Below are 109,073 nucleotides of genomic sequence, written 5' to 3'. Positions count from 1 at the left end.
TCTAATTGGCAACTGGGTGGCGCTATAACAACAGAAAAATGCTTAAAAATGGCTAAAATGCGACCGATCGCTGTGGCTCCCCCTGTGGCCCAATGTTTCTGGGTTTTTTCTAATTTTGTGTGTCATTCTGTCAGTCAGTCATTCTGTCTGTCCCACGTTTTTCTACTCACTGACATGATCAATCTATATGAAACTGCACAGGCATTGAGGACTGGCATAGGTAGAAGGTGACAAACCTATCAGTGGGTATGGACTAGTAATCTTATAATCTTAGAGTGAAGGTCGTGCTTGTTGGATCCAACAATCCAAAGATCTACATGTTAGCAAAAGCAAAACACAGTTTTTATCTTTAACATGTCTAATGTTTCAGTTGAAAATAATTGAATCACAACAGCATGGAGCGTCAGACTTTTTTTTTATTTTTCACACTGGAATGGATATTTGAAAAGCAAATCTTCAACTATTTACAAATTTGGATCAATTTCATTTAATCTGTTTAGCAGCTGGATTCTTGAGAAAACACACACACACTGACAGTACATTTGGCTACTCGAACTAATGCTACACATTGCTAAAACCCCTAAAAGCGCTATCAAGCCAAAACATTTTGTCACCATTAACGTTACTAAAACACAGCTCTCGTGCTCATATCCAGATAGGACCCCTGGGGGTGGGCGTGGCCATGCTGGTGTTGTCTATACAGATGCCTGAACGGGATGGAGAGAGACGAGTGAGGGTCCTGACACAGCCGGAGAGGGTAAGATGGAAAGGCAGGGTAGAGGGCCGGGGGAGGAGTGGAGGAGGGAAGACTGGAGGGGAGCGATGGATCCAGCTGAGGGAGAAGAGATGGGTGGTGCAGTACCATATCTGGGCGATAGGGGGCGGCGGGATTAAACTGTGGGATGCCTCCAATTTCAGGGTATGAGGAGGTGGAGGGATTGGGCAAGTTTTGAGGATGTGCTGCTGGTGGTGCAGAGGTGACAGACTGCTGGAAAGAGGAGGACACAGCCAAGCAAGAGGAGGGCTGGAAAGGAGGGTGAGGAAGGGAGGATGATGGATGAGTGAAGGAGGAAGGAGGGAAGCCAGCAGCAGCAGCAAGGGAGGGAGGTTGGGCTTGGTGGCTCAGATTTGGGAGGTGAAGGGCAGAGGTAGGAGCCATATTTGAAAATGACAGGTTTTGCATGTGAGGATGGACGGAGGGGAAGGCAAAGGATGTGGGGCCACCATGATTAGGGAGGGAGCACGGCAGACTGGGAGCTGGCGGGTAGTTGTGGTTGGGGAGAGGCTGCGCAGTAACTGGAACCGGATCAGGATTTGCAGGAGGGATATTTGGATAGATAAACGCTGCTGAACTGTGATCGCTGGGTGAATTATTTTCACTGGTGATAGCTTCACCCTGCAGCGGCTGACTCGGTTGGGTGAGCAGAGTATGAACTGACATTTGGTCCTGAAGACCCGACTCACACGCAGATGGGGCGGGAAAAGAGGCGTCTGTAGGTGTTTGGGGGCTTATTGTCTCTGGGATGGCGTGGTAGGTGTTGGCAGAGGGGGAGGAGGAGGACAGGAGTGACTGTGGTGAGGAGGAGTTAGAGGGAGGCGGAGTGGGGAAGGTGAAGGAGGTCTGCTGCAGAGAGGGAGTAGTGGTGGAAGAGGAGGGGTGCATGGGGGAGGAGGAGAGGATGGAGGGGTAGTCAATAGGCTGGGGATCAGATGTATCTGAAGAGTCGGGGATGGGGAGGGAGGAGAAGGGGGATGACTGAGGAAGAGGGGCTGAGGGGAAAGAGGATGAGTTGGTCTGAACATCAGGGAAGGTGGAGGTGTATGCTGGTTCACCCATAGTGTCTGATCTGTGGAGGAGAAACAGAAAAAAGTTACATACATTAGTGCTGAAAAGATACGTTGAATTTAGGAATTTAGGAATTCCTCTCTCTCTGCACACCTACCGTTCAATCATACGATTTGCCACCTCACTCCCTGGTGTGCCCTGCATCCCATCGGCCATGGAGATGTTGATATCAGACATCTGCGATGCCATGAATGCTTGGCCAAGATCTAGCGGCTGCTCCGGGACCAGTGTGTCCTGATAAGAGGCCTCCTCTGGTCTGAACGCACAGGAGGGGTCAGGCAGTGTGGGCAGAGGGGACAGAGTGAGGGCCTGCAGGTCTGCTGAGCTGGTGGTTACGGCCTGTGGCAGAAGCTCAGCAGAGTCGCACGGATCACAGTTCACTGAGAGAGACAAATAGACAAAGTGGTGTTTTAGGATAAGGCAAGTCAAGACAATGTAGGAAGCAAGAGTTTTAACCAAGCATCCAAGGCTCAGTCCAAGCCTAGAGGGGTCTCGGGGAATTTGTTCTCTCAGGGAACAAATTAGTTGCCGAGGAAAAAAATCATTGTATAGAGCCTCCAACCTATTTTGGACCTTATCTTTTCGCCTCGGCCCCCATCGTTCTCCTACATGTTTGGCACATGGGAAAAGTTTCAGCTGGTTGCAATCTGCAACTTCACCACTAGATGGCACTAAATATTACACTCTTGACTAGACCCTCAAGTTACATGACATGGGTAAGTCAAGTTTATTTATATAAATCTAGCACCTTATCTTACACAAAGGTATATCAAAGTGCTTTATAGGAAAAAGATAAGGAAAAAAAAATACGGTACCACACTTTTTCATTCAAGTAAATGGCAAAGTGTGTCCAAACTTTTGATTAGTTCTGTATATAATATATGATGTGGACATATATATATATATATGTCATCCAGCTCATCTCAAAGGCTGCGTCCTTGCCGCAGTGGCCGCAGCCTTGATTCCAACCCTCGACCCTTTGCCGCATGTCACACCCCTCATCTGTCCCCCTTATATGCTATATCTGTCCTATCAAATAAAGGCAAAAAGCCCCAAAAAACATATTAAAAAATGAGTACAGTTCGGGCATATCTTAGTTCTTTGGGGCAGGGATTCCAGCAGTGGGCAGCATAAAGACTAAAAGCAGTTTCACCACATTCGTATTAAACTCTGGGCACCACTAACTGACCAGTCCCTGCAGATGAGAGAGACCTACGTATCTTGTACTCAACAGACTTAACTGCCATATATTTTGGGCCCAGACCAGACCAATAAGTAGGGCCTTGATGTCGATCTATATTTGACTGGAAACCAATGCAAGGATCTAAGAATTGGCGAAATGTCTAAGAGAAGGGTAGGGATTTGGCTAAAACGGCATTACTATTTACTGCTCTGGAGTTCACAGATTTAATGTTGAGCTGACAAATCTGCCACATTTGAAAACATGCCATAATAATCTGGGCTGCTCTAATTACAAATCAAGGATCCCCAACAATGCCAAGTAAATACAGTCTCCAATATTCGGAATTAAATATTAGGCCAACAGAAGAACATTTACTTAGTTATGTGACAAAGCATTTGACACTGGAGCCCCCCAGCCACCCACTGCACCCCATCTGATAACTAAATAATGTCCAAATGAGTGATTTAAAGAGTCCTGAGTCTGGTTATCCCACTTACCAATATCCAAGGTTTCTGTCAAGTCAGATATTTTGCGCTTCTGTCTTGCATCTCTTTGTCTGCAGGGAGAAAAAAGGAGTTTAGATCCTCCACAATATGTATGCAACAGTGTGAAATGTGTCAGTGTTGGCATTTATTTTGAGTTACTTTTTGCTGTTCATGCCGTCCTCTCTGAAGCCTTTGGCGAAGGGGTTGGAGTTGATCTTCAGCTCTGTGGTCTGAAAACAACAAAAAACAGTGTTGCAGTTGGTGTACCTTTCATCTACTTGTGTTCCTGGCTCTCGTTTTTTTAAATTCTATTATTGCTCAGAGAAGTATGATCAGGGCACTGTGACTCTGCTGCTTCAGATATTGTATCATGGTACCTTGCTGTTCTGGTAGGCGGTGACTGTGATAAACTGTGTCTCAGGGAAAATGAAGGAGTGTTGCCCTCCGCCCCACCGCAGCACGTCTCTGGCTTCGATCACATGAACTCTGGGCTGGTAGCGATGCAGCGAGTGCAGGATGATCTGGAAGTAAAGGAAAAGAGACTGATCCAAAATGCACCATGAAGACAGAATCTACCAGTGAGGGTCTGTGTTCTGTGTTTGATCTGGGTCGGTCAGTCCGCAGTACTCACATGTCCCTGTGAGTCCAGTGTGTTGTTGGTGAGCTTGGCGTAGTGAAACGAGATGATGCGGCTCTGCCAGTGAGAACCTGTGGCAGGTGAGTCTGGGTGGATGAAAACCCGGTCCGGTAGCCTCGCCTCTGCACTTCCCACAGCCTGCCAGCCACCACCTTGGAAGCGATAGCGGGAGTTGTCCACGGGGATGATGTCCAGGAGGAGGATGTAACGGAGAGATGGGTTCAAGCCTGAGAGCTTTAGCTTCAGCCCGGGGAACATTCGTCTAAGAGAAGGAAAGACATTGGGACAAAAATCAGTAAAGATGTGAGAAACAGGATGTATTTGAGAAGCAGTGGAGATGAACTGAATGGTGCTTATAGGAGATAAGAGTGGGGTCAAAGGTCAGCGCTCTGTGTTCTCTCACCTGCCCTTCTTTGTGATGATCATCTCTGTGCCCACCGAGCTGAACTGTTTCCATAAAGACGCGTTCTCCAGCTCCATCTTCACCTCATCTTTTGAGGTTTTGGTGGCGGGGTCGTTGGGGACCGGCGGAGGGGCCAGCAGCCTCGGGGGCAGGGCTTTGGCCGCCACGTCACAGGTGGGAGGGAAGAGCGGCATGTGGGCTGGAGCCTGCCGGTCTGTGGGAGCACACATATACAAAATCTTTTATATGAATGGTTGAAATAAACGTACACAGGTGCAAATGTAGGTTGTGTACCTGTGAGTCTTATCAGTTGTGCAAACCCGTGGACCAATCAGTGCTCATATCACTTTTGAAAATATATTTGGCTGCTAATAAACTAACTAAATAAACATCCAAAACCAGTTTCTGTGGAAGCGCAATGTATTCACTTGTTTTTTTCATAGAAACAAAATTCTGCTCCTTTGACAAAGTCATTTTGTAAATTCTTGCTTTTCATTAATTTAGAAGAACAAAAGCAGAATTTATTTTTCCATTAAATCTTTCTTATAATCCCGAGATAATAATTTAAATTCAGAAAAACAAGCAGAATTTTGTCTCCATTTAAATTTTTTCTGTGATGTTCTGAGAAAATTCTGAGATGATAATTTTCTAATTTTTGAAAACAGCAGATTTTTTTCAATGAATTTTGTCCTCATAATTTTGAGGGGGAAAAAAGTCTATAATTTAGAAAAATAGAGAAAGTTTTTTTTCCATTAATTTTTATCCAATAAAATGTAATTTCCTTGATAATTTAGAGAAATGAGCAGAATGTTTTTTTATCCATGATATCTTGACATCCATTTTAATTTAGAAAAATTGGCAGAATTTTGTTTCCATTACACTTTTCTAATAATTCTGCAATATTAATCTCCTAAATTCTAAAAACAGCGGATTTTAGTTCATGAATTTTGTCCTCATAATTGCTCTATTTTTGATTCTGAAAACTAGAGCAGGATTTTTTTCCATAATTTTTTCGTTAATTTAAAGAAAAAAGAGCTGAATTTTGGATCCACGAAAAATAATAATAATTCTGAGATAATAATCTTGTTAATTTAGATAAGAAAGAGTAGAATTTCTTTTTCTCAAGTCAATGCAGTACATTTCTGTAAATTATTCTCATGGCAGGTTGCTTAAAAAAAGAGATATGCACCAAGTCTTTGGTTCCAGCCACACTCCTGCCTGTTCATTAAATGACACACACCTGAGTTAGCTCAATGCCTCTGTAACTGATGAAGAGCTAAGTTGGACTGATAAAGTGTTTCAAAAGTATGCTAATAAATCTTGGATTCTAAAAGCATACAGTTCTTTCATAGATGTCTTTCTCTCACACACACACTCCTCTCTCACCTCTGTAAAAGCAGTCTCCAATCCTTTGAGGTCCCAGAGTCAAACTGGGGTACATCTCTACGCTCAGCATCTTCTCTGTCTCTGTTTGTCCCTTCACTCGTCCTCTTCAGCTGCTGCAAAGAAACATCTCAGTCTTCAGTTCTTGTCGTCTCCTTCCCTGTCTCCTCGTACAGGTTCTCCAACTTCGTGATATCAGTCCTCTGTTGCTCTGGAAACCTCTTGTTGAAATCTTCTGTTCCTTCTTGCCTGTGTTTCTGTTCCTTTCTCTCTGCTGTCCTTTGGCTCAAATGCCCACAGCGGAGACTTGCTCTGTTAAATAGGTGTGTGGAGTTTCACACTTAAAGCCAAATGGCTCCTTTCTTACATTTGCCTCTGTCTCTCCACACTACGCCCTCATCTTCCCTTCTGTCCCTGCTCCACAAACATAAACAACACTGGTCATTTAGAGAGAGGTGATTGGGAACAGCTAGGGTTTACTCTAGTGTCTGGTAGGAAAATTAACATAGTTTATATTATTTAATGACAGTAGAGGTAGAACAAGCGCTTGTAATAAAGTCATGTTTTGAGTTATTTGTACTTCACTTCAGTATTTTCATATTGTGGTGCTTTATAATTCTTTTCAAAGCGGAAAGTATTGTGCTTTTTGCCTCACTACAAACATTTTACAGCTGCGTACTGATACTGTGTACAAGATGCTTTGCAGATAAAACATAAAATCAGCTTAGAAACTATGATGGATTGCACATCTATATTGAATGTATGGCATATTAAAAATAATAGACAACTGCAAACAAGATGATAGAGGTCAAGAAGGATCACTGATAATGATGTCACATTTTATTTTGATCCAGTCAGTGTATATTTTCTATAAATGTGCTATGGCCTTTACTTTTGATACTTGATACTAATATTTATGTACTTTTACAGGTCTTTGACTGTCTTTACAAGATGATGTCTAAATACCACTACATCCACCACTGTATGTCAGGAAAAAACTTAATTTAGTTCAGCTTATTTTATTTATGTGAACATAAATGTGTAAAGAAAAGACAGAAAAAAGGAAATCAAAAATGTAAATATTGTGCAAGAGAGGTTAGAGGCCAAAAATGGCTCATGAAGATACCTCCCCATTAAATACCAATACATAAAAAATGATTAGAACAACCTAAGAGTGCAAAATTGAACAAAATTATTAACAAGCAGAAATAAATCCATTGTAAATACTTGTATCTTTAATTCTAGCCAGTAGTTAAGTATTTAGTCATTGGTAGTTATGTGTGTAGTATTACTTACCAGATCTTCTGTTCTAATTTTAGGAAATGCTCCTCAGGTTTCAGATGCCTCTTACACAAACATATGAATGTAGTGGTTTAGTGGCAGGACCCCCTGTGGCTGTTTGATGACTTGACGACATGTTTCTTCCTCTCAGCAGGGAGTCGGGCCTTGAGTGAAGGTGGAAGAGGAACACAGTTTGGCCAGCGGCTGCAATTTGGCCACAACGCAAACACGACTGCCTAGAAGTTTCAATGACAAGTTTGAATTCAGGTATGAGCTCAGTTAACAGCTGATTCTGGGAAAGGATTCACTGTCATATTTAACATTAGAGCTGATGAATGAATGGATTTAAATGTAAATTCTGCTGTGATGAGGGAAGTTTGGTGAGCAGACTGGATCAGACATACCTCTGATGGAGGTACCAGGCTGTCACTTAGCGGGTTGTGAAGATATTCAGATCCTTGCAAGCCAAAAATGTTCAGCAAAAGTACAGAAGAATTACAAGCAAAATGTTCTTCAAGTAAAAATAAGTCATTGTGCAGCAGAGACTCCAGGGGTGGAGAGTAACTAAGTACATTTACTCTAGTACTGTGCTGAAGCACAAATCTGAGGTACTTGTACTTTTCTTGAGTATTTTAATCCCATGCCACTTTCTGCCCCTACTCCACCACTCTTCAGATGAAAATATAATGCTTTTTATTCAACTACAATTATCTGGTAACTTTTGTGACTTTACATATTAAAAACTTTGTACACAGACCATATGAAAATATACAAGTGCAGCTGAAATAAAACAGGCAATTGACATAAGATTCACTGGAATTATTTTGATAATTGTTTTAGTTATTTTTCGGACACATTTCATGGTTTTGATTATTCTGCATTCATTATTCTTACTTTTAATACTTTCCTAAAAAAAAATCCTGATTAAATTTAACTAACATTTTCAATGCAGGACTTTTACTAGTGAGAGTATTTTTACGGTGTGGTATTTGTACTTTTACTCAAGTAAATCATCTGAACACTTCTTCCACTACTGCTCCTCTTGGTTTTGTATTAATATTCATCATATTAGTGGATTATTATCACTCATGCAGTAACATTTCAAGAGAATTTCTATGCTGCAGGCGGTCCAGAGGGAGTTCATTTTAATGACTTTATACACTTTTTGGTAGTTTAACCTACAGCAATACACATAAAAGTGCTGGGTTTTTTTGTATATAAAGCATAAAAAAGTACATTATTTGCCCCTGAAATGTAGGGGAGCAGAATAATAAATTATCTTAAATGAAGTACCCGAATTGTACGTTTCACCAGTAGGTGTAAGTGTCTAATGAGAGCAAAATGTGAGGTGGAATACAAGATTATACAATTTGTGGAACATTCTGTCTCTGGATATTAGTGTGGCAAAATTTCTCAGTATTTTTATAAGGAAATCAAAGACTTATCTTTTTAGTCTTGCTTTTAATTTAAAGTAATGTTATAACCTCTGATTTTAAATTTTAGTCATTGACTTTTACGCAATTTGTATCACTGGTTTTTTTTTTCTTTTATTCTATTGACATTATTTTAATCATTTTGAATGTTTTTGTTGTAATATTTAGTCTGGCAAATTTGTATTTATTTTTATTTTTCCTTTATTCATTTATTTTTTGTCTGTGTTGTTTCAATTTTACCATGTGAAGCATTTTGGGCTGCATGTTTGTGTGAAGGGTGCTCTATAAATATATGTAAACCTGTTGCAGAAGGGTCTGAAATGTCCTCAGTTAAAAATAGTACTGTAATCTGCAAAAAACTTGAAGTCCTTGAAGTAACAATGATCCCAACAAATCTTCATAAGAGACTTTAACATGCAAGAACTGGCAACAGTAATCTGCTGTTTTTTTTGGGAAGACTCGACAACAGACCACAGAGGCCGTTCAGCAGAGGATTAGTGTTACATCATGAGTATAGCGTTTACAAGTAAAATGATCAAACAGGATAAACAGTGTGGCTGTGTGAGAGGTTTCATGTGCACACGATCGATACCTGGAAAATGCTTTAAGATGCTTTCAGAGGCCCAAATTTACCTGCCAACATAACACAAAGTGTGGCAGCTGGATTCACTTCACAGGAGTGATGGATAAATGTTGTTGTAGTTGTTGTTTTCCTTCTCCATTTGGGTCTGCATGTGTGTGTTGGAGAGGATAACAGCTAGTGAGGACTGAGGGGAAGTAGAGGTGTGAACGCCACACTGAGAGAAAGGTCATTGCCTTGACGAGGCAGCGAGGTGTGTGTGATGTCTTATAATGTTTTTACGAACTAACAGGTGTGTCAGCCACCAGACTCTGTAACAGCCCATGATGAGGATTGTTACTTGTCTTGTTTTTTTTTAACCACTCCCTGAGCGGGGGCAGCTTGTGTGTGCTGTTTACAGAGCATTATGTATTACCATAGGCCTGCTCCCTGACATGTATGTGCTAAGTGGTTTGATATGCACCTGTTTGCTCACTGAGGCTTAAAGGTCAAGATACAGAGTAAAAGATACCACAGGAGGTCTTTGAATTTTCATTGTCGGCTCAGATTGGTGCAGATGCTCCTGCTATTTGAACACTTCCTGCATGACAGGAGCTTGTCCGATTTCCTCGAGCATGTTTACGATGGAACAAGCTTTTTAATCTGATGAGGATTACCGTTTTGTTTTTGTTCCCGTGTGCACAATGTAAAATTTCCCCTTCCTCTCCACACCGGCAAAGGTCACACTTGATGTCACAGATTATTGGGATTGAAACACACGTTGCGTTTTCCGTAAATAAATCCTGTGCATGCAAAAGCATGCATTCAGATTACAGATTACATGCTTTATCTTCGGCTTTCACTGTGCATTTGTGGGCCGAGGATATTTAGTCTCATCCAACACGCCTACAGTCCATTTTTGTGATCAACCAAAACCCATTTTTATTACGACCCTGCCAGAAATACATGATAACTAGCACAACATGTACCAAGGAAGCACTTTTGATTATTGCATGTGGCACAGATACATTGAAATACTCTTTATAGGTCACAGTTTTACATAAAGAGCCTGCAATCATATCACACACATTCATCTGAATTGCACTGTTAGAAAAGCAGAAGGTGCTTTTGATTAATTGTATCCAAACATAACAGACTAATGAGTGCAGCTGTAGCTCCATGTCGGTCAGACCACCTCCAGAGGGTCTCTGTCAGCCTTCGACACCACCACTGTGACAGTGTCAGGGAGACGCACAGCCAGCCTCTCCCTGAACACAGCCAGAAAACCTCGCTCACTGTTGCTATGGTCACTGAGAATGACATTAGTTCCTCTCGCCACGGCGTCCAGCACTTCATGGTGGGACATCTCACCTAAACAGTGGTTATAATAATTATATCAGCAGGCATAATAATGTCAAGCAAATATACTGACAATCAAACTAATAATATTAGGTATATACAACTTATTTGAATGGAAACTAAATTAGTCAAAATGTCTACCTGTGACGTAGAGGTCTGCCTTGACTCCGTTCAGCACAGAGGCCCCAGACCCAGCACACACAGCCACAGTATGCACAGAGGACTCTAAAAGACAAGAATAACTTATTACACACTTAATGATATTTACATCTCAGGAACATTTTAACACAAATATCAAAGTTTGATATAAAAGAAGCTGTCCGGCTTCACTGAAGAGGCATCCAGAGCTGTTTAAATTAGATTTATTAGGTGTATTCATCACCTCTAAAGGCAGAGTCATGGGGAATTTATACTACATCGACGTAGGGACAGTAGCCTGACGTGCGTCTATTTTTGTAAGCTGAAACAAACGAAGGTTTTATTTGAGTTAATTTCACAGATAAGATAAGGATAAGCAATAAATTGTGAAGACGGTAAAGCCTCCACAAAATAGCATTTTAAGTCTTGTGTGTGATTTATCCTGGCTTCATATGAGCAGAGGAAATCTCCGCTTGTCGCTAAGCTAATTTATACAATGTAAAATGCCATAGGCTTGTGCTAATAATGTTAGCATGTTTCATTTGTTTGTAAACGTATTTAGTATGAGACAGTTGTTTTGTCGGTGAACCTTGTGAGTTGTAATGGAGCCAAATTTTGTAATGTTTCCTTTGTTAAATGTTGCTGTTGTCCTTGGCTTCATATGTGTAGAGTAAAAGTCCGCTAGCAGCTAGGCTAATTTATACAATGTAAAATGCCATAGGCTTGTGCTAATAACATTAGCATGTTGTATTTGTGGGGAAAATGTGTCCAGATAAAGACAAGTGTTTGTCTGTGAATGCTGCGAGTTATAGTGAAGCTGATTTGTGTACTTGTGTTTGAAATTGTCCCTATTAAGCCATGTTTAATGCATGTTTTGAATCAACTAAGCACTTCACAGAAACCCCAACGCTGACTAGTGTTTTGGAGGTGGTTCTCAATATGTGTGAGATATTATCCCCCAAAGAGGCTAAATCCAGGTTGACATCTCTGGCCATACTTGTTATTAATTTACCTTTTCAGGCTGAAGACTCTTCGAGGTTTTAGGTTTCTAGTCGTGGCCTTTATGGCGTTCTTGTTTGGGTAACATTTGCTTGAAATATGGTCTATATTTATGTCATTTGTAATACTTAAGCTGTGTATTTACTCTTTTGGTGAACAAATATTGTCACAGTATGTATTACAGCGCTTATGTTTGTATGAAGGCTCGCTAAACTAGTGTAACTTCAAAGGGAACACCACCTCAATTTAGAATTCCAATATATTATTCCCATGGTTGAGGAGAGTTCAATCAGTCTTTGTGAACATGAGCTACATGAGCTACTCTCTCTAAGAGCCAGAAACCAGAGAATTAAGTCTCAAACTTGTGATGTCATAGGGTGCAAAGTATGGATGAGGGAGTACACTATTATTTGTATCTGTGTCTATACTTGGAATGGGCAAAGTTTATGCCAGAAGTGGTCTGAGGAGTCTCACCCAATTCACTGTCTGTGGAGCAGCTCCAGACTTTATACTTCTCAACATCCCAAGTTTCAGTTGTGGCCCTCTAGCTTTTGGATTTGAGAGAGAGTTGTTCATGATTACTAATATTTTTGGACTGTCTTCAACCTTAGAAGTAACATATATGAATTTTGAAAATGAGTGTATTTCCCCTTTAATCCCCTTTTCTTCCTCAAGTGTCTCCTGTCATCTCTCACACACACCTAAGCGCTAAGAGTTCGTCATTCTTTGCATTGTTTACATGTTTATTTAACTTCTAACACCGGCACAATAACTTCCTGTTTGTGTCAGGGTTCATTACCAAGTGTCTGCCCCCATCCCAGAGCCAAACGGAGGTGACTCAAACCCAAGTGGGTCTTCATTTTCTGGATGGCTGTTGCCACGGTTACCGGCTCATCCAAAACACTAAGTCGCCCTTGGCCATGGCCCGGGAGAGGAGGCTGTAGGAAGTGCAAGATGGACAGTCAGTATTAAAAAAAAAAGGAACTGCAATACATACAACAGGATATCGGTAGGTTATATCGCATTATAACTATCCACAACTTGTTTGTGAAATGTAAGGAGTGTTTTTTAAAAAGTATAGAGCTTCCTTTTTATCCTAAATTCAATTTCTTGATGTTCTTTGGTTCTGTGAGTGTGTTCTGTACCTTTTCCAACTTCATGATGCTGAGGGACAGGCTGGGAGCATTGTGTCGTAACAAAGTCTGGACACTGGGGGTCAGCGCTGAGGCACTGCAGGTTACACTGACATGGATCCCACTGCTGTCTGATCTGTTGAGGTAAACAAAAATAAACTATTACTCACCAGTGTACAGGATCTTTTCCATGTTTAAATCTATTACCTACAAATTCTGTGTGTCTTACAACACTACCAACCATGATCCAGTTAACATAACTGATTAATTTCTGCTGTTTTCAATATTTTGTGAAAGTCGCCACTTGCCGAAAGTAGGTAATCAGTCAGAGTGCATGATATTTAGCCATTGTCAACATTACACAACCAGCTTGTGTTGATGAAATTGAGAGCAGGGTCTGTGTGTCAGGCTCTTGCTAAAAGCTTTGATATCCAGGGTGTGAAAGTCAACTCCAGAAATGCATTGTACTCACACGCTCAAAAATCAAACCTAGAATAAGGAACCAAGAATAGAGAGTAGCAGTGTTTCATTTAAAACTGACAGATATCTTGCACAGTTTTCACAACACAACAGTTTCATTGAGGGAAAAAAAATGTGGGATTGCATAAGTTTTAGTTGATCTCACACTGCACTGAAATTAAGGTACAGTGAAGGTTGCTTAAATGAAAGGAAACTGATGTGAAACTTATTGAATGTTTCGGAAATTGTCTGTAGTTACGTAAAATATACAGAACTTGTGATTTAGGGGGATTTAGTGGCATCTTGCAGTGAGGATCACAGACTGCAACCAGCTGAAACTTCTCCCAGTTTGAATTCCTAAATAAAACACTAAATAAAGCAGTTTAACGTTACTAATCAGTGTTTCTCCTATGCGGTTTGGTATGTCGCAGACAGGCCCCTGGCCCAGCACCTGCTAATGTGTGCCAACTACAGTGGGCACACAAAATTGCAAATGGCCTTATCTAGAGCCAGTGTTTGGTTTGTCTGCTCTGGGCTGCTGCAGGAACATGGCAGTGCAACATATCTGACTCCATGGTCGAGGACCTGCTCCCTATGTAGCTATAAATGGCTCATTCTAAGGTAATGAAAACAATTCTTATGTTAAGGTGATTATACACTAAAGAAAACACTTGTTTTATTATATTCCATTTCTACTAATGTATCCCCCTAAATCCTACACACTGGACCTTTTAAAGGTTAACACATGTTTAAGCAGCAAAACAGTCCTTAAATTGAAGTCAGATATAAAGTGCCAACTCATACAAACATTTTTGGTACATGCAAACATGTACAGGACCTGTTGACTGAATGCTGTGGTGTTGTTTCACTGTCACAAGCCATCAGTTCCTCCATCACTGTGTTCAGTTCCTCTGTGCTCTTCACTGTGAACTCCAGTTTGTGACTGTGGGAGGCGCCACCGAGGGCCTGACTCAGCACAGACACCTGGCCGCTACCTGAGAGTCAGACACAGACACCAGAGATGGAAAAAGAGACGCTCACAGGACAAGATGGAGGCCACTTGGTCAGAATAGTTGACCAAAGGGGTCAGGATATTGTGTCACAACATATCAGCCTATACCTTCATTAAATATGCAAGTACTGTAGGTGAAACGCATTTTCCATTCAGAATGACCTCTTACCAAGTCCCCCCACCAGCCAGTCGTTCACTCCTCCTTTAACACTATCCCATGACGTATGAGGGGAGAAGATGGCTATCCTGGCCTCCACAGCCCGCACGGCCAATCGCTGCTTCCAATCCTTCTGAGCGAGACGCTTGATAGGCCGGAACAGCGGAGGGTGATATGAGATAATGAGGTCACAGCTCATGGCCTCTGCTTCCTCCATGACAGCATCTGTAAGGTCGTTGGTCAGCAGGATGGATTTAACTGGCCCAGATTTGCTTGGCTCCACCAGCAGGCCGACATTGTCCCATGACTCAGCCAGAGACAGAGGAGCCAGCTGCTCCAGCACCTGCAGAACTTCTTTTAGCTCCATCAGGCCTGAACTGTGAGCAGAATGAGAGAGGCAGCGGGTGGAGGAGAAGTGAAGAGATGAGTGGAGGGGGACGGAGGTTTGTTGGCTTGTAAAAAAGCTGTGACTGTGGGTAGGTGAAGATGGAGGGATGAATGAAACTGTTGAGGCAGAGGGGTAGAGAGCAGCCTGTGAGCCTGTCAGTCGTCCCCTGGTACAAAGTCTTTTATGGGTGAGTGATAATAATGTCCAAGAAAGGTTTCTACATCCAGCCCACATCAGTAGATACCTGTGTGAACAGAATTCAATCATTAACAAAGTCCTAACACACTTAATAGAACTAAGAACTAGTAGTTAGCAACAGATGTAAACAACCTGAACTTTCTAATGCTAGCCCAATATCCCAACTAGTGCTATGTTATAAGAATACAGTTCAGTACCGCTACTCCAAACCTTATTTATAGACCTAACATGCTCTGCAGGTTGTGACAGCCTCTCAGTGCAGGGAGTCATGCGGCTAACAGCACAGTTAGCTAGTTAGCTAACATTAGCTGCTAATACAGACGACACCGCCATTTTAAAAACACACTATTAAAACATTATTATATGTATGAGTGAACTTATTATATGCTCACTTGCCTTTCACTGTAACGCCAGGCGACTACTACCGCTCCGTTGGTGGACACATTTCCCCCGAAGTGACAGAAGAACTTGCATAGTGTCCCTTTCCGGCTTCCGTACCTTAAAACAACGCTTTTGATTGGACAGTTAAAAATCAGTGAATATCATTATGAGAACTTTTGTGTATAAATTAGGTAAGTATGTGATTATACTGCATTATCTATGTCGGAAAAACTACTTAAATAGCTCTTAACTAGTCAAAAATTAGTAACATTTCCCTTAATGGCAGATAAAAATATGTTAAACCAAAAAAACAATGTAGAAATGTTACAGTTACTTAAATGCTACCAACCAACTGAAGGACAGTTCATATGCATAGGATTACAATGTTGGGGTGTAGTGAACTACATGTAAACTGATTTTACTTGCATTTTAAGACAGTGATTCAAGTAGCCTAGTTGAATTACTTGTTTGCAATTTCTATGTAGTTAACTAAGGAAACTACACACTTGGTCCATATTAAAGTAAAGTAGGGGAGAGCGGGGCACCACAACCTTACATATTTTAGTTTGGGTTGAGTGTAGTTAAAACTGTTTGAGATTAATTATTTTTTGTTTTATTCTTACAACATGCACATCTCTGCTACAAATCAAAAGTTCTTGTTTTTTTCTAGAACTTACATTTCTTCTCACTGAGAAGTGGCGGAAGTGATGTTACAGCGTACCCCATAGGTGGGGTTAATTGTGACAGTCAGAGGGTTAGTTGTAACACCTGCTTGAATCTGTTTAACACAATTAATTCAGTCTATCTGTATACTATAGGTCTCCATCTACACCAGGGGAAAGATATGTATCCATCCATCTGTTAGCCTATCATCCATATTCAGTGGTTGGACCGATAGATGTACATGGATTGGGTAACCTAGATCCACATGTCAAAATATGAGTATTGAATGTATGAATATTGACAAGACTGTGAAATTGTGTGTCAATAAGATACCTGACAAATTAAATATACAAAGTATATCTCATTTAAAGAAGGAAAGCGAGCATAAGTTTGAAGTGCAAAACTAGAGAAAATGTGCTGTAGGCGGCTTAGTTGGTCACATAGTTCAAAACAGTGCTATGTTTTAGGCAACAAGACAGTTATTTAGATGATATATGCTTGGATTCAGTGACTTACATAGACAGCTTAGTAATTGAAAAGTATGACAAAGAAATTTACTTAAATTGGCTGAAAACACTGTTACTGAACTCCGCTGAAACACGTCCAGTCTCTGTGGAATTTTGCAGGTCACTGTTCTGTGGTATTGTGATCAACTGGGTCGAAGCACGAAAGGATCGACCCTGTGTGACCATATAAAAAGTCCATGTTACAATTTACACCATGTTAGGTTGTGCCCCATTCTCCCCTAGTGATGCATGATATTGGATTTTTTGCTGATGTCCAATATGTGGATATGTAACAACTCATCAGACGCAACAACAGATATATCGGTATATCCACTCCTCTCCCCACTTAATTTTAGTGATCATTAAGTCTCTACTGTAGAAAACTAACATGGTATTATGCATGCATACTCTTTTCGTGATGGCCCACCCGCATCACTGAAGACAATTTTTATGATTTCATGTGACAGAAAAATTGAAATTGATTGGAATTGATTTGTCCAGAATAAGTCATAACAATTGATTACTACTATTGATAGCAAATGTTTGGAGAAGTTGTCACATGCTTTTTAAGATGGAACCTAACTAACTGAGTAATCCTGTGTGGTGCAGCACCTCCACCTGCACTCTAGTTTCTGAAGGCAGGTGTCTGACTGATGGACATACAAAACCAAAATTGAAATTCCTGCACTTCCTGATGAACAGTGGGGTATTGTAGGCTATTTATTTATTTTTTATGTGTGATCTGTTAACATGTTGGCACTTTTTTGCAATTAACTCAGCTGAGTGGCAATTTTTACTATATTACTTATGAAATGTCCAGATGTAAAGTAGTGACTCTGAGGGCAGATTGTGGTCAGGCTGTAACTGCAAACAATAATTCTTAGATCATGCTTTGCAGGAACACATTCATGGATTTGAGTTATTTTTATACTTTAGCTCTCAGATTGAAGAAATCAAAATTGATGCTCTAAAAAAGAGTGAACTAAAAATGATTGGAACAAAACTTTTATTATATTTGAAAACATGCATAACTGTATTTCTAAAATGTGCGGTAAACACTTAAATTTTGCAATTAGAACTTATGTTTGTCATTTTATTTCAAATGTTCTATATTTCTAGACTGTTGCAGTAGTTTGCCTTTATTTTTATTTTCTCTTAGTAGTCTATGTTACTGTGTGTTTATTTATAAACCAAAAAACAAGGCAAATTCCTTATAAGTAAAAAGCTACTTGGTAATAAATATTATTCTAATTGAGAGGGTGAATTTAATCAGATGAAGCCGAAGCAATTTACTGAACTCTTTACTGTAACTGGGTCAATAATGCACAACAAAATGTCCTTTTCCCCACAGTCCGTTCTATCTTTGACCCTTCTAATAAGTTAGTACTGATAAACATTTTGTTAAAAGCATTGTGATAAAACAAAACAAAATAAAAATAATAGAGTCACATGAAGAGAAAAATCACATCGGCCTATTTGTACACTTACATTCAGCTCAGTTAGTGACAAACATGTTAAACCAGAGCATTGAGTTTGTATATATCAGTATGATGTAATGCTGTCCGTATGTAATGTTATGAAACAAACTGACAGATTAATGTAAATGGGAAAAGACTTTGATAGGCTGTATTAACTCCCACAGGGCAGGTGGTCATACTGGGTGCATCCGCTGCTTCTCAGAAAGATTACCGGGACTTTTGGAAGTAACAAATCCACAGACACAAACAAAGACAGAGCAGAGGGGGTTATCAATGTTGGGAGATGATTGCAAACGGTTAAAACCACAGTTCTCATTAAGTGCACAACAGCAAGCCACCGTGCGGAGTGGCTACCTCGAACTGAGTCAGAGAGCGACCGAGAGGGAGATTATTGTGGATTAATGCAGTAAAGGTCGATGCTGGATGTTAGCGGGATCAGGGAAGGATCAGGGCAAAGGCCAGCAGCGAGTATTACATCATCCTCCTTTGGCCTCATCAGCTTCTCTATATGCTGCACCCCTCAGTTTAAATGGGACCCCCTTTTTAAACACCCACACATACACTGCATTTACATTATGAAAGCTTGAAACAACATGAATCCTCCCTAAACTGTCTCTTTAATTCACAAAAGAGCAGTTATTTACAAAGCTGAAAATTTGTCACTTATCCATCGAGCATATTGACACAGCTACACCCCCCTTTCATCCAATCTGTGGAGTGCCGCTGACAGATGTGAGTTTAGTTATTAGGTCTGTGTGTTCAAGAACAGCTTCACTTTTGTTAATTGGTACTATAAGCCCCTGTGCCCCATCTGTCCGTCAGTTTGAAGTTCTGCCAAGTTTGTCATGTAACAACATCTGTCTGGCTGATGTGCCCCCCCGAATGCGAGGGTGCAACATGTCCCCGTCCACAGCCCTAAAATCCCTCAACACAGGTGTTTAATCTCAGCTGTGTTGGCTTTGGGTCAGTTTGACACGAAGATAAACCACGTAACAGATTCTGCTCACAGGTGTTTGTATCAAGGTGAAATCTGTGGAAAATATGGTGCAAATTTTAGACGCTTTCGGTATTTTTACTGTGTTGAATAGCAGGGATTTGTCGTGATTCTGTCTGGGAACATTCAGTGTTTTCTCACACGGATATTTTCTTTTATAAATAGATAATACTCTTAAAACTCTTCCCCTCATTTTACCTCTGTTTCCAAAATTCCCTGAACATTAAAAACTTTTACTGAGAATGTCCAAATTGAAAGAATGGCTCAGGCAGCGCTCTCCAAAAAGCTCAATTCTGGGACATGCACATCTTTTTCCCCCTTTTTTTTGCACTTAATACCTAGAAATCTGTCGTGCATGATGTCATAAATTTTGAGATGATGTTTTATGAACGGCACTCTTATCAAATCAGTGGCCACGCAATCTCTTTATCCTGATGCCCCTCCAAAGCTCCTCAGCTACCCCGCAGTGCAGCAGCATCACTGATGTTTTGGGTTTCCAAATCCCTTCTTTGGTACATGAAATCCATATCATTGCGCTGACTTATTATGCAACCAAAGAGTTTTGTATTATTATACAAGTAGATTTATTATGGATGTCATGCAAAAAATTTGTTCCACATTTGAACAGAGGAAGACATTTTACTTTGCTTGTCAGCACTGAAGCTATTAGCTGGATTGATGAAATGACCTCTTGGGTCACAGACCAACCCAGCTGCCAGAAAAGAAATGTTGCCATTGTAGGTTTTTGCAAATCATCTGCCCATTATTATATAGTGGATACATTGTAACTTAAGGTTCCAACGACACAGCTTAAGATGTGGTTATGTTTAGGCACAAAAACCACTTGGTTATGGTTTGGAAATACCTGGTTTTAGGAGCACAATACCTGCTGGAAAAGCAGCAGTGTCTGTGTAAAAAAAGAACCACTTTTGTGGCACCATCCCTGCTGAAAAAACAGCAATGAGACACCAAAAAAAAACAGCCACATTTGGGGGCTAAAAAGCTGCTGGAAACACAGCAACAGGTTGCTAAAAAAATCAACATTGGGAGGCTAAAAAGAACCACTGGTTGCTAAAAAAAACACGCACGTTTGGAGGCTAAAAAGCTGCTGAAAAAGGACCATGTGTTGCAAAAAAAACACCCAGGTTTGGAGGCTAAAAAGCTGCTAGAAATACAGAAACAGGTCGCTAAAAAACACCCACATTTGGGAGCTAAAAAGCTGCTGGAAACACAGCAACAGATCGCTAAAAATCACCAACATTGGAAGGCTAAAAAGAACCACTGGTTGCTAAAAAAACACGCACGTTTGGAGGCTAAAAAGCTGCTAGAAATACAGGTTGCTAAAAAAACACGCACGTTTGGAGGCTAAAAAGCTGCTAGAAATACAGCAACAGGTCGCTAAAAATCACCAACATTGAGAGGCTAAAAAGAACCACTGGTTGCTAAAAAAAAACACACACGTTTGGAGGCTTAAAAGCTGCTGAAAAAGGACCATGCGTTGCTAAAAAAAACACCCAGGTTTGGAGGCTAAAAAGCTGCTAGAAATACAGAAACAGGTTGCTAAAAATCACCAACATTAAGAGGCTAAAAAGAACCATTGGTTGCTAAAAAAAACACACGGTTGGAGGCTAAAAAGCTGCTGAAAAAGACCATGTGTTGCTAAAAAAACACCCAGGTTTGGAGGCTAAAAAGCTGCTAGAAATACAGAAACAGGTCGCTAAAAAACACCCACATTTGAGAGCTAAAAAGCCGCTAGAAATACAGCAACAGGTCGCTAAAAATCACCAACATTGAGAGGCTAAAAAGAACCACTGGTTGCTAAAAAAACACCCAGGTTTGGAGGCTAAAAAGCTGCTGAAAAAGACCATGTGTTGCTAAAAAAACACCCAGGTTTGGAGGCTAAAAAGCTGCTAGAAATACAGAAACAGGTCGCTTAAAAAATTCCAACACTGGGAGGCTAAAAAGCTGCCCAAAAAATTCCCAGCAGGTTTTGTTGTTTGTTAGTCTTGAACAACGGTCTACAGCTTAGCAGGTGTAGGCATATTGCTTAGTTGAATTGCCATCCACCATCCCTTCCACCTCCCAATGACAAACTCAGCTCATATAGTACATCACTTAAGAAACATTGATGTGGTACGAAAAACGTGCAAATGTACCTTGGTTTGCAGAAATGTACAATGCCATGACCTGTGGATTTAATTACAAAATGCCATGACAAATTTTGTATCCTACATAAATTCTTAAGTATCTTTACTTTTTGTGGAATTTTCGAAATTATGAAACAGCTGTTGTCTTTTAACACAAATGTGACAAATCCAAATTTCAAATTCTTGCAGATTAATTACTTAAAAACACACATCACACAGAAATCTTGTTGCATTCATTCAAAACAAAACTCTTGAGCAAGGTTTACATATTCTTGCATTTTTTTATTGAGATGTCTGGAAACACTTGTGACCAGGATTCCATCCATACATGAATAATGCAGTCCAACCCATTACAACAAGCCCAGGCTTTAATAACTGCATATGTACATATGATAAACACTGTAGTGTCCTAACTGTTAGTTAATGCTCAATAACTTTACATCTAGTTTGCATTTCATTGTTTCAGTGATAAGAATAATGTCAGAATAAATATTACCCAATACATACACTTTAAAAAACTCAATCCAATTCAATAAAACAATCCATAATGACTTCCTGTATATAAAATAAATGTCATCAAACAAAACAATATAGTTCCTTTAATTTACACGCTCATTTCAATGATCATAAAAAATGTCTCAATACATGATTGTCAATCTTTGCATAGAAGTAAAATTCTCTCTGAGAACGACTTGACTTTTCTCCGCAGCTCTTTATTTAAATTTTATTATTAAGTGATATGTACAAGCTCATCTATCAAAGAGCTTTATAGAAAGACAGCATCTATATGGATGCATGTCTGTAAAGGTGCAAAGGTACTTCCTTGACTCCTCGGCTGTCATTGGTGGGACATCATTCTGACAAACTCTGCAGCAGAGAAGAAGAGTTTCATTAGTTTACAGTGGAGTCAGAAATTCATTTGTATGATTTCATCTGCTCTGTTGTTGATGTTTGTGTCACTGCAGCTGAAAGACACTTCGTACCTTCAAAGTCTACCGTGCCATCTCCGTTGTCGTCTGCTTCTTTCACTATGGCATCTATCTCCCTCCGGCTCATGTGCTCCCCCATCAGCTTGGTCATGGCCGACCGCAGCTCCTCTGTCGTGATCTCTCCGTCTCCGTCCATGTCGAACTAACCAGGGAAACAAGGGAAGAAGAAAAGGTCAGTGTTCGTCTTCAAATCTGGCTTTGAATTTGCTGCAGTTTGGAAAGTTTAAGGAAAATCTCTCACCTCTTTGAAGGCATCTTTGAGCTCCTTCACACCGATCATCCCTGCTGTTTCTGCCAGAAGCTTCGGGGCCATCAGCTCTACAAAGTCCTCAAAGTCCACTCTGCCACCAACTGAAGGTAAAACCAAAACACAAGATCCAGTGGGCTCTTCTGTTTCATTGAGTCTGTAGAATTTCAATTTCTACTGCCAAAGAACTATTTTTAAAATACATTGTTGCTGTGTAGGGACTCACGGTTCATGTTGATGTTCTGGCTCAGCTCGATCAGCTCCATCTCTGTGGGCATGTAGCCCATCGTCCTCATCAGATTCCCCAGGTCCTTGCAGCTGATCAGCCCATCCTTGTCTTTATCAAACTCATTGAATGCATCACGCAGCTCTGCAGAGGTGTAGAGTGAAACAGTCAGCTCAATAGCAAGTTGACAAGACAGTGTATAAAATGTAGAAGGTAGAAAAGGTTGTGTAGATTAATCTGCATTTACTGATGAAAACATAAGATTATGTGAGAATTTACCATCAATCTCATCATCAGCCAGTTCTCTAGACTGCACAGACAAGAGAAAAACAACCACAGAATTACCAAAATGGATGTTTCATTTATTTTCATACTTCAATAAAGAATATAGAACTAAACAGCACTGTGACAGAGATTAAACCGTGGATTAAAGTGTAGATTATGCCCGTATTGGCAGGTCTATCATCCCTGACACGCAACAGTAAAGAGCAGGCACAGATTCTCCCTCTCCCTCCCACTTATCGTTTTATCCTATCACCTTGGTTACAATCCAATCGACCTTTCACGGCAGTTTGCAAACATCAACACAAACCCATCAAAAAATCAGGAAAAACAGCTGCTGTACTTACGATATTTTTCCCTCCTCGCAGAAAAATGCACGCTGCCCCAAAACTCATTTCTGCAAGAGGAAAAAAACAGAATTAAATGTTATGAATTATTTCTGAGACCTGATGCAATGCTGGCTGGTGTTTGACAGAGTCAGAAAGTTAGGATTAAGACAGACTGAGTAGAGTGTGTTCCCTCTGAGGGGTTGAACATGATGTCTTGTGTCTGAAGTCTGAGTGTTTTGTGTCTCTTAATTTTCTGACACTGTGAAAATACTTCTCAAAATGGAAAAATGAACCTTTCTTACATTACAACAAAAAAACGACCTACCCAATTAGATAAAACAACTAAAACTTAAAAATAATATAATTCAATATTTCAAGTGTAAGTTAAATAATAAAATGAGTGTGGGTATATTTGTGCTCACCTTCGTCTGGTGATTTCTGATCATCGGCCAAACGCATCATACACGACCTCTGATGCTGAGACTCAAGAGCTGACCCACAGTGTTAGAAGTCCTCTGTCTATCTTCTGTTTCTTCTTCTCCTCAGTTATCAATGGTGTTCACCCTCAGACAGGACAGCTCTGCTCTCTCAGTGCGTCCGCCCGGTCTGCCTGGCCTGACGGGATGCTGGGGGGTTGTATGACAGGGGGGTGTGGCTGCATCCAGGGTTGTATGCTCGCGGGGGAGGAGTCAGCTGTGTGACAGCAGCAGCAGCAGCAGCAGAGATGCTGAATGTTGACATCATAGTGGAAATGATACTGCCATCTGAGCCCAGGGCTGACAGAGGAAACAGGATACTGTCAGTTCACACGATAGAGGGTAGAGTTTCTGTTTCTTTTGTTTACTGTGAATTAATTACAGCCCACTCCAGGTTTAACACTAGAAAGTCTAGCACTCTAAGTATTTTAATTATAACAGTCATTTTGATGGTCAATCACTCTCTCAGTTAACACTGCGATTAATTGTTTTGTCAGATATTTCAAAGACATTTAAGTTATTATTGTATAAAAATAGGTAAAAGCAGCAAACGTGTAAATTTAAGGAGCTGGAGCCAGGGAATGTTTGACATTTGCTTGATAAATGATGACTAAACAATTACTGACTGTTGAAAAATGATGATAATGATTCATGTTCTGTTGATCAACTAATTGTTTTTAATTGTTTTAACACAAACAGCACAACATTTTGGAGGGAAAAATGCTCACTTTCATGTCATAATCATGATTTTAAAGAGGAAACCAACAGCTTTTCAACTTTTTCCCCACTAACATTTCCAATTAGCATATTCAGGGTGCAAACTATAGAGGAGTCAGGAGGAACTTGGCTCCTCTTAATAAGACATGAGCTCCCCTGAAAACATAAATCATGATTTGTGGAATTTTGGGGATCCTTAAAATATCGACAATGTGCTATTTTTGGCGTAAAACCGACTGACTGTTAGTAACTATCTTGTTCCCACAAGATATTAACTTGTTCCCACAAGATAAGTTACTTGTTCCTACAAGATAATTACCTTGTCAGCACAGAATAATAACTTGTTCTCACAAGCCAAACTTGTGTGCACAAGGTACTACCTTGTTCCCTCAAGAAACTTAACTTGTGTGTAAAAGATAATTACGGTAACTTGTGACTTGCTTTCACAAAATAATTGACTTGTTCCCACAAGATAATTCACTTGTTCCCACAAGTTAAATTTGTTCCCATAAGATAATAACTTGCTCCCACATGATAATTAACTTGTGCGTAAAAGATAGTTAACTTGTTTCAACAAGATAATCCCATTGTGAGCACAGGATAACACATTCTCACAAGATAAACTTGTGTGCACAAGAAACTAACTTGTTCCCTCAAGATAATTGACATGTTCCCACGAGTTAAATGACTTGTTCCCACAAGATAATTGACTTGTTCCCACAAGATAACTCATTTGTTTCCAGAAGATGATAACTTGTTCCCACAACTGACTTGTTCCTACAGGATAATTGACTTGTTCCCACAAGATAACTCATTTGTTTCTCACAAGATTATAACTTGTTCCCACAAGTTAATTGACTTGTTCCCAAAAATCAATTAACTTGTTCGCACAAGGTAAACTTGATCCCACAAGACAACTGACTCATTCTGGCAAGATACAGTAATTGACTTGTTCCCAAAAGATAATTAACTTGTTCCCACGCAGTAAACTTGTTCCCACAAGACAATTGACTGGTTCTGGCAAGATAACTGACTTGTTCCCACGCAGTAGACTTGTTCCCACAAGATAATTGACTTCTTCCCACAAAACAAGTTGAGTTAAGTTGTGTCCACAAGATTTTTAAAAAAAAAAAATCTATTACTTTCAAGATGTTAGAGGCTCCAGAGTACAGTGTTAGATGTTCTGGATGGGGACACTCAAATCAATTCTTATTCCTATGTATTGACTAACTGAATTACTATCACTGGAAATAGCATTGTTTTTCAAAGACTGAATTTTTTTTATAACATAAAACCTATATTTATGAATATAATATACTTATATATTATGATATTATGTTAAATCTGGACTAATTGTAGGTTTTATACTGTCTAGTTTGAATTCTCCAAATCAACGTATTGTTTCTGTTGAACACACACAGCAGTGACACTTTGAAGAACAGAGGCTCATTTGATCCTCTGTCTGTTGTTTTGGCCCATATTATTGTCAAAGACATGTCAGTGTAACAGATTTTGGAAGTATTAAAGAGCCACATGCCAATAATAGCTAATATCCCAGTGTGTGATAATCTGTATTGTATTGGTTACATTTGCGTAGAAAAAGCGGATTATTTCTTCTCTGAAAAACCCTGATAACAATGTCAGGGATTAAAGCCTCGGGGTCAGCATCTTCACTTCCCACAGTCTGCATTAACTGGCTGAACTGAAACACTTCAGCACCAGTTGATCGTGTGTCCTTTTTGACCTTTTCCCCTCTGCCTGTTGCCCTGTTATGTAAATTCATCAAAAAATCTGTTCACATAAGAAGCATAATCCACTGGGCGGAAGCTAGTAATGATTTTATTATCTTTTTCCCCTCCCTCGTTGCAGCGGGACAGATGAGAGGTTATGCAAAGCCGCGCCCACGGCTGTGAAAAGATGTCTGTGGAGTGGAGGGCAGAAGGAATGTGGGTGAGGAAAAAGTATGAATGAAAACTGAGAAGACGAGAAGGGAGGGCTGAGTGGTAGAATGCTAGGGTGTTATGGTTTTATTTTTGGGAATAATATAAAATATAGAGGTTTAGGGGCTGGAGGATGAATGAAAAACATGTCACAGTTTTGGATTAGTAACAGGATTAAGATGCTATTACAGCACATGAAAGTACAGCTGCTAGTAGTCAAGAGTCAGCCTTACTGAATCACAAGTCACTCTTAATGAAGCTGTGTAGTGTATCAGCGGGTGCTTCCAACTGAGAACGATAATGTAGAAATGTACAGAGGAAAAACGTTTATTTTTTTATTGTGTGTTTTGTATGTGCTCAGCTAAAAGTGCACATCACAGAGATTACACTGAGTGGATTACGAGAGCAAAGGCAGGGCCCAACGAGCCATATGTTTGATTGGGATGATGTGAGTCAGTGTGTGCAAATATACAGTGGTTTGCATCAAATCGACTTAACTGGAAGAAAACTTCAAAATCTAAAAAATACACCATAAAGTTAGTTGACACTTTCTTCTACTTTACACTTCTTCTACTGCTCAGCTTCATTTCAGAGTGAAATGTACTTTTTTTACAACAATTTCAGTGAGCCTACTTGTTACTTTTCAGGTGTGCATTTTACATATGATCATCGTATCAAATTTATTATAGATGAAATTACAGAATGAAAATATATTAAAATGACCTTGACCAGCAACAACAAATCCAAGGTACTTGTACTTTACTTGAGTATTTCCATTTTTTTACTACCTTACAATTCTACTCCACTACAAGTCAGGGGAAAATATTGCACATTTTACTCCATTACATTTATCTAGCAGCTCTAGAGGTGTAAAAGGGAAAAACGCCAGCACTCTCAAATGTCCTTTTAGTAAGTTTAATCGACCAGCTTGGATGGCAGTACCAGTACCAGTACACTACAGACGTTTCGACAGAAAGTCTTCTTCAGCTCTAGAGGTGTGGACTCGAGTCACATGACTTAGACTCTAGTCAGACTCGAGTCATAAATTTGATGACTTAACACTCAACTTGGAAAATCATAGAAGACTCGCAACTTGACTTGGACTGTAACACCAGTGACTCCTGACATCACTTGGACTTAAGCCTTTGACTTTAAAATGCGTAACACCTTCCCTCCAATCCTGAAGATTACAAAGTTATTTAAGTGCCCCACTAATCAATTTATTTCCTCAACCACCATTGACGGTATTCATTCCCAGCAAGTCGACACTTAATTCCCCAGATGAACCACTTTGTTTGAACCAATTTGACAGCATCCAATCAAGTTGCAGGGGAAAACCATGAAGGACCAACATTACATTACTGAGGTCCAGTTGGAAAAAGTTATGACAAAGATAATTTCTTAATTTCTTAAAAATAATTTATTACCGGCTAATTTTACTCAAAGGTTAAAATGGCATTACCTTTAGTGAAGAGCACATAACATGTTTAGCACTCAAAACTAAATGTTTCCGGCATGGGAATTGACATGAGTGTAACGATTTGCAACTGACTTGTGACTTGCAAAATTATGATGTGGTCCATTAAAGGACTTATGTCTCAGCAAGATTTGGACAGTCCGACTAAGTGCATAGAACAAATCAACAATTGGATGAACCACAATTTTCTTCAATTAAACAAAGACAAGACAGAGGTAATAGTTGTTGGAGCCAAGGAGGAATGATCAAAAGTCATCACTCAACTTCAGTTAGCAATGTTAAAAACCACACACCGAGCTAGAAGTCTTGATGTAGTCATGGACTCAGACCTGAATGTAAATAGTCACATTAAGACAACTACAAAGTCAGCCTACTATCACCTTGAGAACATATCAAGGATAAGAGGACCTATGTCCCAGCAGGATTTGGAAAAACTTGTCCAGGCATTTATCTGCAGTAGACTTGACTGCTGTCATGGGGTCTTTACAGGTCTCCCTAAAAAGACAGGTCTATCAGACAGCTGCAGCTGATGCAGAACACTGCTGCTCGAGTCCTCACTAAGACCAATAAAGTGGATCACGTCACTCCAGTTCCGAGGTCTTTACACTGGCTTCCTTTCTGTCAGAGAACTGACTTCAAAATATAAAGCACTGCACGGTTCATGGCCCAAATACATCTCTGACCCTCTGCTACAGTATGAACCATTCAGACCTCTCAGGTTTTCCAGGATAGGTCTGCCTTGTGTCCCTAGAGTCAAGACTAAACATGGAGAAACAGGGTTTAGTTTTTATGCACCACATATCTGAAAAAAACTCTGCACCAACTCACACTTCTTTTAAATCAACGTTGAAGACTTTTCTGTTTGCCGCTGCCTCTTATTAAATCAAATGTTTTGTTCATTTCTTACACTGCACTGTAACTTTTATTCTTGTATCTTGTATTTTTTTTATATCATTCTAAGTGTATTTTAACTTTTTATTTTCTATCCTCTAGTTCTTTAATGAACTGCTTCTAAATGTCCTTTTGGAATGTGTTTCTTTTGCATCTTGTGTTGATGTTTTTGATGTTTTCTGTAGAGCACTTTGAATTGCTTTGTTGCTGATAAACTTGAAACTGAATAAACTTGCCTTGTCTAGAATGTAATATTTCTAGTTTTACTTAATAAAAAATACTTAAAAATTGTGGAACATATCATTCTCGTTCCCTGTGGTGATGGGAGGTAGTGAGGAAGCTCAACACTTCTGTATGGTCTTGGCCATGGTGGTCTCAAGCTTCAAAACAAAATCTTGACTCGGAGTGGCCCAGTCTGTGCAGAATGTGGTCAGCTGCCTGCTGCCGGACAAGTGATGGACTGTGGGACATAGAGATATTTGCCTAGGAGGTTTCCACTCGTCAAGTTTCTCAGGCAACAGTTTATCTGCTCACCTGTGAAGTTCATCTGCAGCAGGCATCATTTGGAGTACCTTGAGACTGATGTAAGATTATAAAGTAGCTAGTAGTAGTACATTTGGCCATTGAACGAAACACCTGCAGATCAAAATAGCAAAAGTTCTATTTTTATGAGCCTAAAATGTGTCATTTGCCTGTTTTAACCAATACAGTGGTTGTAGCATGACAATGGTATTTTCATTTGATTCTTGGTGTCCAAATTATATTGGTTCATTTGTCTTTGTATGTTGTCAGGTTCAGGAGTTATCACTTCAAGATTTGGCCGCCAAACGAACCACATGGGTCATGAGTTGACCTCGGCAACAATAAAAATTCTTAATAAACACCATCAGGGTCCCAAAAACAGGTTACAGAAAGTAACAAGGTCCTGAGTACTTCTACTTTGATTTTTACCCCATTTACTCGGCCACATGGGGGCATCGTTGCAGCCTCCTTGCCTGTTTCTGGAGCGTCGAAGAAGAGCACTTCCGTTTTCCTTTCGGCTCCCGCCCCGCTCCGCCATCATGAAGTCCTGAACAAAAACGGATGAGAGTCGAGCAAAATGGGGATAACACGAACTGGAGATGAAATCCGCCGACAACACTAACGTAATGACAGCACAAAGTGGAGCACGGAGCGGACCCGTGGAAATTAATGAATCAGTTTCCCATTGAAAACGTCCCAGGCCGCTCCTGGCGTTACGTTATTTAGTTAGCAGTGTTGCTAACAGCAGCTAGAGCTAGCCTCTGATTTTCTTTGGGAGACAGCTCAGCTACTATAGCTGCTAGTTTAGCTGGCAGGCGTCAGTCAGCTAGCTGTCACTTTAATTGACTGGCACCTCACTCATGTCAAGTGGTGCAGACGTGCTAGCTGTCCAATTGACTGGGAGCATCAGGATGGAGAGGGGTTTGAGTAAAAGCGTCGACAGGCAGAATGTGGTTTGTTCGTGTTGAATAGACACCAGTGCCGAGGAAAGGGGAGTGAGACCAATATTTTCCAGCCAGGCCGGTTAGCTAGCCCCCGAGCTAGCTACAGTGGATCCCAAAAGCCACGGTAAGACATGTTATAAATCATTCAGCATGCTAAAGCAGCAGAATGCGCCTCTCCACCTCTGTTTGCAGGGGAGAGGGCAGCTAGCATAATTAACCACCTCATTTTCAGCTCCTGGAGACGTTGACATTGACATGGAGGCTTGTTGTTGGCCTGCAGCCTGAACACCCAGCCAGCCTTGAGTTGTTGTTGTCTACTGTTGAATACATGTCATGTATTTCTTTGGTGAGCCAGAGCAAAGATAGCCTAATTGACCAGCCAAGTGCAAGAGCCATGTAGCTTGCTCAGCTGAGATGCACACCGTATATGACACTGATGGCAAGCTCCCATCGAGGTAATTACTCTTCTGTCTCACCAGCCAAGGACAATATGCATTTTGTTTTCCAGAATATGCCCAGGGCACTCCCAGGGTGTAAAATTGTATGTAGGTTAGAGAGGTGATCTTGAATGAAACCACACAATTCATGCTTTTGTTGCCTCTCCCTGTGTGTGTGTGTGTGTGTGTGTGTGTGTGTGTGTGTGTGTGTGTGTGTGTGTGAGGACTGTGGCATGGATGGGTTCTTAAAAAATAGATTGAGAGCTTGCTGTAGGGTTGGTTGCAAGACTGAAAGAACTTCTCATTTTCAAAGGGAACCACATGCTTCCTCTTTGACAGTGGCAAAATGGTCTTGAAAGAGACGTTTCATCTGATGCATGCTCATTTGAAGTGTGTGGAAATACTGAAACGAAGGCCCAGTTTTTCATTCACTGAACACTTAAAAAATATGGAGCATGTGTTACATCTCCACATTAACTCCTTGACAGGATCCTAATGTCCCATGATGGACCCCGTGCCAGGCTGTTAACTTGACAGACAGTGCTCACACAGTCCATGCTCTGCATGCACTACAGCAACACTTACACAATGAATCATAAATATATATGTATTTTAGGAATAGACTGAGTTATATATCTGTCTCCTCTATTACATAAACACTGAACCAGTGTGTTTATTTTCTCTTTTCTGTAGCTGCTCTCCAAAATAGTGTTTATTTGGGTTTCAGAAGGCTGTGGCTGTGAGTAAAATTATGTGGCTTCATGCAGACTTTCACAGTGCAGTAATTTGATAATGCCTAATTATTTTAATCCAGTTATACATATGCACTTACATATGAGTCCAATTATTAAATATGACTGCTGTGTTAGGGTGTTAAGTGTCATATTGCCTGATTTTATTGGGCATAAGACAAAACTGATCCTAACAGTGACCAGTTCAGTCTTTAGTAGCCCAATCTGATTTATGATAGCTACATGTTAATGACAGAAATTTGGCCCTTGGTGTTTCTATTTCTTTTTCTATCCTATTGTGAACGCCACTCCTTTGTCTTTACTTACATAATTGGTCACAAAACCTTTTCAGAGAGATATCAAACTCTAAGGTGGCACTTACACAGAGGTATAATTTGATAGGCAAATCATGGGCCTGCTGAACTGGTTGGCAGTTTACTTTTATCTTGTGAAGTTTGGTCTACTGCTCTCGGCTTCAGTTCAGAGAGATGTCTTTATGTACTAGAGTTGGACTGATGTGTCTGCCAGACTGACGCTGTAAAATGTCCTGCTCGGTATGAACGTTGGTCACAGTTGTTTTGGTGTTGTTTAAAAAAAAAAAGAAAATTGAGGGATCGTGATCAAGATTGTTGTTATGTGTAAAACAATCAGCAGATATATTTTCATCTGATTTTTAAAACTCCCCAACATCAGCATCAGCCACAGAAATCCAGCAGACTATACTGTACTGAATATTCATTTACTGCTGTGATCTTTTCACAACAATGATCTCAACTTTAGTTATATATATGTCTGATATTTGGGTGGAAAAATGTATTTTTAGCATCAACATTGCAGTTAAGCAATGTGCATTAGCTCAACATCTTATTGCTTGGTAGAAAATTAAAACAAGGTTTGCTTTTTCATCACTAATCTTAAAGGTATGCTATGCAGCATTTTTCAAAAGAAATAAAAACAATGTATAGACTCGAAATATTCCTTTCTCAATCATCACTTATGACCCACTAGAAGTGTGTGGCGGTGTATTTTTTCTGTAGAGACTCTGCCCTCTGCCTTTATTTTTATTATTGTCTGTGTTCTGGATGTTTATGGGTGTGTACCCCCACATCACTCAGGTGAGGTCGGAGCTTTATTAAAAGGTAGCGAGCAGGTGCCAGACCGTAAGCAGCAGGCATCCATGAAACAGAGCACCAAAAAAAACGCACATATAGCGAGGCAAAATGCCAAACAAAAATGAACCTGGGGTTGGCTTTTACTTTCACTGTTGCTAGTGAGCGTGTTTACAGTACCAATAATCCTCCACAGTACACCTGTAAAGACAAATCTGTCTAATCCACTTGGTTATTTAGCCTGATTGAAGGATTTAATTAACACACATGCATGCTGTCTAATCGTGGTGGCCAGGCCACTGAGTGTGGGTACTGGTGAAGGACCAGTGATGACTAGTCAAAATCATTGCCAGGGGATTGTTTGGTTTGACTAAATAAATGCTGCATCTGCCATTTTAAGATGTTTGATCTCCAAAAATTATGAAGGACCCAAAGAAGATTTTCTTTTCACCCTTGTGGATATACAAGCTAAAAGCTGCACTCTGTATCTGGGGAAATCATGGTTATTAAGTAATTTTGAATATTGCAGTGTTAATTTAAGAATAACCAATAACAATAAATACAGCAATGTTAAGTTTTGCCAGTATTGTTCAGCCTTGTTAGAGAGACAGATGGATGATGAATGAATGGGTGGGTGGATGGATGGTCATTTGAAGCTGATGGGCACTTTGATATTTTCCACCCATGTGAGCCGACACAGATTTGCATTTTTGTAGTCTAAAGCAGTTCAAATGCAGATGTAGAGCAGGATGCACTCTTTACTCACATGCATTGAAGTGCACTCAAAGTGATGATTAGCAAACCAATAGATTATCTATGGAGTACTTGGTTTTTAAAATAAAATCTTAACTTACATCACTGTAGATCATTTAAAAGAGATCAAACTCTGTCTATTATACGTCACAGAGTAGAGCATATTGCTATTTTTAACAAATCACAATTGAGTTTACCAAGCTGAAAGATTCACAAAAGCAAAGCACATGTACACAATGCATAAATACAAACATAGATTAATAATGCAAAGTGCATAGAGGAGTCAGGGTCCATGTTTCCCAGGCGGCTCATGTTTCCAACACCAGTGTTAATAATCCGTCCAAATAACAGACGCTCACCCAGTGTGTCTCCTCCACGCTCACCAGGCGCTGGCCATGCCGTCGAGTGTGCGGGCCGGGAGCCTGAAGGACCCGGAGGTGGCTGAGCTGTTCTTCAGGGAGGACCCTGAGAAGCTCTTCACAGATCTGAGGGAGATCGGCCATGGGAGCTTCGGAGCTGTCTACTTCGTAAGTTCCTTTCTCTGGTGTTAGGGAATGTACAAATAATGGGATATTGGTTCTGTAGTGGTTTTCTATATTTCATCTCTGTCAGCTGGCCTCATCATGATATGGATACACTAAACATAATTTGAGCTGCATGAATTTTGGGTGCTGAATTACATTTAACTAGAATATTTATCAGGAAAGGAGGTTTAGCAACCAAGAAATGGTATTTTTAATATATCAGTATGGTTTAGTTAGCAGCAGGGCTAGGATATATATATAGATGTTATATCGATATTGTGACATGAGACTAGATATCGTCTTAGATTTTAATGTCATAAGTGTTGCCTTTCCTGGTTTTAAAGGCTGTATTACAGTAAAGTGTTATAATTTTCTGAACTTACCAGACTGTTCTAGCCTTTTATGATTTGCCATTACCCTCTTAGTCATTATATCTACATTACTAATGATTATTTTTTATTTTATTATTTATTTTGACTTTGTGAAAATATTTTATTTGAACCAATAGTCAATACTACAATATCGCCACACTGTTGACAGTATTGATCGCCCAGCCCTATCACATACACTCACATACTATACTGGCAAGTTTTGAATATGTTCTGCTTTGAGATTGTAGAAAAAATTCCCATGACTGTTCGTCCTTTTCACTTCTGCAGTGTTGATTTCTGTCCATAGCTTGCACATCTCAGGCGCGTGGTGCTAGCTAGAGGGGTATTAAGATCAGTGGTTCGCAACTGGTCCATCCAGGGGGTTCAGATTTCTCCATAGTCATTAGTTCAAGGTCCACACAGTTAAATATATTCAACGTCATTCTTGCGTTTGGCCATGTTGTCGAAACTAGTTTGCTGTTTCTGTCAAGTCGCTTTCTGTTAGTCACTCAGTCTACAGCAGGAAAAGGCGCTTTGAAATAAAAGCTCTGTGGCAGAAATTCACTGTACTTAAAAACAGTCACCTGCGGCCCATTCTGAATGGACCCACGACCCACTTTTGGACGGTGACCCACCAGCTGGGACCCACTGATTTAGATTATTAATTTGTATTCAGCTATTCTTTAGATCAGGACATTAAGGGGGAAGTACACCCATTTTCAAAATGCATCCATGTTATTGCTGTGGTCTAATGGTAAACTGAAATTGTTACCTAAATTTGTCAGAGTAAAACACAATGTGAGTACTGTAATACAAATGAAAGTAATATTGGAAATCATTACCCTCTAAAATGTGTTGATTTACTTATTTTTTGTCTGTTGGTCAAGATGGAGTGTGTCACTATGCTGTATACACACACACACACACACACACACACACACAAATTATTTGATTAAAATGGTTGCAGCTCTAACAGTGATAGTTAGCTGTAAAAGCTTGAGCTTCATCAGATTTTTGCTGTGATAGTCCACCCCCCCGAAGCCTAAAAAATAACAGCACAGATAAAATGAAAAGGCTGCTTTCTCCCATCACTGAGATGTCAACACAGTGGCGAATGTAGCCTGGGTCACAGTGGTTGATGGCGTGAAACTGTAAGCAAAACAAAGGAGAATAGCTGTCAGACACATTGGTGAGAGTGATCCTGTGGGTCAGACATAATGTCTGTGAGACATGAGGAGCGGTAGTGATGAAGGTGCTGCCGATAAGAACACAAGGTGGACAAAGCTATCAGCTGAAGGTGAAAGGTGTCAGGAGAGGAGAAGAAGATAAAAGCATGGTGTGAGTCAAGGACAAAGGACAATTCATGAGTGGTGGATGAAAAGCTCTGCTTAATGAAGGGTGAAAAGGAGCTAGTCATGGATGAAGGGATCGACGGGAGAGGGCAGAAGAGAAGAGGGAAGGAGGCTCAGCAGAAATCCTTGTTTTATATAATAGTGATTTCTGTGTTGGGACTGATGTAAAAAGTGAAGCAGGGGCACCTCTACTGTTTTAGAAGACTTGAACGAAGTAATTAATGATGTGTTTTCACTAACCTTTCCACATCAGGCCCATGACATCCGCACCAATGAGGTGGTGGCCATCAAGAAGATGTCCTATAGTGGCAAACAGTCCAATGAGGTGAGACCTGGCAGCTCTCTAATTCGTCATCTATCACAGATATGAGATCAATATATCGGTCTTGTTTATATACCAATGATTGTGGCTCTGCTCATGTTCCAGAAATGGCAGGATATCATCAAGGAAGTGAAGTTCCTCCAGAAACTGCGCCACCCCAACACTGTTGAGTACCGTGGGTGCTACCTGAGAGAGCACACAGCATGGGTGAGTGATTTATTTATTTAGACATGATTCAAATGCTAACTGCATCTACATCACGTTCATGGGATGCATTATCCTATATGTACAGAAGGTGCCTCTCAGTGTGGTGATGCTGTTACTACAAATCAAAGATTGGTGTGTGAGTGAGTGGCGAGAAATAATTAAACAACCCCAGAAACCCATCCCACAAAACCTCTTCTCGCTACAAGCAGAAGGTAATTGTCTCTCCGGGACCTAGCTTAACTGCCCACTGACACGAGCTAAAAACTCAGTCACTGGGCCCTTCATTCATGGTCTGTTCAGTTGTTTTGAGTTGTACCGCTCAGAATAGCATGTCACCAAACAGCAGTCTGAGCTGCTGACTGTCGAAAGTAGCATTATTTTTTAGCAGCTAGCCAAACCGAGTGGCAACTCTCTGTGGTAGCAATCCCCCACTTAAGTAGAAGTACTTTGCCAAACTAACATTAGCTTCACCCATCTAACATATTTCAGGGCAGCAATACTCCCGAACATTAGCTTCACCTAGCTAACATATTTCAGGGTAGCAATACTCCCGAATGTTACCTTCACCCAGTTAATATATTTCAGGGTAGCAATACTCCCGAACATTAGCTTCACCCAGCTAACATGTTTAAGGATAGCATACTCCCGAACATTAGCTTCACCCATCTAACATATTTCAGGGCAGCAATACTCCCGAACATTAGCTTCACCCAGCTAACATATTTCAGGGCAGCAATACTCCAGAACGTTAGCTTCACCCAGCTAACATATTTCAGGGTAGCAATGCTCCCGAACATTAGCTTCACCTAGCTAACATATTTCAGGGCAGCAATGCACCCGAACATTAGCTTCACCTAGCTAACATATTTCAGGGTAGCAATACTCCCGAATGTTACCTTCACCCAGCTAACATATTTCAGGGCAGCAATACTCCCGAACGTTAGCTTCACCCAGCTAACATATTTCAGGGTAGCAATACTCCTGAACATTAGCTCACCCAGCTAACGCATAACAGAGTAGCAATACTCCCACTGTACAACCCGCCTGAAAGTCGCAACACTCCCAGTCTAGCCACGCCAGATTAGCAATAGCATATATCAGTACAGCATCTCGTTAGCTTCACGGTTAAATAAACCCTGCAAGTGAGTATGGCTGCTGCTAATGGTCCCATGAAAGCAGAGGTGAAAACACAGGCGCGAGCATGCCCCTGCAGTAATGAGATATCGAGCTTGGATACTCACCTAATGTGTGATGTGTCTTGGCTTGAAACACACCCAAGCCGCCTCTGAGTCTACGTCACATTCATGGAATGCATTATTCTATATGTTTACAAGGTGCTTTTCATTATGGTAAAGCTGTTACTACAAAACAAAGATGAAAGAACGGTGAGACATAATTCAGCAACCCCTTTCAAACAAGCAGGTTCCTTTTTAAATGCAGATTTTGTGGATGTTCAGCACAAATATTTTAACTGCTATCAGCCACATTCGATCAAAAAGTTCCACGAGATATATATAATCATCATGTTGTTCTTTGTATTTATTGTTGCGTGACTCTGTTGTTTGTTGGCTGTCGCGAATTGAAATAAAAGGAGAACGAAAACTCCCCAGTAACGTAAGTGTGGGCGATATATTGTCCAAGAAATATTTGTGATAAGCAATGTTATTATCATTTTGAGACCATTTTATGCCATCAATGTAATGATAGTATAAAAGCATAATAATGCAATACACCCTTTAATTGAGCAGTGAACAGCTAAAATGTTGGTGACATTCTTATGTACAAATAAACAGGCATGTAAACACAAGGACAGTATCATACAATGTGTGGACATGACCTTGATTGTTTTTGCAGACCTCTATAAGTTCATGACGTGATTATCATATCAGGCCACTGCTGAGTGTTTGATGGTTATTTATTTCTGCTTTACTGCATAACCATCATGAAGTCATCATCAAATCAAGTTTAATTTTTCTCCTTTGCTCGCTTTTTTTTTTTTTTTTTTTTTTTTTTTTTTTTGGTCCCCTCTCTCTCATTCATTCCCTTTCTCAGTCAGGAAGTCAACAACAAATCCTTACATTGTTTCTAGCAATAATAACAACAAATGGGGAAATCTCATCCTAATGTCGATGCTTACTGGTTCCTAGAACTTTCTTCTTTATCTATCCTTGTCTGTAAAGTGGTATGCAAGTTGTAGACTTGCTGAACCAACTTCCTGAACCAACATAACTTGAAACTGTCGTACCGGAACCAAATCCAGTTCCTGGTTCCTCCGGCTGAAACAGATTTAGTTTCAGACTTCCTTAAGAAAATTTTGGTCTCTTGGGAAACTTGCTGTCATGGAAACAGCCTCGCAATTATCTGCTGTATTGTTTTTGTAATGATGCATATATTATGATATTCTATATGTTAATCAACTTTTACTATGTAGACGCTTTTAAAGAAATATTTCACTGCTGGAAGGATGGTCTTCTCATAAATCTCTGCTGTCTATGCAGAGAGAGACACAAATGCTTTTGAAATTGGTGTTGTATCAGCAGAGAAAACAGACAAGAAGGACTGTTGCATTTGCTTTTGCACAAGAGGTAGAAAAGACTACCAGAATGCATTGCACTGCATGAGACCGATAAACGCTGCTGCTGGTTGATGATGTAATCCAAACACATTCATCTGACACAATGGCAGCTGGCTGGTAACAAACAGCTTTGTATTACAGTTAAACATTAAGCTAAAACGTGTTTCAGAAAGCATTTAAGGTTAGAAATAGGCAGTGCAGGAACAGAATCTTGGTTCATATTTGATCAGCACTGCCTAGCTTTACCGTTTGATCAGAGTTTGTTCCGAGTTTAAGAAAGAGAAGGGGGAGGATCACTCTATTGATGCACTTCTATACACTTCAGCCCCGTTTCCACCCAACACTTTCAGTATGGTACCTTTGGAACCAAAAGTAACCCTTCAGACGTGGTTCCTAAACTCCGGCGTTTCCACCGCAAACAGTACTTTTAAATGTGGGCGGGGTTGTTGTCACTCACTGCTCCGTCCAGCACTCACTGCCGCAACTCAGCCCTGAGCAGAGTGACCATTCTCTATTGACCAATCAACAGACTGCAGTGTTCACAGCTCCACCTTTTAGTACCAGATCTGTGTGCCAAAAATGGGGATGTAGGGAACAGTTCCATTGGTACCATCCACAACTTTTCACAGTGGAAACAGGAAAAAAGCGTACCGAACTGCACTGTACCATACTGCTAGGTGGAAACGGGGCTTTACACACACGTCCTACATTGTGATGATACAAAGCTGGTTGAAAATAGGGGAAGTATCCCTTTAACATCCGATGCGGACTCGAGGAGACGCTCAGACCTCCATTTTGAGGTTGACATGCATTATTCTGAGCTGTACCTCCACTCCACAACAGCTCTCACACTTCAATAACTGTACTGAACTCTCAGGGAAAACTGCCTGCGGTCCAAAAAAATCTCTTTTTCAATCGGGTCAAGTGTGAAAAAGTCCTTAACATGAAGTATTCTCCTGTGTTGGGCTCCCTAAAATAGCATGCAGTTTAAACCTCCCTCTGTGTCTCTCCTAGCTGGTGATGGAGTACTGCTTGGGCTCAGCTTCTGACCTCTTAGAAGGTAAGTAGGAAATCATAGAGACAAATGAATAATTAACACTCATTAATTATGATTTACTCTAATTCAAGAGTCAATTACATATTTCAGTTGCTCACATAAACAGTGCCTGATATCCCCTCATACCTCTCTCCTCCCAGTCCACAAGAAACCCCTCCAGGAAGTGGAAATAGCTGCCATAACCCATGGTGCATTGCAGGGATTGGTGTATCTTCACTCTCACAACATGATTCACAGGTAACCCCCATTCCTTTTCTCACTATCTGTATCTATTCTGCTCTCCTCCCCCACACTTCTTCTGACAAGAGACAAAACAAATACAGGGGAGAAAAGCACAAACTGTGCTGCCTAAGATGAGCTTATGCAACGCTGTTTGTGCTCACACACTGTGTGCAGCAACACATTTCACTGCATCTAACAATACATTTTCTCTCTCATATGTTGCTGTTTTGTCTTCCTCGTGATTTTTTTTCCTGACCAGTCATTTCCTCTTATCTGATGGTGTCTCTCACTCAGGGATGTGAAGGCAGGAAACATCTTGTTAACAGAGCCAGGTCAGGTCAAGCTGGGAGACTTTGGCTCGGCCTCCATTGTTGCCCCAGCCAACTCCTTCGTTGGAACACCTTACTGGTAAGACATCAAACTTATTACTCATAGCAGCATCATCCTCACTTTCATAAGAATTACACCAGATTGTGATCCAGCAAAGCTTGCACCTTCCTCGTGTTCATGTTCATCAGCTTTCCAAAAAACACGTAGACTAAAAAAAATGATCCCTGCTTATAAAAAAATGTCATCAACCCCCCTGATGTTCTTAAGCTTCACTAAGTATGTCCCTGTATCATAATAAGCTGTTTCTAAAGTTGTAATCCTTTCGAGTCGAGTCTTGGTTGATTTGGAGACAGTCCTGGTTACCACGGCAACAGCAAGTGCCGTTTAATACTACAGGTCCCAGAATTCTAGGGCAGCAAACACTTGTCAAGCAGCTACTGTGAAATGACCGCTGTCTTGTTTTACAGATGCATGTTTGACGAATGTTTCCACATAGCACTAACCACGGTGACAAATAGAGATATGGTCTGCTAGCCACAGCTGGAGGTCTAACATACATTGCATCGGTTGATTTTAATTTAAATGTGACAATGCTTACATGAGTCATTCTTGTCAGATAAATGAGTAAATAACACACTGCTTTCCTTTGACTGCTGCACAACAAAGGCAAACCGCATGTGTCGCCAGTTGAACTCTTTTAATGTGAAGCAGCCGCAGTTCGTTTTGTTCACAGTAGCAGTAATTTAATACATCTCTGATAGAGAGTAAAGAGATTGACAGTGAAGCTGTTAACATGAAGCTGAATTACAGGCATGCATCATTGTCTGTGAGTCCTTTGTGTGTATGTGAAGGAATTTAAATCCACCGCAGGAATAACAGACGTTTGATTAAATAGGAATCTTTAAGTCCTCCTCCACTTAAATATTAGCTTTTCTTCTGTTTATGTCCTCTAAAATGTCTGACCTCATCTATACTGACTTAAATCAGTGTAAAATTAATCATCATCCACCTGAATGTTACTACCTTACCTGTTGAAAGTAGCTAACTTAGTCATGAAATGATTCTGCGCACCCAATCCTCTGTCTTGTTGTGGCTGTGTCCCGCAGCCACATTTTCTTTATTTTCTTTCTTTGGTCAAACGTCTCTAAAGGCTTCAGACGGATGCGAAAAACACAGAAAATCGAACCTGTTCCGAAATTTTTAATGACAGACAAAAAAAAGTGTGCTAAAGCCTTAACTCGGGGGAACAGACTCTGACACAACATTGGCAAAGAAATCTGAAATTTCCAGCGCAGAGTGGACTTGACAGTACAGAGAGCAGAGTTAGCATCAGTTTAGTGAAATTTTTCACAGCAAACATGTCAGAGTGTGCAGTTTTTGGATGTTAACCTGACCCTGGTGCTTTCTTCCACTATCTACCAAAAACGCCATCATAGATATTATTGTTCATTTCACAAACAACATAGATAAAAGATGCTAACTAACGCTTACCATCTGATACGTCTCCAAGTCACCCCATTTGGTGCACAGCAGATTCCTCAACTTATGTCCGGGTCTGACCGAGGCTCAAACATGTATGGCTGAATCTTATGCTAGCCCTCTTGATGCACACTGCTCTTTCACCAGCCAACCCAGTGAGAGCATAGCTGAAGAAAGCATAAAGCAAAACCTGCAGCAAGCAGCGGTGTTTGGGCAGGGAGGACACATCCACAATTTCTTGATCAAGGACAAAGAGTAGATGTGCTTTAGGCCACTTCTCAGTTATTTTAAGTACTGTGTGAGAATACCATGTTAAACAAAGTACTAGTATTAGCATAAGTGTACATACTCAAAAAATTGTGTGGAGGGGATTACCACGCTACGCCAGAGTGAAATGAAAATGTGTTTGGTAATAGACTGTGAAAATATTAGACATAGTTGCCATGACGTCACCCATTAGGACGCCAGAAGGGACGATATTTGGGCGAGAGGCTGAAGCTGTAGCTGTGAAGGAGTGAGGGGTAGATTGGATTGAGAAGCCGAAGACACAATCAGCAGACCACCTGTCACTCAAGCAGCCCGTCCTTAATTATGCGTAATGCAGCCAGCCTGAAGTGGCCATTCAAGGAACTGCAGTTTATGGCACTTCTGTGTTAAATTCATTTTTCGGCGCTTCAGGTTGCAGCTCGGATAATGATATTAAAATCTCATTACTTTTACTTTAATTCTTTAGTGATTGCTTTTACCCCAGTCAGAAAAAGAAACACTTTTCTCCTCTCATCCCAGTGGTATCTAATCCAGCAGGTAGCTTCAGTTTTATTTGCAGTACTGCAAACTTCAAATAGCTGACTCGTCTCCTCTGGCTGGCTGTGCCTAATTTATTGTCACACTTGTGAAGCAAAAAAAGGTCCCGGCAAGGTGTGGCCGCCTGGAAGTGAGATTCAAATTCATTCAAAGCACGCAGCAGAGTGAAGGTCAAACTTTTATTGACATGCTGATGTTTATTAACATATTATTTATATATATTTACATATGTATTTGTCGTCAACTAATGCTTCCAGCACTACTTGCATATTCCTCTCAAGTACATCCACTTTTCATGGGCTACAGGTTGCTGTTATTATTGCCTAACCCTCGTTATGTTCATGTCTATTCATGTGGCGTAGACGTGGGGATGACGGTGAGCCCCGAGGCGGTGTTCTCTGTTGGTCCATGATCAAAGGCAAAGAGATGGAAATGGCTGAATAACTTTGTTGTATCCTCCATGCAGGATGGCCCCTGAGGTGATCCTGGCCATGGATGAGGGTCAGTACGATGGGAAGGTGGATGTGTGGTCACTTGGCATTACCTGCATAGAGCTGGGTAAGAGATGGCTATAAAATGGTACACAAGTGTGTTTTTTTTGTGTGTGTGTGTGTTCACAAAGCTGAAAGCATCCAACCCTTTTCTTTGCTTTCCCTTTTTTTGGTTCTTGCTCTTTATCTGCCACTCTCTGTCTCTGTCACGCTATGTCGTGCTCTGTCACTCTCTAGCGGAAAGGAAGCCTCCTCTGTTCAACATGAATGCTATGAGTGCCTTATACCACATCGCCCAGAACGAGAGCCCCGTGTTGCAGTCTAATCACTGGTGAGAGTTAGTGAAACTTCCTAAGTGTCCTTACAGGCAAATAAGACTTTTGTTGTTGATTTAATGTGCAAAAAAGGAGCATTTATTATGTTGCTTTTATAAAAATGCTCCCGATGTTATTGAAGCTCTTTCAACATGTTTTTCAAAGGATTAAGGATTTTACACACATTACCACAAAGTTTACAAGGGATAAAACCATGGCTGACAAAGTGATAGAAATGTAATTAGCACAATGATGGTTGGGATTTGCAGCTTCAGTCTGTTGCAGGTAGTTTACATTAGATGACAAAATGCTTTGTGACATCCTGTATTAAACAACCACACTGAAGGAAAAAAAGTTATTACGCTAAAAAATACCTATTACATCTTCACGTAGTGTTACAATGTCGGATGTTAATATTAATCATGGCCAAAGTTTCAAATAAGAAGGTAAACATATGTAAAAGTAATTTCTGTGAGCAAAAACTTCAGACTTGAAACTGTTTTGAATACTTCCAATGTTTTTTTCTACCCTGGCTACAGTATGACATCATGGTGTGCCAAATGTCTTGCTCCAGGTATACTACTTCGTTACTGTCATCCCTGGCTACATGTACACTGCTAATGTACATGTAGCTAACATCAGGGAAACGTGTAATCTTGGTTGCTGATGTTTTAAATTTCTCCCTGATTTTGGATCATATTCCTGCTGGAACATTTTCTGGTGATCAAGATTTTGGTCTAGAAGCTTTATCTGTTGATTTGTCACAGTAGCTGTGATGACAGGGCAGAGTTACCAAGATTCGGAGATACGGAAGATACATAAGACACGGAAACACTGACCAATCAGAGCAGACTTGGCTTTTTTGGGAAGGAGGCTTTAAGATACAGGAGTGTTTCAGACAGAGGGTGAATACAGGTGTTCTATCACAGACAGTATGAGGAAAATAAAGTGTTTTTTGAACATTAAAACATGTAAACATGTTCAAGCAGAAACCCAATATACAAATATGAACCTGAAAATGAGCATGATAGGTCCTCTTTGAAGTAATTTACTTTCATTACAAAGTTATCTTAATTAAAAGTACTGTGAAAAGCTTTAAAAAAAAATAGTAAAACATATTAGACCACAAGGATCTGTGTTACAGTTGGAGCAACATTTACAAGCTGCCTTAATTTCTCATAACACCATAATATGAATGGTGCTTTTATAAATTGTTTGGTTTTTTTTCTTTAATCGCTTTCAGGTCGGATTATTTCCGCAATTTTGTGGACTCCTGTTTGCAGAAGATCGCCCAGGACAGACCTACCTCTGATGTGCTGCTCAAGGTACAGAATGTTGTTTGATGTTGAACATGAAGGCAGGTGGAGACGTGTGATCATCTCTTTGTTAGACGTTGTCTCTATGATCACGCCGGAGGAAATCTGAATAAGAAGAGCTTTTAGCCAGATGACTAATTGTTTGAAATTAAAATGCATGAATGTATTAATTTGTATGTTCTAATAAAAGACTGTGTACATTAGGGGTAGGGCACAAACAGTGCTCTACACACAGTATCATGTCTGGGATAGTTAGTATTAATAACAATAATCAAATTCAACAGATGCAAACATTACATGTAATTCTGTTTCGTACATCAGGTGTTCAAATTGAAGCAGTTATATAAAAATGAAGTGCTCTCTTTTCTCTTGAGTCACAACCAAATGTTCAGTGGTAAATTATTATAGTGGTAACTGTTTATGTTTGCTGTTCTAGTTTGCTGAAACATGTGCTGGCATAACAGCAAGTCAGCTTGTTTCTGTTGATGAAACAAATAACTTGCTTTTCCCTAATTTTCCTTTAACTTCAAAGGAAGGTATCAAAGGAAAACACTGAGTTAAGGGTTCATATGTGAACAGCAATGTGTTGACTCTGGTTAATAAGCAGAACCTCCATTTAAATTAAAATCAGCATCTTATCAATAATGGACCCACCCCCAATCTAGCACCCCAACTTCCATGTACATTTCACACTGGTTAATCCTAATATACAGGGACCTTGATCTCAGCGCTTAAGAATCCTGTGACTGACCTTTCACCCTTATTTCCATCCAGCACCATTTCCTATGCAGAGAGCGTCCGATGACAGTTGTGATGGACCTGATCGCCCGCACCAAGGATGCTGTCCGCGAGCTGGACAACCTTCAGTACCGCAAGATGAAGAAAATCCTCTTCCATGAGGCGCACAACGGTCCCGCACCAGAAGGAGGCGATGAGGAGGAGGTGAGAATTATAATGATACATTGATCTGAATTGATATATGGATTCTAGGGATGTAACAATACCAGAAACTCACGATACAATATTATCATGATAAAGAGTCCACGATACGATATATATCACAATATTTATACAAGGGGAAAAAAAGAGAAAATTTATTGTTAAAAATAGCTATTTTATTCAAAAATAGTGCGTGTACACTGTACAGCATGTTATTTTTAACTTGGAAGCATATCATAAACAAATCAACACACAGTTGAACATGTGCTTTCATTTCCCCCCTATTACTGCTAGGCAGGCAGACATTAAAGTGCCATAACAAAGTCATGTCAATTAAAACTATAGTGACAGAATATGAAAATGGAAACATTCAGTATTTTTTAACCTACTCTGAACAAAAGTAGTGTAGTACTATTACTAGAAAGTCATCTGAATGACATCAAATTATGAGGATAGAGTAGTCTTAATATTCATCAAATATACAGAACTTAGAACAATCAGACCCTGCAACAACAACAAAATTAACAAATTAGAAATAATGTAAACTCAATAACGCACAATCCCTCACTCACAGATACACAGAGAGAGAGAGACAGAGACAGAGAGAGAGAGAGAGAGAGAGAGAGAGAGGTGGGTAGAGATGTGTGTAAAAGAAACCAAAATAAATAAAGCCCAGCCATTTCCCTGGAAGTCATAGAAAAACCCAAAAACACACATTCACTCAGTTTGTTCACGCCAGGTTGACAATCTTGACATCAAGGAGACCCTAACACTTTCTCAGAACAGGAGATGAGGAGAAGAAAGCTCTGGTCCTGCGCTTTCATGTGATATGCGTGGTATTTCTGTGCGACCCTGCATTCGCGAGTAATCCATCCAAAAGTAATGTGTGTGCAAAGCTGTATGAAAGCTTTGTTATACATTATTTTAGTGTAACTTTATCTTTTTTTTTTTGCTGTGAAAACATTGGACTACCGACAAGTAGCCTTGTTGGAAAGCCACAATTCCGCTGTTTCACGTGTTATGTGTGGCTTCTCGCTATGACGAACGGTTGCGGAGAAAATCCACAGAGAAGAACAGTCAATCTCCTTACTTTTATTAGCTGTTTTCTCCAGTCACGCACGGGTCAGAGTCGTAGGATGAGAGGCTGAGCTGCACGAGTCTGCTCTCACCTGCACGCGCAGTTGCATGCAAAGGATTATGGGGAATGTAGTCGCACAGTCTGCATGCAAAGGATTATGGGGAATGTAGTCGCACAGTCACATTACCGGCTCTGTAGGAGAACGCAGCTATATAACTATCGTGGCATTCCCACAACGGTATCGAGAATTTATTTTATCGCGACGCCGCGAAATTCGATATATCGTTACATGCCTAATGGATTCAGTGTTCAACGATCTGGCGTCATTGATGCAGAGTGAAAACACTGTCGAGACACAAGTCCTTGTATACTTGATGTGTTCTGAATGTGATAGTAGGCCGACTTAATGTGGCTATTGAAATTGAGGTCTGAGTCCATGACCACACCAAGACTTCTGACTTGGTCTGTGGTTTTTAACATTGCCCACTGAAGCTGAGTGACGACTTCTGATCATTCCGCATTGGCTCCAAAAACTATTACCTCAGTTTTTTCTTTGTTTAATCGCAGAAAATCGTGGCATTTGTTTGACGCACTCAGTAGGAGCTTTTATTAGACCATATTCCCCTGGTGACATGGTTATAAAAACTTGTGTGTCACCTTCATAACTGTGGTATCATATTGTGTTGTTTTCCATAATCTGAGCCAATGTAGATCAGGGGTGTCAAACATACAGCCTGGAATCCGGAACTGGCCCGCCAGAAGGTCCAATCACACATGACTTTACACACCTAATGTTGATGCACTTGTGAAGACTGAGAAGTTTCAGGAGAAAGTTCATGTAAAACACTGCCACAGAGGCTTTTCAAACTGACCAGAATACAGCTCTCTGAAATAACAATGAGTACTTCCTGTGGTCAGATTTAAAGATACTGAACATTGTGCAGAGTATTGTCAACCAGCAGTTTCAGTACAAAAGAATCTGTATCAGATTTCTATCTTAAAGCAATATGGGTGGAGCCCTGCTGCTAAGGCACTGACAAAACTTCAGACTGTAAATGGGTTGTAAGGCAGGGGATGACTTTACCTGCTTCTTCAATAGCTTCCTCTTTAGTGGAAAATTATGAAAAAAAGTCACATGTAATGAAAGTGAGTAGCAGATTGACTGAAAGTGGAAAAATTGAGACATACTATTGATTTTGTTCATAATTTTTCCTAGGATATTGCAGGCTGTTCATTTGTTTTGTAAATGGATGAATGCTTTTAGAATGAACTTCATTACACCAAAAAAGGGGAAAATTTGAAGGGGTCGTTATTTATAGGTTATTATACAGTGGTTTTACTGGTCCGGCCCACTTGAGATCAAACTGGGCCCCTGAACTAAAATGAGTTTGACACCCCTGATGTAGATGTTAAACAGAAGAGGCCCCAGTATGGAGCCTTGAGGAACTCTGCACGTCATATTTGTCTGCTCAGAAGTACAGTTACCTATAGACACACAGTACTCCCTAACCTTTGAGTATAAATCAAACAAGTTTAGTACAGGCCCAGAAAATCTTACCCAGCTTTCCTGTCGGTCTAGTTATATGTTGTGGTCGACAGTGTCAAATGCAGCACTGAGAGATCTAGTATGTTGTTTAAATGGTTGTCACTGAAGACCTTAACAAGAGCAGTCTGATTGCTGTGGTGTGGTGGAAAAGCTGTAAGAAAGATACCAAAACAGTTATGTAGTGCCAAGAAGTTGTTTAGAGGGTGAAAAACAGCTTTTCACTGACTTAATATAAAAACAGGAGGTCTGATATGGGCCTTTAATTGTTCAGTAGTGACTGCAGTTGTAAGGCCCAGTGGGAAAACACCTGAGAGAAAACACTCATTTACAATGTACGGAGATGTGAGGTGAAAAAAAAAGAGTCAGGAAGGTTGTAAGGTTAGAGATGCAGTGACTGGTGGATAAATACGGGCTACTATTGACTTTCAGCCCTTAATTTACTAACTAGATTTATCCCCATCCCAGTCCTTTAACATCCATATATGCAGATAATGAGTCCAATCCAATACTTTTACTTAGTGTTGATTGAAGGTGTGTCTGACACATTGAATAACAGCTATAGACTACTAAATTTGGCACACCTTGTTTTTTACAAGCTGCCTGGTCCTAGTACTGGTTTTTCCTCTTATACTTGAGCAAAATTTATGACCTGGCTGTCATAAATTAGAGCAATGCTGTATCACTATCAGGCGAGGTTGACAAAACACAGTAGAGTAATGAAAGGATCACATCACCTCAGATTTATATCAGCCAGTAACAATCCTAAAATACGCACAGAGCATCGACTCAGGACTTCGCTACTCTACTTTGAACGTCATAGTGGGTTGATTTAAATGGTCTGATTTTTAAAAGTTAAAATATGTGAAAGTTTGTGAATTTGAGGAACAGCTAAGGCCTTGAAAGTTTTTTTAAATGGACATAAATAGAAATGGGTGCTTGTAGTTTTTATATTTTGTGCAACAATTGAAATTGAAATTCTTTTGGTGTTTTCTGCCATCACACATTGAAGCTTCTTTACCTGCTTCTTTGAATGAACTGGGCCCGGAATTTCCTTGAAAAGTCCTTGAAATTGATGTTTAAAGAGGTGTGGGAACCCTGGAAGACAGTTTGTGTTGCTTCAGAGTTGTGTATTTCCTGCTAACCACAAGCATGAAACAAGAGCTCTTGAAAAACACACTTGAAAAGCTCACACGTGATAACTGAGTTCCTGCAGTAACTCCAAAGTTAGCAGGACTCAAACGAAACAAAGAAGTACCAGCTGTCTTGAAGATGAACCTTCAAAAAACCTTTGAAGAGGACGAAGCATGTAACAGGCTCTGTGAGGGAAAACAGCTGGTTTTATCATCCATCCTGCCTTTGTATTGTACTTCTCAATATATATTGTGAACATCGGGTCCCTTCCTCTCCATACAAAGGCCTTTGTTTCCACATTTGATGCCAGTTGGTTGTTCCCCCGAAAAGGAAATGGAGGAATTCAGAGAATGTGGGGCTGCACTTTTCCAGAGTGTGGGCCCGTGTCTCACTATGTTTCATATTTTACTGTATGTCTGCTCATAAAGGTTTTTGTAGGATAAGCACATTCATGCACACTATCAACCTGTCAACACCACTTCTACTATGACGTAAAGAAATCACCCTGAAAGTGTTGTCTTCCCCCAGAACCCTTTAACCACTTCAACCAAACTTGTTTCTTTATTCTTCTCCACCAGGATGTGGAGCAGTATATGCTGCGCACCGGCACAGTCAACAGCATGGAGAGCTCCCACTCTCTGCCATCCATGTCAATCAGCGCCAGCTCCCAGAGTAGCTCGGTCAACAGCCTGGCGGATGGCTCCGACGACAGCGGGGAGATGGCCATGATGCAGGAGGGAGAGCACACCGTCACCTCCAACAGCTCCGTCTTGCACAAGCCCCTGGTCAGTCCCCATGTTTTACTGTTCGTTGAGGAGTCCTGTCCATCCCAGACCTATCTTTGGCACATTTGGCACCAAGTGTAAAAGTTTCACGTAGAGCCTAGTACGTACCTTAAAAGAAAGACCATGTAACCACAAGCTTTATCTCAGACCTCGGGCATTCTGAGGAGAAATGGCTTTCATAGATATATTGAAAATAAGATGGTTTCTCAGCAGTTTCTAGAACAAAAAGGCTCGCCATCCACTAGCCAAAAAATGCAATTCTTACAGAAATCTCTGAATGTCTAAAAAAATTTTATACCAAATCCATAGCATGGATTTTTTTATGGTGTTCCTCAAGGTCTTGGTGTCTTTAAGTGGTCTTTTTGAGGGATTTTGAACCATTTTTATCAACTCTAGAGTTGCAAAAAATGCTTAAATTTAGCACCAAATAAACCCAAACATTGCATCTACAACTATTAGACATAACTGAGCATGGCAATGGCCACCATATGTTTCCATTATAATGTCCTAAGCCCTTATACACTCTAAACTTTAAAAGTTTGAAAAGGCACCTAACCAAAACACGATTTTTAATGTATTTTTATGACTGGAAAAACTCGCTTTGAGCTGCACCCCAAATTAGTATTTTTAGGTGATGTATACCAGTGTAATGCAACATATATTTTTAAACTGTTATCTCCCCCTAAATACCTCCTGTGTCCCCTAAAAAAATGACAAAAATGGGTCTATAGTAAGGAGGGGGGAGCGGAAGAGGTTAAATACTGGAGTTGGACAAACTGTCATTGTCAGACCACTTCTACACATGCACACTTGCACCACCTACGGGAAGTAGAAGGTAATAGCAGCACCAGTTTTGACATGAAAATTCAGTGTAGACGTGTCAGTGTTGCCACCTACAGAGGAGAAGCAGAAAATCACCAGGGCGATATCAAGTTCACCAGCTGCCAAAGCTTCCAGTTGTGCTGGGCTGAGTGAATCTTTTCTTAACTAAAGCCCTAAATGAAGTTAAATGTTCCCTGTATTTAATATTAAGTATTAAGATGACATCCATTTAAGACTAGTGAGTTTAAAGTTCCTGTCCTTAAACCACCACAAGATGTTCTAATAAGTCCTTTTGTCTCTCTTCTGCCGCAGAGCCATGACAATATCTACGATGATCCCTATCAGCCAGAGGTCGACTCACAAAGAGAAGCTTCGTCTGCCGGTGGCGGCGGGGGAGGCGGAGGAGGAGGAGGAAGGCGTCGTCGAGGCAGAGACCATTTTGCCACCATTAGGACGGCCTCGCTCGTCACCCGTCAGATCCAGGAACATGAGCAGGGCTCGGCCCTTAGAGAGCAGATGTCTGGGTAAGGTGACACAAACGAGCGGTAGATGCCATAAAAGAGCTTTACAGTCCCTACCTTATAAAACGGACACCCCTCATGTTTTATCTTTAATAGAGAATAAAAAAACCTCAAGTAAAAACCTTGTTAGAAATAAAAAGTCAACCAGCCAACTTGACGCTCCGTGTCTCCTCACAGGTACAAGCGAATGCGGCGGCAGCACCAGAAGCAGCTGATGGGGCTGGAGAACAAGCTGAAGGCGGAGATGGACGAGCACCAGCTGAGGTTGGACAAAGAGCTGGAGAATCAGAGGAACAGCTTCTCAATGGAGGGAGAGAAGCTCTCCAAGAAGCACCAGGCTATCCTGGAGAAGGAGGTGAGCAGGCGGAGGAGGAGGAGGAGTGAGTAATGGTGATCAGGACTGCCAGAGAAACTAAAGGGGGACGATGGGTGATGTTTGACAGATACCTGATTCACAGTGAACATTGATTTACCGTAATTACTCCAGTGTTTTTTAAATGTGCTGCTTTTTAATCTTGTGCTTTTCATAACTCTAATGAGATGACGTGTTGTTTGTTTCAGACAAAGGCAGTCCTGACTGAGGAGAAGAAGTTCCAGCAGCACATACTTGGCCAGCAGAAGAAGGAGTTGACCGGTCTGCTGGAGTCCCAGAAGCGACAGTATCGACAGCGCAAGGAGCAGCTTAAAGAGGTACTCCTGGGTTTTAGAGAAATCTGACAGTATCCAGTTTGATTCAATAAGAATCTAACTTTTTTTGTTAGCATTACTCTGCCGCATACTGACACTATACGAACAGCATTCTTCTTTCAACCTGTTGGGCTAACACTACCGTACCTCCTGTTCATCATCTTTATTTTATTTCCACTCCAGGAACTGAATGAGAACCAGTCAACACCAAAGCGGGAGAAACAGGAGTGGCTGGTGCATCAGAAGGAGTGTCTGCAGCAGCTGCAGGCGGAGGAGGAAGCAGGCCTGCTGCGGCGACAGAGGCAGTATTATGAGCTACAGTGTCGTCAGTACAAGAGGAAGATGCTGCTGGCACGCCACAACCTGGAGCAGGACCTGCTCCGAGAGGTACCGGTTTTACATCAGACTGGTGTGTCGATGTCGGATCAACAAGTCAGTATTCCCTAAAAATGTTTAAAGCAGCCAACTGGCCCAGTCACAATGAAGTACTTTTTTGCAATGTTTATTTACTGTCCTGCGCTTTAAGTCTTTGTGAGCTTTGAGCAACGCGGAGGTGGACATACAATATGTCACATGGTTGACATGACAACCCTGGTAAAGACAAACTCAGCCACAGTGTGAGAGAGAAACAGTGAATGACATTGTCAGGTAGCAAAACCCTTCTCAGACAGTATGTAAACAAAACGATATGCCTGCGAGAGCTCAACCAATTTATTGATGTGGCCCACTAATCGGCATCAATACGACACTTTACAGCCTGTCATTACCAACGGAACTTGGCTCTGATGGTGGGTGATGGCTGCGCGGCTTCCACTGCTCACATGGGGAAATGCATCCCAGACCAGAGCTGAAAAGGGGAGGTTTGGTTTCAGTCAGTGGATTTAGCTCCAGAGAAGTCAGGTCTCCTCTGTTATGCAACTGTGTCCAAGTGCACTGTTCTTTATTTTAACATGGATTTACATTTTTGGCTGGACTGTAAAAGCGGGCCCAGCTCAATAAACACAAAAGTCTGCCACTTCCTGTTTCAAATTAAAAGCATTTTAGCCTTTCATACACAGTCCAGCCATATAAATCCTGGAGGAAGTATTATGAAAATGCAAAATTACTCCACATCACAGTTAATGTTAGCCAGCATATGCTGTCTTTTGGCCGGTATCACAAGTAGTTGTCAGGCAGATGAAAATATCAAGGGCAAAAATGTTCAGTGGAAAACATTCCAAATAAATAATTAAATGCATTAATAGCATGTTAAGTAGTTAAATTTTGTATGACCTAAGACCAACTGAAATATAAACATATATTATGCAGGTCAGATTTTCGGATTTCGGAGTGTGTCCCTGCTTCTTTAGAGCATACACCACATCCACGGCAGTCATGGTCTTCCTCAGCGTGCTTGGTGTACTTAGATGACGGCAATCACATTCTCCAGGAAGACCTCCAACACACCGCAGGTCCTGGTGGAACAGACCAGACATAATACTTTACTCCACCATGGCGAGCCAGACAGTGGATAGCGGGCTTGGTGGTTCGCAGAAGCACCGCAAAGCATGGCGATTATTATCATATCTTTTTTTTTCTGTTTTTTTTTGCAAGTTGCGAGCAAATCTGGCGGGACAACAAAATGATTTTCTATTATGAACTATATGCAGACTATATTAGTTATGATATAAACAATCTAAATAATGATAAATGATAAAATGAGCACCCCATGCTTCCACGTATTTGGCAGTTGTGTCTAAACAGAGAGGGAGAAACAAGCGCGCGCACACGCACATACACACACGGCAATGGCTATCAGCTTTTTCCTGCTTCAGCCTTTAAATGTCTGTCTATTTCTAATGCCTGTTATTGGCTTTTGCTAACACAGTAAAGCCTGTATCGAGTGTTAAACATTACAAGTTCTTATTTGACTTTTGCATAAACGTGTGAAAGTGGAATTAGTTTTTAGTGTTTCTCACTTTTAAAAAATACATTGAAATTTTCAGTCAAGTTGAATCAACACCTCTCATTAACATTGTTCAAATTGGGTGAAATATACCTGGTATGATAATAAACTAATTATAAGAATTGTATTTAAATTGTATAGAAATTATATAAAAATTCTACTAGAAATCTAGAAGAATGTGTCCTGTATCATATAACACCTTCCTGCCTCTTAATCATCGTCTCCCTCCTCTAGGAACTGAACAAGAAGCAGACTCTGAAGGACTTGGAGTGCGCGATGCTCCTCCGTCACCACGAGTCCACCCAGGAGCTGGAGTTCCGCCAGCTGGGTTTGGTGCAGCGCACGCGGGCCGACCTGATCCGCACGCAGCACCAGACGGAGCTCACCAACCAGATGGAGTATAACAAGAGGCGTGAGCAGGAGCTGCGTCAGAAGCACGCCGTGGAGGTGCGCCAACAGCCCAAGAGCCTCAAAGTGAGTGAGAGCACCCAGAGCCTGGGGTCTCCTGAGGAGGGAGAGGGCCAGACACCAGAGGGGCCGAGCGGCAGCTGGGACAGCGAGGCAGGGGTGGCAGGCGTAGAGGTGGAGGACGAGAGGGATGGTGTGGTAGAAAAGACGAGGGAGGGGGTGGATAAGGGGCTGTATGATGTTGAGGATGAGCTTGATGGAGCGGTATTTGAAGATGACGTTTATAGGGAGGTAGAGAAGGAGGAGGGTGTGAGTGTCCCTGTGGTTGAAGGGAAAGATGAGTTAAATGGCGACGATAAGCCAAAGAGAGATGATGAGAAGGAGGAGTGGAAAATCAGTGGAGAGGGAGCAGAGGAGAGGGAAGTAGAGGGAGTGCAGTGGGAGTACGTGGAGGATCACAGTAAACCTGCACATGTAGACACTGATGAAGAAGAAGAGGGCAGGGGCGTGGCCGACGGTTGTCCCTCTGAGTTTATCTCATCCCTGACCCCAGAAAAAAGACGACTCCGTGAGCGAGAGCTCGATGAGCTGTCTGAGTTTTATTTCCCCGATGCTCCAGAGGAGCTGGAGCCCATTTCTCCTCCTCCTCCTGCTCCCCCCGCCCAGACTTCTTTACCTTCACTCTTCTCTCATGCCATCTGCCTCCTCCTCTCTCTTTCTGCTGCTGCCCAGCCCTCCAATCTCACTCTGCTGCTGCTCTCCATCTTCCTCCTCTCCCTCCGCCGCTCACCTCCTCTGCCCTCAGTGGCCTCTGTTCTCCTCTCTGCCGAGCTCGCCTTCCTGGCACTCTTCTTCTCATATCTCTTCCTGCGCTCATGCTGCTCTTTGTCTCTCTCCACCTACCTGTCGCTCAGCCTCTGGGTCAGCGGCCTCTTCAGTTTAGGCCTCTCCTTCAGTTTGGGGATTTATTACATTCCCATGATATTGATTTCAGCCTCCTTCCTCAGCTCTCCCTCCCTCTTCCTGTCTCTCTACTTGGTGGTGGTGCTGATTGTCAGGCCGGCCCGCGACTTCCTCCAGCACGCACCTCGCAAAGTCAACCGCCTCTGCATGCGCGTCCTTTTCCGCCTGCCTCGACCCCTGTTCGCCATGTGCCAGTCAGTCCTGGGCGGCATGGCTGAGCGAAACCTCTATGAGATGTTTCCCAAAGCGGGGCGCAACTGGGGCGGGCGCCAGTCCAAAATCCCAGTCCCCCTAAAGAGCTTACCTTTGGAGTATCAGGCTCGCTGCAGGAACACCTCCCCCCTGGCCAAGGGGCTCCTCTGGGTGAGGCGTTTCGGCAGACGACCTCTCGGAGTCCTGGCAGACCTGGCTAACTCCGTAGTGCTAAAACTCGCCGGACAGCTCATTAAAAAGCTGCCTCCCACTGTCCGGGTCAAACTCCAAACTCTGGGCCTCTTAAAGAAGACGAGCCCGAGCAGGCTGCCGCAACTGCTGCCCCGGGAGGTCAGAGAGAGGAGGGAGAGGGAGAGGAGGGGGAGAGAGAGGGAGAGGAAGAGGAGGCAAGAGAGGGTGTTCCGTGAGGAGGTGAGGTGGGAGTGTGGGTTGAGACGAACTGCATCTGGGAGGTTCGTCAGGGGGAAAATTCGGCCGTGGAGATAGAAAGAGAGTGAGACAAATCGAAGTAAAGAAACTTGTGCTGGTTTTATGTGAGTGAGTGTGTGAGCGTGATCGCGCTCATGTTCCATTGTTGAACCATTGTTTGTGTGTCTTTTTGATTTGGGCCCAATAACTCCCAAACTGGTTTTTGGTCACATTTCCTAAAGATGAGACATATTTTACCCTGCACACACACATCTGTGTGTGCTGGCTGAAAGTGATTTTGGCTGTTGAATTCAAACATGCACATGTTTATGTGCATACAAGCCATACTGTTGAACCAGCGGGACCTGTAGACGTAAACATGCAGCTGAACCCGCGGTTACTGCACCAAACCCAGTGAAGTTTTCATTATTGTGCTTTTTGTAAAAGTTCCTTAAAGTTTTTTATTTTATTTTATTTTATTTTATTTTTATTATTTTGCTCTTAATTTGTAAGACAAATATTTTTATGGTTATTTTTAAGACCGTTTTTTGTGCAATCTTTTCTTTATGGTGGTCTTATTTCAAGAGGTGCGCTGGTATCTCAGTGCTTAGAACAAATATTTACAGTGTTGCATAGCGTCTTGGCTATAATTTCACTCCCTAAAGATTAAAACTGTGAAAAAAAAACAAAAAAAACCGAATGATTTCACTAACATCACCCTGAACACTAGTTCTCAGTCGATATAAGAGTGCAATAAACAGCTGAACCGAAATATCTGGGACCACTTTAGGTCATTTGATATCATCATTAGTCCAAGAGGAAAACAGTTAACTAAAGGTCTTACAATATAGGATTTAAAATATAAAGTAAGGGGCCATTTAGCTGGAACAAGCCGGTCCAGCTCATCGTTTCATGTTGACACATGATTTACAGCTGGTGAAATCATTATCTGTCAGATTCTAGTTAGATATACTATTTTTATTGCGCTTTATGCAATGATCTTGTTATGATTTACCATGTAAACATATAGATACCCTCCCCTCCCCTACCCTTGTGTGTTGTCACAACTGCTTGCACAGATGCTGATAGTCTCTTGTGAAGTGACGTATCCTAAATTTATAGTAGAAACATAAGGAAGCAGGATATACTCTGGAGTTGTGGAAGTATAATATAATAAAAACCTATTTAATATTTCAGCGTAGTTTAATTTATATGAAGCCATACAGACAATCTTTTGAGACATGCAATCGTAGAAATTAAAGTCCAAAGATTGATGCAACTACTGAATGTGAAAGATTGAGCATCGCATGAAAAGAAGATAATCAGTAATTTTGCACTGTCCCAAAGACCATTTAAAAGATACCAAATGAGGGAGAACAGATCACTTCAGTGTAGGGCAGGTATTTTAATCATTAAGTAATCTGCCAGTTATTTTTTCAATTAAACATTTAGCCTATGAAACGTCAAAAAATATTGAAAAAATGCCCGTCGCAGCTTTCCAGACCTTGAAGCTGGGCTCAGACTGCAGGAGATGATTTATCCCCGATACTACACTCCCGACAATCCAAGGAGAAATCCTGCTCTGGGACCTTGGTCGCTACCGATGTTAGGTGCAGATTTTCTGGTGATGTGAGGGGTTACGGATCCAGTCAAAAGCCTTGTGAACTGCTCACAGATATTTTCAAACATGTTATGATTTAAAGTCTGGATGATTGGGGTTACAAATATGTCAGTACGGAGGAGGTGATGGTGTTGCAACAGGAAACATTCTAGCCCCTTTTGGCTAACTCTAGCTAGCATATTACTGTAAAACTACTTAAAATCCCACCTCCAGTTCAGTGTTCAGTGTTGACTGCGTCTCCCCATCATTTTCTCATCCAGACTCGTATAGTCATCTGCTTTGTTAACATTACACCTACCTGTCACTACACGTCACTCCCTGTTCAGTTTAAATCTGCTCCTCGGATCACGTGAGGTGATGTGTTCATGCTCCACGATAATCTTTATATCCTGTAGTGTGTGCACTGCCATTTGTAAAACCTAGTAGTGTGAACATGTTAGAGAGTAGATAGAAGAACATATGTTAAGTTTCTCCTTGCGTGCGTGATGCAACCTGATTTCAAAGCTCCTGTAGTCCGAGCCCAGCTTCAGGTGATGTCCTCCAGTGTCTTATTTTGTTTGACCAAAACTCCCAAACCCAAAGATATTAAGTTTACACTGATATGTGGCAGGGAAAATCAACAAATCATATGATGTGAGGAGCTGGAACCAAAAAATATTTGGCATTTTTTCACTATTTTTGCTTGAAAAATAGCTGAAACAATTAATCTGTCAATCGATTAATCGTGTCAGCGTTACTTCAGTCGGACCAAAACGTGACACTTAAAAGCGCCGTTTTTATGTCATGCTCTCGCAATTTTGACTCCAAAAAACTCTGATGTTTACATTTAATTGAATGAAGTCGGATAAACTCAAGTTTAGGAGAGAAATTGTGCATATTTGTGAGGGAAATCTGGTCGAGGTGAGTAAAATGCTTCTAAATGCTGATAATGTAGGAAACAGAAGGACGACATTTGAGCCATTTACATGGAGGAATATAACTGAATAGGAAAGCTCAGTCTTAGCTGTATTTGACCCAGAGGGGGGGAGAACAAAAATAAAGTCAGGCACTTGTGTCAGTGACCTGCGTTTGGGAAATCTCGCTTTAAAAAGTCATTTCACAACAACAATTGTTTTATTTGAATGTAACTTATTTGCCATTGATTTTCATTTGTGCTCCAGTATCAGTTATCTCCTGTTCCTCTGTGTATGTTTACATGTTTGTATTCTGTTTTTGTTGTGACACCGTTTCCACAGAGTTATGTCACCTTTTTTTATATTTTATTTATGCAGTATTTATCAGACTGCATCCTGTTTGGCAGCCATTTTGTTCTCCTTTTATTCTCATTTTAGCTGCATGAGTGTTGGCGTACTGTACGGCTGTGTGCTCGCAAGCATAGAAAAAATATTTTGTCATACTTCCAATATTTTTTTTTTCTTTACACAAAAAAATAAATTATTTTGTGTGGAAATCATTGTCTTGTTTGTTTTTATGATTTTGTTTCCATTATTACGTCCTCATTTGTTTACCTTTCCCCCTGATTTATCAGCTGATGGTTATTGTGTTGAAAGATCCCGTTATCATTTTGTCCATCATCACTCCTCCTGTGTGGTCACACGTTTGATCCCTGTGGTCGTCTGTGGTGCCCCTCCCTTTGTCCAACACCCACCAAACACACTGACAGCAGGTTCTGTGACTTTAGTGCTATTTCCAATCAACATATAAGGTAGGTATGTTATTTGCAGGGAGGCATAGATCCAACTGGTGATTTAATACCAGTGTGTAATTAATCAGCTGTAATCCTCACTGTGTGGCGGTGACTGCAATCATTCTTTTTGTGTAAGGCAACATCAGGCTTGTCCTCAGCATGGCTTTCCTAACTTTGTACAACGAAATGTAACCCATAGATACGTGTACTGAATTGTTATTTATTAAAATAATAAATCATGCATCAGCAGGAATTACAATTCAAGTGTAAACTGTAAAACAACAGCTTAAAATGAGACCAAAATGTTAAAATTAAGTCTCAATTCTAGTGCAAACAAACTTGGTAGCTACTTAAGATTCAAAATAAAGAGGAATCAAAATTATCTGTAAATGTTACGTGCAAATAGGAGCTCAAATTCCAATATAGAATAGTACAGCAGCTGAAACTTAACATGTTTAGTTTAATAAATCAGTCCAGTTATCACAGATACCAGATCGGCCCAATATCAGTTTGGATCAGTGTGTTCCTTATTATTTCAATCTACGTCTTATTTACCCAGTAAGTTTAATTTAACTTTAAATCATCCCTTTTTATTTTGGTATTTTGTGTGTGTGAAGCAGTCAAACGTTGAACCTGAAGCATCACAGATGTGTCCTGATATGTTAAAAAGAAATTGTAATGATTATAGCTGGTGAAAAAGGTTAAATAATATTTTGAACATCTTTTCTAGAGAAAATATCTTTTATTTTTTTCACTTTAGATGTCAGTACTGATTAATCACGTTTACATTTAAGGTCAGGTCTTTTAATATTTTCAGTTCTGAAGTTATTGATGAAACTAAAACTGTAGATTTGTTTAAGTCTGAAATGTTCCTAAACATTTGGTTTCAAAAGCCCCAGTTCATAATAATGATAAGAATTCACTTGACAAATGCACATATTTTTAATCTATAGGTCAATGTCTTCAATTAAATGAAAGAAAATATCTTCAAGAGTAAAAAAGCGTCCTCAATTGTTCTTACGTAATCAGGAAATGTATTTAAGGGATTGCATCCATTTATAATTAATCCATTGCAAAGTTCAAAACATTTTCTGTTGTGGTTTAAAGAAGTACCGGAATAAGAATTTGACTTTGGTAGACACTTTAGATCCATGGTATCAGTGAAATCATGATCTGCACTGTAGGAATGTAGATAATTAAGTTAACCGCCTGTCAGATTTTTAAGCAGATCGTGAGTGTTTACTGTGTAATTCTTTCCTTGTACTGTTTCATTACAGCATCAACACAATTCCACAACTGAAAATATTTATTTAAATAATAAAAATTAAGCACCAAGTGGAAGTTTAAAGGGACAGTTCACCACAAAATCAAAAATACATATTTTCCCTCCTACATGTAGTGCTAGTTATCAGTCTAAATGGTTTTGGTGTGAGTTGCAGAGTGTTGGAGATATCGGCCGTATAAATGTCTGTGTTCTCTCCAGTATAATGGAACTAGATGGCACTCAGCTTGTGGTGCTCAAAGTGCCGAAAAAATACATTTGAAAAACTCAACAGCAATGACACTTTCCAGAAATCATGACCTGGTTACTCAAGATAATCCACAGACCTTGTTGTGAGCAGTTTCATGTGGGAACTATTTTCTTTCTACACCCACCAAGTGTATCACCAGGCAGGAGGAAGTGTGCATCTACTCATGGATGAGAGGCTCGTGCTTGTGACAGCGCGAGATGTTAACAGTAAAGGTGTCCTCCCCGGCTGAGCTGTAGCATTAGCTAGCTCAGTGCTAGGTAAGGTAGCAGTAGATGCAGCCTCCTTCTGCACAGTGATATTAGAAGCTGTGATTTGTTAGTATTTTGCTACCATGACTGATAGAAAGTTGTTACACAATGTATTTAAAAAAAAGCACAATGTTTAGATCGTCATTTTCCCCTCCTGATTTTTCTGTGTTTAACCCCCATCTCCATTTCCATTTATGAAACCACAGGAGCACTTTAGCCCAGCTGCTTCCTTCTCTCTCTCCTCTCTCCTCCAGTCCAAAGAGCTTCAGATTAAGCGTCAGTTCCAGGACACCTGCAAGATCCAGACCCGTCAGTACAAGGCGCTGCGTAACCACCTCCTGGAGAACACGCCCAAGTCGGACCACAAGGCCGTGCTGAAGCGGCTGAAGGACGAGCAGACTCGTAAGCTGGCCATCCTGGCCGAGCAGTATGACCACTCCATCAATGATATGCTGTCCACACAGGCTGTGAGTAAGGCAAGGAGACGTCGTTCACTTCACACTCGCACCACACCACCACTGCTGTGCCTGGCCTGGGGGCCGTCCTGCCTGACCGCCTGTCTGCCTGTCAACAAGCCTCCTCCTGGTCACTCAATGTTCATCTCCCCGAAACCCACATTACCCAGTACTACACCAAGCTGTGTCCACCATCCTGTTTCCCCTACAGTTTAACTGTTCCCCTGCAAAACATCCTCTCCCACTGAATTTATACAAGAAACAAGCACATCTAGGCCTGCTTTGAGAGCGAAAATGTTAAGCAGTGATGACAGTGCACTCCTGCAACATCGTCAGACTCCACATGGACGGTTGAAAAGAAAAGGATCAAAAGTCTTATAATTTTCACACATTGAAGTGACATAACTTCATTTTATCAGACTTTTGACACTCAGCTCCCTCTGGATCCACAACTTTATCACCTGCACAGCAGTACTCCCCAACACAAACGGCACCTTGATGATCTTTCCAGTCATACATTTCACTTTAGTGAAAGTGGGTTTAGTATCAAAATTAAAAGTACTCAATACAGAAAAATGTCCCCTTTAACAGTACAAAAAAACCCGAAAAATAATTGAAGTAATTGGAAGGAAAAGCAGCAAATCATCACACTGGAGAAGGCGGAACCAAACAGCTGAAACAATAATTCTTAAAACACTCGCTTAAAGTACAAGAAATTTGTAGTACAGTGCTAAAAAATTTATTTATATAGCACCAAATCATAACAAAGGTTACCTCAGGCACTTTTCACTGTGAACAGATTTAGACTTTACTACTTGTTACTCTGATTTGGGCTTTCAGTGCCCTCTGAGTGTGGGACTCACACACACACACACACACACACACACTCACACACACACACACACAAATCCCAGGCTTTTAAATGAATGAACCATAGTAGGAGACGGATGATACGTAACGAAATGTCTCGTTCCCTTCAATGACATAACGCCCTGTGCTACTTTAATTACCTCTCAGGCAGCGTGCCATGTAAGCCCAGTAAGCTAAATCCCTCCTGCCCTTGTTTGTCCGCACATCTCCTCATGCTGTGGTTAAAATCTGTTTGGGAAGGTTTCCCGCTCACTGATTAAACTCAGTCCTGAGGTCAGTAAAACAATATATCTTTTCAATGAAAAATGTCGTCTGAGTTGGGTTTAATCCGTCTCCTGAAGCCAGATATCACATGCTCAGGTCACAGCAGTTCAGCTGTTGTGCAACGTTTTGTCACATTGTACTGATTTATTTAGGTAACAGGTTTTAATTTGACAGTTTCTTACCTTTGCACATATTTTTATGTTTCACTTCCTTCTATTGAATACAGCACACACAGACCCAGACTGATCAAACTCAGACAAAACACTGATTTAAACACACCTGCAGCTCACTCTCCTGATCCTCTCCTCTCTTCTGTGCATCTCCCTCTCTTTTCTATGTCAAACTCTCCCAGCTTTCCCTAAACACTAAAGCACAATTTGTTGCCCATGCAATCGTTCCAAATTTTTCACATCACTCCCTCTTTCTTTCCTCCTCTTAGTTGCGACTGGATGAGACCCAGGAAGCGGAGTACAAAGTGCTGCGGATGCAGCTGCAGCAGGAGCTGGAGCTGCTCAATGCCTACCAGAGCAAGATCAAGATCCACACCGACACGCAGCACGACAGGGAGGTCAAGGACCTGGAGCAAAGGGTGTCCATCCGTCGCGCCCTGCTGGAGCAGAGGGTTAGAGTCCTTTTGGCGATCACTTCTATGAAAGCAAAGCTCCTTAAAATGTAGAAAAAGCCTCGGGTGAGTTTTAGGAATCCAGTTGGGCTTGCAGAGAAGATTGTTAAGTGAAAGGTAACAGTGGACTGCTGATGTTAGCTGTAGCATTGTTAGCTTCTGTACAAATCAGATATGACTTTTTTTGTCCTAAGTTGAGCCTTATACACTTAACTTTTGAGGGATACCTCAAACACAAAATGACCATTTCTAAATCAAGTACTCACCCTGTGTCACCTTGAATTTGTGAAGAAAACTTTGTTTTTCTCGCATGCCTCCACAGTAAACGGAGAATCCAAAAAAGGTGAATATTCTCCATGAATGAATGCTTCCACAGTAAACAAAGAATCCAAAAACTAATAGAATTCTTGATGAATTAAAGTCATATGGGTCCACATTGAACAACAGCAAAACAATATAAAAACATCTGTTAACAGACTTTTGATATAGTTTTGCTGTTGTTAACCGTGGCACCCAATGACTTTAATTGAAGAGGAATGTTCATCTTTTTTGGATTCTCCGTTCATTGTGGTTGCATGCAAGAGAAACAAAGTTTGCTTCACGAGTTCATGGTAACACATGGTGAGTAACTGATTTATAAATGGTCAATTTAGAGGTGAAGTGTTCTTTTAATAATGCTTTTCACCACACTGTCCTCGCAGTAGCTGTCCTGGAGTTTTCAATCATATCAATAGACGGTGTAAAAAAAGTGGACGTAGCCTGTGGATCTGAAAAGAGAAGCCACTGGTAAAGTGCTTTGTGTGTTCTTTCTAATGGCCAGCAGGGGGCGACTTCACTGGTTTCAAAAAGAAGTCAGATTGTATAGAAGTCTACAAGAAAATGACCCAACTTGTCACTTTATTTATTACCTCAGTACACATTTTCCTAATGCGTTTGTGGTCACAATAACTTGTCAAGTCTTTTTCAATACAGCATGATGTACATTTGGTAAACTTAGGCCTCATGTAGGGTACAGCCCAAAGTGTGGCTCCACCCTCTCTTCACAATCACTTCTGGCTCCAAAAAACAAGGTGGTGACAGCCAAAATGCCAAATTCAGTGCTTTAAGACGGGAGTCAACAAACCAGTGGGTGATGTCATGGTGGCTACGTCCACTTCTTTTACATAGTCTGTTGTCACATCATACCAGCGGTGGGACCAAGTTGTTGTTTTGCAAGTCACAAGTAAGTCTCAAGTCTTTGCTCTCAAGTACCAAGTCAAGATAGGCATGTCCCCAATAATGTCCCAAGTCCTAAACTTGGTTATCCAAACTCCTTAACTTCGAATCCTAAACAAGTCATAATGCGCTCTTTAACAAAGGTAATCTAATTTTTTAACAATTTGTTAAAACAAGCATGGCTGAACTTAATCATAAAAAATGTAGTGCTGACATTGAACTTTAATAGCATATAGCAGTATTAACCAGTACCACAACAGAATGCATTTTGTATGTCTCTGCCCTGTCTTGCTCTATTGAACTAATCTCGTATCGGAAAAATGTCTTTAACCTTCTCTTCCCAAATTGGCTTGGATAGTGTTTTCAAGTCAAAAGGCTCCAGTCCAAGTGAAGTCACGAGTCCAAGTTAAATTCCAAGTCAAATTGCAAGTCTTTTTTGATTTTGTCGAGTCTTAAGTGATCAAATTTGTGACTCGAGTCCAAGTCATGTGACTCGAGTCCACACAATCACACAATCTTCGCTAGTGGAAGGATTATGCTTTACGGACTTGCCGTCCACCTTAGCTTAAAAGTTGAGATCGAAAGTTTATTCTTGCTTTTGGAAAAAGCAGCTGTCAAAAAACAATCCCACCACAGTATATGTCCTGTAGCTTTCATCATCACCTGCCTCAGAAAAAAAATCTCTATCTACTGAGAAAAGATTGTGCGAATTGATTAAGAGCTCCAAAATGGCTTCCCATTTGTGGTGAGACTGTTTTTGTCAAGAATAAACTTTCAGTATTATGTTGAATTCATAATGACAACTTAGTTTTTCTGCGTGCTTCCAAGGTGAACGAAGAATCCAAAAACAGAGAACATTTTTGATGAATTAAAGCCATAGGAGTCCAACGTTTCTCGACAGGAAAACTATATCAAAACATCCTTTTACAAATGCTCACACAACTCGTGCAGTATAATCCAAGTCTCATTTATCCAGTGGTAGTCTATGTTCAGGACTTCCCGAACAAACTGCCATTTCTGATGGGGAACTGAACTAACAATGAAACATATCTAGGCCCTCTTCAAGGCCAGACTCCATTGACAAAACCAGTAATTTTACCTCACTGAACACAGGAGCTTCTTGTCTACCACTGCCTTGATCGATAGTTCGTTTGTTATTGTGTGACTTTGGTGAATCTGAACTAAAACTTTAAAACACCAAAGTCACACAATAACACAGACTAATTAACTGACCGAGGCAGTGGTAGACCAGCAGCTCCTGTGTTCAGTGAGGTATAATTACTGTTGGTCTGGTTTTGGAGTAAAGCTCCCTGTCACAATGGGCTGTGTGTTTGAGAAGTACTGAGCATACAACTGAATAAATGAGACTTGGATTATACTGCACAAGTCTTTTGAGAGTTTGTAAGCAGTTGTTTTGATATAGTTTTGCCATTGTTAAATGCAGACCCCTATGGCTTCAATTCATCAAGAATTTTTTCCCGTTTTTGGATTCTTCGTTCACCAAAGGTATGCTAGCAAAAGAAAGCGTTCTTCACTGACTCAACATAACACTGGGGGGGTTTAAATATTTAAAAAAAAAAAAAAAAAAACATTTTCTCATGTGTATTCTGCTCTTTAAAAAAAAAAAACATTTTCTCATGTGTATTCTGCTCTTTTCCTAGATCGAAGAAGAGATGCTGTCCCTGCAGAACGAGCGCTCCGAACGAATCCGCACCCTCCTGGAGCGGCAGGCCAGCGAGATCGAGTCCTTCGACTCTGAGAGCTTGCGTCTTGGCTTCAGCAACATGGCGCTGACCGGCATCCCCAGTGAGGCCTACCCCATGCAGGGCTACGCCAATGTCCAGCCCCCCAGCTCCCGCTCTGCCGGCCACTGGAGCCACGGCATGCATCCGCAGAACGTGCCTCCGCAGCAGCACTCTCGCCGCAGCCACAACAGCAGCAGCAGCAGCGGCATTGGCAGCAGCGGAGCAGGGGACCGCAGAAGCGAGTCCTCCGCTTCCTCCCTGAGCATGGCCCTGGGCCTGAGCCGAGATGGGAGGGAGGTGCACCACTCATCCCGCTCCTCTGCCTCCTCTTCCTCCTCCTCCTCCTCCTCTTCCTCCCACCACCAACGCCACCACCTGCCCCAGCACTACCACCACCAGAGCACACCGCAGCTCTACCGCGAGCGAGAGCGGGATCGAGATCGAGAGAGGGAGCGGGAGAAGGAGAGGGAGCGGGAGTGGGCTGGAGTGCGAGGCTCCGGCGGCGACCTGGCCCACCCACACCCCCTGCCCTTCTCCCATCACCTGCCCTCACGCTCCTCCTCTCAGTCCCTGGCCATGTTACCTCCCCCACCGCCCGCCCCTCCCTCCATTTCCGGCCCGTCCTCTTCTTCCTCTTCCTCCTCCTCCTCTCAGGGAGGGATCTATGGTGGCGGTGGGCTGGGTGTGCGTGGTGCCCCCAGCTTGATGGCCCTGAGGAACAGCCCCCAGCCTCTGAGGAGGACGGCGTCCGGCGGGGGGCCTGGAGGAGCTGGTGGCAGCGACGGCGTCCTGAGCCGAAGCACCTCAGTCACTTCCCACATCTCTAACGGCTCCCACCTCTCCTACTCTTAGACGGCAGGGTGGCAGCGTGAAGGGTGGGAGCGATTTAGGAAGGTAGCTATCACAGGTTGCATCTCAATACTCTCAGCTTGCCACCTTGCCTTGTGTCCTTTCTTGGACTGCTCTCAGAGGATTTAGGGATATCACCCTTTCCTTTTTAACGCACAGTAAGGCAAAGAGATCAGAGGCAAAGAGAGGACAAACTGACACTATTGAGCTGCACCCTGCTCCTTTAGACTCAGGGTGGGTAGAGAAGTTTTCTCCCATTCTCACAGGTACAAAAGAGGGCGGGAGGAATGTAACCACCTGTAATACCACTGGATTAAGGTGATCTTAGATTTAAAAAAAGAGGAGGTTTGTGTTTAATGTTTTTATCTTTGTTACTGCCTGTATAAAAGTGAGACAGGAAGTGTGAAAGGAGGGATATTTTGCCCTTTTTTTTCTCCCAGAGCTGCAGAGAGCGGGGACGGCAGCCATGTCTTCTTCTATGATGTTCTATGCTGGAATGGAGAAAGAGAGAGGACAGGGAGGAAGCAAAAAAAAAAGGTGTTTTTTGCATTGTGTATGTACTTGTATGTAGTCTGTAGTGTCCAGATATATCTAGCAAGCACTTGTAACTGCGGCTCTAGAAAGGAAAAAAGGGGAGAATCACAAAAGATGGGTGGAAAACACTTTTTATTGATTTGTTGATGTTTTGTTAATTTTTTTTGTATTAAGTGTTAAAAAAAAGACAAAAAAACACACACAAAAAAATACAAGTTGCTTGGAACGTCACCAATGCCTTTAAGGGGTTCTTAAAGGGATGTTGTGCCATCAAAATTTTTATTTGATGACTGCAAGATGATCTAAAAACAGAATGTTTGTAAAGGCAAGAGACTTAAAAAAATGCAGGTGGGATGAGGAGAAACATTTGTGTGGACGTGTACAAATCCAAAAGAAAAAAGAAAAAGAAAAAAAAGCTTTCCGGCATCCATGACATATTGAGTATCTAAACAACATCGGTGTCTACGGGAGTCACTCCAATGCATGAGATAGATGTACAAAAAAACACAAAGGAAAAAAAAGAACATTTGTAAACATGACCAAACCACATTTGAAACGTACCGTACCTGTCCAAGTTTCACTGGCATCGAAGATCACGTGTCCCACATTTTTTTGATCTTTACTGTACATATTTATGGGAATATTAAAAACAAAAACAAGTCATTGGTTTTATAGAGTAACAAAGATAACGATAGTAATTTTGATATATTCAAATGAGTATTGAATTCAAGATTTAGAGCGACAACTCCAACTGCATTTTCTATAGGTGTCAATATTACCATAACTAATCCTGATGTAATTGTTGTTGTAATCATGTTCACATTTTTCTCGCGAAGAAGAAAAGGGCCCACTTTTGACTGTAACAAAAAAAAAATAGATAAAAAAACTGTTGTCAGGTATGGTGTGTGTTCAAGGTGTTAATGATTATTAATAAGAGATTATTGATAATCGTTAATGATTCATGTATGTGTGTCGAGCGGTAAAGTCTAGTTATATTGCCACTTTTTTTTTTAAAAGACAAAACAATTTTAAAAAGACACTCCTGCAGCAGCAACACCCCCACGATGAACTCTGACCTCCTCCTCTGGACTCATAGGAAAACAAAAGAAAAAAGAAAAAAAAAGATTTTACAATTGGGCACTGGAATGTAAATGCTGGTTTTTTATTTATTTGTTTTTAGAGTAGGAATAAGTTGCTCTCAAAAGGAAGCATGGACAAAAAGAGATGTGAAGAGAGACGTGCACAATCCTAGTTGATAAGCTTACTGCTGAGGGGCGCAGCATGCAACCGGTGTGTGTGGAGGAAGAGGAGAAGAAGAAGAAGTGAGAGGACGTGCGTCGACTGAGCTGCTGTGAACGTGCACCCTCTTGTGCCGGCACAGCAGCAGTGACCGCAGCAGCCCGTCCTCACAGATTAAAGACACCAATCAGTGTTTCCTGGTGCACATGATGCTTCTGACGGAAGATCAGATTTTTTTTGTTGTTTTTTTTATTTATTTTAATTGAGAAAAAAGAAGAAAAGATAATCACCCTGCTGTTTGTATGACTCAGAAACACCAGCTCAAGACAATTCCCTGTATAACCTACTACTTTATGCTCGGTTGGAATCTCAGTGCATGCATAAACTCCTTATATAAACTAAGACTGGTGGGTTTCTGGGACGGCCTTTGTGTTGGGGGGAACTCGGTGTGGTAGTGTTTTTAGACAGGTTGTTGTAAGTGTCAGAGGTTGTCGGCGAGAGCAGGGAGTCTCGGTTCCTGCGTCGTGCCTGGATGAAAGATGAAGACGAAGAAGCATCACAGGCTCATCTGTGTTTTGCAGAGTTTTCGGGGGGGGGAGGGGAGGGGAGGGGGGCTGAAATCCTTATTAAATATTCCAAATCAGGCTCTTCAAGGCTTGAGGAGGAGAGGGAAGAAGGGTCTTAACACATGTATTGGAAAAGAAATGGGGTGCTTTAAAAAGTAATTTAAAAAAAGATAATAAATTGATATTAACACATTAACTCGTCTTGATGTATTTTACTCAGATTATTACTGAAGTGTTTGTGACAGGGCAGCAACTCATCAGTTAATTGATTAGTTGATTGTCAGAAAATAAATCAGCAACTATCTGATAACTGATTAATCCTTTAAAGGTCCAGTGTATAGGATTTAGTGACATCTAGTGGAGAGTTTGCAGAACTGAAACTTTTGCTGTGTGCCAAGTGTGTAGGAGAACTGCGGTGGCTGAATGCTCAACACATCCTCACTCTGACCTTGTCACACATCAACGTTTGGTCATGGACCTTCCATGTCCAGGTACGACTTGAAAGGTACCCTGGGTGCGTTGGTTGTTGACATTCGGGGACGCCATGTTAAGTTCTGCCTGTTACGTGCATTGTCTTCTTTCAAGATACACTTCTGTTTTCACAAGAAATTCACCGTTTACATACAGTCTCTTTCAAAATACATGCACTACGTCAGTACAACACCACAAATTGATGTTTTTTTCCGTGGTTGGGTTAAAGAAAAAATATAAGGTTTTGGCTTTCTAATCTGATGTGAACATCACTCTTCCAGGTGAAAGCTGGTGTTTGTTGGACCCATCCACCACCCCTCCCGCATGCCCTGTTCAGTATTTCGCCACCTTAACTTTTGTTATTGTCCCGTCACGTTTCCCCCTGACGCCCCCAAGCACCATTAAACTATAACGGCAACTGGCCGCGTATCATGCTGATGTTATGGGACGTCTTTTTTCATCAGGGTCTGACGCCACAAGTCACTACCCAGGTGCCGGATTTCGACGACTTCAGAGTGAGACCAGGTTGTAATGGTCTTATATAGAGACAGTATTTTGGTTTGTCCAAACAACATGGCAAACTCCATGGGAGAGGACCCGCCAAACCCCCAGGTCCAAGGTCCAGCGCCCAGCTATGAAGCCAAATTGACATAGTGGCCAAATGTGGAATTACAACTTCTGAGTTCATCATGTGATGGCATAGGGCCCAAAAAGACCTTTTCCCATAGACTTACACTGTGACAGAGACGTCCGTAAATCATCAATCTGCTCCTAAATCCTACACAGTGGACCTTTAAGTCGTTTTTAAGAAATAAAAATGCAAATCTCTGCTCCAGTTTCTCACATGTAAATATTAGCTGGATTTAGTTGATTTTAAACTTGAAGATCTTCTGTTTTTTATGTTTGAATATGTCAACATGTGCTTTGGTACAACTTTTTAAATATTTTACTAAAATTTATGGACTTAATGATTGATAAATGAAAATAACTGACAGATTTATTGGTTAAAAAAATCATTCATTTCTATATTCATGTGACTCCTTATTAAAATCATGTTGAGCTATGTTGAAATGCTATAGTTATAAAACACAAACAAAATTAATATGTAATACAGTGAAGAACCAGAAAACATGATCATTTAATAAATATTTTGACCTTCCGCAAAGGTACATTTTTTTTTCCTTGAACCTCCCTGAGTGACTGGCGAAAATGCATGACCCTCCCTCCACCATAAATTAGTTATTAGATATTTACCCTTTGATGTTTTAAAGGTAAATGTTAAAAGTTGAAGACAAAATCCTGGAGATGAAAAAAGCCTAAATTTTTCACTGTTTTCATGCACACTGGTTAGTTCATGCAAACACTTTATTTTTGGCCAAATTTTAAATAACATCTAACGGGGCGCCCAGTAGCTCAGTGGTTAGTTGGGGCGTCCCATGTTAAGAGGCATTGTCCCTACCGCAGCGTCTGTGTGTGTTAGACTCCAGCCCGTGGCCCTTTGCTGCATGCATGCCCTCTTTCTCCCCCCTTCATGCTTAACCTGTCCTGTCAAATAAGACAAAAGCCAAAAAAATAAAATAAATTTTTAAAAGTGAGACATTGAATAAAGTGATTTTAATGAAACTGCACTATTTAAAGCTTCTTCTTTTTTTCTGATGCAAGCATTTATCAAACAAGACGTGTCCAAGGACTGCCCAAAAATTTGAACAATAATAAAAAATAAAAATATAAAAATAAAATAATAATAAAAATATAATGTATAATGATAAAAAAAAAAAAAATTTAATTGAACGCTAATTTTTCCAGTTTCTGGCTAATGATAAATGGTGTAATTTTAAAGAAAACATACCCTCACAAACCTGCATGATTTCTTTAAAAATCTGTGGTAAAATAAATACAAAATACAACCATTTTAATTTGTATTCCCCTCCCCTAAGCCGAAAACAAAAAAACAAACAAACATAAGTTTAATTTATAGTTGATAGTTGCACAATTAAAACACAAAAAAGGGTAAGGAAAAAGAATAATGCAATACAGTGCAGGGATAATTTTAGTTAGTTTAGTTATTAAAAACTCAAAAGTACATAAAGATAAAGAACAATACATAAAATAATACAAGTGATAACAAACTACTAATAACAAAATATGTTTGATTGCAACAACAACAACAATTCCTAATAACAAATCCCTCCCCAGTGCTTAAAAAATTATTTGGCATGCTTCCCCATTTTGCACCCCCAGTCAACCCCCTCATAAGTAATGAACAGTCCCTAATAATTTTGTTTATTAGTCCATTACTCGACTATAATTTCTCAGTAATTGGAGGTATATATATATATATATATATATGTTAAGGGTACCTGTATTATATTTGAATATGTATTTTTATGCACATTAATTCTGAAGTGTTTGTCATCCATTGTGTGTTTATGCCGAGCAGCTCTCCGTCCTGTGTACTATATCTGACTCTGACATCATTATTATAGGCCGACAGGCAGCCTCTGTGCGCACTGCCCTTTAAGATGCGTCTGTAATCTGGCCGTTAATGGAAAGTCATTCCTGCTGTTTTCTGCGGTGCAGGCAGGAGATCTGCTCCAGCTGGCCTCGGGAAGGAGACAGGAAAAAAAACAACCGACCGACACTACCGTGGCGCATTTTGTGTCGGCCCACAAACCCAGGAAGGAAGGGGAGAGGACAGGCCCCGCCGAGGGAGACGGAAATGAGAGGGGGGTGTCCAAAGAGGAAACCCTATCCCTTTAAGAGCAAGTGGGACATAGCGGTGCGAGAAAAGGAGAGGAGGGGGAGAAGAAAGAGGAATTAAAAAAGAAAAGGAAGAAAGAGACAGGGAGGGAGGAGGGAGAGCGGGCGATAAAAAAAGAAAGATGACATCCTCGCAGCTGAACGGCCGAGGTGGAGCGATAGGCTGCGGCCCGGCGAGAGCGCCGCTCGCCGGGGTCAGGGCTTGAATCCAACAACGAGGCTTCGACAAACACCCGATTGGCCTATTGGGGGAAATCGGAAAAATAGATTCATAAATTAAAAAACAAAGCATGAGCTGCTGTGCTGCCAGATACGTGTGTTATAACTCATATTTTTCATGTTCTCTTGCGTACAAATGCATTTATTTCCCGTAGAGTGGTTTGTGTTTATTGCGAAAGTGTGATAGTGTAAAATGCGCTTTTTAGTGGGCTTTGAGAGCACTTTGGTGGTGTGATGTGGCGTTTTAGTGAAGGTTGGTGTTTGGTGAATGAAAGTTAGACACCAAAGTGAGAAGAGAAGCAGGCCATTATAGGAGCTGGCCTGCTCCACTCCTGCCTGTGTGCTGCAGCCTGCGTTAGTCAACAGCTGCGTGCATTTTAATTGACAGCATTAGGCTACCTCAATGAGAAAAACATATTTTTGCGGACGACTTTATTCACGTTTCGCAAGAAAATCCAGGAGCCCGGCGTCTCTGCTGCAGGACAGGCGACTGTTTGCGCCTCGATCACCGGTGGGCCGATCAAAACCATGCAAAGGCGGCCCTCCTCGATCTCAATCAGGAGCTGACGTTATAATCTCCATCGCTGTGGCGCAAAATGGATGCTGCTTGGAGCAATTTTCTCTTCCAGGTAGGCTTGCTGAGCATTTCTGGCCTCTCTTTCTGCTCTCATTGTCACTGCGCGCATTTTCTCACATTGTGTACCCCCAGCAGCCTCACAGCCCTCACATCTCCTATTTCAACCTAGCACCTCAAGATAATGCTGGGACTTGTGTTTACATTTGGTGATGGCCTTCTGCTTGCTTCTCCAGAATACTCCCACCCAAAACCAAGTGGAGGGGAGCCTCCAATCAGAGCTCATGCCCGTGCATACGAGTTCTCCCCAAACCCCACCCACAGAGCACATAGCACAGCCTCCTTCGACTGTGGACACTGCTGCTCTCAGTGAGGAACCCCTGCCTGGTGAGGGACACTGCACTGCATCCTACACCTGTGGAGCTGACAAGAGTAAATACACAACACTCTACTCTCATGGGGAGGATTCAGGCAGGTGATATAATCCCAGGGACTTTCATTTTGGTCATTTGCAGGTGAAAAGATGGATTATTTTTGTATATATTTCAAGAACCCCAAAAATTCAAATTGCGTAAATTCCACGAGATTTATCTGGCTCTAAAAAGTCAGAGTGATCTGGTCGCTCAAATTGGATTTTTCAGATTTTAGACACCTAAAATTCAACATATGAACATCCGGGTTATCAGAACACGTTGTTCAACATCAATGTTTCTCAGTATTTATTTGATTAAAGGTCCAGTGTGTAGGATTTATGGGGATATATTGGCAGAAATAATCACCTGAAAATAAGTATTGTTGTGATATGTTACCTCAGAATAAGACGTTTATATCTACCTCCTCGCAAATTTGCAAATCCTAGGATGGTGAAGGAATATCCTGCCTCAAGGCCAAAACACACTCCCGGCAAAGGCCTCACATTAAAAAATACATCCCTATTATTTTCAATGTACAACCCAAAACCAGTGGGGGCTACATGCACATCAGCACTCCAGGACGCACAGCCCTGTAGCACGCCGCTGTCCTATTTCCAGCTTTGCCACCCCCAGAATTAAATGCACTCTACTTATACATACAAGCTCCCGTAGCAGCTCTTTTTCTCTGCTCCTATGGCAGCTCGACTCCTCTCCTCTCCATTGATGCAAACAGAACTCTGTGTGTGACAAAGAATGGATGAGGAGAGACTTGTTGAGGTCGAGAAATATCCCGAGCTAAATGACCCACAATCCCGTCGTTGTAAAGGCAATGGCTAAAAAGATATTGCCGGGCCAGTCATGGCTCTCAAGATCGGCTCTTTAGGTGAGAAATCAAGTTTAATCAGGGGCTCTCCACACATGATTTTATGCTAATGCAAAGATGGAGGAAGTACAGATCTTTTAGTAAAAGTAGTTAACTTTGCTCGGTCGTCTGTTGACGGGCTGCAGCGCAACACGTCCAGTGTGTGCCAGGGGCGGCATATGATGTGCTGTGCCCCGGTAGCGGCAATGTGTTTTCCTAACCAATCCAACCAATGAAGGCAACGAGTACTAGCCAATCACAGGAAGAGAAGGGTAGGTCATTTCTTCACTATCCTAGGATTCTCAAATTTACATCCTCGTCTATGGATATCGCCATGTTTCGCTCAGTTTTGACTGTTTTCTGAATGTTTTCTTACTTTTAGCGTAGTCGACTTGTCTACGGTTAAACTTTCATTTAAACGTCATGAAAACTACATCAAGCCTTGATGCTTTTTAGAGCTACAACCTGTGATTAGAGTTGAAACAATTAGTCGATCAATTTCTCAACAGAAGCGGGTAAAAATTGACCTTGAGGGCATAAAATTTCCAATTTCTATTAAAAGATAAATGTAACATTGCTATAACATTACAGGGATGACTTTTTTTTCTTGGTCAGTAGCAGAAAACAGCAGAATGACTGTCGTAAACAACGATCAGACCAAGCAAAGGAGCGCAGCGTGTACTGGTGTATCAATACTGCGGAAATTGAGTATTGAAAGTTAAAAGAAACTATTTAAAGTTTCTTAACAGCTTCAGTGTCTCAGATTTGAACATTTAATAGTTTGTGTTGGCCTCTGTGACAGTAAACTGGATTTTATTTTTGATTTGGGACTGTTGGCCAGACAAAATAAGCAACATAAAGATATTTTTCTCAAATTTAACTGACTAGACGATAAGTTTTGATTATTGTTGCCATTAAACAGTTACAGTTTCATCTTCAAATTGCTTATTTTATCCAACCAACAGTCTAAAACCCAAAGATATTTAATTAACCCTGATGGAAAACAAGACAGCAACAACAATTATTTCACTCCTAGTTTCATGCTTACATATGTGTTCACCTGCAGATTACCAAAACAGGCTTGACTGGGACGATGCTTTACAGCAGCTCATTTTGCTTATTGCTGTCTTCATTGACACATATTGAATATGTCATCTCTGTTTGACTTGTCATTTACTCTCTAAACCTGTTTGTTCACTAGATGTTACTGTTACCAAATTTGCTTGAAAGATTACTTTAAATGACTATTTCAAAAATTCAAAATCAATTTACTGGAAATTAACACCTCTCTGTCTCTCCTCCCGCCTCCTTGTGGTCCAGTGAAGCCAGTGTCTCGGCCGCCCCGCGTGCCCCACATCTGTGCCATCTGCAACAAGCAGTTCAAGAACAACTACAACCTGCGGCGGCACCAGTCGGTCCACACTGGGGTACGCATGAAGGACAGGGCCAGAGAGCAGGCGGAGGGGGCAAAGGAGGGAGCAGCCGGCCAGGTTGCGGTGGCGGTGGCGGCCCCGTCGGCGATGGCGGTGGGGGCCGGAGGGAGGGCGGAGAGGCCCACTGTTCCCCTCTCCCTGCTACACCTCTCCGCACCTCCCACTCTCGCCCCTCCCGGCGTGCTGGCGGGGGCCCAGCAGCCACCCCTGGGTAGTCAGGATGGTGAAGGGGTTGCCATGGCTAACGTAATGGCTAGTGTTAACCCCCATGCTCCGCCTCCTGCTGCTGTCGTCATGGCCACAGGGGCGACAGTACAGGTGGGTCAGGGCCTTGTGGAGATGGCTGTCGTCAACCCCAAACCTTCAAGCATGTTGTTTCTCTAGCTGCCTGGCCACAGGGATGGTTTGCCACCTTTTTGTTTTTTTGGATCTTACAAGCAGTTACTGTGTGTCTCCTGCTGCATCTGACTGAAACTCTCCTGTGTGTTAAAGTCTACAAAATGTCCATGTACAATTATCAGCTCAGGGACCAGTAAATTTCATCCCAGGGTTTGGCACTGGTCCCCAGTTTGAGAAACAACGTGCTAGAAGCCCCCCCACGCTCCCCTGCATGTTCTCTGTAACACAAACAGTGTGAAAGCAGATAAAGACTTTAAATCCAGTGGGAGGGAGTTAATCTAACACGCGAATCAACTGTCAGACATGTTTTGCAACTTTGGTACAAATCAGGCGGAAATATCAGTGTGCATTTGCATGCAACAAAGACATAAAAACATGACAATATGTAACACTGAATGTATCTAACTGTAATTCTACTTTCCATCTAAACTCTGTAGTTTGTGTATCTGCTTGTTTGTGTTGTCTCAGCGGCCTGCAAATCCCAACCCGAACCCGGTGAGGAAGAACCACGCCTGCGAGACCTGTGGCAAGGCGTTCCGCGACGTCTACCACCTCAACCGCCACCGCCTGTCTCACTCAGACGAGAAGCCGTTCTCCTGTCCAATCTGCCAGCAGCGCTTTAAGAGGAAGGACCGCATGAGTCACCACGTGCGCTCCCACCAGGGTGGTGTGGAAAAACCCTACGTCTGCCCCCACTGTGGCAAGGCTTTCTCCAGGTGACGATGCGGAACAGTTTAAGTCTAAAAACATATAGGGCCCTATCTTAAATCGGGTATTAAGTGTCCCACTGCTAGTTTCAGACAGACGATGTTTTAAGTAGCAAATGTACTTTTTCCTGGACAGCACAGTGGACAGTGGTTAGCATTGTCGCTTCACAGCAAGAGGATTTGCATGTTCTCCCTGTGTCAGTGTGGGTTTTCTCTGGGTACTCCAGCTTCCTCCCACAGTCCAAAGACATGCAGGTTAATTGGTGACTCTAAATTCCCCATGTGAATGGTTGCCTGTCTCTACATGTCAGCCCTGTGATAGTCTGGTGACCTGTCCAGGGTGTACCCTGCCTCTCGCCCAGTGTCAGCAGGGATAGGCTCCACCCCACAGCTACCCCTAACAGAATAAGCGATTACAGAAAATGAATGAATGTACCTCCTCCCTTCTGTGTACCCAAGGGCGTGTAGGTCTTAAAATGAGGTGTGTTCACTGGCATTGTTGGCGCATTGCTATTTTTAGGTAGCAGAAAGAGATTGTGGCACTGACGAACTAAAACGTGGTCTTCCTGCTACTTAAAGGACGCATTATTCAGATAGTAAGATGCTAGTTCACAACAAACTCTGCTTGTTACACACCCATGGATTCACGGATGTGTTGTGGATGGGTGAATATTACCTCATCAATGAGGAAAATTTGCTTCTCTAAAATGTGAACACAGCAGAGAGCAGAGCAGAGCTGCTGTCCAACTCCACATTAAGAGATGCTGGGCGCATTTACACACGAGGAGCAGCACAACTTCAGTTTAGTTCTGTTTCTTCGGTTAACTTTATAACTATAGTTTTAAGTTTTGCTGCTTATATGTCTCACAATATTTGCTGCAGTGACATCACCGCTCTTACTGCATTACTCTCAGGAGAAAATGGCTCGCTTCTCCAATTTGCTGAATCAGCCATATAATAGCAGAGCCCCAGGTGCACCTGGCTTTTAAAGGGAATGGAAGATGACACTTGAATTGGTTGAAATCATATCGGGCCTAGAACACACCTATGATTAATTAAGGGACTAAATACAACACCTTTGCCCCTTTGCGCCTTACTTGGTGCCCAGATTATGAGCCGTTTAAGTAGCAAAATTGGAGCTGGACACGCCAAAAATGCACTTTAGACCATGCGCTATAGATCATTTAAAAAGGGCCCACTCTGTCAGGATCAAGTTCGTCAAGGAGAAAGACATCCTTTAGCTTAGCTTAGCGTAAAGACTGGAAACAGCTAGCCTGGCTCTGTCTGGACAAAACAAAATCTGCCCACCAGCACCTCTAAATCTCACTAATGATAACGTTATATCTCACTCATGTAATCTTTTCAAAAATTAGATGTAGAAATGACGATTTGCTATTATGTGCCTGACTGTTTCTAGACTGGGACCAGTAACTAAGCTAAGACAGCTGGCTGCTACCTGTAGCTACATATTCAGCACACAGACATGAGAGTGGTATTTATCTTCCTGTCTAAATCTTGACAAGAAAGCAAATACGTGGTTTTTTTTCCACTTTAAAGGGAGCCCTATAACTGATAGTGTCCTAACACATTGACTCTCTTTCTCTCTCAAGGCCGGACCATCTAAACAGTCACGTCAGACAGGTGCACTCCTCAGAGCGACCCTTTAAATGCCCGGTGAGTCATGTTTACTCTGTAACATCCTCTCCTATCAGCTGCACACAGCGTCGTTTTTTTCAGTCCATTCATGTTAACAATGACCGTGTTTACATGCACTGTGTTCCAGATGACTCAAGGTTGAGGTTTTGTACATTGCTGCACTTTAATCCGCGTCTTCGGCTGATATCTGTTGACATGAGTGAATGAACATTGAGAGCATTACCATGGAAACAGATCTGGATAGAGTACATGTCTTTCTGAAACAGAGTGCAGCATGTATCTCACTGTGATTGTTGTATTATATTTACATGCAGCAGCTTAAAGTCTGATACTCACCTGAGCATGACAAACATACTCAGTGTGCATACTATACATTATATGTGTGTTTGTTACAGTATGTGAGGTTATTTTCCATAAAGAGTTGTAGAGCATCTTAAATTGGTTCTTAAAACTTGGCTGATTTACGTGTGCATTACGTGTGCACAGGCTTTTGCTTTTATATGTTTCTCTACAATCACCCTGTCCTCCGTCTTTTTTCAGACCTGTGAGTCCAGCTTTGCCACGAAGGATCGTTTGCGTGCACACATGATTCGCCACGAGGAGAAAGTCCCTTGCCACATCTGTGGCAAGCTCCTGTCTGCCGCTTACATCACAGATCACATGAGGGTGCACAACCAGTCACAGCACCACGCCTGCCATCTCTGTAACCGCAGTAAGTACACATGCTTTAATTTATTAGTTTACATTAAAGCAGCTAACATCAATATTTTTACATTAATTGTTAATGTTACTACACGTAATACACCGCACAGAGAGTTCTCCTCAGCTCTGCAGTTATCCTCAGCTCTGTGGAGCTTTAAAGCATCTTTCACCTGAGTGTTTTGGTTTTCCAGTCTGCGTCTAATGCCTGTCATACACGACAAGACTTTTAAAGGACTAAAGTCTGACGCGCTCTCATATCTAAAGACATCCCATCCTGCTTCTGGTGGAAATGTTGTTTGGCATAATGTCGGCATTAACCATTTCAGTTATTTCCAGCCACAGCAGGCAGCTGTTCTCAGTGAAAAAGCTCTGATAAATCCACTGTACATGACCTCCCCAGCACAAAATAACGCACAGACCCAAGGAGGGACTAGCTGGTGGACATAGTGGAGCTTTTAGCAGCAAAAGAACAGATATTTCCCTCAGGAGGGTGAATATTGTTGTTCTATACCTGCTGGATATGTCAGTAGGCAGCTAATTGCTAATGAATCTAACATATAAACTTAAAAAATGGCCAAAGAAATCTTCAGGCTAAAGTGCAGGTAAATTAAAGTATTTTACTGTATTCAACCTGTAATTCCAGCCTTTTGTTGTAAATGTGTGTCAAATAGCACGGCTGTCTATCTGTTTCATGATAAGATGAGATGCATTTTCACCACAGACACATTATGAGATGTTATTATTTACCTTTAGAGGTCAGTTTTAGTCATTTGTGGCCATGTACTCTGCATAAGCAAGATCAGATGTCAGCAGATGCTGGGTATCTGTACTCGATACCTAATAAACGATACCCAGATCTAGAAAAAAAAATTCTTCTTCTTATAGTTTTGCTTGCAGCCGTCACCACAAGGGTTCTTTGATTGGCCCACTACCACAACAGCTACAGCCCGTACAGTCTGTGGTGTGGTGAAGTGGAGCACAGTGTATTTGTCAGAGTTGGAAGTTGAGCATGCCGGGATGCAACCAAACTCTACGAAAATTATACAACTTTGTAAAAAAATAGCTCCTTGATTCGGACCAAGCAAGACAACTCTAGGTCTGAAAGCACCTCGAGGGTACTGGTATTGGTACTGGTGTCATAATTTTTTAACTGCTCAGCCGTAGACGTCGCTTTATGACTTGTTACTTCATGTTGACTGTGTGGATTTGAATTTGCTTGGATCTTCTGTTGGCTCAGTGCTGAATGAACAAGCTATAACATCTATATTTCTCACTGAAACAACTAAGAGTCATTTCCACTCTCCTCCCTCAGGTTTCACCACACTGACATACCTTCGTGTCCATGCCCAGAAGCACCATGGCCAGGAGTGGAAGGACAGTCCGGGCGGATTCGGTGGCACAGCCTCAGGCGGCATACTCGTCTGCCACTTGTGCGGCGTCCACTGCAAGACACCCACTCAGCTCCAGGGTCACATGGGCACCCATAGCAACAACCAGGGTGCCCCGAGCCCCATCACCTCTAATGTGGCTGCCAGCAGCTCTGTCTCCCTTAGCAACATGGTGACAGCGCCTACTGTGTATGTCACTGGCAACACGGTGGTGGACCTGCTCGTCACAGACTGCTCTAGCATCGCAGCACCACAGTCCCACAGTTAGCAGTAGAGAGCGCGGCAATAATAACCTCAGTCCCTTAACAGAGGGCAAGGTTAGAGAAGGTCAAAGTTACGCGTAGATGCTGATCCGGTTTCAGTTTTGTAATGTCCCCACTTATAGGTAAGGTTAGGATTAAAAGGTGGGGGGAGATTAACTCCAGTCAGCATTCAAGGGCAGTATCACCTCAGAGCTGCAGAGCTGGAGCATCGGAGAAAAGGAAGCTGTATTAATAGAGCAATGAAGTCATGGAAAGAGGGACCTTTGTGGCTGCAGCGGCTTCATTGACACTAACGACAAACATGGATGTGCTGCCCAAATATTCCCGAGTGCTCTCATGCATTGAGGACTCCAGTGAAACTGTGGTATTGTGAGCATCTACTGTATTACTGTCCCCTCTCTGCCCTCTCTCTCTGTCCCTCCCCTCAACCCTGGCATTGGCTGCTCTCTGCAAGTGCACCAAGTACTGTATATCTCTCACCAGCTCTGATCTTACCTCCATTTTGCAGCTCACTTACTAAGAATCCAAATGGCTTGCGTTAAGAAGTAGTAGGGAGAAAATAGCTCATAGAAAACGTAACGAAGAAACACTTTAGAGGGGAAGTTGTGTGTTTTGGGTGTGCGCGTAAGTCAGGGCTCTGCTAGCATGTTAGCTTGTTTGTTGACAAAACTAAAATCAACATTTGATTTTTGCAAAGCTGTAATGCCAGTTTATTAAAGGGTAGCTTTGGTATTTTTTTTTTCTTACCTGGACCCTTTTTTCCCCATGTTTTTGTGTCTAACTGACTAATAGGAACAACAATTCTTGAAACTGGTCCAGTATTAAGCGAGAGCGCTGCAGCTGGCAACAGCAACAGGCTGCAGTGTAATGTTAAGGGCAATTGTGCACCGTCAATCTACATCAACTAAAAGTGTTTGTTTTTGCCACTGACAGGCTCAGATTAATATTATAAGTGTCTGACACCATTATGGAAAGTATCCCGACAGAGATAGGCCTTTTTGTTTAACCAGAAACAGCCCTGAAATCGCTATCACCAAATCACCAGACTCCATTTAAATAAACAGTAATTTTATTATTGTAAAACACTCTTCATTCTAAGGTGACAGAAACAAAATTAACTCATAAAAGCCATCTTGGTTCATCTTTCCACTGTTCCAGCAATCAACAGCTCTGGTTTGGTTGAAATCGAACCTTAATTCACCCAGTTAGATGTGAATATATGCTGGATCTATACAGGCTAAAATTACTGTTTATTTAAATGGAGTCTGGTGAGTTTGCCGATAGCGATTTTGGGGCTGTTTCTGGTCAAACAAAAATGATCTTTTTCCTAAACAAAAACCTCTATCTCTGCAGGGATCCTTTCCACAATGTACAAATACATGGGACACAGATTCGGCGCAACACATCTGCAGCATGCCCACAGCAGAGGGCGTCCATTATAATCAACTGAAGCTGCTACACTGACCACAGAGGCAGCGCTTGCCCAACGTTATTTTAACGTAGCTCTTCTTTTTTTTTCTGTACACATGGCTCTGCAGCCCTCTAAAGGCGAGTACCGTGTGTTTAAAATGATAAAATTGAATATGTCTGGGGCGTCTGTGGCTTAGTGGATAGAACAGGCGCCCCGTGTGCAAGGCTGTTGCCGCAGCGGCCCGGGTTCAACTCCAGCCTGTGGTCCTTTGCTGCATGTCATTCCCTCTCTCTCTCCCCCCCCTTCACGCCTAACTGCCCTGTCAATTAAAGGCAAAAACACCTCAAAAAATATCTTTAAAAAAAAAAAAAATTAATACGTCATTGTAGAGGTAGAGGTAATGCGAAGCAGCAGAGCAACCGCGTTGTTACGTTTCACATTAAATCAATTAAATCAGTGCATTCTGTAGTTAAAATATTAATTAATTTAGCACCAGTTAATGTAGCCAACGCTTCCAGACCCTCCATAATCAGCTGCATCATCACTCATTGCATATCAGTGTGCACACAGAGAAGCTAACAGCAACCCACATGCTACAAAGACCGTCTGTGTAGCAGGTAAAAAATCCAGCTCAATCTTCCTGGTGCGTCGCCATTATAATAATAATCTGAGCCTGTCAGTGGCAAAAACAAGCACTTCTAGTTGTCAATTGATGGCGCACAAATGCCCCAATCGGTTACGTTGCAGCCCATGTCATGGCTTGCTTAATACTGGACCAATTTCAAAAATGCCATTTCCTGTTTGTCACTCGGCCACAAAAACATGGGACAACAGGGTCCAGGTTGAAAAATACCAAAGTTGCCCTTTAAGTCTCCAGAGGGCTGTTTATTGATCAGGACAGAAGGCCATACGTGTTGTGGTCGGTATGGAATCGTGGGATGTACTTGTTTATTTGTTTCCTAAAGGTACAGAGTTAAGAAAAAAGTTGTGTTCAGGAGTGTCAAGCACCTTAAATAGTTATTGTTTGATTCAGCGAGGATCAAAATGGGTTTGAGATTTCTTGGATTTTCTTGCTCTGAGTCTTCCTCTCTGAGTCTGGCCATCAAAAAAAAAAAAAAAAAGAGAGAAAGAAACTGCTAATCAACACTTCAGCTTCTGACATGGCAATTCTTGCACCAGAAAACTACCTTTTTGCATGAAAGTAAGCTAGCTCAGTCATGCTTATCGTTAGGGAGCTGTCATGACAAAAGAAACCTTTTTAGCAGTTCCACCGAGTTAGTTGGCTGTAAACAATAATACTTATAAAAGTGTTGATTTTACTCAGAACATTTTAACATCGTCGGCCATTCATTTGATTGTAACTGTCATTGCCATAGTCCTTTTTTGTTTTCTGTATGTACCAGTCCAATGAGTGAAACTTATGCATTAGATTTAGTCATTTAACTCTGTATAGCACATAATGCTCCGAACGCAAGTCATTATCGTTCTACATTAATCACGTGAGGAATGGTCACTTGTCTGTTGGATATCTTTGGTTGCTTTGAGTTTTCTTGTGAGTGGCGTGGTGTCAAGAAAGGGCTTATAAAGCCATAAGTACAATGGGAGTTTGACAACACCACTTGGTATGCTGTAAACAAATCCTGGTTTTGTACTGGAGTGCTTTTTCAGTTTTGTGTTAATATGTTACCTTGGAATTTGTAGAGTTGTTTCTTTCTTCCTTTTTCTTTTTCTTTGGAAATGTGTTCTTCCTGTTGAGAAAAGTAGTGATTTATTAAAAAAAGTTAATTTTAGGTTTTCTCCATCACACTAAGAAAAAAAATAATACCTCTACTCTAGGATTCTGTACAGCTCTTGTGATACATCTTAATGCCTTATCGTACTCAACTGCATTTTAATTCTTTTATGATGAAATATTTCAAATCTTAGTCATGGATTCATTAAGAATATTAATGGGATGTATTTATATTTATATTTTTATATTTCTCAACAGTATGCATGTCTAAAAGGTTGTTAGAGCAAAAAAAAAAAATCAATGATGCTTAATACAGTCATAAATATTATGTTATTTTGTAGATGAAGTAGAGATCATGTTATTATTTTGTAATTTGGACAATTTAAAGTAAAAAGAGTAAACGGGCTTTGTTTTGTGTGCTGATCTGTTCACCCACTACACAGCCATCTTTGTCTTGTTAAAGGTCCAGTGTGTAGGATTTAGTGACATCTAGTGGTGAGGTTACAGAACTGAAACTTATCCTGTGTGCCAAGCAGTTCAGACCGAAGATTTGCAACAAGACGAGACGAGTTGAAACAGGGAACTACTTGCAATGCGCCGCTCTGCAACGTTTTAAAACCCTGCTGGTTCACACTGATGCAACGAGATGACATGGTGGATCATCTCTATGCAACAACTCTCTGCACTAATGTTCTGATTTCCAGCTTTTAAGGTTTATTTTGTGGCTGAATATAATTTGTAGCCTCTTAAAATATGAGTTAGGATAGTGATAGTGAGATACTGGCTACAGCTGCATTTGTAGCAGTGATGAAACAGCAAAAAACAAAACGTGTATCAGATGGATCAGATGGATGGTGTAGCAAGTGAATATGCCATTTTGACTTGACCAGCAGACTTCACTACAAGCCGATTGACTGTAAAAACAGGTGACGTGCTTTACGTTCTAAAACCAGCTGCTGGTGATTCACACATTCACTGCTGCAACTTTTCTCTACACCATTCTAAAATGGCTTTGTCTCGTGAATCACTGGTCTAAACTGGATTTGAGACTCCCCTGGTCAAGTCGTTGGCTGCTGGTTTTAGATCGTAAAGCACATCACCTGTTTCTACAGCCAATCAGCTTGTAGTGAAGTTCGCTGGTCGGGTCAAAATGACTGCAGACAGCGTGTTCGCTTGCTGCGGCATGTGCTCCGTCCCTGCCCAGCCCTCACTGACTGATTAATTGACGCTGGTTATATATTATAGTGGTGTATTTATTATGAGTGCAGTCCATCTGATGCTTGTTTTGCTTCTGTTTTTCACCATTTCATGACTACTGCCAATGCAGCTGTAGCCAATATCTCAGTATCACTGTCCTCATTCATATTTTAATGAGCCACATCCACAAAATAAGCCTGAATAAGCTGGAAATCAGAACAGAAGTACAGAGAGTTGTTGCATAGAGATGATACACCATCCTATCTAGTTGCATTGGTGTGAACCAGCAGGTTTCTAGAACATGGCAGAATGGCGCACATCCACACAGTCATACATGAGACAGAAAAAAATCCTTTTCCCCTGCCGCCTCCTACTGCAGTGGTTCCCAGTTGGTGAGTCGTGGTCCAAAAGTAGACCATAAATTCATTCATTCATTTTATTTTTAAGTACATTGAATTTCTGGCACCAAGCTTTTATTTTAAAGTGCTGTTTCCTGCTGTAAAGTGAGTGATTAATGGACAGCTACTTAACAAAGACAGCAAACTAGCTTGACGACATGGCCAAACGCAAGTATGACGCTGAATATATTTAACTGTGTGGAACTAAATGACTAAGGAGAAATCTGGACGCCATGGCTGGACCAGTTGGGAACCACTATCCTACTGCTCCTAATGGCATTTGCTAGAATCCACTGTAGCTGAAAGAAAACAACCAATCAGAGCCATGGTGGATTCTTGTAAATGCCTTTAGAGGCAATTCATATTAACACTGTTAATGGAGACACTCCCATGAGAATGTGACTTCACATCAACATAAGTCTTGCTTAGGTGCAACAGAAGTTGTCAAAATATTTCCCAACAATTTCAGAAAAACTGATGTTGATTACCAGAGGTCAGCCTTCTTTCTGGATATAAGATCAGCTCCTGCACTCTCTACTCTACACTCATGATAAATGTACTCAGTAGTTTCAGTCAAGTGACAGTTGAATAAGGTAAGTCAATAAATTCAATGGTGACAGAGTGCAGGATTGGATTTTTGTTACTTATTCTCCTGCTCAGCTGTCTCAATACAAAGTGTGCAAAGATCACTTTTCCTGTTTCCTGTGTGAGGTATGTTTAGAAACCATGCAAAGAGATACTTACTCTCTGCACTGACAGCAGCCAAAACACAGCAAAGGAATGAAACACATGCTTTGTGTGTTTGACTTGACAAACTTGTTTTATTACTGTAACTACAGTATGCTATTATCATCACCATCAGTGTATAGCAAAGCTGAACACAACAAGTTTAGACACATTCTCTGCACACTGCTGAAAGCAAGTCTGGAGAGGAAATGAAAATACTTAAGTTAAAGTAGCACACCAAAAAAAGTTCATTCCAACAAAGTTACTCCTGGAATTCATTTAACCTTGAAACAATTATGTTGTATAGCTGAACTTTTTTTCTTAACATTAACTCTCTTCTTTCACATTTGAGATATGAATCTTCTTCTCAGTTGCAGTGGAACTTTTCATGGTCTTGTAATTCATAGCGGATGTTTCGTTCAATTTTACACTCAAGACAAGACAGCTCCTATTTCAACCTCCAAACCGAATGTCTGGTGACTAAAACTGTAACACTGTGCTCAATTTGTCTTACCGGCTTCTGGTTTGACTTAAAGCACTTTACTGAAGTTTAAATGACATCAATGCAAGTTAGACAGTTCCTGGGATTTCCACAGCAGCAGTGGAGGAGGCTGAAGGTAAAATGTTCTGCAAACTTTTTACCGTCTCACAGAGCACTATCTCTCTTCGATCTTACTTTCATATTATTTAATTGAAAGGTTTTATCTCCCAGGTTTGTGTACTTAAATGACGATTTTTGCTTTTTAATGTTTTTATGTATTTGTTTGTATTTCTTTCACCTACTTGTGTGTGGCATGTACTGATTAAGTCCTTACTACTACATATTAGATATGGACACAGTATGTGTTAAGAATTATTTACAGCCGGTATGACCATGGGCAGATTATATGACAATGGACCCCCGGGCACAGACATGCAGAAGGCCCCACCACCTCTGCTACACAGGAGCAAGAAACTCTAGCCGTTTTTACACTGCTCTTCAAGTTGTGAATTTCACTCTGTCATGCAGCCTCACTGTTCTGTATCAAAGGTACAATTGCAGAATGAGAGGATAGAGTTGTCTCGCCTTTAAGCTGGCATCAGAGGTAGTAACAGAGCCAGAACGACCTCTGTATAAACGGGGCAGCTGTCATGGGTGGCTACTTACCCCCAGAACAGAGGATAAGATCAGCCGCCATATAACAGGGACGGTAAATGATTTTTATTGCCATGTTAATGCCAGTGTTATTGTTTAGAAAGCACTGCAGAGCATATGTTACGTGTCACACTACAGGCAGACCCTGTTGTGTTACGAATCACACCGTCACGCCTCTTTTGCTTCCGTGATGCCGGCATGCTGTTCAAGATCACACACTGGAGCAGCATGATGCCACTGTTTTTTGGCTCTGTGTAAAAATGCAAAGGTGGTATGAAGAAGGGACTGCATATCGGCCCTATAGTGTGATCTCTGTGTAAAAGGGGCCACAGACTTTAAAGTCGTTTATTATATTTTTTGTTGTGGTTTTGCATCTCTGTGTAGTTGTCTTATATCTCCTTCTGGTCATTTTGAGTCTCTTTGCAGTTGCTTTACATCTTTCTGCAGCCATTTTGTGTGTCTTTGTGGCTGTTTTTCCATTTTTGGGTTTCTTTGCATTTATTTGTAGTTGTTTTGTGTCTCTTAGTGACATTTTGAGTCTCATTGTAGTTGCTTTGCCACTCTTTGTAGTAATTTTTGTTTCCCATTTTGTAGTCTTTGTGAGTCTCTTTGTGTAGCTTTGCAGCTGTATTGCATCTCTGTAGTTATTGTGTCCCTCTTTGTAGTCATTTTGAGTGTCTTGCAGGTTGGAACATGTAGTTTGTGAGGGTCAGAGGGCCCCTGGGTCTGTTGCTAGTAGGCCCATTCAGCAATCCATTAATGGTTATGACTTTGTAGTAAAGCAGACCAAAAGAAGACATCATATTGAAAAATATACTACATCCTGTACTCTGTTACAGAATGTTCCAGTTGTACAAACAGTGAAAACCACTGTAACAGCTTTACCACGTGCTTAACTGTAAGGACAGAGCTGAGTTATCACTGCAAAGCCTGAACAGTGCTGAATTGATTAGCATGTAATCTGCAAGCTTCCAAACACATCAAGGTTTTCAAGGCTGCAAAATGTCACAACCATGAGGCTGCAAACATACCAAGCATCTGTGATAATGTGCAGGTAATGACTGCTGATTGATCAGTTGATTTGCAAATGCTGGTCGATCCAAAAGGTCAAATGACTAACCTGTGAAAGATACACACGTATGTGAGTCCGTACAGACACAACTGGCATGAATGGTTAGGTAACTGACTGGCTGTCTTTATGAAACAGATTTCTGTGAATTAAATGCACAAATGCTGAGTCCTTTTGCTTGTGTATGAATTCCTATATTTTTTATGTGGACAGACAAATTATGAATGCAGCTTGAGCAGATGCCCTCCTTATGGGGAATCCATTCAACGTTACCCTGCAACGACAAAACCCAATTTACAAAATGCAGTGCGGTGACTGGTGCAAATTTCTCGTCATGACATGAGCTGCTGCTGCCTGGACCTGTAGGAACTAGCTGGCGCAGCAGTCCACAGCGTTGACTCAACGTTGCATCTGCGAGGCTGAGACAGCGGCATCTCTGCTCTGCTGCTGCGAGACAGATGAGATGACATAGCGACTGGACGAGCTAGCGCCACCTCGACACCTGGATCAGATCGTGTCTCTGTTTTCCCGTCGTTTTCCCCCGTGATTTAATTAGCTATTTGCTTGAGCTTGCTTAGACCGCAGGCCAGTCACCAATGCTCCCAGTGAGCTGCCCTCACATAGATGTCAATCTAAGTTGCTGCAAGCTAGCGTTAGCTCGCTGCTGCTACCCTTCAGACATCGAAGTGGCCACATAAACATGCGGATCATCGAGGCGGAGACCCCTGGGACATCTCTAACGTTAAACGCTCTCTGCAGGACACGAGTCTCGACTAGCCGCTGACTGGACTCTGCAGAGCCTTTGTGTAAATGCTGTTTAAGATTTTTTTTCATTTATCCTGAACATGTGTGAACTCCAACCTGCTAGCCAGCTAGCCGCGGTTAGCTTCCAACGGTCTCGGTTAGCTTAGTTGCTACCGCTAACTGCTACAAACAAATAACAAGCTAACAGAACATTTTAACGTGTCCACGAATGAGTGACAAAATATGCTACATGGTGCATTGAACTATCAGGTGTTGCTTATAGGTTGTCACCATCTTGCTAACTACCGTTATTTGAATTTGGTCTTAACGGTACAGTTGCTAACTTAACCAGCGGTGACTAACCGTTAGCTAAGTTGCTAGCGTCATTGTTAGCAGGCGATTCAACAGCGCAGACCGTTAGTCATGCTTACCAGAGCGAGGGATGGCATTTGATGTTAGCAGTATTATTTGTTTGCTAAATTGACAGACTTGCATGCAAGCTGACCCATATTTTCCTCCTAACAAGTTGACAACCAAATTCTAATTATTGTTAATTTGCGTTACGCGTAGCTTAATGTTAGCTTAACTAGCCGGTGTATTTAACGGTTAGCGAAGTTAGCGTTAGTTCAGTGTCAATTAAATTTGATGTGTGCACTCAAATGCATTGTAATTTGGACAAAGTTGAGCTAACGCTAACATTAACAGTTAACAATATGGCAAACAGTGTCAAAGCTAGAATACTTAAATTATACAGCAACCTACAGACGGTTTCAATTCACGTATGTGGTTAGCTACCTGTTAATAAATGGACCGTTATTTGTTTCTGACACAGGTAACATTAACAGTAACACTATTGCCAGGAGCTATGAGCACCAGCAGTCCATGCTTATGTCGATATTTTCGACGTCCAGGATTTTAAAATAGCGCAATGCGTATTTTGCTAATGGACTTCAACTTTTTAATGAGTCAGCTTGTCTAGTGTAAGCAAACCGCGCAACCCTATGAAACTACCACATGGTTGCCCCAGGACTACATGGGACAGTGAATACCATGTACAGTGTCATTATATGGACAGAGCAGCGTGCTGCACAAAAGGGCCTCTGTGTGATATTCGGCCCCTGTCACTGCACTCAGCATTTATATAGTCTCCCATGCACTGTCCTCTTTCACATTTAATATAAACACCTTTCCCACATTGTGCCTGGGCTGTTCACCCCGCTTCATATTGTGCATATATCAAAGCCTCAGATGAAGCTAGAACAATGCATTGCCACATATGTTGGACTGCGATAGTGTGCTTTGTTATCTCAGAAGGTGCAGCCAGATGTGGGAGTTGCCACCAGTGAGATCAATATAAGCTGTTCAGTCACGCGTTGCTATTTTGTGTGTTTCAGAAAAGGGGAAAGAGCGACGGATCTCAAGGACCAGATTGCCCGCGTGAACTTTTTGCCTCTCAGACAGATCGCCAGGGACCATGCTGACCATTCTAGCTGCTGGGTCTGTGTTCTTTCCAGGCCTTTTTCTGCTGTCCAAACAATGCTTGAAGTCAATCCCAGCACTGAGGTGGAGCGAAGGAGATGCAGTCATTGTGTCTGCCAGGTGAGACCTTCTAAAACTTGTGTGCACTTTAATGACAATAGTGTGCTCCCCAAATTTCTAGCACTTCTGTGTTGCTTTTACTGCAGTGCTGTCCAAGTTATTTTAGACTTGAGCTCATGTACATTTCTTTATGATGGCAGGTTGTTTTGTCACTTTCAGCTGCATATTTTTTGCATAAAAGTGTAAGGGCACTACTTTCTTGGGATGTGTTTAATAATGAGAAACACATTTGTTGTTTACTTTCCTGCTTCCAGGTTGGTTTCATCAGTTCAGGCAGTCATGGCCTCTTCAGCTGGCTACATCATTGCTTCTTCCTGCGAGGACATCATCGAGGACCAGTAAGTCAAGAAATGCTTGGCAGAATATATTCCGCCCCATTCGGCCAGCTTGACCTGTCTTTATAATGCATTTAACAAATCAGCTGTCAAGATTTGTAATTTCCAATTCTTGAAGAAGGGTCCAGACCTTTGCATCCACCCACTTACACAGAGTTGAGTTGACTGGAAACAGAGTGTGATGAGTTAAGGCAAAGTTTGGGTCATTCATCAGCTACAAATGTAAATCAAAAATGTAACTTGTTGTCACTACCCTGACACGTAGCCACACGTCAGGTGCTGTGCAAGCAAGTGTAACACGTTTTAAGCTCAGCCGTCTCAAGATATTTCTCTCATTAAATCTGCCTTAAGCATTTCAGCACTCTTTCAGATGGTTGTAAATCCAGGTGAGGTGGGTCCCATTGAGATTTTTCTTTTTATAGAGTAGTCACTGCACTGATATGTCAAATTTTGCTTTCGTCACCAATTTAATAGGCAAACATGACATTTGACCTTGTGTGTTCATGCTGGTAACAAAGCTCTGTTTGTATCCATCCTTTCTTTTCTCCTTTAAAAGCCAGCTTCTCTTCCTCTCTGCACAGGCACTGGCTGACTAGCACTTACATTATGTTTGCTGTTCCCTACTTCGTGTACGACATCTACGCAATGTTCATGTGCTACTGGTACAAGCTGCGGGTCAAAGGGCACGAGGAGGCGTCGGCAGCGCCCCAGCACATGAGCACAGCACTGACCAGCTACCTGCGTCGCGAGTTCCTCATGGTGCTGCACCACGTTGTCATGGTCACCGTCTGCTTCCCCGTCTCTGTGGTAACTGTCACACATTGCTCTTTTTGTTGGGCTTGGATTTAAGTGAAGCAAGGGAGAAGTATAGCACTAATTATCTCTGTGCAGCTTTCTATTCTTAGTTAGGTTTTATCATGTTGTAAAGGAACATTGAGGTTATGGGGGAATTGTTCTTTTTGGTTTCTATTTTATTCAGAGTGAGTCTTTATGTCTTAAATGTGCATTATGACGGTGCATTATGAAGGTATACCGAGGGGTGTGATTAAACTAATTTATCTCTCCAGAAGACAGTATTTTGTTAGTACACACAAAGTCTTAAAAACTACATCATAGTTGGAATTTTGTTTTCCAAAATAACTGCATTATAAGGTCTGCAGCTAACAAATGCTTTTTATTAGCAATAAATCTGCCAGCTATTTTCTCTATCATTAGTCGTTTGGTGTATAAAACATCAGAAAACCCAAAGAAATTCAGTTTACTTTGCTGTTAAGACAAGTAAAAGAGAAAATTTAAAAAAAATCCAAGTATGAGAAGATGAAATCGGTAAATACTTGTAATTTTTTGCTGAATGAAACAACTAATTGATTATCAAAATATGTGCAAACATTCTGTTGAACAACTAATTATTGCAGCTTTTCTGTAGTTTATAGTTGTAAAGGTAGTTATCCAGGGCCAGTAGCTGCCATAGCCATGTGTGCGTGTAAATGCATGGATTAGAGAGGTGATATAAGGTCATTTATATTTAAAATCAGAGGTGGGACCAAGTCACTGTTTTGCAGGTCACAAGTAACTCTCAGGTCTTGGCGTTCAAGTCCTAAACTTTGAGTTTCGAGTCCTAGACAAGTCATACTGTACCTTTAACCAAATGTAATAACAATTTAACAACAGAGTAATATATTAAATTCACGAAAACCCTGAACATTTTTTAAGATTTGTACAAATGTATACTGTTAAAACAAGTTTGTTGGAAGTTGTTGGGTTGCAATCTGCACAATTTACATATTGCAATTAGTATTTATTGACCACTGCATAGTTGTTGTGCGCTAATGAAATTATTTTTGCTGTAATTTTTGGAGTTGGCGCTCAGTAACGCAGTGTTAGTTTTTCATGGTTTTCTCCTTCTACTTGGCTGGATGCTGTTGGATTGGTTCAAACAAAGTAGATCTAGGGAATTAAGTGTCGACTTGCTGGGAATGAATAATGGAAATGAATTGGTTCAGGCACATTTTTCAACTTGCGTACCTTTTAGTCTTCAGGCTTGGGGTGAAGGTATCAAGTATTTTCAAGTCAAAAGGCTCAAGTCCAAGTGAAGTCATGAGTCGTGTCAAAGTCCAAGTCGAGCTGCAAGTCTTTTTTGATTTTGTTAAGTCTAAAGTCATCAGATTTGTGATTAGAGTCCAAGCTTTGTGATGTAAGCCCACACCTCTGCTTAAAACTAATGAAACCAGTTTCCATTTTTGGAGAAGTTCTAACAGTGTATTTCCCCCTGTTTGAGAGAAGTTGCTACTTGATACCATAGATCTTAATTAAACAAGCTATTCAAAGTTCACTGTGTACCACGAGTTCAGCATGACATTAAAACACCCACCCACATGTTTGTGTGACTCTGGGTAAAGTAGAAATTACATCTCCAAAAATGTATTACTTGTTGCCTCCAGTTAGGTATTTATTTACAGAGGGATATTTATTGCAAATGTACCAGAAAGTCCACAAAGGCACAAAGCTGTAATTGGATTTTAGACAAATAATCATCTTCTTTTTCTCTCTCTAGTTTTGGCGACAAGGAAAGGGAGATTATTTCCAGGGTATAATGTTCATGGCTGAGCTCAGCACTCCATCCGTCTGCTTAGGAAAAATACTCATCCAGGTAAGCGTCTTGGTTCAGCCTTAAGTGATATTCGGGTGTGTCGTTGCATGTGCATGTGTCACACTAAAGTTCTTCTGCACTCTCCACTTCTTTTCCCCTCACTGTTTATTCAATGGAGAGTATATTTCCCAGCATGCAGCTTGTTCATGCCCATCGACTCATGTTGTCGTGAACAGCGCTGTCAGAAACATCACTCATTAATTGGTAACAGTTTGCTTGAATACACCATTGTAGGAGCTGCACCCCCCCCCCCGTGTTAGCTTTACGTTTGTGTGGGTGTGTGTGCAACGTTTCGGTGTCTGGGTGAAGGTTTTCCCTCCACTGCTTTCTGCTTGTCCCCCCCATCAGAGGCTCCCACAGCTGTTAGCCTCTGAATATAGCCCCTAGTATTTAGGCTGGATATACAGCAGATACAATATCAGGTTGTCCCTCTACCCTCTATCACTCAACACCCTGCTCCTCCCGTCCCTGGCAACAGTGCATGTGGCTGTTTGATAAACAACAGCTGACTAAAAGCTGTGGCTTGTAGAGCTGTCGTCTTATACCTATAGAATAAAAAACAATAGAGTATTCATTAATGGGGTGCCATGTGATTCTAGGATTGTGAATGGGCAAGAGGAAAACCCTTTTTTAGCAGAGAAATGTGTGTAAGCTTGTCCTCTTTATCTCACTGGAGCAGGTTGACTGTTCGATATAAAAGTTAAGTCATCTGCAAATATAAAAACAAAAAGACGGCTTCACTGACACACACACTGCCCTGTAAAAATCAGTGTCCACCCAGTTGCATGGCACACCCTGCTCTCCATCGCCAAGTGTCCAGTCCGTGCAGATAGTATTAACAGATATAACAATGTTAGTGTTAACGGTGAAATGATGGCAAGAAGGATTAACCCCGTCAGCTTTCACCGAACTGTACTGCTTGCTTTTCTTTCTCTCTCTTTACCTCTCCCTCTTGTTTCTCTCTGCTCTCAGTACAAACAGCAACACACTCTCCTGCACAAAGTGAATGGGGCTCTTATGCTGATCACTTTTTTCATCTGTCGAGTCCTCCTCTTCCCTTACCTCTACTACGTCTATGGAAGGTATGTCTGTCTTTCCATCTCTGTTTTTCTCATGTTCTGCTGCCTCGCTCAGCTTTGGGTCGGTAACTTAAACAGCCACGTGATGTCTGCGTTATGTATTAAAGAGTAACTTTGGTATTTGTTACTCTGGGCCCTGTTGTCCCATGTTTTTGTATCTAAGTGACTAATGGCAACAACAGTTTTTGAAAATGGTCCATTAAAAGTGCTTGTTTTTTTGCCACTGACAGACTCGGTTTGTTATTATAAGTGTCTGACAACATTCCCTACAGAGATAAAGCTTTTTGTTAAAAGGCAAGATCCTTTTAGTTAAACCAGAAACAGCCATGACATGTATCACCAAACCCACCAGACTCCATTTAACCCTTTGAAACCTGGAGCGACATCACTTTTATTGTGCTGCTTTCAGGCGCCTTTAGTATTATTAGTATTAAGTATTTAGACCTTTGAATCCTAAGCAGACTGGGGCGATTTCTTTCAAAAATATTTGGGGAAAAGGAGAATAAGTGACCTGGTAAGAAATTGCAAAAAAAAAATCTGAAAATTATTGTTAAAAATATGGAAAACAGAAAAAAGCTAGGGAAATAATTATTATTAAATGTAAAAATGGTACAGGGTTTTTTTTTTTGTTTTTTTTTTAATTTAAAGCACTATTTTTAGGTAATTTCCTTGTTTGTTTAACTTTTTTTATTTTACAAATTTTCTCATTTTTTATTTTCTCTTTTTACTAATTTCACGCTTATTTTTTGGGGTCTTTCCTTTCTTTGTTCATTGCCTTCTTCCCGCATATTTAAAAGAATTTAAGCCAATTTGCTCAGGTTTCAAAGGGTTAAATAAACCGTAATTTTAGGGTGTAAAGGGCTAGCGTATTTTCACATCTAACTGGGTGAAGTCAGGGTTTGTTTCAACCAAACCAGAGCTGGAAACGAAGACAACTTTTGTGTTTATTGTTTCTGTTGACTTTAAATAAAGTGTGTTTTAAGACAGTAAAATTTAATTTTTATTTAAATGTCCTCTAGTTGGATTGACGGTGATTTCCGTGCTGTCTCTAGTTAAACAGAAAGGATCGTCAGGGTGTCTGCAGGTCCTTAAAAAGTTTTAAAGTGTCTAAAATTCAATTTTGTAAATATAAGGCCTTAAAAGTCATTAAAAAAAGTCTTAAATTTGAATTTGTGAGGTTGTAATTGCCTAAAACATTTTATGTAATTTAATTTATCCATCTTTTAATTTCATTTTTGCCTAAATGAGTCAAGCTCGTCTGTGTGAAAGTCCACATTTTTGATGTTACAAATCTTTAAACCCACCATACTGTCTCTTTACTTTGTACTAAGACTTACCTGTTGGCAAACCTAAGTCACTCTAATGACCATATTCCTACATAAATAAAACCTGCATATATTCTATACTTAGCATTATATTAAAATGATTTTGAGCAGATCTTAAAAAGCATTACATTCAGGTGTCAGATACCTGTAGACACCTGAAGACATCTTACTCTTTCACAAAACGTTGACCTCTGATGGGATCCTTTCCATAATGTTGTCAAACACTAACAACAATAACATGAGTCTGTCAGTGGCAAAAACAAGCACTTTCAGTGGACGTAAAGTGATGGTGCGCAAATGCCCGTAGTGAATACATTGCAGCCCGTTTCACTGGACAGTTTCAAAATTGTTGATCCCATTATTCACTTAGACACAAAAACATGGGAACAAAAGGTCCAGGTTGAAAAGTACCAAAGTTATTCTTCAAGGATGTAAGAATCAGAACATGTGTTTACAATACTTTGTCTTTGGATCCAGGTACGCGTCCATTCCCTTCCACATGGTCCCCCTGTCGGTGCCCTGGCACTGTAACCTTGGTGCTGCTCTGCTCATGGCCCCCCAGCTCTACTGGTTCTCCCTCATTTGCAGGGGCGCCCTACGACTATTCACAGGCACCTCACGCTCTCAGAGACCACGTCCGACCACAGGCGCAGCCAAGGAGAGGCAGACGGATGGTAACACACTGCCCCAGCCTGCCAACGGCTACAGCACGCGCTCCTCAGAGCCTGAGCTCACCACTCACTGAGAAGAGTGGAGGGGGGGGGGGCGGGATGGGACGGGGAGGGAAGGAAGGCGAATGTACCAATGAGTATGTAAAGGAAAGAAAGCTGTGAGGGGGAAAAAAGTGAGACTTGAAACTAGTAGCAATACGAAGAAAGCTACAGACAATGGCCTCAAATCGTGCTGAAGTGTTCGCGGCCAGCAGTCAAAAAAGATTTGGTTGCTGGCCTCCATCTACTTCAGTGTCCAAGTTTGTAGGAACCAAGCGGAGGGTTAGTGCACTCAGTATTTAAAGATGTCATCGGGCACTGTGACAGATAGGAAAATGCACTGACCTGAGAGGAATTTGCCTGGATGTATAGCGAGCTTAGGTGGCTATTTCCCTCATGTAGATCAAATTCAGTCCTCTCTGCCTCACGGTATAGGAAGAGCAGGAGAATAGGAATGTATTATATTGTATGTTAGTACATTTGCTGTAGATGGAAGGCCTCATTCAGTTTAGTAATGAAGAAGACCTTCAAAAAAGAAAAAAAAATCCCGGCTAAGCAGTATTTTGACTTGTTAGTGTTCAATATCTGTATCCTCTATGTAGTCACTGTCACTCTAACAAAATGTAACCAACCTGCAGACTGACTCATCTTTAGAAGGGAGATAATCTCGTAAGACTGTATTCTGCTGCCTTATCCCTTTCCCCCCCCCATTCTTTGCAGTTTCTTTCGGTTTTTAATTTATTTTTATCCTCGGAGGGGAAGGAAGAGGAACAACGTGACGGGTGTACATAGCCGATGTAAAATTGTCCTTATTTCCATGTCAGTATTAGGTCAGCGTTGATTTTAATTTATTTTTTCAGGTTCTGTCTCATTTCTGCATCCGATGTTTCGAACATTTCAGCATTGAAACATTTCACCGTTTTCCAGCTTAGTGTATGCAAACCTTCCCCAGACGTTAACGACAGTGCTTCTCGTTTCAGTGTAGATATGACTTCATTCCATGTACTGGTATCACAAAGTGTTTTTTGCATACGAGGAAGTGATGCACAGTAGCAGTCACTTTAAAATGAGTGTTTGTTTTTTTCTTTTTTCAGTTTGGTGCTGATATAAATCTCAAACTATCCATTTGATTGGCTGAAGTATTTCAGTGAGGGATCCATAGGATTTGAGTATTTATCGCTTTGTCAGGGGACTTGCTTTGTTGCAGTTTGAAGGGAAACAAAAGACAAATAAGCTCATAGGGAAGCATTCCCTTGTGATTGACATGCGGCACATTTGTCCACGGCAACCTCTGATGACGTTGCTCGTTTATTTTTTAACCATTGTTATTAAGTCCGACTTGTGTAAAGCCTTTTACATAATTGCTTTGGTCGTTTAGCCGTTTATTTGAGCCGCTGGTTCTATGAACCTGTTACGAACAAACTGGCTAGTTTTATCATTTTATGTTTGTTTAAAGCAGCTTCACTGTCCTGGAAATGGGTCAAGAAAAAAATAAAAAAATAAAACAAAGCTCAGAAACCATCGAGACAGGGCAGCGTGTGCCAAAAACATCTGGACAACTGTGGGCATGTTGAACACAGAACATCCATTCCCCCCAGTTCCATGAACTCCTAAGGTACTGCTTCTTGACAATACTAAAACATTTCAACTGATGTACTGTATATTCCACAAAATGCTCGTTATTTATTTGTAAGTATTTATTTATTTATTTATTTGGTTTGTGGTTTTGAATGCATATTTATGCATACATATACTATATGCTTCTGAGCCTTATGTGAAGGCTGTATTGTTACTCCAACTTAGCTAAAATATACTTCTCTGTCCTGAGCCTGCCTCGAGTCTTTTTTTGTTGATGATGGATAATTCTTTTACAATTATAAACCTAGTTTTGAAGGGAATTTTTTGCAATTTTTGAACCCTATTTTCACGTTTGTATCTAAGTGACTAATGGGAAGAATAATCTCTGAAATTGGCCCAGTATTGAGTGAGAGCGCTGTGAAATAGGCTACACTTTAATCACTTCAGGCACTTATGCACCCTCAATTTACGCCACTTTATGCCACTGAAAGACAGAGATTGTAGTCATGACTGTATGACAACATAGAAAGGACCCTACAGAGAAATTCAACATCTCCTCTTACCTTTCACCAGTCTGGTCTGTGTGTAAACAAGCTTGCGCTGAAGAAGAAGTCTCGTGAAAACTTATCCATGTTGTCAAAATCACCTCAATACTTAGCTTTGACTCTGAAAGTCATTTAGATAACACAAAGCTAGGCTAGGCCAGCCCTTCTGTGCCGAGTTTGCATATTCTCCCCATGTCAGTGTGGGTTTTCTCTGGGTACTCCAGCTTCCTCCCACAGTGCAAAGACATGCAGGTTAATTGGTGACTTAAATTGTCCGTAGGTGTGAATGTGAGTGTGAATGGTTGTCTGTCTCTATGTGTCAGCCCTGTGATAGTCTGGTGACCTGTCCAGGGTGTACCCTGCCTCTTGCCCAATGTCAGCTGGGATAGGCTCCAGCCCCCCCAGCAACCACTAGCAGGATAAGCGGTTACGGACAATGAATGAATAAATGAATAAGCTAGCTTTTTTGTACTCAGCACCACAAAATATTTCCAGCACTCCTCTCCAACTCTCACTGATGTTTCCACTTGTTTTCCCCGCAATAAGTCACTTCTCGCGAGATATCAGAGCGAGACTTCTCCTTGTGTGAAACTTGGTCACATTAACAAACTGACCAGTGACAGGTAAAGAAAAACATTTCATTTAGGGTCCTTTCTGTAATGTTTTCTTACACTTGAAATAGAAATTTGAGCCTGCTTGTGGCATTAACACTTTTAGTGGATGTAAATTGATGATGCACAATTGCCCGTACTGGTTATACTGCAGCCTGTTTCTCCAATACAGCTGCAGTGGTGTCACTCAATACTGGTCCAGTTTCAAAAACTGTTTCCATCAGTCACTTAGACACAAAACATGGGTCCAGGTTGAAAAATACCTAAGCCTAACATGGCCATCACTGCTCCATCATAAGGTAAAGTGAGCCACTAGAGGGTGCCAGAATCCATAAAATATACCTTTATTGTCTGCCATAGGTGGGAATCTGTCTTCGGCTCACCAAATATAAAAGACAAGGTTATAAAAAAAACAGATAAATACCAAGACAAGCCTGTTAAGTCATTACAAAACACTTAAACACATTAAATCAGCTCATTGTCTTGAGTTGTTGAGTTAAGGATACTGATGGCACTTGGGATGAAGGACTTCTTCAGTACATTTTTAGTTGACTATAATGCCTCCTGGAGCTCAAGAGCTCAAACTGGCTAAAGAGAGGGTGGCAGCTATCTGCCAATATACCCATTGCTTTCTTCCTTGTCCTTTCTGTAAAGAGTTGGGTCAAGGGATTTTGTGGCCTGCCAATTATTTTACCTGCCATAGTTACAATCCTAGAGAGTTGAGATACTCTCAACCATGGTTCTATACACTAATTCTAATTTCTGCTGACTAACTCTGAAACCACTGAGTTTTCTAGGAAGATAAAGTTGCTTTGAGCATCTCTTGAAAATATATTCAGTATTTCCAGAGAAGTTCAGATTGGAGTCAAGAGACATACCAATGTCTTTCAAATTTTCCAGTTTCAACACGTTGGCCAAAGAGTGAAATCGGCTCTGTCTTCAGATCTTATTTGTGCAAATAATTCTTTAGTCTTGGCCACATAAACTTCTAACTTGCTGATGTGACATTGTTTGGAGGGCCTTAGCGTGGGCCATGTAGGGTGCTTCATCCGATGGGTCTGTCTGCTGTAAAAGACCAACTAAGGCCATGTCATCAGCATATTTTAACGATCTAAAATATTTCTCATTGATCATAAATTCATTAGTCCTTGTGGGCAACCTGAGCTCACAATGAGCACGATGTATAAATTTTAAACAGGTGTGGCTGACAAAATGTAGACGGTCTACCGTCTCTAGAAGGTGGTCGAGGGACACGAAACCTCTCTTGAGCCATGTTTGAACTGATGTAGTTAAGGCTGTGTTTTAGCCACATGCCAAAAAACCAAAACAAAAAAGAAAATAGAAGATGATACCTTTAAAATGAAGCCTTATACATGCACTTTGGCTGTACAGGTCCTTCATTATAAGCTTTTTCATTTGTGTATACATTATGCAAAAAATACAAAAACAGGTGGATGTTAAAAGGTTAGCATCTCTTGGTAGTACTCATAGGCCATCGACGTGTCGGTAACAACTGCTTTATTGCAATTTTTGCATAAATGTGATAAAATACCTTAATTTCCCAGGTATTTGATTCCATTAGCCAAAAATATACAATCAATATCTTATTTTATCAATGAAGTTGCACGAACTTCCGTTTCTGTTACAAAGGATTTTTATCCCGAACAGCCACCCTTACCGCACACTGATTACAACCGTTAACATTCTCCAGGGTTAAAATGTTTATTGCCAACATACAAAACACACATAGAAAACATACAAAACTCGTCACATAAAAAAATTCAAGTTTTGCCTGGGAAAGCTCTTGGCCTTAATTTGCCCGCGGGCCAGTCCTCGTCTCTTAATACTTCAGTATCTCCTCTGTCTCGGGGAGAAGATGGTGTTGGGGTTGCTGTCTCGTTCCCTCTCCTTCTCCCGCTCCTTCTGGCTGTTCGGCGAGAGGGCCTCCTCCAGCTTCTTTTCGCTCTTGAAGAGATCTCGACCCGTGCGCATGATGTGCTCCTCGATTTTGCGGTGGCGCTTCATGTCTGACAGCACTTTGTCCAGCCGGGCTTCTCTTTTCACGGAGGAGCGGGCTGAAGATCCTGAGAGAGAGGAGGAAACAACGTCAATTGGATTTTCCCAAAACCACAACCCAACAGTGAAGAGCTAAGCGAAGGTTTTAAAATTCTCAGTGGTGAGTACCTGGTGTTCTGCGTCTGTTCATGAAGGCATTTTTCGGAGTGGCTTGTGTTTGCTCTTCATCGAAGTCAAACTCAGTCGGTGTTGGAGGCCTGGGAAAAAAAAGTCACAAGGCTTAACATCACCTGCACACAAAACCAAACCCTTACAGAAGAAATGATGCGAAAAAACTCGTCTATACTGACCTGCGTTCTCTCTCCTCCCTCTCCCTTTCCTTCGCTGCCTCCTCCTCCTCGTCTCTTTCAGGCGAGGGGGTGCGTTCAGGTGTCGGGGGCCTCCTGGGAAGGGGCACAAAGTTCAGTTCCAGCATCTCCCCTTTAGAGAGGAGCTCATAGAGTCTTTTGATCTCAGCAGGAGGGGGCATCCAGTTTTTGGGGTCCTCCATTTCCTCATCGCTGTACACAAGCTCCCATTCGCCATCCTCCCCTGTGGCCTGCTTTCCCTCTTCACCGTCCACCCCTGTGTCTGCCTGAGGTTCATCCTTGTGTGCTTCTCCTGCTGCTGCATCTGTGTCTCCATCTGAGAAAGCAGCAAAAATGCTTAGAGTCAGTTTAACAAAAGCAGGATTAAAGCACTTCAGTACATTACATGTTGGTCACATTTATATATGTATATACACAAATAAATTATACTGTGATGCTGTACTAGCATGGGCAGGTAATGAGACAATGCGGCCCCTGTGTACAGACATGCAGATGGCTGCACCACCTCTCCCACATGCAGTAGGAGCAAGACCCACAGACAGCATCTATTTGATGTTGTTTTGAATCTCTTTGTAGTCATTACGCTTCTTTCTGTGGTTTTGTGTCTCTTTGTAGTCATTTTGTGACCTTATAGTCATTTTGAGTCCCTTTGTAGTTGCTTTCCGTCTCTGTATAGTCATTGTGTGGATCTTTGTGGTTGTTTTGCCCCTTTTTGTATTTGCCATGTGTCTCTTTGCATGTGTTCCATCTCTTTCATCATCTGTTGCATCTATTTGTAGCAACTGTGAGTTTCTTTGTTGTTATATGATTCTTTTTCATTTTGAGTGTCTCTGGTCAGTTCGTGTTTCTTCGAGTGAAGGCCAGGGGGGGCCCCTGACACTTTGAGCCCCTGGGCCTGTGCATAGTAAGCCCACTCAGTAATCTATGTGCAGTAGGGCTGGGTATCATTATTCAATACCTTCCAAGGTATTGACCTGAAATAACCCTGTACCAAGTAGTACTGAAACTTCTCTAGCAAAGCGGTAACTGCATTCTATCCTATTTGTACCTGTATCTGAATAAAATGACTGTTTGTATAGTTTAGGTCACGTGTGATTGACCCACTACAGCTGTAGCTACAACCCATACAGTGTATGGCATGGTACAGGCCAGACGGTGTATTTGACGGAGTCATTTGTACTCATGTTGTCAACAATATGGATTTATCCATGCAAATCAGTTATGAAAATTTTAAACAGTTTCAGTACTCATTTGTTTTGCAGTATCAATACACTGGCACCAGCTGGGCTTTCTCACGCTTACGTACTGTTAGTGTTTATTACTGTGATTCTGCTGTTCTCTGCTACCAACCAAGAAAAGGAAAGTGGTGGCTGTCAAGTTATAGCCTTATTATATTGATCTTTTAATACACACAAAAACAATTTTAGGTCGTCATTATCAATTGCCCACATAGTATGGAAAGTAATATCAAATATCTAGGCTATATTTTTAAAGGTATTGTATTGAAGTTATAAATTCCAGTATCATGACAACACTACTACACATAAATCATACTGTGACAAGGACGTATTTTTTGTTTCAATACTGGAGGGAGGCTCCATGATTCGATAGTATCATGATACTTCAGTCATGATACAATATTATTGCAATTTTAAACGTGTTGCAATGTGCGTAGTACTGCGATAAAACATATATTTACCTTTATATTATTACCTTTTTTAAACTGTAAATTATGTCCTAAAGGAAAACTGTCAGCATCTGTGTTATCTAGTTTTCAGTCTGTTCATCAAACTTAAACCATTTTATTTGCAGCAAAATGTATGTAGTGGACTGAAAAGGCAACTGACTATTTTGTTCTAGTAGGATACCTAAAGTTTAATTTGTATTTGCAATATAAATAATTTATAAAATAAAACATCGATACCTGGCACTGTGTGATGTTACGATATTATGATACGATATTTATGCACCATTTTCTGCCCTTTCTGCATCAATTTATGGTGTATATGTCCTCTGCTACGTTCATGTTTTTATTGGGGGAGACAAATGCACATGCTCTAATACTGAGGGAGATGTGTCCCCTCTTAAAACTCTTACACAACTCTGAATAAAGACTTTTTCCTTCATGGTAAAACTTTGTCTACTGTGTGTGCTTTTAAGTTGTGTAGCTGCAGATATTAAATGTCTGTCAGTAATTTGGAGTTACCCTTTTCATCCTTGGTTGCTGTATCCTCCTCTGTGGCAGCTGTCATCTCTGAGTCCTGGTGCTCTGTGCTGTCCTCTTCCTCTTTGACTGCTGCAGGTTTCTCTGTGTCCTTCACACCCAGAGCCTCTATGCCCTCTCTCAGTGTAGTGTCTGTGGCCTCAGCCTGCATCCTTCCTGCTGCTGCTGGTCAACTCTATAGCCACGGATCTGCTAAACACAAGCATGGGTTATGAAAAAGATTATAGTGAAACTGAAAGTAGGTGAGATAAGAGTTCTTTGAGAGAGCTAGCCAAAAGTAGTGTCATGTCTACAACGTTTAACTGCTAACGTTAGCCTAATGAAAGCGGTTAACTTTGCTGAATGGTAAACAGTAAACAAAGACGCATATTAAACGCATTTTTGTCCCTTTTTAAGTTAACTAGCGAGCTAACGTCAGGCCTAACCGTCAGCTATTTGTAAACAGCAAATTACAATTAGATAAGATACGTGCCTTAAATTGTCATTACCGAGTGCCCGGCTTGTCGAGGATCACTGTCGTAGCTAAACGTTATGTCAAATTATCTTCCCCGGCGAATATAATCACCGAAACTCTCCATGAGACTCGCTAGAGATAATACACGATAATACAGAGACGTAAACATAGCGCCATTTTGGATCAGAGTGCTGTGTGACGATGTACTCGGTTCTGTTACACTGCGCATGTCCGCTGATAACACGTCATGTGGATAAACCGTCGACAGCGCGAGCGGCCGTCAGCAGCTGAACTGTTTGTAGTAGAGATCTACTTTGCATGACTTCCTGTGCAGCGCGCAAACGCACACAGGGCTGAATTCATGTCGGCCGAAATTTTAATAAACGTCTTTAACTTCACTTTTAACGACGATTTCTTATTTTAAAATGTGTATGTAAATGTTTATATACGTGAAGGTTGAATGTTATATTCGATGTACGAGTAAATCTTTTGAATAAGGGCGCTAGACGTCATATAGGCGCCAATGTTTGAGCGAGTTCTGATTGGCTGTGGCTGGATGCAGCTGGGGGCAGACAAATACGCACAATGGATTATGGTTGTGTAGTATACAACTATATGTACATACTATACTATAGTATATGGAGCAGCAGCAAAAACATCACTACTAAAAGTGGATAGGACAATAATATGGTCTCTCCCTGATATATATCTAGTGGTTAACAAAGTTAAAGAGATTTCCTGTAGGCTCATACATTACCCTGTCAAGTCATTTTCAGGTTCAAGAAGGTCATTGACACCATATGCACATTTTGTAACATGCACCCAGAGACTGTCTCCCATTTGTTCTGGACTTGCAAACACACTCTGAGTCTGTGGCGAGGTATCTGTCACTTTATATTAGACTAAATCTATGATGCTTTTGTACTTTGAAGTTTTATATCCATAAATATAAAGTGTTAAAAAGTAAAGCCTCTTTCTGTACTTTTAAAAGGGAAGCAGAATCCTACATCAGGACTTGTACTCCAAGTTTAAGATTCTATTAGAGTGGTAATTTATCTTGTGGTATAATTTTATTGCATATCTTTTATTTATCTGTGTCACAATTTGTTTGTAACCCCTGGCATTGTTTGTCTGTTTCTTTATTGTTCCTTAATCTCTGATCTTCCATTATGTTCTCTCATATTATTGTCTCTATGTTCACAAGGAAATGTGAAATAAAGAAAAAGTGGAGAGACTACAGTTAGGGCATTACAGTTATGTATAGCAGCTATTAAGTCAACCCCTATCAATGCAGCACTAATAGAAGCAGTAGAGACACCACTGGAGTTGAAAGGAAGTGGGGAGGAAAACCTAGCTAAGAGTCACTGCAGGAGTGTTGGAAAGACTATGTTCCAGGGGTGTTGGTTTGGATGGACAATAGAAGAAAGAATGAGGACATATAGAATTGAGGCATCAGAGTTCACCAGATCCACCCCGGTTAGTAGCACCTTTGTGCCTTTTCCCAGGAGTAAAGACAGAGTATTTAGGAAAAGTCAAGCGAATGGCAAATGAGTGAAGTATGAGTTAAAACAAGTGTATGATCAAGGAATAATTATTGCAATTATCTTAAAACCTACACGGATGGCTCTAAGAATAAACAGGAGTGTGTGGGAGACAGTGTGTATATCCCCAGGTTCAAAATGTCTGCTTCCAAAAGACTGTCAGACCAGTTATCTGTGTATACAACAGAACTATTGGCAGCCATTATTGCTTTACATTGGGTTGAAGAGGTCAGGCCTGATAGGATGGTGGTGTGCACAGACTCATCAGCTGTTTTGGAAAGCATACAGTCACAACAACTGTCAGAGAAGATTTAATACATATCTAATTGCATTGCACTATGTATGAGATGGAGAGGGAAAGGTTGAGTAAAATAGTTCTGGAGGCGTGGCAAGAGTGGTATTTGATGGAAAGAGAGGAGGAGGAGGTAAGGGTCACCAGGAAGGCACTTTTTTACTTTCTAAAACGACAGAAGAATGTAGGAAATCAGGTAAATTGATATCATGTTATACACTCTTGTACAGTAGGTGGCGGTGTGCAGGCAAAGCTTCTTGCGATCCACCAATAATGGAGAAGAGAAGAAGAAGGCGAGTTCTGATTGGTTCATGGTGGTTTCCGGTTACAGAGCTCCTCATTTGAAAAGGGTTCGGTTAGATGTTGAGGGGGGTCCACCGCCATTGTTAAAAGACGGCGTCCGCAATGTTGCCAAAAGTAACATTTGAAAAGTAAAAGTTTTGAACAAGGAGTCACAAGGAAAGTGATACCAGTGAGTACTAACGAAACATTAGTGACAGCTCGGTAAAACGGTAACAGACCTTTGCCAGGCGAGTAAAGTTCGTTTGAGAAGCAAGACGAAACCAAACGTTAGCTAGCTTGTTGTTAGCCGACTGAAGCTACTGCTAATAAAGTTAAACATAACTTATCATTGTAGCGATTTGTTTGCGGGAACTGTCAGTTTATTTGAAATCTATCGGTTAACCACATTTTCAATAATCTTTAGATGCTTTTGTAAACAGTTAAAACAACGGCTAACTTGGTTTTTATCGTTATCCAGGCCTTTTGTTTTGAGGACTTCAAACATGGCGCAGCGTGTGGCGGTACAAGATGGAGCAAGCAAGAAGACAGCTAGAGTTCGGGTAGCGGTTCGTCTGCGGCCCTACATGGGCAAGCTCGATGAGAAAAGCGAGGGCCCGTGTGTCAGAGGCCTGGACGCACAGAATCTGGAAATAATCAACTGGAGAAATGCTACAGAAACTGTCAAATACAAGTAGGTGTTCCTGGTATCTTAGCATCTAACTGTTCTCACTCCTGAATTATCTTCTCGTTAATTTCTGTAATTATTGTCCAACAGCTTTGACGTTTTTCATGGTGAGCAAACGACGCAACAAGACGTTTTCCTCTCATCAGTGAAGCCCATTCTGCCACACATACTGAATGGACAAAATGCCAGTGTCTTTGCTTATGGACCAACAGGAGCTGGTATGTTACCCCAATATTTATTTTATTAAGATATATTTACTTTGTTGCTTATTAAAGATGGTTGTAAAGGCACATCCAGTCTCCAATTTTTCCTAAACATTTCCTTTAATGACTTTTCGGTACATGAGTGGGATTTTAGATAGGCTTAGTATTATTGCATTTATTATATAATGACATCACTAGTATTCCCATAAACATGTTTTGATTAGAGCACTGATGTTTTTGTTGAGACAGTTTGCTCTTGAAGTTCACTTCCTTAGTGAACTGCTCTATTTCCAAAATGCATGCTTTTTATGTGTGCAACTCACCATGTTTTTTCCCCTAGGTAAAACCCACACCATGATGGGCAGCTCAGATGAGCCAGGCGTGATCCCCCGCGCTGTTCGTGCCATTTTCAATATGGTCAAAGCTAAGAATGAGGCTGAAGGATGGGACTACAGTATTGGCATGTCTTATTTGGAAATATACAATGAAAAGGTATGGATTGTTGGCAGTATCGCGTGAGTCGGTAGTTTTATGCCCTCTGTTAACGGATAAGAAAGTGAAATAGTGTTATGTTGTAAAGGAGTGAATCAAGGTTGTTACCAATTGTTCATAATCTGAGTTTTTGAGTTTGTAATTCTGGGCCACACGGTGGTGCAGTGGTTATAGGTTATCTTATTGTTTTTTTCCCCTCCCCATGTCAGTGTGGGTGTTTCCATGTCAGGGTACTTTAGCCCCCCCCCCCCCCCCCCCCCCACCAGCACGAAAAAA

At 41.3% G+C, this 109,073-nt stretch overlaps 8 protein-coding genes across 18 annotated transcripts in view; 4 read left to right on the top strand and 4 right to left on the bottom strand.

Moving 5' to 3' along the window:
* Positions 1–398: 398 nt before the first annotated feature.
* tbx6 (T-box transcription factor 6) lies at positions 399–6,244 on the bottom strand. The gene is given in 9 exon segments (XM_050060847.1): positions 399–696; positions 698–1,847; positions 1,944–2,226; positions 3,527–3,585; positions 3,674–3,744; positions 3,892–4,035; positions 4,146–4,413; positions 4,555–4,768; positions 5,941–6,244. Coding segments are annotated over 9 exon segments (2,310 nt in total). The 5' UTR covers positions 6,011–6,244; the 3' UTR covers positions 399–645.
* A 3,878-nt stretch (positions 6,245–10,122) lies between these two features.
* Positions 10,123–15,548, bottom strand: nif3l1 (NIF3 NGG1 interacting factor 3-like 1 (S. cerevisiae)). Its single transcript, XM_050060721.1, has 7 exons — positions 15,450–15,548; positions 14,480–15,099; positions 14,137–14,293; positions 12,852–12,975; positions 12,506–12,644; positions 10,711–10,794; positions 10,123–10,581 (listed from the first exon to the last, which is right to left on the bottom strand). The coding sequence occupies exons 2-7, from the start codon at positions 15,087–15,089 to the stop codon at positions 10,397–10,399; spliced, it is 1,299 nt and encodes a 432-aa protein (XP_049916678.1). The 5' UTR covers positions 15,090–15,099; positions 15,450–15,548; the 3' UTR covers positions 10,123–10,396.
* Positions 15,549–21,497: 5,949 nt separating this feature from the next.
* Positions 21,498–23,903, bottom strand: cabp5a (calcium binding protein 5a). Its single transcript, XM_050060866.1, has 7 exons — positions 23,718–23,903; positions 23,314–23,363; positions 22,964–22,994; positions 22,685–22,828; positions 22,453–22,562; positions 22,206–22,353; positions 21,498–22,089 (listed from the first exon to the last, which is right to left on the bottom strand). Exons 1-7 carry the CDS (start codon positions 23,755–23,757, stop codon positions 22,061–22,063), a joined length of 552 nt encoding a protein of 183 aa, XP_049916823.1. The 5' UTR covers positions 23,758–23,903; the 3' UTR covers positions 21,498–22,060.
* A 5,936-nt stretch (positions 23,904–29,839) lies between these two features.
* Positions 29,840–69,566, top strand: taok2b (TAO kinase 2b). Of its 4 annotated transcripts, none has more exons than XM_050059693.1 (20): positions 29,840–30,386; positions 33,679–33,819; positions 35,793–35,864; positions 35,967–36,068; positions 39,658–39,703; positions 39,841–39,937; positions 40,217–40,330; positions 43,002–43,093; positions 43,264–43,357; positions 44,584–44,665; positions 45,431–45,598; positions 49,929–50,135; positions 51,270–51,481; positions 51,656–51,833; positions 52,040–52,168; positions 52,349–52,552; positions 54,345–54,584; positions 61,445–61,657; positions 63,219–63,401; positions 66,278–69,566. In XM_050059693.1, exons 2-20 carry the CDS (start codon positions 33,688–33,690, stop codon positions 67,211–67,213), a joined length of 3,501 nt encoding a protein of 1,166 aa, XP_049915650.1. In that variant the 5' UTR covers positions 29,840–30,386; positions 33,679–33,687; the 3' UTR covers positions 67,214–69,566. The 4 variants fall into 4 exon arrangements, with proteins under 4 accessions (XP_049915650.1, XP_049915649.1, XP_049915648.1 ...); XM_050059692.1 differs by having other exon boundaries at positions 52,349–52,597; XM_050059691.1 differs by lacking the exons at positions 61,445–61,657; positions 63,219–63,401; positions 66,278–69,566 and having other exon boundaries at positions 54,345–59,167.
* Positions 69,567–72,524: 2,958 nt separating this feature from the next.
* Positions 72,525–84,943, top strand: mazb (MYC-associated zinc finger protein b (purine-binding transcription factor)). 5 transcript variants are annotated; one of them, XM_050059123.1, is made up of 7 exons: positions 72,525–73,628; positions 73,810–73,960; positions 76,169–76,599; positions 77,149–77,396; positions 78,998–79,061; positions 79,584–79,755; positions 81,058–84,943. In XM_050059123.1, the coding sequence occupies exons 1-7, from the start codon at positions 73,596–73,598 to the stop codon at positions 81,399–81,401; spliced, it is 1,443 nt and encodes a 480-aa protein (XP_049915080.1). In that variant the 5' UTR covers positions 72,525–73,595; the 3' UTR covers positions 81,402–84,943. The 5 variants fall into 5 exon arrangements, with proteins under 5 accessions (XP_049915080.1, XP_049915078.1, XP_049915079.1 ...); XM_050059121.1 differs by having other exon boundaries at positions 73,810–74,044; XM_050059122.1 differs by having other exon boundaries at positions 72,526–73,628; positions 73,810–74,005.
* A 4,467-nt stretch (positions 84,944–89,410) lies between these two features.
* On the top strand, positions 89,411–99,333 carry tlcd3bb (TLC domain containing 3Bb). Its single transcript, XM_050059126.1, has 7 exons — positions 89,411–89,870; positions 91,203–91,407; positions 91,662–91,745; positions 92,324–92,549; positions 94,297–94,392; positions 95,365–95,474; positions 97,274–99,333. The coding sequence occupies exons 2-7, from the start codon at positions 91,283–91,285 to the stop codon at positions 97,539–97,541; spliced, it is 909 nt and encodes a 302-aa protein (XP_049915083.1). The 5' UTR covers positions 89,411–89,870; positions 91,203–91,282; the 3' UTR covers positions 97,542–99,333.
* pagr1 (PAXIP1 associated glutamate-rich protein 1) lies at positions 98,580–105,499 on the bottom strand. Of its 4 annotated transcripts, none has more exons than XM_050059131.1 (5): positions 105,321–105,499; positions 104,831–105,040; positions 102,607–102,940; positions 102,425–102,513; positions 98,580–102,324 (listed from the first exon to the last, which is right to left on the bottom strand). In XM_050059131.1, the coding sequence occupies exons 2-5, from the start codon at positions 104,997–104,999 to the stop codon at positions 102,089–102,091; spliced, it is 828 nt and encodes a 275-aa protein (XP_049915088.1). In that variant the 5' UTR covers positions 105,000–105,040; positions 105,321–105,499; the 3' UTR covers positions 98,580–102,088. The 4 variants fall into 4 exon arrangements, with proteins under 4 accessions (XP_049915088.1, XP_049915085.1, XP_049915086.1 ...); XM_050059128.1 differs by having other exon boundaries at positions 104,831–105,037; XM_050059129.1 differs by having other exon boundaries at positions 105,337–105,499.
* Positions 105,500–107,452: 1,953 nt separating this feature from the next.
* Positions 107,453–109,073, top strand: part of kif22 (kinesin family member 22) — an 8,458-nt gene continuing 6,837 nt past the window's right edge. The window contains exons 1-4 of the mRNA XM_050060459.1: positions 107,453–107,607; positions 107,896–108,108; positions 108,193–108,320; positions 108,646–108,797. Coding sequence (XP_049916416.1) covers positions 107,921–108,108; positions 108,193–108,320; positions 108,646–108,797 — 468 coding nt within the window. The 5' untranslated portion in view covers positions 107,453–107,607; positions 107,896–107,920. The remainder of the gene's footprint in view (positions 107,608–107,895; positions 108,109–108,192; positions 108,321–108,645; positions 108,798–109,073) is intronic.

The sequence above is a fragment of the Epinephelus moara genome, chromosome 13 (genome assembly GCF_006386435.1).
Source record: "Epinephelus moara isolate mb chromosome 13, YSFRI_EMoa_1.0, whole genome shotgun sequence".
NCBI classification, from domain to species: domain Eukaryota; kingdom Metazoa; phylum Chordata; class Actinopteri; order Perciformes; family Serranidae; genus Epinephelus; species Epinephelus moara.
This window is presented reverse-complemented; position numbering and strand designations above follow the sequence as displayed.

Excerpts from the sequence above, each read along its gene's own strand:
- cabp5a (XM_050060866.1), bottom strand. The coding sequence starts at position 23,757 with ATGATGCGTTTGGCCGATGATCAGAAATCACCAGACGAAG. Across the intron at positions 23,364-23,717 it reads TCAGAAATCACCAGACGAAG|AAATGAGTTTTGGGGCAGCG; the intron begins GTGAGCACAAAT and ends TTCCTCTTGCAG. Across the intron at positions 22,354-22,452 it reads TCAAAGATGCCTTCAAAGAG|TTCGACATGGACGGAGACGG; the intron begins GTGAGAGATTTT and ends TTCCCTGGTTAG.
- taok2b (XM_050059690.1), top strand. The coding sequence starts at position 33,688 with ATGCCGTCGAGTGTGCGGGCCGGGAGCCTGAAGGACCCGGAGGTGGCT. Across the intron at positions 33,820-35,792 it reads GCTTCGGAGCTGTCTACTTC|GCCCATGACATCCGCACCAA; the intron begins GTAAGTTCCTTT and ends TTTCCACATCAG. Across the intron at positions 50,136-51,269 it reads CCGTCTTGCACAAGCCCCTG|AGCCATGACAATATCTACGA; the intron begins GTCAGTCCCCAT and ends CTTCTGCCGCAG.
- tlcd3bb (XM_050059126.1), top strand. The coding sequence starts at position 91,283 with ATGCTGACCATTCTAGCTGCTGGGTCTGTGTTCTTTCCAGGCCTTTTT. Across the intron at positions 91,746-92,323 it reads GAGGACATCATCGAGGACCA|GCACTGGCTGACTAGCACTT; the intron begins GTAAGTCAAGAA and ends CTCTCTGCACAG. Across the intron at positions 92,550-94,296 it reads TCTGCTTCCCCGTCTCTGTG|TTTTGGCGACAAGGAAAGGG; the intron begins GTAACTGTCACA and ends TTCTCTCTCTAG.
- pagr1 (XM_050059131.1), bottom strand. The coding sequence starts at position 104,999 with ATGCAGGCTGAGGCCACAGACACTACACTGAGAGAGGGCATAGAGGCT. Across the intron at positions 102,514-102,606 it reads AGGGAGGAGAGAGAACGCAG|GCCTCCAACACCGACTGAGT; the intron begins GTCAGTATAGAC and ends TTTTTTTCCCAG. Across the intron at positions 102,325-102,424 it reads GAACAGACGCAGAACACCAG|GATCTTCAGCCCGCTCCTCC; the intron begins GTACTCACCACT and ends CCTCTCTCTCAG.
- nif3l1 (XM_050060721.1), bottom strand. The coding sequence starts at position 15,089 with ATGTGGGCTGGATGTAGAAACCTTTCTTGGACATTATTATCACTCACC. Across the intron at positions 12,645-12,851 it reads GCATCATGAAGTTGGAAAAG|CCTCCTCTCCCGGGCCATGG; the intron begins GTACAGAACACA and ends CACTTCCTACAG. Across the intron at positions 10,795-12,505 it reads GGGATGGGGGCAGACACTTG|AGTCCTCTGTGCATACTGTG; the intron begins GTAATGAACCCT and ends CTTGTCTTTTAG.
- mazb (XM_050059121.1), top strand. The coding sequence starts at position 73,596 with ATGGATGCTGCTTGGAGCAATTTTCTCTTCCAG. Across the intron at positions 73,629-73,809 it reads GGAGCAATTTTCTCTTCCAG|AATACTCCCACCCAAAACCA; the intron begins GTAGGCTTGCTG and ends TTGCTTCTCCAG. Across the intron at positions 77,397-78,997 it reads TGTGGCAAGGCTTTCTCCAG|GCCGGACCATCTAAACAGTC; the intron begins GTGACGATGCGG and ends TTCTCTCTCAAG.